This window comes from Heloderma suspectum, chromosome 2 (genome assembly GCF_057233095.1).
Source record: "Heloderma suspectum isolate Gila_16-S chromosome 2, 16-S_ref, whole genome shotgun sequence".
NCBI lineage: Eukaryota > Metazoa > Chordata > Lepidosauria > Squamata > Helodermatidae > Heloderma > Heloderma suspectum.
In genome coordinates, this window is record NC_139459.1 from 161,500,858 (window position 1) to 161,613,187 (window position 112,330).

At 44.9% G+C, this 112,330-nt stretch overlaps 1 protein-coding gene across 4 annotated transcripts; it reads left to right on the forward strand.

The window, feature by feature from the left end:
• Window positions 1–4,084: 4,084 nt before the first annotated feature.
• LOC146353025 (ovostatin-like) lies at window positions 4,085–75,948 on the forward strand. Of its 4 annotated transcripts, XM_084835477.1 has the most exons (37): window positions 4,085–4,489; window positions 8,669–8,705; window positions 13,916–14,095; window positions 15,403–15,559; window positions 17,032–17,084; window positions 17,203–17,223; window positions 19,292–19,475; window positions 20,448–20,532; window positions 29,513–29,630; window positions 34,447–34,576; window positions 34,770–34,879; window positions 37,309–37,467; window positions 37,761–37,991; window positions 39,366–39,420; window positions 41,023–41,171; window positions 42,166–42,315; window positions 43,968–44,138; window positions 45,698–45,818; window positions 48,598–48,697; window positions 49,147–49,369; window positions 50,653–50,779; window positions 51,767–51,861; window positions 52,481–52,532; window positions 53,022–53,105; window positions 54,709–54,885; window positions 56,590–56,671; window positions 57,400–57,556; window positions 65,060–65,134; window positions 66,420–66,585; window positions 68,443–68,663; window positions 69,370–69,585; window positions 69,704–69,828; window positions 70,480–70,570; window positions 72,467–72,529; window positions 72,634–72,736; window positions 73,744–73,813; window positions 75,326–75,948. In XM_084835477.1, the coding sequence occupies exons 4-36, from the start codon at window positions 15,436–15,438 to the stop codon at window positions 73,794–73,796; spliced, it is 4,071 nt and encodes a 1,356-aa protein (XP_084691603.1). In that variant the 5' UTR covers window positions 4,085–4,489; window positions 8,669–8,705; window positions 13,916–14,095; window positions 15,403–15,435; the 3' UTR covers window positions 73,797–73,813; window positions 75,326–75,948. The 4 variants fall into 4 exon arrangements, with proteins under 4 accessions (XP_084691603.1, XP_084691601.1, XP_084691602.1 ...); XM_084835475.1 differs by lacking the exon at window positions 8,669–8,705 and having other exon boundaries at window positions 4,117–4,489; window positions 13,912–14,095; XM_084835476.1 differs by lacking the exon at window positions 8,669–8,705 and having other exon boundaries at window positions 4,171–4,489; window positions 13,912–14,095; window positions 48,601–48,697.
• Window positions 75,949–112,330: the final 36,382 nt, after the last annotated feature.

Consider the following 112,330-nt stretch of genomic DNA (forward strand, 5'->3'; position numbering starts at 1 on the left):
CCTGGCGCTGAAAGGAGTACAATGTAGGCGCCAGGCGAACCTCACTAGGGAGCTCATTCCAGAGCCGGGGTGCCACAACAGAAAAAGCCCTCCTCCTAGTAGCCACCCGCCTCACTTCCTTTGGCAGGGGCTCACAGAGAAGGGCCGCTGATGATGATCTTAAGGTCCAGGCAGGCACATATGGGAGGAGGCGATCCTTCAGGTAACCTGGCCCCAAGCCGTTAAGGGCTTTGAATGTTAACACCAGCACTTTGAATCGGGCCTGGAAATGGACTGGCAGCCAGTGCAGCTGGAAAAGTACTGGCGTAATATGAGCTCGCAGGCCAGTCCCTGTTAAAAATCTTGCTGCCCTATTTTGGACCAGCTGAAGTTTCCGGACCGTTTTCAAAGGCAGCCCCACGTATAACGCATTGCAGTAATCCAGACGAGAAGTTATCAAAGCATGGATAACTGTAGCTAGGCTATCTCTGTCCAGATAAGGGCGTAGTTGGTATACCAGCCTAAGCTGATAAAAAGTGCTCCGTGCCACTGAGTTCACATGTGCCTCAAGTGACAGTTCTGGATCCAAGAGCACCCCCAAACTACGAACCTGATCCTTTAGGGGGAGTGCAACCCCCTCCAGAACAGGTTGAATATCACCTAGCCGGGCAGACGAACCACCCACTAACAGTACCTCCGTCTTGTCTGGATTGAGTTTCAGTTTATTGGCCCTCATCCAGTCCATTACCATGCCCAGGCACTGGTTCAGAACAGCCACTGCCTCACCTGGTTTTGATGAGAAAGAGAGGTAGAGCTGGGTGTCATCCGCATATTGATGGCACCTCAGCCCACACCTCCGGATAACCTCCCCCAGCGGTTTCATGTAGATGTTAAACAGCATGGGGGATAAAATAGAGCCCTGTGGAACCCCATGGCACAATTGCCATGGCACAGAGCAATAATCCCCCAGCACCACCTTCTGTAATCGGCCATCCAAGTAGGAGCGGAACCACTGTAGTGCAGTGCCTCCAACTCCCAACCCAGACAACCTATCCAGAAGGATACCATGGTCGATGGTATCGAAAGCCGCTGAGAGGTCCAGGAGAATCAACAGGGTCACACTCCCCCTGTCCCTCTCCCGGCAGAGGTCATCCCACAGGGCGACCAAGGCAGTTTCCATTCCAAAACCAGGCCTGAAGCCCGATTGAAATGAAAGTTCTCATAGATGGATCATGATCTCTGCCAAGCAGCTTGAGGTTGTGCCTCTTTCTTGTCAATCCTGATAATTTATTCATGCCTCATTAGATTCATGGCATGTTAATTATACTTCTCCTTAGTTATATAAAAGCAAAAACATATTTAAAGAAGTAAAAATTAAAACAAAACCGAAAAGAACAGGGAAGTTGCCAAGTACCTGGAAGGCCATGACTCATTCATGGAGAGAGCAATCCTATGTCCCCTAGATAGCATCTGGGGGGAGCTTAGGATTGTTCGGTTTCTGGAATTTGAGGTCAGAACCAGGGCTCTGGCCTCTCAGAGCCCAAAAACTGCGCTCCCCGCCCCATCCCCCTCATAGCTGGTGCAGTTCTTTCCACGCCAGTGACATCTCTGTGCTCAGAAATGGAGCGTGGAGATGGGGGAAAGGGGGTGGTCCCAGAGGCGGGGAGGGAAGGAGACCACATTAGCTGCTTTATGCAGCTTCCTATTGAGTCTCCAGGCTCCTCTCCTCCCCCTCCCTGAAGCTGTGGCTAGATGGGCAAAATCACCCGTCTAGCCAGAATGCAGTACATCTGGAGCACAGAGGAGGGGATCCTCCAGTTTTGGAGGCCGGCAACTATCCCGATAGGATTGCACCCTAAATGTGTTTAGGGTTGCAACCTAAGGCCCTATTCAGGAATTCACCCCTGTGAGATCCAAATCAGGGGAGGGGGAGGGCAGGACAAGCCCACTGACCCTCCCCCTTGCATCCTTGTCCCTCATCCCTGCAACCCCCCATGTGCTAGAGGCGTAAAGTCTGCAGCATGGAGCCTTCTCTTCTTGTGCGGGATCCCCACGTGATTCAGAGCCCTTATTTTCCAGGATTCTCAATTGCACCGGAAGCCTACACAAGGAGAGTTGGTTCCCCACTGCAGACAGGCACCCCATAACACGGGGGCGGGGGCTGTGTAGACAGCTGAAGAAGCACAGCAGTGGGCGGGGGCCAACAAGCTGGCCCCTGCTCTCCCCGCTCTGGAAATTCTAAGGGTGGGGTGGAGGGGGGGCATACAGATAGGGATCAGTTCTGAGACAAAAACCCCATTGCTTACAAAATGGGCAATTGCGTTGTGTTCACTAACTTGCTATAGTTATTATGAAGGACAAAAAAAAGAAACCAGAAACCCTGTGCTTTCAAAAGAGTTTCCTCTCCCGCACCCCCAATGTGCAGCCTGCAAGTATACCCAGATGTATGTCCTACTTTATTCCATGGAACTTATATGCAAGAAAGGATCCATAGAGTTAACAGCCTTAATCCTGAAAAAATATCCAAGGGCAGGCCTCTGAAACTTTCTGTGGATCAGTCCTCTCTCTGGAATCTCTGACTCTTGAATATAGAGAATGCATCTCTACCAGTTTTGCTGCTCTCCCTCAGAGTGACCTATGGAGGGGGAAACTCCTCTGAAAACACGTTCCATCGTGATTCCCAACCCTGCAGTGGAACTATGGGGACGTGCTCACGCTTCTAGCCTCCTGGCAGGAGGGGTTATGGGTCACTGCCTAGAAGGAAGAAACTCTGCTGGCATTTTGGGTGCAGGTTAAAATTGGTGATGTTGAAACTCACACTTAAAATAAGAAGCTTGGGGGCTCATAATGCTCGCTTAAAATATGAGGTGAGTGTTACAACCTATAATTTTTCTTTATCTCAGATTTTTATCCAAGCCACAGCACAATTCAACTACATTCCCGCTGGCACAGGAACTTGCCAGGTGCAATAAAGCACAGTGACATAGATATCCCAAGGGCTACTGACATCCTCAGTAGCCCTGTGCTGTACACATTTGAGGTCTCCTGCCTAGGGAGGTGGTGGGCTCTCCCACACTGGAGGCATTCAAGACGAGGCTGGACAGCCACCTCTCAGGATGCTCTGACTTGGATTCCTGCACTGAGCAGGGGGTTGGACTTGATGGTCTTGTAGGCCCCTCCCAACCGCACTATTCTATGATTCTATGATTGCCAGACCAGTTGTGTGTAAGGGAGAAATCCCACTGCTGCTGCCGCCACCAGAACCAGCAGCCAAAGCATCATTGTGGGCACAGGAGGGTCCAGTCTGGCTGAGGATTCAGCCTGGAATAAATCCAGCTATTTTGCAAGTTTGGGAGAAAATAGTTTGGTTTTCTGAGCCCAATTATTTCCCTTTTTCCTTTACTTTCCTACCTTTCCTGATGTGTGTGTCTTTGACCAGGTTCTCACAATCACAGAGGGAAAATAAGCCACAGTGGCTTAGTTTTCCTCCCTGTACGTGTCAGTCATGAGCTGCCTAAATTAGCCCTGCTGGGCACATGTTGTCATGATGTCCGAACCTGGTGAGGGTGGGTGGGTTTACCCTGAAACCCATGGGGTTTGTACCCCAGCCACCCACCCTTGCTGGGTTTGGACATCACGGCAACCCGTGCCTGGCAAGGGTAATTATGCAAATTCGGTGGCTTGGAACTGGCACACGTGGGGTGAGAATAAAGCCACTGTGGCTCATTTTCCCTCCATGATTGTGCAAACCCGCTCTTTATCTTGAGATTGTAAGTTTGCAGGCAGGGCCTGTATTGTTTTTAATTCTTGTACAGGGCCTAGTCATTTTAAGTATGTCACATAATAAATAATACACCATTATGATTATGAGCTGACCAAGGGGCAGGGTCCACCCCATAACTTGGACAAATCCTGGCTCAGATACCACTGGAAGGCCTAACGATAAAGACTTTTAATCTTTAACGTCATGATAACAAAATAGCATTGGCTGCCCAGAGAGGAAAGGCCATTGGACTCGGAAAAGTAAATCAATTAAAATGTAATGGGGTCTTGGTATTTTTTTGTGTCCTCCGACAAAGCAGGCACACCGTGTTTTGTGTAATTTGGCTCCTCTGTACTTCTCATGACAGCAGCAGCAGAACAAAAGCTGGGCATGAGTCACTGAAGCATTCAGCAACTTTAGCAAAGAATGCAGATAGGTGTGACGTACCTGGGAGAGAAGCAAGCATCTCTGCAATACAGGAATCTCCTGAAATCACTGCAAGAGGCAGCATAAAAACCCAGAGAAGAAGGAAGTGGATGACAGCATGCAAATCTTGTTCACTACACCAACTATTCAGTTTTAGAGGAAAAGGTGGAGGAGGAAGAGGAGGAGCAAGTTCTTGAAAGCGGCTTAAAAGACAGGGGGCTCGGTCCTCGTTCATAGTTCCCACAGCAGAGCAGAGATGGGCTCCTGGGTTTTCCTTGTGGCCCTCCTCTTTCATGTAAGCACTGCAGAAACTCCAAAGCCGTAAGTACTTGTATCTATGTACAATATCCTCTTGTTTGGGATTCAAAAGCCTAGTGGTGGCAATAGCTAAAAGCTAACTCAGGTGATAGTTCATTAAGTGCAGGGCTGCATTAACAGGCAGATGTTTCTTAGGATGAATGGTAAGTGATGTGCTGTGGTGGCCCAGAGTGTATGAGCTATGTGCCTCAAAGTCCCCAGTTCAAACTTTATCTCTCACCCATGAATTCACTGTGTGGGTTTGTTTGTATATTTAAGTTATTTATGTTCTACCTTTCTGTGTTAATTCTAAAGTGCCCAAGGCTGTTTACATCATTGAACCATAAAACTACCAGATTAAAAAAGCACAAACTGTTGTTGTCATTACTACGTAGAACCATCAGTGTGTATGTGGCTTTTCAGATTACAAGAAGAGAGGACTCTGCTTAGAAATGCAACCCAGGGGAAACAATAAAAACACAATACAACGCAACATAGCAGACTTAGGAAACTGCACACTTAAAGCAAGTGCCTTTCTCTCAGCCCCTCTTGTTGTTGTTGTTGTTCAGTCATAAGTTGTGTCCGACTCTTCATGACCCCATGGACCATAGCACGCCAGGCCTTCCTGTCCTCCGCTCTCTCCCAGAGCATGCTCAGCTCCTCTAGATATTACCATTTTAAAAACTTTATAGGTCAGTTAGGTTTGCTGCAGTGTCTAAGATCAGAACAAGGATTCTTGTTCTCTTGAAGAGGGGCAGCAGGACAGATTATTGGCAGAGGTAGCCCAAAATGCAGTTTTAAAAACAGCTGTAAGTCAGCTTGAGGAACTGTTATCAAGATTTAGAGATATGGCCAGGGCCCTGTTTGAAGGGTAGTTCTCCTTGCTACAAATAAAGAGAAGACTTGAGTCTCCACCCTGAGGAGTGCACAGCTTATTAGGGCAGGGACAATTCATCAAAATCAAGAGGCAACAGCAGGTGGAAGCAGAGCTGCAATGAGTCACTGGCACCATGAGTTTGTGGCCCAGATGCAACTTCAGTCTTGAGAAGGAAATCAAAAGGGTGAACTCCCCAACAAAAAGGCAATCACATTTTAATGTCAGGATGGAGGAAGGGTGTTTATTTCACAGAGTTGCAAAATGGGGCTAAACTAGAATAAATCCTCTCTTAACCATGTTTACTGATAAGCCTCCCCGCGATTTCACAAGAGTTTACTGAAGGAACTATGTTTAGGATTGTAGCCAGATACTGAAGGAAAATAAACGTGGTCAATACTGCAGAAAGAGATAAAGGACACAGGATAGAGTTATGACATCCCGCAGTGATTCCAGCAGGTTTTACGCCAAAGTTGGAGGCTAGATTTTGTAAAATAGACAACATCCAAAAGCAATTACCTATCTTACCTAAGTACTATTCACTAAAGCAAGGCACATTAGTTCCTTGTCCCCAAGGAACTGAGCTTCAGACCTTTACATATCCAGTGCAGTAGCAAAGGGTTCCAAATCAGAGGGAGGATTCGAAGCACTTACAGCTGAGCGTGTTTATACCCAAAAGGGGCATTACTTTTTTTCTGTGTTACTCTAGCACTAGGGGCCTGATCCAGATCAAGACCCAGGATGGGGGTTGGGGGGGCTTTAATCCACCACTACTACTGTGGTCCAGATTGGGGCCTGCGCACCTGCAATTCATACTGCCAAATAGTGACCCATTTGCTTTAGTGAATCAGTCTATTTGGCAATATAAATTGCGCCTCTGGAGCCCCCAATCCAGGTCAGGATTGCAGGAGAAAGAGAAAGGAGTAAAGCCCCCTATCCCCAAGCGAGGTGCTTCTTCTAGAGGAGTACAGAAAAAAAGTACATCTTTACAATAATGCCTGTTTTGGCTTTTAGAGTCTCCCTTCAGACCTCTGCACTGAGAGCACAAAGGCTGGGAGTGCAAGGACCAGAGATGCTGGGCCGGGCACACACAGCCCCCCTCCCGCTCCTCACTGAATGGTAGTTCACTAATGCTCTAATAGGGCTTTGGTGTGTAAAGGGAAGTGACTGAACCACTGTTCAAAAGCAAATGGTAGTATTTTACATTTTTGGTGTTTTGTAATGCCCGATTTCATAGTGTTTAATTGTTTGAAATTTCCTGGGTTTACTTCAAGGCAGGGAGACACCAGCCCACTTCAGACATAACAACAAGCCATGCTTTGTTATTACATGCAAGAGCTGTAGTGAGCCTCAGGCTCTTACCCTCTTCCTTCCTCCATGTGTGAAGGGAGGAGATGTCAAACTTCCAATCATGGTTTGTAATGAACTGCAATTTGTTATCTTGGTTTGTTAACTAACCATGGTTTGTTGAAAACACAGTTTCCCATATTCAGATGAAATGGAAAACTGTGGCTTGTTACTACAATAGAAGCTTTAAATGTCCTTTCCTCTTGCACAAAACCTCTCTTTCCCCTCTCCTTCTGAAGGATCATGGATCATGTCCCACAAGCCAAATTCTGGCTCCAGTCAGACAGACTCCAGTTTTCCCTTTTAATGCATGAGTTGAGGAACGCTAGGACACTTCTTGAAGGAGTGGAGTTGGTAGTAAAATCAGGATTACCATCAGTGAGTTGATACTACTCATTGCTGAAATTTCCATTTTAAAACACACACAGAGAGACTCGGGGTGAAGTGCACTTTGGTGGAAGTTCTTGTGCTAGTTCATTCCCGCAAGTCAAGTGCAGAAAGTCACATAACCTTCTTCAGCTGTATTGCTCTGTGTCTTCAAAGAAGATCTGCAACAAACAGTATTACGGGCTTGCCATCAACGAGGACTGTGTTGACGGAATTGGAATGAGAGGAGGTGCCAAGAAAAGCAGATTTGCAAAAACAAATCCAAGTAATCTCCACTTTACCCCAGCAGCTCTGATTATGGAGTTGGCTGCAGGTCACCATGTGTACTACCAGATTCACATTAACTTGTCCCCATACGATGCAATGACATGAAGAAATGTAATAATCTGAACGGGCCTTTTGTGAGTTTGAGCAGAAAACCAGACGGTGGTAGCTACTCCATAGTATTTGCCAGGAATCACAGTGTTCTATCTACTACGTGTGTCTCTGGTTCTTCACTCATAGCTTGGCTCCTAGATTCTGCCTGGGGCTGGGCTGGCTCTCCATTAGAGGGGCAGGGAGCAGCCACAGGACGTGGGAGGACAGACCTATGTCCCCCCCTCCCAAGTCAGCCCACTGATCCCAGAAGGACACTGTGCCATTGTCAGTGTCAAAGTAAAACTGAACAGCTGGTTCGGTCAACTTTCTGTGTGTGGAAAGGGGGGAACCCCATCTCGTCCTTGCCTTGGGCAGGTGAGATCAGGAGTGGGTGTCGGGCTCTCATGCTTCTGTATCACTTCACCCCACTGATGAGCTCTTTTATTTGTCCCTTTAATTCAAATAAATGTGAGCTCCTTTTTCAGTCATTAACCTCTGCCCACAGTGGGGAAGGGACACCAAGTAGGAGTCCCCTTTGCTATAGGAAACACTTATTGAAGCTGACCAGGTACGTCGACTCACAACTCATGTTTATAAATACTTATCCGTGAATAAGTATGATACACAGGGTCTTCAGGAATTGAATAGGGAATTGGACTGCCCTATTTTGCCTAATCAATGGACTGCTGTCATAGCATCTGTATCTGATATGTCTGTCGACCTTTGGTTATGCCTTATCCAGCAAAAACTTTTGTCTCGGGTTTACTGGACACCACAATGTCTTTTTAACAAAGCCTTGTCTAAATCAGCTAATTGTTGGAGGTGTAATACAGCCAATGCTTCTTTTATTCATATGTTTTGGAAATGTCTGATAGTGGCCTCCTTTTGGGTTGAAGTCATCACATGGATAAACTTTGTACTGGAAAGTTCTTTAATATTTACTGACATACATGTTCTTTTAAATTATTTACCTGCTTTTGGGGGATCTAACACACGATCAGTGTAAATGTTTTTTTTGTGTGCCCTTGACTGCTAAAAGACTGATATTACAACACTGGAAGGATAAAAGCACACAGCCTGTAATGCAATAGATTGAAGACCTAACAACACTAGCAACATTTGAAAGAGTGGTATATAGGCATCAGTTGCAAATGGACTGATATTTGGATATTTGGTCTGCTTTAACTGAATTTTAAGTATAATCCATTCCTTCTTTATTCTTTTTTTTCTGTTTTTAGAATATCGTAATATTTGGAACTGAGGCTTTTAAGGCATGTAATTATACTTGCAAATTTGTTTTGGGTTTGTTTTTGTTTTCTTTTCGTTTGTTGAAACTCACAATATTTTTTTTTAAATACTGTCAGGGTGGACACTGAGCCCATAGAATCTTAGAGTAGTTCTGATTTTGAGGAAGAGGAGCCACTCCTGGGAGAGGAGCACGCTCATCTTTCCCAGGGCCAACAGCTGGCAGAGATTCCTCCCACTGGCATTCCTAGCTTAGATAGCAGTCCTGGGAGTGACAGAGCGCAGGAAGCAGACTTGCTGGACACGCGACGCCGACGCAGGGAGCAGCGCCAAATGGAGGGTGCGGAAAGGAGGCGTAGTGCCCGGTTGGCGCGCAAACAACGGTTGCGCCCAAAGGATCCAAGGGAAAAGGGGAGGGACTCTCCCTAGCCCGTAAGTTCAGGGTCTGCCAGTGATTCCCTTTCAAACGGGGACCAACTGTTCCAACTTAGGGCATAGGTACTCTGTTGCTCATATCTAGTTGCTAACAGTAGAATTGTTAAGTTGTAAAAGAGGAATAAAGCTTTGAAAAGAATCCCTTTGTCTGTGTCTGGACTTGGCTACTGGATTAGACTGAGAGAGGCCTCCAAGGAGCCCTTGACAAATACCAAGTAAATATGGCCTTTGGCTCATGTCACTGGGCAGGTTCTCATGTCACGCTAAGCCACCCTGCGAATAAGCCACAGTGGGTTGTTGTTCCTGGAACAACCTACAGAATGCCTGGCAGATGATTGGGCTTGCCGTGGCTTGTTCCCCTGCCCCCGCTTCCCCCTCAGACCTCCAGCTGGTTCTGGCATGTATCCCAAGGGCCTTTGCAGCAAAAACTGTTTTGCTTCCCCCTCCCCACTATGATCGCTAACCCTTTTCATTCCCTGCCTTTTTTTCAGTGCCTCAAAATGCTCAGTTGGGATCACAATGTCGCCATCTTCTTCGTCTTGTCAGTCTTTTGCAAGTGTGCCCTTACTGCTGCCTGATATGTGTAGCTTTGTCTTGCCAATTTCCTTGTATGTTTCAGCTGTCAAAGGAAGCAGCAAAGTAGACTAGGTAAGGTACAAGGAAATGGACAAGATGAGGCTGCATATAGGCTAATTTGCGCGCAGTTGTGAGAGGTGGGGGGAGGAATAATAGTAAAAGAAAGTTGTTGTTGTTCAGTCGTTCAGTCATGTCCGACTCTTCGTGACCCCATGGACCATAGCATGCCAGGCCTTCCTGTCCTGCGCTCTCTCCTGGAGTGTGCTCAAGTCCATATTCATTGCATCGGTGATGCTATCTAGCCATCTCATCCTCTGCCGTCCCCTTCTCCTTTTGCCTTCGGTCTTTCCCAGCATCAGAGTCTTTTCCAGGGAGTTTTCTCTTCGTATTAGGTGGCCAAAATATTTCAGCTTCAGTATCTGTCCTTCCAATGAGCAGTCAGGGTTGATTTCCTTTAGGATGGACTGATTTGACCTCCTTGCAGTCCAGGGGACTCGTAAGAGTCTTCTCCAGCACCACAGTTCAAAAGCATCGATTCTTTGGCGCTCAGCCTTCCTTATAGTCCAGCTCTTACAGCCATACGTTGCTACTGGGAAAACCATAGCTTTGATTATACGAACCTTTGTTGGCAAGGTGATGTCTCTGCTTCTTACTATGCTGTCTAGGTGTGCCATAACTTTCCTCCCAAGGAGCAAGCGTCTTTTAATTTCATGGCTACAGTCACCGTCTGCGGTGATCTTGGAGCCCAAGAAAATAAAATCTGTCACTACTTCCATTTCTTCCCTTTCAATATGCCAGGAAGTGATGGGGCCAGATGCCATGATCTTCGTTTTTTTAATGTTGAGTTTCAAACCAGCTTTTGCACTCTCCACTTTCACCCTCAACAAGAGGCTCTTTAGATCCTCTTCGCTTTCTGCCATTAGGGTGGTATCGTCTGCGTATCTGAGGTTGTTGATAATTCTCCCAGCAATCTTAATTCCGACCTGTGATTCATCCAACCCGGCGTTTCTCATGATGTACTCTGCATATAAATAAGCAGGGCAACAATATGCAGCCTTGTCGTACTCCTTTCCCAATTTTGAACCACTCGGTTGTTCCATGTCTGGTTCTTACTGTTGCTTCTTGACCCTCGTACAGGTTTCTCAGGAGACAGGTAAGGTGGTCTGGTACTCCCATCTCTTTCAGAATTTGCCAGAGTTTGTTGTGATCCACACAGTCAAAGGCTTTAGCGTAGTCAATGAAGCAGAAATAGATGTTTTTCTTGAATTCTCTTGCTTTCTCCATGATCCAGCGAATGTTGGCGATTTGATCTCTAGTTTGATCTCTCCTCTGCCTCTTCGAAACCCAGCTTGTACTTCCGGTAGTTCTCGGTTCACATACTGCTGAAGCCTAGCTTGTCGGATTTTGAGCATAACCTTGCTGGCATGTGAAATGAGTGCAATTGTACAGTAGTTTGAACACGCTTTGGCGTTGCCCTTCTTTGGAATTGGAATGTAAACTGACCTTTTCCAGTCTTGTGGCCATTGTTGAGTGTTCCAATATGTGTGAGTGTGTGCACTCACACATATTGAGTGCAGCACTTTAAAAGCCTAATCTTTTAGGATCTTAAATAGCTCAGTTGGCATACTGTCATCTCCGCTAGCTTTGTTGTTAGTAATGCTTCCTAAGGCCCATTTGACTTCACTCTCTAGGATGTCCGGCTCAAGTTCAGTGAGCGCACTATCATGGCTATCAGGGACATTAAGATCTTTCCTGTATCGTTCTTCTGTGTATTCTTTCCACCTCTTCTTAATCTCATCTGCTTCTGTGAGGTCCCTGCCTTCTTTGTCCTTTATCATGCCCGTCTTTGCACAAAACATTCCTTTGAGATCTCCAATTTTCTTGAAGAGATCTCTAGTCTTTCCCATTCTATTGTTTTCTTCAATTTCTTTGCATTGTTCATTTAAGAAGGCCTTCTTGTCTCTCCTTGCTATTCTCTGGAAATCTGTATTCAGTTGGGTATATCTTCCCCTTTCTCCCTTGCTTTTTGCTTCCCTTCTTTCCTCAGCTACTTAAAGCCTCATCAGACAACCACTTTGCTTTCTTGCATTTCTTTTTCTTTGGGATGGATTGAGTTGCTGCCTCCTGAACAATGTTACGGACCTCCGTCCATAGTTCCTCAAGCACTCTGTCTATCAGGTCTAATCCCTTAAATCTATTCCTCACCTCCACTGTATGAGGTGAGGAATATATAAATCATATCCCTTTACTGTATAAATCATATCCCTTATTCATAGGGGATATGATTTAGGTCATACCTGAATGGTTTAGTGGTTTTCCCTATTTTCTTCAATTTAAGCCGAAATTTTGCAATAAGAAGCTCATGATCTGAGCCACAGTCAGCTCCAGGTCTTGTTTTTACTGAGTGTATAGAGCTTCTCCATCTTTGGCTGCAAAGGACATAATCAATCTGATTTCGATATTGACCATCTGGTGATGTCCATGTGTAGAGTCGCCTCTTGTGCTGTTGGAAAAGACTGTTTGCTATGATCAGCGTGTTCTCTTGGCAAAACTCTATTAGCCTTTGTCCTGCTTCATTTTGTACACCAAGGCCATGCTTGCCTGTTATCCTGGTGATTTCCTGACTTCCTGCTTTAGCATTCCAATCCCCTATGATGAAGAGGACATCTTTTTTTTGTGTTAGTTCTACAAGGTGTTGTAGGTCTTCATAGAACCGATCAACCTCAGCTTCTTCGGCCTCAGTGGTTGGGGCATAGACTTGAATTACTGTGGTGTTGAATGATTTGCCTTGGATTCATACTGAGATCATTCTATCATTTTTGAGATTGTACCCTAGTACTGCTTTTCCCACCCTTTTGTTGACTATGAGTGCTACTCCATTTCTTCTAAGGGATCTTGCCCACAGTAGTAGATATAATGGTCACCTGAATTAAATTCACCCATGCTTGTCCATTTTAGTTTGCTGATTCCCAAGATGTCGATGTTCAATCTTGCCATCTCATGTTTGACCACCTCCAGCTTACCTTGATTCATTGATCTTACATTCCAGGTTCCTAAACAATATTGTTCTTTACAGCATCAGACTTTCTTTTCACCACCAGGCACATCTACAGCCGAGTGTCCTTTCGGCTTTGGCCCAGCCGCTTCACTCTTTCTGGCGCTACTTGGAAATTCCCTCTGCTCTTCCCCAGTAGTATATTGGACACCTTCTGACCTGAGGGGCTCATCTTCCAGCATCATCTCTTTTAGCCTTGTGATACGTTCCATGGGGTTTTCTTGGCTGGAGAAACTGGAAACTCCATACTGGAGTGGGCTGCCATTTCCTTCTCCAGTGGACCACATTTGGTCAGAACTCTCCTCCGCCATGACCGGTCCGTCTTGGGTGGCCCTGCACGGCATAGCTTATGGCTTCACTGAGTTACGCAAGCCCCTTCGCCACAACAAGGCAAGCTTCAGATTCAGATTTCTGAAGCATGGTGGCTGTTTTGTGGAATTGGCTATTTTGTGCCACCCCTAACATCATTGCACTGGTCAGAGTTGGTATTGCAGTCTTATGATGACTCATTCTTTTGACAGGAAGGAAGTTGCAGCTTTCCAGACACTCCTTTGAGTTCTCCTCCCCCAGACACATCCCACTGTATGTCCCACTGTATGTAAATGATCCCTAGGCTCATCCCACTTTTCATTTAAAGAGACAGCACCAATTAACAAGCACATGGCTTAGTCCTTGCTGTCATGACAGTGTCAAATTTCAAAAGACAACTCCTTCCCCCTCCCTTTCCCCCTCCTCACTCCTCAAGGGGGGGCAAAGGGGAGGGGGGATTAGGGGAGAGATAGTTGTGCTTTAGCCCTAATGAGCCTCCTCCCCCTCCTCCCTGCCTCCCCCCCTTGCGCCCCCTTGAGGAGTGAGGAGGGGGAAAGGGAAATGGGGGGAAGGAGTTTCTCCCTACTACAAACCATGGGTTCTTGGTGTATCTTGTTGACGAAAAATAAACCACCCTGCAGAAAACACTCCGGGTTCGAACAGCACAAGAACCAACCATAGCTATCTGCCCATGGTGGGTTGTCGTGTCATGGAAACCCAGTGTATGACTGCAATTTTTGAGTCCCATTTTAGGGACAAAATCTATGTATATAATATAATTACATTTCTGAAAATTCCATCCTAATTGTCTGCGTTCTTTTAAACTGCATGCCATGATAGATTCTGTTGTTATTATTGCAGGCAGTACATCCTGGTAGTTCCTGCAGTAGTGCAGAGTGGCACTTCAAATGAAGCCTGCATAGAACTCCAGAACCTCAATGAGACAGTCTCCGTGAATCTTACGCTGGAGTACAACACTGAAAGATACCCTCTGTGGGGGGTGTCTGTAATCAGAAAACACTTCTTCCATTGCGTCAGTTTCACGGTACTTACCTCCTTACCTCATCCTGCATTGCCATGAAGAGCGAGGGGGAAAGTGGCCTGTAAAAAGGGAGGGAGATCAATTTATAGCTTGAAATGGTTTCCATCCCATTTGGGCTGAATTGGGTTCTTAGGAATCACCAGGTTCATTGCTAAGGGTGGGTGTCAATACCCCTTCTACTGTTCAGCGGCCCCCTGTCTACATATGCCTCAAGGGCAGGGACTAAGGGAGCTGAGTTAAATCCTGACCCAGCCCCTAATGAAAAGAACAACAGGAGGCTAACGCTAACTTTCATAAATCAGAGATGACTTTTTTTTTTCATGAACAAATAGAACCACTCCAAAATCATTCTGGTTGGGTTTCAGATTAGGCAAAGGCTTAATTTAACATGTCAGTTTGAGCCTAGCTGTGAATCAGGGAAGAAGAGAGAGGTAGGTTGAATCCACGAAGCTCCACAACATTTCCTTTGCCAGGAAATACCAACGAGAATAGAACCAAAACTAAAAGCCTATTTTATTTAAAAAAAAATGGTTCCCCACATACATGCTAGAACGATGCTTTACTCCATGTGAAAGCTCAACCTTTTGTCTTAGCAGCCCTTATCTTACTAAAGCTGTCTGTATTTTAGCCAAGGGGAATGTTAAAATTAATACACCAAACAGAATGTATCCTTTCTCCCTGTCCATTTCTTCCTTTCCCCATTTTGAAAGTCTGGAAATGGCCCAGATTGTGTCCAAAGGTCTTCAAGAGTGCCCAAACATCAAGCATGTGGATATCACATGACTCCAATTAAAACTGGGGAGAACTGCCTGCTGATTACATGATGCATAAACAAGACAGTTAAGCTGGTACAGAATCACTTTTTGTTCATTTCTAGGGTGAAAAGAGAAATGGGCAGCAAACTTTGTTTATATGGTGGCCACTTATGCATCACCAGAAAAAAGAGGACACGCATTTGCATAAAATTTGCATATGCGTGTGTGTCTCTGTGTGTGTATATAGAGATGCAAATTTAGAAATCCTGTTATTTAATCAGGAATATAATCCATCTAACCATAGCAAGGAAGACTGTGACCTGTGTGCCTTGCTCAGTCTGCTGTCCAGGCACTGTTGATGGGCAATTTCAAGTCCCAGTTCTCCTTTCTTAGGGTTCTTTATCTTAAAACCAGGCTTGGACTGGACAGCCCTTCAAATAGGGGATGCCTTCAAACAGAGGATGGACAGGACTTCAAATAAAGGACTGTCATCTATAAAGTAGGGCACATGGCCACCCTTAACTCTTCCCCTCCTAAATGTGTTCTTGTCCACAGGTTCCTCCGGCTTCTCCTAACCCACTAGCTTTCATGGTTCTTTCTGTCAAAGGCTCTTCCATCAGCTTCTATGAAAGAAGGTCTGTGGCTGTTCGGAACTTAAGTACAGCTGTCTTTGTCCAGACAGATAAGCCTGTCTACAAACCTGGCCAGAAAGGTATGTGAAGAATGCATTATAAATCCCTGGGAAGGACCGCCTCTCCAAGCAGACAGTACAGACTGAAGACTTTCCTTCACGGGCCTGCAGTGAGCAAATAGTGTCAGTCAAGATTTCCAAAACGCATCTCTTGCAAAATAAACAACAAACAACCCCCCTTCATGGGCTTTGTCTTTGAGCAAGCTGCTGGGTTTCTAGAAATCAGTGCACACGTTTGTTAGTCACCACTGATTTTTAAGATGCCTCGTCCTCTGACCATCACAAATCCTGCAGTTTTAATAGAGAGAGTAGGTGTCTGCTTGCAGAGGCTTTGGTTGCAAAAATGGGTGCAGGGTGGAGGTCAGGGTCAGATCCTAAATACTGGGGACACCCTTGAGGTAGGCATGGCATTTTAAAATTTTTGTTAGGATGATCTCCCAGCTCCCCTAAACAACCCTAAAACTAGGAGGTGACACAGGCTGCCTATGGACAGCTGCCCTCACACTTCCTCAGACTGTTGGCAGCTGTGTGCAGGCAGAAGCCCTCAGGCACCAGAACTGGGAATTAGGCTGAAGGGAAGCCAGTGGCCTGCTACTTGATGTCCTTCAGCCTGAGGCCTCCAAGGGGAGAATTGGGGTTGAAGCCAGAACCTGGTTTCCTGAAGATCCTTTGAAATGGAAGTGGAATGTCACCGTTTAGTGGGCCCAGGGTGGGAGAAGAATTGGCCTGAGGAGCCCACCCAGCACAAGCCTCTGTGGCAAATGGCCAAGGAAGGAGCATGTTTTCCCTGCCCTACAGGCCCATGTGTATCAAGGTGCTTCAGTTCCTAGAGCTCCTCGGATGAACACAGTTTGCTGTGCTCATCCTTTGAGTGGAAAACAAGCCCTTGCGATGCCCATGGGGCAGCCCAAGGGCACATCTCCCTCCCTCTTATAATGGGGGCTGGACAACTGCCCTTCTGCTTGAGCAGTGTACTTCACATCTGGAGCAAAGGAAGGGCAGAGGGGTTGCCCCCCAAGCCAGCTCCATGGAGCTTGGCATCCTGATCCATTTGAGGAGATGGATGCTTTTCCATGTGGATCCCCTTAGCGGATCAGGAGCAGGCATACGTTGCATGTTTGAATGTGCATCCATACACATGTTCTACTGAAAGTAAAGCAGTGTTAATAGTCCTCTTGGTAAGTGCGTTTATGTCTCCTCCTGATTCAAGTAAGGAGATCCACAGTTGTTCATAACACTAGCTGGTAATAACATGCACATTTTAATACTAAAAATCAGGAGCTCAATTTGTAATTCTGTACGTACTGTTAAGATTGGCAATCCCAGATCCTTTCAGCTGGTTATTTATCAGAGGCTATTTCTGCAATAGCAAGCCCAGAAGTGTTCCATGGATATTGCTGTCAGTGAAATCTCTGTAGAAATGTGATTTTTCAACCTACCATATTAAATCTTTAAAAAATTAAATGGGTTTCTTATATCTCCATTCCTTTCAGTGATGTTTAGAGTTGTTGCTCTGGATACTAATTTCAAGCCAGTTAATGAAACGGTGAGTATAATTGAGAGCCTGTAGATTCTCAAGCATCTGAAATCTTAAAAACATAATAGTCTGTTCTGTTGTTGTCCTCCAAGTCTAATGTTGATCTTTGTCTTCCTTTGCTCTCCAGTATCCATTGATCTACATCCAGGTAAGAGCAGCACCATGTGATTTAAAGTTTATTTTTGTCTTGCTGTCTGAATCAACAGTGCAAGCTTGGTCTAAGCTTGCTCATGCTGGTATCTCAGCTATAGCACATTCTGAGCAGAGCAGCACACTTGTCAGCTCATGAGCAACAGTGCTGAACAGGAAATGTAACATAACAACAGCAAACCTTTCTGGATATAAATATGTTATATGAACACTGACCCAGCCCAATCACCAACTCACTAGCCTGACTTAAAAAAAAGAAAATGGGGAAATGCTGTGTTCTGAAGGCCTTGTAGGTATGATGGTGCCCAGAAGGCCCCAGAAGGTATGACCTCACGGTGAGTCTTGTTAGCTGGAACAAATGTAAAAGAATCTCCCTCAGTAAATTAATTCTCCATAAAAACTATGTAGTAGAGAGAAAATGTTTCCATAGCAATTAATTTCACTTTATAATCTGCCGTTTTGTTTGGGTAGCATTACAACAATGCATTTTCTGTTTTTATATTTTTAATATAATATACCCATGGTGAAGCCTGTCTTATCCAGATAGCCTGTGGCATTTGGATAACCTGATGCTTACATTCATAGGAGTGTCATCCGGAAAGGCTACAAGGCTATATAGGGAATGGAAAGGGAGGAGATGGGTGATATAACGAATTCAGGTAACACAGGCTTCCCTCTGATTGTGGATAATTGGGGTGCCACTATACATGTGAACCATTTAACCCAGCCCCTGGTATTTTACAAAAATACAAGGAATATCAGACATAAAGACGTTGGGTCATCCATAAAACGTTTTGCTCTAAGTGCTAATCTAAATCTAATTAAGTCAAGATAACATGGGTCAAATGACATGATACATTAAATATGTAGCATCAGTTGACCCTTTCAGGGTTTTTTAATCACATGTTAGTGCACGCAGCCCCAATCTGGATCAGAGCCACTACATGTGGGGAGGGGAGGTTTAACCCCCACCACTTGTTTTCTGAAGTTTGCTCCTCATGCATGGGGGCTACAAAGAAGTAAAAGCCTCTTCCCATATGTATTGACATTCTCTGTGTAACTGTGATCAGTTATTCCAGACTGAGGGGCTGTTTACACAACACGTTAACCCACACTCAGTGGTTGAGTCTGGGTTGGTTTGAACTGTGGGTTGTTTGTTGAACTGTGGGTTATAGTGCTGTCTGAACACAGCCAGAGTGGCTTGTTAACCATGCAGTGTGGCTTATTTTCTCGATCAAGCCACCTTGAGATTCCATGATTTGTTGTTGAGTTGTTCAGGGTGGTTAACCAGCCGCACTGCATGGTTAACAAGCCAGCCTGGCTGCGTTCAGATAGCACTATAACCCAGCCTGCAGAAAATGTGCTGCATTCAGACAACACACTCACTCACAGTCACAGTTCAACAGACAACCCACAGTTCAAATCAACCCACACTCAACCACTGAATGTGGGCTAGTGTGTTGTGTGAACAGCCCCTAAGACAAATACGACCATTTTAAAACTATTTTTACGTTAATAGTTTAATCAGACTCTGAGCTACTACGACGGTCATGTTGACTCTGATAACACCTAAGGGTTCCCTTTTCCATGTCTAAACGACATAAAGGCCAAAATGATCCATATTACAATTGGACATCCAAATCATGTGCTGAAATTACATGGGTTCTAGATAAAAAAAATTAGAAGGATTTCTAAACAATAATAAATATGATGTTAAATTTATCCTTCATAAGAACAGTGTTTATATGGGTCATATTGCAGGAAGTGATGGCTGGCTTGTGGTACAAAATTCCAGCAATTCTTTCTTGTATGGTCAATACCCAGTCCAACTCTACATTGTATTATGATCTTTCATAAAGATACTGAAAGATGCTGACAGATTGTCAGTGAGGCATTCCAACTGGCATTGAATAAATGTCAATAAGTCTATTCTTATTACTCATAAGATGAACCTTATGAATCATAGAATCATAAAATCATCCAGTTGTAAACTGAATCTCAGTAAGCGGGTTTCAAAGAAGGAAGAAAATGGGACATGAAATGGTTTTCCTCCTCCTGCCCTCCAGGATCCTCAAGGAAATCGGATTGCTCAGTGGCTGAATCAAAGACCTTCCTTTGGCATCCTCCAACTGGAGCTCCAAATAGTCCAAGATACAACCCTGGGAAGCTACCAAATTATTGTTGAGAGTACATCAAGTGAGGGCACGCCAAGCAAGAAGACCTATCACTTTTTCAGTATAAATGAATACGGTGAGTGATTACCACAGTGAAGTTCACCTGGATTAGAATTTTTATCCAACTCTGACTTGATATCAGTACCGGTATTTTGGCCCAGTGAGAAGTACTTTCCTTTAAATTTCCTATCATCACTGTCCTACTCCTACAGAACCTGCACCTGTGGACACCTGATTGTTGAATAAACATATGAAGTTTGCCAGATCTGTATATATGAGATATAACCAAAAGTGAAACTGGGCCCATAACAAGTTTTACTTGGGGTAAATAAGCCAGGTGTAGCCCTATTCAGATATCGTATAAATATGTGGAAGGTGAGGGATGGGTCATAGGTGAAGAGCTCTCTCCATGTGAATGGGAACCCTGAAAAAGAAGGGTTTCCAATCCTATGGAAGAGTCCTGGCAGCATACAGTTGTAATGCAGGGTTCTATCAGATGTTATAATATATGCATGGAGGTTGGGTGCATGTGTGTGATCCTGCCCCTTCCTTTAGTGCATTCATATATCGTTTTAATAGGTCCAAGTAATAACAGATAGGAGGAAGCAATTTACCAGTAGACAAATCGCAAGGCCATGGGTAGTCCTATATATCAAGGCAAAGGACTGGCTGTGAGCGAAGCTGCTGCAACCAGAAGACAGCAGAACAACTCTGACACTGTATGCTCAAATATACTGCAAAACCATGAACCCCAAATTATCTGGTTTGATATTTTCCCCCAATGTCTGCTCCAGTGTCTGGATTTTTTAAAAAAATTTTGATCAATGTTCACATTTAACTTGTGTGTGCATTTTTTATCCTCACAGGTAAATGATACATTTACCTCAGTAAATTATACACCTCCTCATTCCTTATAATATTTTTGCCCTCCTACCTCTTCATCACTGTGCAAGCATTTGTCCCAAACACACCCTCTTCCCCAATGTATATCTAATCTGTTATATGGCCAAGCTAAGACTTTCTTAATCGCATTCACATATATTTTCAGTGCTGCCAAAATTTGAGGTGAACATCAAAGCACCAGAGAGGCTCTCTGTTTTCGATGAAGAATTCAAAGTAGACATTTGTGCCCGGTAAGTTTTGAAGCTAAGAAAAGCTAGCATGGTAGCATTTTTAACATGCAAATTTCAAACATTTGGATTGCAAATTTCTAAAGCATTGAAAAAAGGTTGTTCGTGTTCCCATTGTAGAGCTGGGGAAATAAGGCTGAGCAACTTGACTAGGGGGGATCCCAAATTCTACCTCAGCTAGAACCCAGGAGGTAACTGCATGTTGGTTGGGGAAGAGGTATTTTTCATCCAGGTGGGATCTTCTACCCACTTCTCATTCCTCTGTTGTGGAGTATTACCTGGATTTTCATGGGATCGGCTTTGGTCTGCAAGGGACACATGAAGCAAGAAAAGCCAAGTGTACCTTAAAAATCTGCTTTTAATGGGTCACACAGTGCTTGAAAGCAACATATTTCGGTGGGGGCGGGGGGAGTAGAACTGTTTCCTGCCTCCGAGCAGAGCAGAGGAAGCTGCTTCACCTGGTCCAGGGACTACAGAAGCAAGCAAGCTCCCAGAGAGCGAGCCACCAGAGGGAGTGAACAGGGGGAGCAAGCAGGAGTTGGCTAGGGCAGTTGCAGTGGAACAGGAGACAAAGGCAAAGAGGTAAATGGGTTGGAGGAAGCCAGGAGTCTGTCCTTTTCCTTCTGAGTGGCTGTGAGCTCACCAGGTGCTCCTGAGAGCTCCAACTGAGTTGGGTGTGTGTGGCCTGAGTACTCCCAGCAGCTGTGTGGGCAGGAAGTTTCAGTCTGTTTCCCGCCTCCCAGCTGAGCACTGCAGAGGAAGCTGCTCTAGCTGGTCTAGGGACTACAGAAGCAAGCAAGCTCCCAGAGAGTGAGCAATCAGAGCCAGCAAACAAGGAGACCAAACAGGAGTTCAGCAGGAGAGGTCAAGGGGGAGGCCCCTAACATTTTTTTAAAACAAAACAAAACATTTTTTTACTTTATTTTTCTTGTAACACACACTTCCATACCAGTGGGACTCTGTTTTTAACCTCCAGTGAGTAGAGGACCAGGCACAGGCTACTCTAGAGCAATCAGAAAGCTAGAAAGAAAAAGGGAAAAGAGGCTATGGAAGGACGAGACTCTCCAGTGGTAGTGACCAGCAAGGTCTGTGCAATGTTTGTTTTCTTGCCTGAGATCAACATGGCCTACACGTGCAACAAGTGCAAGTTGATTACACTGTTGGAAGAAAAGTAAGAGGACTGGACCGGCAAGTGTCAACCCTCCAGGGAATAAGAGAACTCAAAGAGTTCTTAGACAGAGCAGTGGAACTACAGCAGAAAAGCAAAGTACAGAAGCTAGAAGAGCAACAGCAAGCTGAGGCAGAAGAGGAAAATGCTGAGGTAAGGAAAAATGAAGTACAGGATACTCCTTGGAAAAGGGTGACAGTTAGGAGCAGAAGAACTAGAAGCCACTCTGCACCAGTGGAAGCTGTGGAGCTATGGAATCGTTTCCAGGTACTTGAGGATGAGACTGGAGGACAGCCTGCAGAGGAAGAACTACATGGGGACCCCACAGGAGAGTGAGCAAGAGGCTGAAGGACAGTCAAGCAGAGGCAATAAAACGAAGACCTACAACAACAAGAAGAGAATAGTAGTGGGAGACTCCTTGCTGCGTGGGATCGAAACCCAAGTATGTCGCAAAGTCCCATGGACTTGCCAGGTATGCTGTCTCCCAGGAGGACAGATTAGAGACGTGACTGAAGGGTTGCCTACACTCATAAAGCCCACTGACAGGTATCCCTTTCTTCTCATCCATGTGGGAACAAATGATACCGCAAAGCAGAGCTATGGAGAAATCACGTCAGACTTTGAAGCTTTGGGAAGGAAACTCAAGAACTTTGGGGCCCAGATAGTTTTCTCATCCATCCTTCCAGTAGTCAGAAGAGGGATAGAAGGGGAAAGAAAATACTCCAGGTGAGTGACTGGCTACAAAGGTGGTGCTGACAAGAGAGATTGGGATTCTGGGACCACAGGCTATACTTCCTGGAAGATGGACAGTTGGCAAGAGACAGGTTGCACCTCACAAAGGCTGAGAAGAATGTGTTTGGCCACAGCATGAAGAACTTCATCAGGAGGGTTTTAAACTGAATCCTACGGGGAAGGGAGACGTAAAGTTGGGGGTAACAACGGATGAAGGCTCAAGGACCGCAACAGAGAGAACAGCTCTAATAGCGCTCAATAATAGTCTTCACAAACATGTAGAAAGAAAACCAGACTATGAAGCACATCGTCTTTGATGTCTGTATACTAATGCCCAGAGTATGGGAAACAAACAGAACAAACGTGAACTCTTAATACAGGAGAGAAATTATGACTTGACTGGTGTAACTGAGACTTGGTGGGATGACTCTCATGACTGGAATACAGCAATTGAAGGATATAACTTGTTCAAAAAGAACAGGAGGAACAGAAAGGGAGGTGGGGTTGCACTATATGTGAAAAATACATATCTCTGCACAGAAATACAGGAGGATGAGCTTGGTAGCCCCATTGAGAGCATCTGGGTTAAAATAAATGGAACAAAGAATAAAAGGAACCTGGTGGTCGGAGTCTACTACTGGCCACCCAATCAAGGAGAAGATGAGGATGAAACTTTTGAAAAGCAAATAGCCAGTGTTTCAAGGAAGCATGATGTAGTAGTAATGGGGGACTTCAATTCCCCCAATATTTGTTGGGAGACAAATTCTGCAAAACATGGCCCCTCCAAGAAATTCCTGACTTATGTTGCTGATAACTTCCTCCTTCAGAAAGTGGAGGAAGGAACTAGAGGATTGGCTATCCTTGACTTGATCCTAACCAACAGAGATGACTTAGTGGATAAAGTAGCAGTTACAGGAACTCTGGGGAAAAGCGAGCATGTTATACTTGAGTTCTTGGTTCTAAAGGAAGCAAAAGCCGAGTATAGCCAAACACGTACCCTGGATTTTAGGAAAGCCGATTTTAATAAACTCAGAACAATGATAAGCAGGGTCCCATGGCAAGCGACTCTAACGAGAAAAGGAGTCTAAGATGGGTGGGAGTTTTTAAAAAAGGAAATTCTCAAGGCACAATTACAGACAATTCCAACGAGAAAAAAGGTGGAAGACAACAGAAGGAGCCAATGTGTCTTCACAAAACGCTTAGAGATGACCTGAAAACAAGAAAGGACACATAGAGGAAGCACACATATAGGAAGTGGAGCGAAGGACAAGCAACAAAGGAAGAATACAGGCAGGTAGCACAGCATTGCAGGGATGGCATCAGGAAGGCTAAAGCTGAGAACGAGCTGAGGTTAGCGAGGGATGCTAAAAGCAACAAAAAGCCTTTCTTCAGATATGTGCATAGTAAAAGACAGAGGAAAGAAATGGTGGTTGAACTATTAAAGAAGGATGGCAAAATGATAACGACAAAGAAAAGGCAGAGGTGCTCAATTCCTACTTTGGCTCAGTCTTCTCCCAAAAGAGGGTCTATGACACCCCTGGCAAAGGTGAAGTACAGGCTGAAGGGGCAAGATTGCAGCTTGAGATTGATAGGCATATGGTCAAGGAACACCTCAGTACTTTGTTCTACTTGTTATCTTTATAAATGAAATAAAGAATACCAACAACATAATCACCATCTACAGTTTCCAACATTACAGTATTCTTGAGGACACAGCAACAACCAGAAAAGCAAAAAAGGAAATATAAACAGGAAAATAAAGGGAACAAGAAAAAGTATTAAGAGAAAAGGAAAAAAGAAAAAAAGGTACATATTACACATAAACTTCAAGTTTCACTCTACTTAAAAGATTATACCATTGCCAATATTACAATTCAGTACAGCCTAGGTAATCCATCTTATTTCAGTAACAGTATATTATTATTATTCAGTAACAGTATAAATCCTCAGATTTATAGCAAAGAAACAGGCTATACATTTTCCCCTAGCCATAAAATGCTTTTCAGCTAACATATAATGATAAAGCTAAAATCAACCAACCGGGAATATTACTAATCATAGTCTCAAAATAATAATAATAATAATAATTAATAATAATAAAGAAATTTATTAAGGATAACAGAAAAAACAAAATCAACAACAATCACTAGTATATTTTATACTATCTATATTTTAGATAAAAGTTCGTATAATCAAAGCTATGGTTTTCCCAGTAGCAACGTATGGCTGTGAGAGCTGGACTATAAGGAAGGCTGAGCGCTGAAGAATCGATGCTTTCAACTGTGGTGCTGGAGAAGACTCTTACAGGTCCCCTGGACTGCAAGGAGGTCAAATCCGTCCATCCTAAAGGAAATCAACCCTGAGTGCTCATTGGAAGGACAGATACTGAAGCTGAAGCTGAAATATTTTGGCCACCTAATGCGAAGAGAAAACTCCCTGGAAAAGACCCTGATGCTGGGAAAGATCGAAGGCAAAAGGAGAAGGGGACGGCAGAGGATGAGATGGCTAGAGAGCATCACTGATGCAATGAATATGGACTTGAGCACACTCCGGGAGAGAGTGGAGGACAGGAAGGCCTGGCATGCTATGGTCCATGGGGTCATGAAGAGTCGGACACGACTGAACGACTGAACAACAACAACAACAACAACAACATTTTAGATAGTATCATTTCTAAATATATATATGAGTGTGTACACTTCTATACACCCACAAACCAGAATTTTATATACAGTATATCATGTCTATTATATATAAAAAAAGGGAGTTAAGAGAAAATGGAAGGGAAAAAAACAGATATATGTAAACAGTCATCTCTGGCATACTGCCCGGATCTTATAACCCAAACAAACTGACAAGCGACAATTGTTTATACATTCCCAGCTCATGGGACTGAAGAAGATGTCTCCTGTGCTTTACCAACAAGCCAAGCTTCCGCCACTTCATGATTTAAAAACTTTTTCATCTGGCCTTCAATGAGGATGCAAAATGTGGCAGGGTATTTTATGTAAATTGTAAATTCATTTGTCTTGCCTGATTCCTCGCCTTACTGAATTTCCTTCTTTTATCAGCAATTTCTTTAGTGTAATCTGGAAATAGCATAATGTTATCTTGTTTTGGCCCCCAAAGAAGATCTCCCCTCCCTCTTGCCATGCGCAGGGTGTAATTTTTTGTAGAAACTCTTCAAACTGAACTATAGCAGTAACAGCAGTCCCTTTAATGCTACACACCGTACTTGGAACAGAGAATGCATGCTCAATGTCAAGTAAATAATCAGATGGCAAAGCAAGTAATTCATGCAGGAATTTATCGAAGAATTTAGACAGGCTTACATCAATGGGTAATTCTTTGATGCCAGTAATGTGCAGGTTCGCTCTTCGTGTAAATGCTTCCAGTTGTGAGATTCTAGTAGACAGGATATTATACGAAACTTTCATTGTAATCTCTTGAGCTGATACGCAATCTTACAGGTCATTAACTTTCGCCTCCATCTTTTGCAGAGAAGTATTAATTAGGTCCACAGCCCCCTGAAGGGTGGTAATGGAATCTTGGATTGTATCCAATCTCTTAGCCTGTTCTGACAGTTGAAGAGACAAACTATTTATCAAAGCAAGCAGCTCCTCTATATTTCCATCACTTCTTGAAGACTTTGCCAAGGGAGGTGGGGGGGTGTCAGCGGTGGTCCCGTTCCCTTTTTCCTTCCCTTTGATGTTGCCATCCTTCTCCTTAAACAAATTTTGCAGGTCCTCAAGTATTGTTGGTATTCTTTAATCCATAAACACTAAAAATCGACATTTGGAACTCGTCAGCCCTGTGTTCTCCTAATTCGATAGGTATTTCAAAACAGCTTTGAGTTGATGTCTTTGCTCTGGAAAACTAACCTTGGAGCCCAGCCCTTCTGCTGCTCCGCAAAATGAGCTACTCTTCCCAGATTTCATCCAGATGGTACTCTTGCTTCCCCTGTTAGTTCCAGGGGAAGATAAAAAGGTTTTTCAATCTTTTAAAAGCTGTTTGAGATAGCATTCTGAGGAGCCTCCACAGAATGCTGCCAGGGCGACATTGGCTCCAACCGGAAGTCCGGAACACAGCATTACTTTGAATGAGCTCAAATCTCCATGGCCAGATGAACTGCATCCTAGAGTAATACAGGAACTGGCAGAAGAGCTCTCAGAACCACTATTATCTTTGAGAAATCATGGAGGACAGGTGAAGTGCCAGATAACTGGAGGAGGGCTAATGTTGTCCTTTTCTTCAAAAAGGGTAAAAAGGAGGAACTCAGGAACTACAGACCAGTCAGTCTGAAATCAATCCCTGGGAAAATTCTGGAGCAGATTATAAAGCAATCCATCTATAAGCACCTTGAAAACAATGCAGTGATTATTCGAAGCAAACATGGATTTGTCAAGAACAAAACCTGCCAGATGAATCTGATCTCATTTTTTGATCAGGTAACCTCCCTTGTGGACTGTGGGAATGCTGTGGACATAATATACCTCAACTTCAGCAAAGCTTTCGACAAAGTGCCCCATGATCTCCTGATGAGCAAACGAGCTCAAAGTGGGCTAGATGAAACAACAATCCGGTGGATCCACAGTTGGCTACAGAATCGGACTCAAAGAGTGCTTATCAATGGGACCTTCTCAAACTGGGGAGAGGTAACAAGTAACAAGCGGGGTACTGCAGTCTGTCTTGGGCCCAATGCTCTTCAACATTTTTACTAATGACTTGGAGGAGGAGGTGCAGGGAATGCTTATCACATTTGCAGATGACACCAAATTGGTTAGGATAGCGAATACCTTGGAAGACAGAAACAAAATTCAAAGTAATCTTGAAAGACTGGAGTGCTGGGCTGAAAACAACAGAATGAACTTTAATAGGGATAAATGCCAAGTTCTGCACCTACGAAAAAGAAACCAAACACACAATTACAAGATGGGAGATACTTGGCTCAATAACACTACAAGCAAGAAGGATCTTGCAATTGTTGTCGATCACAAGCTGAATATGAGCCAACAATGTGATGTGTCTGCAAAAAAGGCAAACGCTATTTTGGGCTGCATTAATAGAAGCATAGCTTCCAAATCCCGGGAAGTACTAGTTCCCCTCTACTCGGAACTGGTTAGGCCTCATCTGGAGTACTGTGTCCAGTTCTGGGCATCACACTTTAAGAAGGATGCAGGCCAACTGGAGAGGGTTCAGAGGAGGGCAACAAAGATTATCAGGGGACTGGAAACAAAGCCCTATGAGGAGAGACTGAAAGAACTGGGCATGTTTAGCCTTGAGAAGAGAAGACTGAGGGGAGATATGATGGCGCTCTTCAAGTACTTGAAAGGTTGTCACAGAGAGGAAGGCCAGTATCTCTTCTTGATCATCCCAGAGTACAGGACATGGAATAATGGGCTTAAGTTACAGGAAGCCAGATTCCAGCTGAACATCAGGAAAAAAATCCTGACTGTCAGAGCAATATGACAATGGAAACAATTACCTATGGAGGCAGTGGGCTCTCCCAGACTGGAGGCATTCAAGATGAGGCTGGACAGCCATCTATCAGGGCTGCTCTGACTTGGATTCCTGCATTGAACAGGGGGTTGGACTCGATGGTCCCTTCCTCAAGAGGTTGGAAGGCCCCTTCCAACCCTAGTGTTCTATGATTCTATGATTCTAACTGGATGTCATCAACCCAGTAGGTGGTGCTCAACCAATGAGAGAGGCTTGTTTCTTGCCCCTGTCCAGGCTCCCTCCAGCTACCACGTTATTATCCCTAACAGCATCTGAAGGGTCCCCATGAGAACGCCCCATCAGTGGAATTTTGCCCCCATTCCTAGGGATGGCGGAGAATTTCTCCTCGAATCTTCAGGAGGCCGAATGCCAACGCATTCGGCCCCCTGAAATTGGCGGTGAAATTCTCCGCCCCCCCCGGGATGGGACTTACCTTTGGCGAATGTCCCTCCCGGCGGCGGGTCCTGGCAGCGGTTCGGCGGGGGTGGGGGCGGCAGCCGGTCTTCCAACTGGCTGCCACCACTGCCATTACAAAATAAAGTAAAAAAAACACAAAACCCCGTTATAGGCTACGTAATGATTAACGTAGCCTATCACGGCTAGATTTCCAAAGTCAGCCGTGATAGGCTACGTAAAGATTTATGTAGCCTATCACGGTGTTTTTTGAAAATCTAGCCGTGATAGGCTACGTAAATCTTTACATAGCCTATCATGTTTGTTGTTGCTTTTGTTTTTTTACTTGGAAATGGTAGTGGTGGCGGCCGGTCAGAAGACCGGCCGCCGCCGCCGGGTGCTGCCGCCACCAGGGACATTCGCCGAAGGTAAGTCCCATCCCGGGGGGGTGGCGGGGGGGTGGCGGACCGTTTCTCCACCAATTTCGGGGGGCCGAATGCGTTGGCATTCGGCCTCCTGGAGATTCGTGGAGAAATTCTCTGACATCCCTACTCTAGATATCTAGTTTACCAAGGTCAGGGCCAGGTGAAAGACTAGGAACACCCGATCATACTGAATTTAAGGTGAAGGGATGGGTACACAGCAGCTGAACTGCAGGGGAGCCAAATTAAAGAAAAACAACGCAGTAAAAGTACTCTGCGAAAATGTGGCTTCCCCACAGGTAAGCTCCGGGGTGGCTGCTAACTAGCCATGACGTTATCTGCCCCAAAGGACATCCAAACAGTCCCAATCCACAGCAAATCACCCATGAAGACAGGCCCCAGGATCCCACTGCATTGTTCCAAAAAAACAACACATGCCAGTAACACCAGAGGCTTGGAGGGTGTGAGGTAGTCTCCTAGTTCAGGCCAGGGATGTCTCCCCCCACCTCATACACTCCCCAAACCAAATAAGCTTGCTAGGCCTCTTTGGAAATGTCCAGAATGGATTTCAGAAACCTGGGCTTTGATGGAGTGGAATGGAGCAATTCTGCTTACTGTCAGATCTTTGTGGAGAAGAACCACTTGGTCCCTCTCCTCCCTAGCTTGTCTGAGGCCACTCATTGAACCTGTGGCTAGGGTGTGACTTGAAACATGGTCTGCACCTTTCCCTCTCTCAACTGTTTGTATTGGTTTATTTCTTTCCTATTAGATATACCTACGGCCAGCCTGTCCAGGGGAGAGTCCAGCTCCGAGTGTGCAGACAACGCTATTACCATCCGAGATGCAATCGAGATTCCAATGGGATTTGTGAAGCTATTAGTGCAGAGGTACAACTGTAACAGGGCAACTACTGCTTTCCTATAACTTTGGTCGTTCAGGCCACTGTGGAGTGTTTGGAGGTAAAATGAAAACAGAACTGGGCTGCCTTTGGAATTTGGTCAGGATACGTTTGGACATAGATTGAAAGAAAAAGGATGCTTTCTCCCATCTTTTTGATTATGGCTACACGATTTATCAGAAATACTATTCCTCACCTGCTTCAAATGTGTGCAGTTTTTTTTCTTTTTTTTTTGGTTATTTAGCTGCCATGATGGAAGTATTCTTTAAACATAGATACAGCCTATCTCAGACAGTCTGTGCAGTTCCTCAGTGCGTTAGTGTTAATAGTGCTTTCCTGCATGGCATGTTGGCAGAATGAAGCCCGTAGGACAGTTCTATTCTGAAAAAGACTACTAGTTGTTTGGCCACAGAAGACTTATAGTAGAACTCCCAATTTTACTACGTAGCTTGCAAGCAGTTGGCCAATTTCAGTGGGCAAAGCATGAGATTCACTAGCAAACTTTAGGCCCACCATTAAATGTAAGTTTCACGAAATGTTGCATTTGCACAATTAGGCCTAGTTTGAATATACTGTAGGTACATTTTGCTTCTGGATGTATGTATGTATTTATTAATTAAATTTCTTAATTGCCCATCTGGCTGGTCACCTGGCCACTCTGGGCAATGTACAATAATACAAACAGTTTTAAAACAGTAAAATTACACTTTAAAACATCATTTTCTAAAATTTCCCTAACCCACCCCAAATGCCTGCCTGAACAACCAAGTTTTCAATGCATGGCGGAGTTCCCTAGGGAGGGAGTTCCACAGAGTGGGGGCCACCACAGAGGAGGCCCTCTCCCTCATCCTCACCAGCCTAGCTGTCCTGGCTGATGGGAGAGACAGAAGGCCATCCGAGGCTAATCTTGTTAAGCAGCCTGTCTGGTGTTGCTGGAAGCGCTCCTTAAGATAGGCCGGGCTGGAACCATATAGGGTTTTAAAGGTCAAAACCAACACCTTGAATTTGGCTGGGAAAACAACTGGTAGCCAGCAACTCCTTCAGCACTGGAGTGATGTGATCACGCTGGCGGCTACCTTTAATCAGGCGAGCTGCCGCATTCTGTACCAGCTGCAGCTTCCAAACCTTCTTCAAGGGTAACCCCACGTAGAGCGGATTACAGTAGTCTAGACGAGAGGAGACCAGGGCACGTACTACTGATGGGTGCAGATGGTCAGGAAGGTAGGGGCGCAGCCTCCATATCAGATGGAGTTGGGACAGCGCTGTCCGGCTCACAGCTGACACTTGAGCCTCCATGGACAGCTGGGAGTCTAAAATGACCCCCAGGCTGCAGACCTGGTCTTTCAAGGGTAGCCATACCCCATTCAACACCAGGTCGACATCCCCCCAGCCTCCTCTTGTCTCCCACCAAAAGTACCTCGGTCTTGTCAGGGTTCAGCTTCAGCTTATTCCTCCCCATCCAGCCACTCACCGTCTCCAGACATTTGGACAGGGATTCTACGGCCAACCTTGGTGAAGATTTGAATGAGAGGTAGAGCTGCGTGTCATCTGCATACTGATGACACCGCACCCCAAACCTCCTGATGATAGCCCCCAGCGGCTTCACACAGATGTTAAATAGCATCGGGGAGAGGATGGAACCCTGTGGCACCCCACAAGTGAGTGGCCATGGGTCCGAAACCTCCTCTCCCAGTGCTACCCTCTGGTACTGCCAGAGAGGAAGGACCAGAACCACCATAATATGATGTCTCCATTGCCCAACCCCTCCAGGCGGTCCAGGAGGATACCATGGTCAACGGTATCAAAAGCCGCTGAGAGGCCGAGGAGAACAAGGAAGAAGCATTCACATCTATCCAAAGCCCTCCTCATATCATCCTCCAAGGTGACCAAGGCTGTTTCTGTCCCATGCCCAGGCCTGAAGCCCAATTGAAATGGATCTAGATAATTGGCTTCTTCCAAGTGTGCCTTCAACTGCATCGCCACCACCATTGCCACCAGATAATTTTGGACAATTATCTTGTTCAAAAATGGCAGATACGAGACTGGGCGAAAGTTGTTCAAGACTTGGGGATCCAAGGAGGGCTTCTTTAAGAGCGGTCTTATCACTGCCTCCTTGAGGGTTGATGGCATCACTCCCTACTCAAGGGAGGCGTTCACCACCACCTTGATCCCCTCACCCAGCCTCTCTCTGCAGCTCATAATGAGCCAAGGTGGGCAAGGATCAAGTAAGCAGGTGGTCGGCCTTACAGATGAAAGCACCTTGTCCACTTCATCAGAAGGAAGAAGCTGGAACCAATCCCACAAAACTGGTGTGCCACAGACCGCCTCCTGCTCACTAACTGTATCCACAGCGCACGGAATAACACTCCTAATCTGATCAATTTTATCTGCAAAGTGCCTTGCCAAGGCCTCACAGGAGGCCTTAGAATGCTCCAGCAGTTCCAGAGCTACTGGACCGACCAGGCTCCGGACCACTTGGAACAGCCTCCTGGGATAGCACTCTGCGGACGGGATAGAGGCAGTATAATATTCCTTTTTTGCTGCCTTGATCTCCATGTGATAGGCTGAAGATACAGTCCCAGCCTGTGTCCGATAGTCTTTGGAGTGCGACTTCCACCACCCGCACTCTAGCCGTCTCACCTCCTGTTTCAGAGCTCGTAACTGCAGATTGAACCATGGTGCAGTTTGAACCCTGTTGAGCGGGAGAGGGCATTTCAGAGCCACCCAATCTAATGCCCCAGTCATTGCGGCATTCCAGCCACCCACCAGGGTCTCAACCGGGTGGCCGTTTCCGTGCTCCAGAGAATCCCCAAGCGTGTTCAGGAATCCATTCGGATCCATAAGACACCTGGGGCAGACCATTTTAGTGGGTCCTCCACCCCTGTGGAGGGGTTGTGGAACCGAGAAGTCCAACGTCACCAGATAGTGATCTGACCATGACAAGCGGGAGGTGGATATACCCCCAAATTCCAGATCACTCCCCGCCTCTCCAGAAACAAACACAAGGTCTAGTTCATGACCAGGTACATGGGTGGGCCCAGTTGGAATAGGGTATAGCTCCCAGGAGGAAGCCATGGTCTCCATGAAATCCCAAGGTGCTCCTGTGAGGATGGCCTCCGAATGTACATTGAAGTCCCCCAACACCAATAAGTTAGGGGACTGCACATGCACATCAGAGACCACCTCAAGCACCTCAGCCAGGGGGTCAGTCATGCAGCGGGGTGGACGGTATATGAGCAGAATCCCCAGACTGCCCTTCGGGCCCAACCTCCAGTACATGCACTCAGCAATCTTGGTCTCCTGGAGACTTCACCAGACTTCACTTGGTCTGGTGAAGACCAAGAATTCCTGGTAGATAACAGCCACTCCCGCTCCCTGATCCCCAACCCTCGGCTGCTGTGCATACAAAAATCCGACTGGGCACAGGGCCGCAAGAGTTGGAGCAGCAGCCTCAGCCAGCCAGGTCTCCGTAATACATGCCAGGTCTGCACCCACATCCTGAATCATGTCATGGATGAGGGATGTTTTCTGGGTAACAGACCTGGCATTGCAGAGCAGCAAACAAAGGACAGAAGATGGAGTCTTCTCCAGCCATTCTTTGGCTTTGGACAGGCCTGGAACAGGGGACAGACATTACACATCTCTCCCTTGTTCCCCTTACCTGGCATGGCCTTCCCCTAGTGCTCTGCCAGCGCCTGCCGCCCAGCCTCTGTGTATTCTGGCCCCCAACACTCCCCCCACTGCCTCCATCAAGTGGACACATGCCCCCTCACTCCCACCTATCAGGCAGGCTACCCGCTCCTAAAAACACAACAACCCCCCCCAAGACCCACCCCCACCAACAATTAAACAAAAATCAATGAAAATACATCCACTGCCATTCTGTACTAGGGAAAAACATATTTGGTGTATTTGTTTTGACAAAGTTTAAAATGAATGTTTGATCCTCTCTTGTGCACATCAAGGTGCAATGCTTTACTTGTTTGGGACTTACCTTTAAGTAAACATGTATAGGATTGCACTGTAAGAGGCTGAGAGTGAATAATGACAAGCACTTCAACAGGCTTGGCACTTTTTGTACTGGTTTTTTTAAACTGTCTCTGGAGACAGCTAGGTGGGCAGTAGCTGACAATGACCCTGTAAGCCTGATCTTTAAGGATAAGATCAAGGAAGAATTTCTCAAGGCCTTCTAATGAACAGGTATCATACTTGCTAAACTTAATGCTGAATCAGATTACATTAGCACCTTTTGATACTACAGGGTTGTGTCGAATGTTAGTCTAACTTGAATCCCTTTTATTTCAATGGGTCTGCTGTAAGTAGGGCTAATACTGGATACAGCCCCTAGAATTCAGAATCCTTTGTGACTGGCAGGCATAGCTTTCTCACTACAGAAAGTAATTGTTTCTCTTTCGGTGTTAATATTTTCTTGCTTGCTATGCAACTCGCCATCCATCAGTCATTCTGATTTTGCTTTGTATATGTTTGGGCTTTGTTCAAAAATGTGTCACACACATTGCTACCCTTGGTATTTCATGGTTCTTTAGCCCTACCAGGTTTACAAATTTTCCCTCACCCCTCTCCCCTGCTTGCTCTCACCCATTCATTTTTATATGTATCTGTGTGTGCACACACCAGCGTACAAAACCACTTCATACATCCAATGAAAAGGCTGTAGCCCAGAAAAGCTTATGTCACAATCACGTTATTAGTCTTTGAGCTTTTTCATTGTTTTCGCTACAACAGACTAATGGAATGACTTCTCTGGAATTCAGCGTGCTTACCAGTTTTTCTTCCCTTTTCAGCTGGGCATAGATGGCTGTATTTCCAAAATGATCAGCACTAAAGCGTTCCACCTTTATGCAAATCTGGATGTGGATCGTTTTTTCTTTTTGTCACTTCAAGTGGAAGGAGTTGTCACAGAGACTGGAACAGGTAATGGTTATGTAACAGGGCGTGACAGAATCTGGTTATGAATGGGGAGTCCTTAAACTACAGCTGCAAGAGTTGTTGTCCTGAGAACAGGCCCCTCTGGGTGTCCCATGCATCACTCCTGTACATGTTGTAAAGGCTTTTTTGCTTTTAAAACAGCTGCTTACAGGTTTGTTTGTTTTTATGTGTCTCACAGGCATCCAGATTTCAGCCTCTAGCTACATCTCTGTATACCAAGCAAGGAAAACCGTAACATTTGAGAAGATAGATTCATACTATAGAAGGAGGATTCCTTTCACCGGAATGGTAAGAAACTGGGAAGATCTAATCTGTGAGGAATAAAGTTTTACTAGTATGAGAAAATGTCTTATTCTGAAGAGTCTCATGACACGTTCACCCAGATGCCAGAAGCCAATTAGCTGAATGTGCTAAGTAACAACTTGGAAGGCTGCTTAATAAATCTCTTGAGAGACAGCTGAAAAAAATTGTTCTTCATCGCATGGACAGGTTTGCTTAGGTTTCTTATACAGGCCAGGTTTTGACAGTAGTTATCCTTTTGGCATTTCACCATCCATTGCTCCATTTTTTATTTCTGAATTTTGTACGGTGTGGTCCATTCACAGTTCATTACTGGCTTTTACTTTCTCCGGTTAACATATGTCTTTCCTCCCCTCAGCACTACTAATGTGCACGTGCAAGTGCTGATAAAACACTGCGGAAAAGGTAACATTGCCATAACAACCTGCTTTGTTAATTTGTATAATTGCATCAAGATTTTTATATGGTGTTTTACCAATGCACAGGAAGTCGCACAAAAAGAATTTTGATGCAGTCCTGTGCACATTCACATCAAGACTGTGTCCCACCACCACTACCCCCAGTGTTTTTATCAATGCATGCATTCACACCAGTACCAGAGCGGGGGGGGGGGGCAGGGAGGAGAGATGCAAATAAACTGAAGGAACAGCAAGCTACAGTAAGGAAGGAAAGGTTCCTCCTGTGCAAGCACCGGGTCATTACTGACCCCTAGAGGGACGCCGCTTGCGCTGGCGTTTTCGTGGCAGACTGTAGCGGGGTGGTTTCTATTGCCTTCCCCAGTCATGGCTACCTTTCCCCCAGCAAGCTGGGTACTCATTTTACCGACCTCGGAAGGATGGAGGGCTGAGTCGACCTGAGCCGGCTACCCGGGACCCAGCTTCCGCTGGGATCGAACTCGGGTCGTGAGGAGAGTTTCAGTTGCAATACTGCCGCCTACCACTCTGCGCCATACGAGGCTCAAGCTACAGTAAACAACCTCCAAAACTGGAGTTAATTTAAGAGTCTTCTGTTTAAACTGGAATTCAGGAGCACTGCAATGCAGAGCAGAGTGATCACTTGGAATAATAAAAGAACAGAACCAGGGGAGTCTTCTGAATCTGCCGTTAGCATCAGTGTTTGTCTAGTTTTGGCAAACACTGCCTTGCCAAGCACCGCTGTACTTGTTCAGTGTACTATTAATGTAATAACAACAAGCAGCTTTAACTAGTGTAATACATGGGACAGTATTTCACCCAGGAAATGCTGACTAGAAGAGCAGATACATTTGCTGTGCAATATTTCCGAGTTTCCTATAAAGAATAGGGTGGCCACTTATGGATCACCAAAAAAGAGGACAGCATAATATTTGCATATGCTAATTCATACATAAGGATGCTAATTTAGAAATAATTGTTATGAATTAAATAGAGATACAGTAGGTCTCGCCATTTGTGAGGAAGACTGTGACCAGGTGACCTGTGCCTGCCTGTTCAGTCTGCTGTCCAGGTACTAACTGGTTCTTGTGGTTCATTACCTTTAAACTGGAGTTGGACAGGGCAGCCTTTCAAATAAAGGATTGTCTCTGTAAAAGAGGGCACCTGGCCACCCTAATAAACTGCTGAACTTCGAGAATCAGGGCCCACCCATGCGGATTGCGCATGTGTGTACACACACTAGCATCAAGGGCTGGAGGACAATTCTGCTCCTGTTATACACATTGAAGCTCCACTAATCTCAATGGGAGATATAGACACACACACACACACACACACACACACGGCTGGATCATACCTCAGACATGTTGATGCAGGTGGATGATGTTATCCAACAGGGCATCCATGCCAGCTGCACACAACAGTTTCCAGCCATTGCTGCCATGACTACCAGCCCAGCAGTAGTGGGCAGGTCTCCTCTTCCCTTCCCCCACAGGCTTGGCTTAGCTATGGCCTGGTCAGTGTCTGGCATCCCATTGTAGTTCTGTGTAGGAATGCTTGAGGAATTCTATATTTGTGAACTCCAGTGGGTACTGACCTGGAGAAGGGTAGAGATTAAAACTTAGTCATTCACTGGCTTTTGCAATTCCTGAAGGTTCCAGTGCAGCTCTTGGTGTTCTCTCTTTCTCTCGCTCTCTCTCTCGCTCTCTCTGTATGTATCAGGATGCATTTTAAAATAAGTGTATTGAGAGAAATACATTTAGAAATGTGTACTTAGAGGGGAAAATGTGTTTTAAATACATCTAGAAAAGATTAATACGAAACAAAATTGAACAGATTTACAAGTGAACACACGTGAATGCGACATGGACTGGAAATGGATTGATCTGTCCATCGCTACTTCTAGGCCACCATGGGTCTCCACAAAGCCATGCCTGTCCCAGTGCTAAGCACTGTCCCTGAACACGCTTCCTGAATATTTTGGACCTGTTTTTGCCCCCTCAGTTCAGGCTGAGAGACGAGGATGGAGTGCCACTTGCAAATGGACTCATCTTTCTAGAGCTCGATGGGGATGTTGTTGCTAACTACACCACGGACAAGGATGGCTCTGCTCTGTTTTCCATTGAGACTTCCAACCTCTTTGAGGCTCGTTATAAACTGAAAGTAAGTCACTGAGAACTGAGGAGTGGGGCACGTGGGGGAACACGACCAAGAAAGAAGCTGTCCTTTGCCAGCAGCTCCGCTGGGTCAGGGCCGTGTGCTTGCTGCCTCATTACTGCCCACCCCCAGACATGCATTGCAGCTATGTCTGTGGAACCACCTTGGGGAGTGACCGATCACCTCCTTTGGGGAAACCCTGCCAGAGGGCTCGTCTTTCTCCACAGTGATTGCTGGATGCTCTGCTTAAGTAAACCCTCTGGTATGTTTTGCTTTTCTTCCCGCCCTTCTCTCATCAGGCTGTCTATCAACCAGATCAGTGCACTGACTATGGCTGGCTGGAAACATACCGACCAGAAAGCATTCACTACATCCACCGCTTTTTCTCCCGGACTGACAGCTATGTGAAGATAGAACCAGTGTTGGAGAAACTGCCATGTGGACAGCAAAAACCTATCACTGTGCACTATATCCTGAATGAAGATCAGTATGAGGATGTGGAGCCAACCAAAGTTTACTTCCATTATATTGTAGGTGCAGAAAGGCAACATTGCTTTGCCACAGCCTTTTTGCTGGCTCTTAACCCTTATTGAATGTTAGATCAAGTAAGGAATTGCCTGCAGTTTAACAAGTCCAGGTAGCATTTCACTAAAGACTGTGAGTTGAGAAATGGGCATCATCAGACAGACCACTAACCTTCTTTGTATTACTGATACACGAATTAATGTGCAAAAGACTTAGGACAGTCTTAAGTGCTGTACAAAGAATAAAATAAACAGGGCTCTGTCAGAATGAGTTACAATTTAACAGACCTAGGACAAAAGGAAGATGGGTAGGGAAGGAAAAACAAGCAAATCCAGGTGAATTTAAGCTACAGAATGGCCAAGAGGAGTAGCCACTGGTGGAGACCATGTTAGGAGGGGAGGAGCTATGTGCCAGTTGCTCCTAGTCGGGTCCATGGAGAGGGCCTTGGCGGTCTGCTCTCAGCAGAAGGGCAGGATAGAAATATTTTAAATATTTCTTGCCCCTCCCTCTGGCTGCTGGATGGAATGAGGATTGAGACACAAATTCTAGTAAAAATCAGCACTGAGCTGGTTAAAGGAGTGGGGAACAAGAGAATCACCCTTGTCTTGAAGCATCCTCAAGCCATAGTGCTGCACACGTGCTGTACTGGAGACACCAAGATTAGCTAGAAGGGTCCGGGTTGGGGTTGAACTGCATCGGCATTGCTGAGTGGGGCAGGGGAGGGATGTGGCTGGAGTATTGGGAGTAGGGATGTCAGAGAAATCTGCAATGGAACCAAATGAGTTCAGATTTTAATGAATCCGACTGGTGGATTCCGCAGCAAACCAGCTTTTCCCCTGTCAGGCAGATTCCGCCAACTTGCAGACCATTTTTCTAACTTTCCCAATTTTGCACAAATTTCATCGCCAAAAAATATGCAATTTTTTTTTAAAAAACAGCCAAAATGTGCATTTCCCCATAGGCTAAAGAGTGGGGAAAAAAAACACATTTTGGAGAATTTTGTGCATTTGGGGGAATTTGCAAATATGTGCAAATTCAGGAACTCCCCCCCCCCCATTCTGTTGATGCGGGGACTGCGGAACAAAAGGTGCCTGACAATCTGTGAAACACATACATCCCTCACTAAGAATATGCTGTGGCAGGGAATCACAGAGAAGCACTCACAGTGCCCAGTGGAATCCTGGAACGCAAGATCTGAATGGAGAAGAAGGGGCCCCTGGCTGAGAATCTGTTTCTAGCTAATTCTAACTATGCCATAATGGTTTTATGACCATGAACATTCCTCCCAAATATAGAATTATTTCACTCAGATAAAACATTTTGGAATAGCGAAACAAAGCATGTTATAACCTCATTTCTTCGTTTCTTTTTACACAAAGGTGATGACCAAAGGCAAAATTGTTGACAGCGGTAAACAGCAAATCAGCATTAGGGGTAGGTGGTCCAGTTTTGCTAGCAGTGAGTGGAGAAATGAAGGTGTACAACTATCTTGGCAGACACAAACAAGCACTGGGCCTTCAGAGTGATTCCTAGCATGACATTTCTCTTTAAAATTCACACCATTTATAAATCTTTTGGTGAGAATTATCTAGTCACAATAACTGATGGTCATATAGTCCAACTCCAAGAATAACAGTCAGAATTAGAACTTCGATTCATTTTGACATAACAACAACATTTCATGGTAAATGTTGAGGCTCCTCCCCTAAGTGAAGCATCTAAGGAATTTCAAGGGCAAGATAGAGTTTTAGTAAGACTTATCTATGATCTGTCTCCATGATCAGCTTTCTTGTAGTGCAGGTCTGAGCAACTTGTGACCTTCCAAATGTTTTGGCCTACAACTCACACTGTCCCTCACCATTAGTTAGGCTGGGCTGCACAGTATCAGGACCATATCACAGCTTTCTTAAAAGACCTGGGGTGGGGGGTGGAAATCTTCACGACAATGGAATGAGAAGTGCATTGGAGTATTATCCGGATTTTCATGGAATCAGGGGCACACGAAGCAAGAAAAGCTGAGTGTACCATACCTTTAAATTTTAGTTTTCATGGGTCACACAGCTCTTGAAAGGACCATACTTCCAGGTTGGGTTGGGGAAGCAGAACTGAATGTCATCAACCTGGCAGGGGCTGCTCAACCAAGGAGAGAGGCTTGTTTCCCAACCCATGTCCAGGCTCCCCCCTGCTACCACATTATTATGAATGAAGGGTAACTAATTCACAATTCTCTAGAAACAACCCAATTATCCAGTATAGCATCTGAAGGCTCCCCTTGAGAGCAGCCCACCACCCCAATTTCACCCCAATCCAGCAAACTGTCGCAGTTATTGCTCCCACCACATTTTCTCCAATGTGTGCACTTTTGCCTGACAAAGACAAAATCCCTGATTCTTGAGTGCAACATCTGAAGACCACCCCTCTGTAGACCACCCCACCACCCCAATTTTGCCCCATTCCAGCAAACTGTCACAGAGTTGTGGCTTCCAAGCCGTTTTTACTGCAAACATCAGGGAAGCAAAGCACTGCAATGAGAAGCAGGGAAGCAAACCAATGGGTAAGAATCAGACACACCCCAAAGTAAAGCAAATGTGAAGTAAAGCAAACATCAGAGAAGCTGCTAAGTAACGCGAGGATCAGACAAGCTCCCAGAGAAGCAAAGTAATGCAACATTGGGGAGGCGAATTAACACAACAGCAGAGAAGTGCATAATGATGGGGAAAGGGAGGCTAGTTACTCCCACTGGTAAAAAGGAAGTACAGTGCGATTCTGAAAGCTTGACAGAGCAGTCTAGGTGAAGATGCATCTTCTTAATCTAGGCTTTTAAATTATGTAGTTGTTTTAATGTGTTACTATTTTAAAGGGTTTTTAAAATTGTTTTAAGGTCCTATTGTTTTAAATTGTTGTGTGCCACCTTGATGGCTTTTAGCAAATAAGGTGGTATATAAATGTTAATAATAAATAAGGATAAACTGGCTAATCAGCTTCTCTCGGTCTATTCTCCTGACTCCTCCTTTAATTTCATGTTCTTCCCCACAGCTGGACAATACAGCACCATCTCGATCCCACTGAACATTGATCAGAAGCTAGCCCCAAGAGCGCGGCTGCTGGTTTATTCCCTGCAGCCCCATGGTGAGGTGGTTGCTGACAGAATCTCGTTCGAGGTCGAAAAGTGCTTCAGAAACAAGGTAAGAATGGATCAGCCCCTTCCCCCTAGTAGAATGTGTTTCTGTTCATATCTCTGCATTTAACCTGGTTCCAGTGGTAAAGAGCACACAAAAATGAAATAAATATTAGTAATTTCTTGGAAGTGGAATGGATAAATGGCAGTGTTAAAGAAGGTATGGACATGTGCTTCTAACATTAACCTTTGACTCCAGCATGAAAGCTTAGGACGTTATCAGAAGCAATGTTGAAAGTGTTCCTTTTAAACTATGTTATAATACGCAATGTTTCTGGAGACAAAGCCTCCAGAAGTGATGGCTGGGCTGCCCCCTAGTGTCACAGAGCAGGCAGAAGGACCTAGTGAAGGAGGGGCAGAAAACACAGATGTCTGGGAAAGGAGAAGGCAGGGGAGGAAGGAGGAAGCAGCCAGCAAAGTTAAGCAGGAGAGCCGAGGGGAGGAAGAGTTGGAAGAGGGACTGGCCTCGAAGAATGCGGGTGGGAGTAAGAGGCCAAAGAGGAGTCTGGGTGGGCTGTGAGTAGAACTGAAACTGGGAGAGAATGGACAGAAAGACGGGCATATGGCCAGGAAATGGAGAGCGCAATAAGGCTCTCCTTATTCACATATAAATCTGAAGGAAAGGAAAGGTTCCTCTTGTGCAAGCACCGAGTCATTACTGACCCCTAGAGGGATGCCGTTTTTCCTCGGCATTTTCCTGGCAGACTGTATAGCGGGGTGGTTTGCCATTGCCTTCCCCAGCCATGACTACCTTTCCTCCAGCAAGCTGGGTACTCATTTTACCGACCTTGGAAGGATGGAGGGCTGAGTCGACTTGAGCCAGCTACCTGAAAACCAGCTACCGCTGGGATCGAACTCAGGTCGTGGGGAGAGTTTCGGTTGCATTACTGCCACCTACCACTCTGCGCCACACGAGGCTCATATAAATTTGAAACAGACAGTCAAATCTTTGGCTTCTGAAGGACGCTTGAAGGTGATCTGATGTCTCTGTTCAATTCCAGGTCAGCCTGCAGTTCTCTGAGAAGCAAGTACTGCCAGCCTCCAATGTCGGCCTTTACCTCGAAGCATCCGCCAACTCCTTCTGTGCCCTGCGGGCTGTGGATAAGAGTGTCCTGCTTCTGAGGCCTGGAGATGATCTGTCCCCTGAGCGTGTAAGCCCTACATTTTCCATTCAGAATATTAGGGTCACCGTTCAGTGGAGGTGGAATCCTCCAACCCTGTGTGTGAGCTTGAAGAGGGGGAACATGAGGGAACCTCAGAGAAAGCTTTTTAAAATGCAGCCTGTTCTATAGTTTTGAGGGATTTTAGGTTGCATACCACATTCTCTTTGGGAGCTTGTTTGTCTGTGCATCTCAGTGTTTGTCATGTCTTACTGTCTTATCAATTGATCTTCCTACACCAGAAATAACCATTTTTATGCTGCTTTTTAGTGTTTTGATAATGGCATTTTAATATTGTTTTCTTCAAGTTGCCCAGGGAACATAATTTACTGGGCAGCCATATAAATGGTCTCCTGAAATTCTCTGCCCCATTTGTGGGAAGAAAATTTGGGGTGATCACTTTGTTAAATATTCTCTGAGGTGGGATGGGGGAAGGCAAAAAAGAAAATTACTCAAAGTTCTCACCTGATAAGTTCCAGCTGAGTTAATACTGAATAAAAGTCTATTGTTAGTTGGTACCGGTGGATGAAGCTGAGTTAATACTGAATTCTGTTGTTCGTTTGTTCTGGTGGAGAGGAGGTCTAGAAAGCATAGGGGCAATATTAGGGATGTCAGAGAATTCCGCAACGGATCTTGGTGAGGCTGAATGCCAGTGCATTCGGCCCCCCGAAATCCATCGCGGAACGGCCTGCCACCCCCCCGCCCCCTGCGGATCCCCCCTGGGACAAGACTTACCTGGGGCAGATGTTTCGGATGGCGGCAGCTCCAGCAGCGGCTTCGGCGGCGGTGGCGGCTGGTCTTCCAACCAGCTGCCGCTGCCGCCATTTGCAGTCTGTGTTTTTTGTTTTTCTCCATAGACATGATAGGCTACGTAAAGACTTACGTAGCTTCTCACGTCTGGGTAAAAAAAAAAAAAAATGCGTACGCAAATGGCAGCAGCTACGGCCGCCGCCATTTGCGTTCCTTATTTTTCGCTGTCTTAGTCTACATAAATATTTGTGTAGACTAAGACGAAGACAAGAAAGGGGAACACAAATAGCGCCCAGTACGTACGCGTACGCATATGTATTTGCGTACGCGGTTTTTTTAATTTTATTTTTTACCCAGAGCCCTCCGCGGCCGGAAATCCGGCTGCAGACGGCCCTGGCCTGGGCCTGGCTGGCTGCTCCGCAGAGCCGCCACAGAGCACAGCCAGCCATCGAGGATTCCGGGGGGAGGGACGGAATGCCTCCCGCCCCACCATGGACAGAATCCGCGAAAAGGTAAGTGACTTTCGTACATCCCTAGGCAATATTAAACAATATTAAAACTTGAATCCACAGACGTGCCTGAAATTTTCCACCTTATTCTCAGCCAATGAAATGGGGGGGTGTCACTTGAAATTCTTCAATTTGGGGGGAGCCCCCAAAAAGGAAATTCTCAGAATATTTATCAGAAATGCCTTTTTCTGAGAAATTTTGGCGGTTATAAATCACTGAAATACTTCATCCACAAACCTTCAGCATTTTCATACTTCCCTTAACCGAGTGATATCCATCTTGAAGTTTGCTTCTAGCAAATCACTGCTGGCATAGGGCGTATGTTTATGTCCCTCCAAGGCCTTCCCTTGTTCTCAGCTAAGCACATTTCCCCTTTCTTATCAGGTGTACAACCAGATGCCTCATCTAGAACTTTATGGTTATTACTATAGTGGGCTGAACCTTGAAGATGATCATAAAGAGCCATGCATCGAGCTGCGAAACACTTTTTTTAATGGTCTGTACTATATTCCAGTGAATGTTACTGATGATGGGAGTGTCTATGATATTTTCCAGGTATGCTCGTCTATTGGGCCTGGCACGGCTTATATCTGTTTTGTGGAGTAACATGTTCACTGCCAGAAACCATACAGAAACTAGAAAGCCACAACCAGTTTGCTATGCAGAATTTTTGTTTAACTTGTATGTCTCTGGAGAGTGGATCACAGCTTGCAGAAAATGCTCTGTGATACTACTACAGAATTCGGGTGGAATGTGTTGGGCACGATTAGTCATCATGCACAAAATAATGAATTTAGGGTATTAGAAAAACACCAAGTATTTTGTAAAGACTAAGTATATATTTCCAATATAATTATGTCGAGGGAGGAAATGGATCTGGAAGCTAGGTGAACAGAATGCTGGACTGGATGGACCCTTGTTTTGATCCAGCATGACTCTTCTTACATTCTTAAGTTTTAAGCTGTTATAGCAGGAGGACACTATAGGGAAAAGGTGGCAATGGATTGGGGGGGGGGGCTTCTTATAAGACTGATGAACACCATGAGACCTGGGTGAACCTGAGAGAGCATGGACAGGAATGTCGGGAGCCCAGCAGGGTGCAGCCAATGGTGAGTCTGGCAGGAGCAGGAGCTGGCTGATGTGGCAGCCCCCTCCCCGCCAGCTGAGGCTGCTGCAGCCCCTGTGGCCCAGCTGGCACCCCTTTCCCCAGCAAATTATGTATTGTGGTCTATTTGATCCTGTATACTGTAAGTTAGGGGTAGGCAACTTGGTGCCCTCCGGATGTTTCGGGCTATCCCTGCTGTAAGTATTTGTGGCATAGGTGGATCGTTCTGCATTTGTGAAGAAAATACCATTCATTGAGAATTGATGTTGTCGCTTGCATATTTATCCACTGTGTATGACAGTGCAATACTATGCATTTGTAGTCTGAAGTCAGTCTCATTTTCAGTGGGCCTCACTTCCAGGTTAACGGAGGTAGGGTTGCAGCGTTGGCCACCCGCAGCCTCTTGACACGTTGTGGAGATGTGCATGTGAGAGTGCTCCCACAGGCCACAAGGTCTGTGCCCTGCATACATGCAAGACAACACATATGACAACCCCCCTGCTTGGTGCAGCCTTCAGTCATTCAGTCTTCTGAGCAGAGCTGGACTTGAGAAGCCCTTTAGATGACAGATCACCTGTCTGAAGCACGAAATTACGTTTTCACAGGCAAATGACTGTAGCAATGCAATCAACAACACTTTTTGCAATGCAGTACCTCACTTTTTTCTTTTATTTTTTTTTTAAGGAAAGGGATTTGTGCCTTTGGCATATGTACCTAGTATGCAGGCCCAGTTAATAATTTATAACAGTCACTCCATCTGACGAAGCAGTGAGTTGGCCTGAAAGATGTGTGTTACTCCTGAGGAATACTTCAAGAATAGTCTGCAAAAGGCAAGGGCAAGGGGAGGGGAATGCCCATTCTGCCCTCCCTAAATGCCCCGCCCCCCGTTACTTACCAAGCAAGAAGCCTTGCTGGATCAATTTGTCAAAGGGAAGGTCTTAGTCAATGTGGTGCATTTTGCTAAATAATGACGAAATCAGTTAACTCGCATTTATCTATCCATTTTAAGAACATGGGTCTGAAGGTCTTCACCAACTCTACACTACGGAAGCCTGTTGTGTGCCGAAGTGACTTCGAGTGCAAGAAAATTTCCACTGATGATCCTGATGAAAGTGGTGGTGGTGCTCGCAGTAGGTATCAAGGAAGAGAAAAATTAAAGCCCTCCCCAATCTGGCACGGTCCAACACATACAGAGGCCAATTCCCATCATCCCAAGCCAGCCTGCCTATTGGCCATGCACCCTGGCTGGGGATTATGGGAGTTGTATTCCAGTTAGAGGACACCAAGCTGGAGAAGACTGGATTAAATGACATTGTTTAAGGGAGTGGTGATGGACTGCATTTATTTTAGCCTCCCCATTCCAGTCCTACTTCACATGTGAAGTGAAAGAGCCAGTCAGTCACCATATTCATTTTCAAAATGAAGCAGGCCTTTCCATCATCTTTATCAGCCAGAATGATTTAACACTGATCCATTGTAAGAAATAAAACAAGATTGGCTTAAAAAATGTTAAGGAGTGATCCTATGGCGGTTAGGCAGCAGCTAGGATATCTGGTTTTCCGGGAACCAACCTCAGAGCCCACACTCCAACGTTGGTTCCCGGAAAACCAACCTCCCCCCACTTCCACACTGCCTCCAAGGCAGCGCGGAACAGCCCCATCCTCCGTACTCTCAAGAGGAGTGTGGAGCGGCCGAAAAGGAGCATTCTGGGGGGGCGTTCTGGGGCGGGGAGGGCGGAAATGCCTGTACAACACATCCAGTGTGTCATACAGCAGCCTCCTCCCCCACTCAGCTCTCCACAAGTGGCTGTCTAGCTGAAAATGCTAGGCAGGAGAAGCGTGGAGGGAACGATCCCCTCCATGCTTCTCCTGCCCTGCATTGGATAGGTGGTCGCCTCCGAGTTTGGAGGTGGCCGCCTATCTGAATAGGACTGCACCCTAAATGTATTACTAAAGTTACTGTTTCCCAGTGATATCAATCCAGGGAATGTGACGGGTTTCGATTCTTCATGCTAGCATTTAGAAAAGCTATGCAGAGATGTACTGTAATGTGCCTCAAGAAATCCACAAAGGAAAGTGACAATAGTAACTTAACCGTTTTCTGACCTGAATTCCATGAAATAGATTTTGCAGGTGGGTTAACATGTTTTTTAAAGGCTTCCACAAGATAGTAACAACTCTCTTTTTTAGGAAGGCATTCAGGCTGTGAATTGCTCTCACTGAATTTGGTTTTTAAATTGTCTCTGGTTTCTCAGTAATTTTTATTGCTGTATTCTGTTATTTTCTGGTGTTTTTGTGTTTTGTTATATTCTGTGAGTTGTTTGTTAATCTGTGGCTTTGTCCTTGTTAGCCACCTTGATCTCTCTGGAGGGAAGGTGAGGCATTAACGCATTAAGTAAATATTTTGAAAAAATAGAACAGAGGATTAATGAATTCTGGAAATTTCATATCTCATGTCAGAAGCTTTATTCGTTCTAAGAACACCTATCTTATAACAGTCTGCATACTGCAACACACTGAAACAAAACAAAAAAGTTGACCCCTGACTCAAATCCATCTACCAGCATCTTAACATATTTCATTTCATTTCATTTCACTTCACTTCACTTCATTTATTCTATTTCTATACTATCCCATAGCCAAAGCTTTCTGGGCAGTTCACAAAAATTAAAAACCATTAAAATGCACCATATATTATGTATTTTAATGTAACATGTTACGTATTAACTGCATAACTTATGGCCATTCTCTAAATCAGAGACAGCCAATTGCTGTTTCTGAGCTTTCTTTTACTTGGCTTCCAAGACCAAAAGTAACCCTACACTGGGAGGAAAAACAGCTCAAAAGCAAGTCAGAGTGGTGAAGCATGGTGCTGGGAGAGTTCAGCTCCCCACTCCCACCTACTCATGCTGCTCTTCAAAGCTTCCTGCATCCCTGTGCTTTCTAAGAATTCACCAGACCCAGGTTGGGTCCAGCTACCACCCCATGTAGTTGTGCCATTATTACATTGGTGGAGAATATGTGATGGGAAACGGTGGTAGGGAACGTCTGGCCCTCCAGACGTTGCTGGACTGCAACTCCCATCAGTCCTAGCCAGCATAGCCAGTGGTGAGAGATGATGGGAGTTACAGTCCCACAACAACTGGAGGGCTACATGTTTCCCACCATGATTTATTAGTTCTACCCCTACTGAGCGCTAAACTGGATTGGGACCAGGGCGTGAGGGGTGAGGCCCCCAAAGGGAGATTGACTCCTGTTGCAAATAGCAAGTGTGGGGTGGGGCAATTCCAATCAGGGCCGTATTGGACGCAGATTGTTAACGCCCCTCTCCCCCATGTCACTGTCCTGATCTGCCTTGGGCTTTCACTCTAGCTATTTGTCAACAGAAAAGTCAGCCATCCAAGGTGGAGCTACATGAAAAACATCACACCTAGCTTAGCCCTGACATAGTGGTCCCACAATCCATCAGGTTAAAACAAAATAAGAGGAGGTCCCTTGCTGAAGGTTGCAGTGAAAGCCAAATCTGGATAAGTTGAAGATCTCTTGTACAGAGGCATCTGTACCTCCTTCCATTTTGGCGTAAGACCACACTTAGAGCTGCCAAAATAAAGAGACTCTCCAGAGCTTCCACAAAAGCCTTCCCCAGCCTGGTGCCCTCCAGATGTGTTGGATCAATGGCCATGTTGGCTGGGAATGGTGGGAGTTCCAGTGCAACACATCTGGAAGGCACCAGGTTGGGAAAGGTTGTTCTAAACCATTCATGCTTGATGTAGCATAATGCAATGTTCAACAATTTCTGGGTATAAAATGCAGTGTTCTGAATAAATGCTGAACTTTGATCCAATACCATTCTATTAGAACAACTAATTTCCAGTCTCCCTCTTCAATGTGTCTTTGCTCTGCTTTCCAGCAGAAAAGGCTGTTGCTTTTAGTGCTTCTGCTGACAGTGTGATTGAGACAGTGAGAACAAACTTTCCTGAAACCTGGATTTGGGATCTAGTTGCAGTCGAGTGAGTCTTTCTACTATTCCTCTTGATTATTATTTTTTCAGTATTCTGAAATTCTGCTTCTGTTAGGAATATTATCTCATCCTCATTTAGCTGGAAAACTATTTCTAGAGCAACAGCATGATGATGATGCTAGATTCATTTTTAGATGTTTGTGGAACTCATTAAGAAAAATCCTCAAGTATCTAGATTTTGAAAAAGTATGGTACAGGTCATTAATGAAATGTGGGTATTAATAGAATAAAATTGGAAGCTGGTGGCAGTGTCAGCAGTGTTTTTCAGTGGCTAACCCATTCAGGGTATTTGAAAATGTAATTATCTTTTCATCCAATGCACCACAGTGTCTGAGCAGGGGGCTCATAGCCATATACCATATTGGAGAGGATGATATTAGTAACAAGCTTCACCTGAAGTAGCGAACGTGCTTTCCTGCTCTTGTATTTCATTTCTAGCGGGAGGGCCAATCTCTCATACACTGCACCTGACACCATCACTGAATGGCAAGCCAGTGTGTTCTGTGTGGAGGACAACACCGGGTTTGGCATATCTAGGCCTGCCTCTTTCTCAGTTTTCCAGCCGTTCTTTGTCGAGTTGACCTTACCCTACTCCGCTATCCGAGGGGAAAAGTTCCTCCTCAAAGCCAATGTCTTCAATTACCTGGACTCCTGCATTGAGGTACAGCTTCCTCTTCTATTTCCAGTTACCACTGTTTTGACCTGGCACAGAATGTGGCATCAGTACAGAAGTGAAATGTGTGATCCCATAACAGAGGCTCTGCCTCTGCAAGCAAAAGTGAGGGTGACATTTTAAACTACATCTGGCATTATGACCCACCATCACATATTTTTGAAATATAGAACTGGAGAACCCATTACCCTTTATGCATCTGTTAATCGTTTTCCTTAGCTGCTTTCCTGTCCTGGCTGTGGGCAGGAGCTCACAGGGCAAGAGGAGGTTGCAGCGGGGAAGGGGGCAGACTTAGGTGTCAAGCAAGTAAGGCCAGACTAGAGCAGCAGGACATTGGACAGCTCCAAGCTGACGGTTCGTGTCAGTGAGGTCTGGAGTCCAACTGAGCTCTTGCATCATCACCTAGCCTGGCAACCTATCCAGGCTTCACTCCCTCTGGGATGGAGGGAGATCATCCTTGCACTCCATTGCTACTTATTTTTTCTAGCCAGGTCCACTGCCATTTTGGGCGGGGGGGGGAGACCACGAGGGCCTTGGGGTGAGGGCAGTGGCTCCTCAAGAGATGAGGGGATTCTGGCTCTGGCTCAAGGGGCTCCATCTTAGGGTGGGGGCAGGGTAACTAGGTCCTGGACTGGTACTGGAATCTGTGCTGGCTCCCCAAGGCCTCCCCAGGTGCTGTTCCCTCTGAGTCCCTGCCCTAGTCACTGCTCACGCTGACATGTGCTGATGGCTGGTGGTCCATGTCCACCTAGCACCCAGTGAATTTTCAACAAAGCTCAGAGCAGTGGAATTGCAATATATAGCTGTCGCACACCAGCATGGATATATTTTTGATGCTATTAGGCTCTCAGATTAGCAGCGTAAAACAAATGCAGTAGCTCTATAAGCCAGGGGTCCCCAACCTTTTTGGATCCATGGGCATATTTGGAAGTTTGATAAACTGCTGTGGCACCATCACAATATGTCTTCTCCAGAGGATGTGGTTAGCCACATAATGGCTGCTGAGGGGACCTGGGTAGTCAAAAGTGAGCTAAAGAGGTGGTGGTGGGCTGGGGAAGAAAGAGCAAGGCTAGAGGCTGGGAGTAGGGAGAAACAGCGAGATAAAGAGATGGGGAGAGAAATAGCAAAGCTAGAGGCTGAGAGGGAGGGGGAAGCAGGAGAGCAAAGATGACTGAGACCTGCTCCCATCAAGCTGGCAGAACTAGTCCAGAGGTCTGATTTGACATATTCTAGTTCATTATTTATATTCCCATTGTTTTTTCCTGTCTCAGATAACTGTTACACTGCTAGAGTCTGAGGATTTCAAAGCTGAAAGTCTGTCACCAGAGAACAATTTCGCAAGGATTTGTGCAAATGAAACAAAATCCTCTACCTGGACAATTAGCCCTCAATGGCTGGGTAAACAGCTCTGTTCTTCTTTCATAGTGCTTTGCAATGTTAGCCTTCCTCTGATTCTCTAGAATGTTTTCCCCCTGGATTACAGCTTTCCCTCATAAATGAACTGTCTTTACCAAATGGTAAAACCATTTAACATAACAGCCCTGCTGGATCAGACCAAGAGTCCATCTAGTCCAGCATTCTGTTCACACAGTGGCCAACCAGCTGTTGACTGGGAACCCACAAGCAGGACATGAGCGCAACAGCACCCTCCCACCCATGTTCCCCAGTAACTGATGTACGTAGGTATACTGCCTCTGGTACTGGAGGTAGCACACAGCCATCAGGACTAGTAGCCATTGATAGCCTTTTCCTCCAGGAATTTGTCTAACCCCCTTTTAAAGCCATCCAAACTGGTGGCCATCACTACTTCCTGTGGTAGCGAATTCCATAGTTCAACTATGCGCTGTGTGAAGAAGTACTTCCTTTTATCTGTCCTGAACCTCCCACCAATCAGCTTCATGGGATGACCCCGAGTTCTAGTATTTTGAGAGAGGGAGAAAAAGGTTTCCCTATCCACATTCTCCACACTATGCATAATTTTGTAGACCTCTATTGTGTCTCCCCTCACCCGCCTTTTCTCCATTTGGACCCCCCTCCCCCTTATGATCCCAGTCACTTGGAGAAAAACATAAGGGTCTTTTGTATTTATAACACTTCTTAACCACCTTTTCATTTGAAATTCCCAAAGCGTGGTGTATACATGACTTGTGTTTCATTCCTCTAACATTGCCTTTTCCGATCTGGTGCCCTCCAGATGTTTGGGACTATAGCTCCTAGAATTCCAAACCATTGGCCAATGCCATCTACGACCCATGGCAGTTAAAGTCCAAAGCATCTAGAGACTGCCAGGTTAGGGGAAGGCTGGTCTAAAACATGCAGAACAAAACGGAACATGTCCTGCTCATCTTACAGTTTCTTTTTATGTGCTTTTTGGTCTTCTTTCAGGTACAGTGAATTTCACTGTTACTGCTGACGCCAAAGCAGGGGAGGAGCTAACAGTGGGACGAAGGGACACAGTAGTCCTGCCACTATTGGTTGAGGTAAATATGCAAAAAAGAGACATCTGCTGCAAGAGGTGAAAAGAATGTTTTATGAACAGGTAGTAGTACATGAGCTTACGCTCCCCTCAGGAGAGTAATGTTCATTATATTAAAACATGTGAGGCAACAGGGAGATGGGTATGTGCATGTATAGGGTTAGGCATGTATAGAGGGGAGGAAGGCTAGAAGATCCAGGCAGGAGGTGGGGTGAGCTCACACTGACAGACACGGTGTGCTGGAGCAGGAAGAAGATGTAGGAAATCATTATTCCAGTGGTGAATTGGGACTTGCAGACTGCAGAGTCTTAAAACAGAGCATAGTAACTATTTGAAGGTATAGGTATTAGTATGTATGACAAACATTCTGTACAAAAAACAAAGGTAGCCATGTTAGCCATAAGAAAAAATCCAAAATCCCTATTAGGGTAATATCTTTATTAGGCCAATGCAACAGTCACAAAAATGTGCAAGCTTTTGAGATCTCCAGATCTCTTCATCAAGAAAGATGTTGCAAAAAGCATGTAGGTGGCTTCCATGTGTTACTGTTTAGATTTCTGTTTTACTTCTTAATTGTGCATTCATATTGTTTTGTCTATGTTTCCGTTTTCTGCATCACCCAGCCTGAGGGCATCAAAAAGGCTGTGACCCAGAGCAGTCTCATCTGTGCCAAAGGTAAGGGGTAATTTTGTGAGCAACATGCAATGAATATACACTTTTGGTACAATTGCCTTTATATTTTGACATCCCTTGACTGGTTTTGTCAGGTGTCAGATATGAAATATTTTAAGCTGCCAACTGTCAAATATGTGCTATTATATTTTAATTTTGTTACATTGTTGATTGCCTTGGATATCCTTTTTTATAAAAAGGCAGAACAGAAATGCCGTAAATAAATATTAATACCACTGCATGCTAGCTATCAGTTGTTGCTGCCTGATCCACAACAGTGGTAGGCCCTAAATATCTTTGCACATATCAATGTTAAATATAGAAGTCAAATATCCTTGTATATTTGACTTCATTTCAGGTCTGTCTTTGCTAGTTTCCTCACCAGAAAGCAATATGACTATGGTTTGCCTGAGATATGTTTTGCTGTCATATTGTATAATGAATATTGAACGGGGACTCACATTCCCATTATCTACTTCTGTAAATCCATAGGCACACCAATCTCGGAATCGGTGACATTGAACTTGCCGGAAAACCTGGTGGAAGGATCAGCCAGAGCCTCCTTTTTTGTTCTTGGTATGTTTTTAAAATGTGGTCATTCTTATTATTTTTGTCTTACCTTGTGTCTGAGAGTGCTTCCGGACAAGGCTTTTATTGAGCAGTCACCCTGCCTCATTCACGGCATTTTGCCAGGGGACCAAGGGCTCCTTCACACTGCGCTTTTATCCTGTGATTCCTTCGTGGAAGTTTGCAAGCTCTTTACATGATGCAGTGACCCTGCCGCGTCCCCCCTGCTCTAAATGCCCTTTGTTCCATTTTTAAATAGATCGCAGATCATGAGTTATCAAATTACCCCATTGTGTTCCGCTTCAGTTTCCTCCATGAAAAGAGTAAAAACGGCAAGAAGAGGAGCGAGATCAATGACAGATAATGGAAGACTCGGATACGGGGAGAAGGAGGGGAAAGGGGAGGGGGGAAAGGGAGCACATATAAAGGGAGTCAGTTGTGATCCTGCATTTAAAACGGAAGCAGAAAGCCCTGTTTCAAATGCAGGATTTTAGGCTGGTGTAGAGATGCCCCAGATCTTCAACTTGTGGCTCTCCCGTCTTTTCCCAAAACTCCTTCTGTCTTTTTTCTTATTTAAAAAAAACTGTTATGGAGGAGGAGATGAAATAGCTGCACAATGCATTTTGATTGTTAATGCTGGGAGCCTGTTGTGACATTTCATTTTCATTGCAAATTTTCTAGTATTGCACTGCTCCATGAATACATTGACGAGCTTTTTTCAAAGTTAAACTGCTTTACCTGAGCAGACGGCGGAGCTCTCAAGTGTGCAGAGAAATGCGAAAAGCGCCTCTCGTCGTTCCCTTGGCCTTCCTAGGTTTTACACCCACATCCAAGTTAGTGGATGCTTTCCTCTAATCTGTGCTCAGCCTGGAGATAGATGTTTATGACAAACTAGAATTTAATTACAGTTGTGGTAGTCTGCTGGTGTAAGTATTTCATGCAGCCTCAGCCTAGCTGTTAGCAAAGGTGTACTGGCATTTGTCATATATATATAAAGAGAGAGAGAGAGAGAGAGAGAGAGAGGCCTTTTTTGAAGGTAAAAGGACCAATTCAGAGATTACATTTAAGTGTGCACTTCAACCTGTAGCAGTGCAAAATGTGTGCAGGTCGAAATTGAAATATGAATTAAAATGGTTGCATGAGAGTGCAGCCTTTCCTGGCCTTGCGCTCTCGGTGTTTAGGGATTGTGGTTAGGGCAGTGTGGTTAGGGTGGGAGTGGGTAAATTCTCTTGCTTGTTTACATAAATGTACTGTTTTGGCATGCCATACTGTAACACTGCCAGAAGCTTTAATAAATGAACTGGAATTGTAACAGAGAAACAAATGGTGCCCACACAGATCGAGTTATAATCCATTTATGGTGGCATAATCCAAGGAGTGTGACTGCAAGGAAATTATATTAAATACATGTTAAGAGGTGGAGAAAGGAGCACCTGATGGTGGGCTTGTGCTCTCTGAGCGAGGCAAACCCAGATAGTACAAATTATCACTGGAATATCCAGCAATGCAAAGTATAAATAGCGTGTGTGTGATCTAAACTGTTATGATTGTCCTAGTTCTGTGAAATGTTGCATGTATATGCATGACAAGTTTAAAATCTCTTGCTCCACAGGTGACATTTTGGGCACAGCCATGAGGAACGTTGAGAATCTTGTCCAGATGCCCTATGGTTGTGGAGAGCAGAATATCGCTATGTTCTTATCGAATTTCATCGTTTTGAACTATCTGAATAACACAAAGCAGCTGACAGAAGAGAAACGTTCGAGGATCATTGGACACTTAACCGGCGGTGAGTGGCTTTTAAAACTGGCACCCTGCATGTATGTGACTGGGTCTGCCAAGTCCTCCTTTGTTCTAGGTTCAGTGGCTGGAACGTTACTCATTCAGACGCGTAGAGATGTAGCACAAGCACAAAGAGGGCATTTGCCGATATATATTTACCTACTTTGTTAAAACCATAGTCAAACCTTTTTCAAATACTATTTTTCCTAAAATAATGAAACTTGTTTTTTTAAAAATAAATAAAATAAAGGCAAACTCAAGCTAAGAAATGGAAGAATAAATAATTGATTCCTTAGCTTGAAACAATGGGCCAGCTTGCTGTCATGCATGAGCAGGAGAGAGCAGACACACTGCCCTCACACGCCTGCCACTTCCATTTTTACCCATCCACCTGCAGTTGGCTCATTCATAGGTTGGTGATGTGCTTTTAGGTTTTTTGTTCAGTTAACCACTGGGTTGCTTAGCTTCTAAACAACCCAGTGCTCAGAGTTCAACATAGGGATGTCAGAGAATTCCGCCACAGATCTCGGTGAGGCCAAATGCCAGTGCATTCAGCCCCCCGAACTCCGTGGAGGAACGGCCTGCCACCCCCCCACTCCCCCGCGGATCCCCCCGGGACAAGACTTACCTGGGGCGGATCTTCTGGGCTGCGGCGGCGGCGGCAGCAGCTGGTCTTCCAACCGGCTGCAGCTGCCACCATTTGCAGTCTTGTAAAAAAAAACACACACAAAAAACCACGTGATAGGCTACGTAAAGATTTACGTAGCCTATCATGGCTGGGTTTTAAAAACAACAACAACGACGTGATAGGCTATGTAAAGATTTACGTAGCATATCATGGCTGGGTTTAAAAAAAAAACGTGTACACAAATGGCGGTGGCTACGGCCGCCGCCATTTGCGTTCCTTATTTTTGGCTGTCTTAATCTACGTAAATATTTACATAGGCTAAAACGGTGAATCAAAAAGGGATGCAAATAGCACCCACTACGCTATTTGCGTTCCCCTTTATTTTTTCCATCATAGTCTACGTAAATATTTATGTAGATTAAGACAGCCAAAAATAAGGAACGCAAATGGCGGCGGCCGTAACCGCCGCCATTTGCGTACGCGGTTTTTTTTCCCCAGAGCCCTCCGCGGCCGGAAATCCGGCTGTGGACGGCTCTGGCCTGGCTGGGCCTGGCTGGCTGCTCCATGGAGCTGCCGCGGAGCACAGCTGGCCGTGGAGGATTCCGGGGGGAGGAACGGATCGCCTCCCCCCCTTCAAGGATTCCGGGGGGAACGACGGAATGCCTCCCCCCTCACCATCAACATAATCCGCGGAAAGGTAAGTGACTTTCGTACATCCCTAGATCTTCAACATCATGCTCGGCAACCTGCAACAGAGCCGATCATAGGTTGTTGATTAAAAGTGGAAGCGAGGGGTGCACGGGAGGCAGCGCTCTCTCTCTTTCTCTCTCTCTCATCCCTGACAAACCATGGGTTGTTTAAACCAAGGGCTGTTGTTACATGTGAACCAGGTCCTTGAGTCATTAGACTTTGTTCTCAAGCTTGGTCTAGTTTTATTTTTCTACATTTTTCACCCAAAAGATATAAAATCAGAACAGTGATATCTGTTGCTGTAGGGAGATGCAAATTTTAAGTGATGCAGAATTCTTGAAAATTCACCAAAAGAACCTGCAAATTGGAGCTGGTTATTTTCTTCTGCTTCAGGATACCAGAGGCAGCTCTTGTACAGACTCCGTGATGGATCCTTCAGTACATTTGGCAGCAGGAATGCGGAAGGAAACCTTTGGTAAGAGTTGTGAATCTGTTGGGGAAGATGGCAAAGCACTGTTCCTTTAAACATAGTGACTGGCGTCCAATAGGGCTGCATGTTTGAAGTATGCATTGGGTTCCAATTTGACCTCATGGGGAGTACTTGGGATAGAGAAGAAGGTGAGTGGCTTTTAGCTTTCAGACTAATCCTGCTGCTGCTGTTGAAGTTCGATCCAGTTGTGCATGAATCAAAAGAATTGTCTTGCTAGAGCAGACCAAGTGTCAACTTAGTCTAGCCTTCTTACTCCAACAGTGATCAGCCATATGCCATGTTAAGCTCACACTCACAGGCAAAGCATGAAGCCACACACACACCCTTGTTTGCCACCAGAAATGGGAGGAACGCTGCCTCTAATCCATTGGGATACATTAGACCGATCATGGCTATACATTAGATCTATCATTGGTAGACCTATTCCCTCTGACTTTAGCTAATCCCTTTTTTAAGCTGTTCAAACTAGTGGTCATCACTACTTTCCAGTCATTGTGCAGGGCTCTTCCTCAATGTAGCACCATGCCTGGGTTTATTCTGCTTTCTGTATTCCAACAAGATATAGATAACCTGTCATTTTGGAATGACAGGGGTCTTGCATCCCATAAAAATGCCTGATCTGCAGACTGAAGCTGTGGAAGTGGTGACTCTAGTCTAGACTCCTTCCTGAATTGCCAAGTTCTGTCCTCACTCCAGGCCCCTCTTCCTTTCAGGCTCACCACCCTAGTCTACAAAGGATTTGCACAGTGCATGTCCTTTGTATATATAGATGAAAACGTCCTGAATCAAGCACTTATCTGGATTGCAAGCAAACAGGAGGCGAATGGCTGTTTCAAACCAGAAGGAAAAATCTACAACAATGCCTTAAAGGTATCGTGGAGATTTATTTATTTCTTACAGTTCTATACCACCCAAAAGCCAAAGCTCTCTGGGCAGTTCACAACAATTAAAACTATAAAATACAAGACAACGAAATGCAATTTAAAAGTTTAGAACTACACTATTTAAAACAAAAATAATGACCAAATAGAAGCTAGCAGCAGTGCAATAATGTAAAACACAATATCAGATATAAAAGAGAAACTGAAAAACTAAAAATGTCTGGGAAAATAAAAAGGTCTTCACCTGACCATGGTAGAAGAGACAAAGGAGACAGAGGCTAAGAGGTAAGTGGGCTGCAGGAAGCTCAGGGGGCTGCCCTTTATCCTTCTGAGTGGCTGTGAGCTCACCAGGTGCTTCTGAGAGCTCCAACTGAATTGGGTGTGTGTGGCCTGAGTACTCCCAGCAGCGGAGTGGGAGGGAAGCTTCAGTCTGTTTCCCGCCTCCCAGCTGAGCAGAGCAGAGCAAGCTGCTCCAGCTGGTCCAGGGACTACAGAAGCAGGCAAGCTCCCAGAGAGCAAGCGACCAGAGCGAGTGAACAGTGGGAGCAATCGGGAATTGGCCAGGGGAGTTCGGCAGGGGAGATCAAAGGGGAGGCCCCTAACATTTTTTTCATTTTTTTTTCATTTTTTTTATTTCATTTTATTTTTTAACTAACTTTTTTCATTTATTTGTCTTGTAACACACACTTCCACACCAGTGGGACTCTGCTTTTAACCTCTACTGAGTAGAGGAGCAGGCACAGGCTAATCTAGAACAATCACAAAGCTAGACACAAAAAGGGAAAAGAGGCAATGGAAGGACGAGACTCTCCAGTGGTGGTGACCTGCAAGGTGTGTGCAATGTTTGTTTTCTTGCCTGACAACAACATGGCCTACACCTGCAACAAGTGCAAGTTGATCACGCTGCTGGAAGAAAAAGTGAGTGGACTGGAGATGCGACTGTCGACCCTCCGAGGAATAAGAGAACAAGAAGAGTTCTTGGACAGAATGGGGGAACTACAGCAGCAAAGGGAAGACCAGAAGCTTGAAGAGCAACAGCAAGATGAGGCATTGGGAAATGCTGAGGTGAAGAAAAATGGAGTAGAGGATACTCCTTGGAAAAGGGTGACAGTTAGGAGAAGAAGAACTAGAGGCCACTCTGCACCAGTGGAGGCAGTGGAGCTGTGGAACCGATTCCAGGTACTTGCGGATCAGACTGGAGGACAGCCTGCAGAGGAAGAATCACAGGGGAACCTACATGAGAGTGAGCAAGAGGCTGATGGTCAGTCAAACAGAGGCGATGAAACCCAGGCCTACAACAAGAAGAAGAGAAGAGTGGTAGTAGTGCATGCACTGCAACGGAGTGAACAGCTCTGATAGCGCCCAATAATAGCCTTCAGACACATGTAGGAAGAAAGCCAGACTATGAAGCACATAGTCTTTGATGTCTATATACTAATGCCCAGAGTGCAGGAAACAAACAGAATGAACTTGAACTCTTAATACAGAGGGAAATTATGACTTGATAGGTATAACTGAGACTTGGTGGGATGACTCTCATGACTGGAATACAGCAGTTGAAGGATATAACTTGTTCAAAAAGAACAGGAGGAACAGAAAGGGAGGTGAGGTTGCACTGTATGTGAAAAATACATATCTCTGCACAGAAATACCGGAGGAGGAGCTTGGTAGCCCCATCGAGAGCATCTGGATCAAAATAAATGGAGCAAAGAATAAAAGGAACCTGGTGGTCGGAGTCTACTACCGGCCACCCAATCAAGGAGAAGACGAGGATGAAACTTTTGAAAAGCAAATAGCCAATGTTTTAAGGAAGCATGATGTAGTAGTAATGGGGGACTTCAATTTCCCCAATATTTGTTGGGAGACAAATTCTGCAAAACATGGCCCCTCCAGGAAATTCCTGACTTGTGTGGCGGATAACTTCCTCCTACAGAAAGTAGAGGAAGGAACTAGAGGATTGGCTATCCTTGACTTGATCCTAACCAACAGAGATGACTTAGTGGATAAAGTAGCAGTTACAGGAACTCTGGGGGAAAGCGACCATGTTGTACTTGAGTTCTTGGTTCTAAGGGAAGCAAAAGCCGAGTGTAGTCAAACGCGTACCCTGGATTTTAGGAAAGCTGATTTCAATAAACTCAGAACAATGATCAGTAAGGTCCCATGGCAAGCGACGCTAACGAGAAAAGGAGTCCAAGATGGGTGGGAGTTTTTAAAAAAGGAAATTCTCAAGGCACAATTACAAACAATTCCAACAAGAAGAAAAGGTGGAAGACAACAGAAGAAGCCACTGTGGCTTCACAAAAAGCTTAGGGATGACCTGAAAACAAAAAAGGACACATATAGGAAATGGAAAGCAGGCCAAGTAACAAAGGAAGAGTACAGGCTGGTAGCACAGAATTGCAGGGATGGCGTCAGGAAGGCTAAAGGTGAGAACAAGCTGAGGTTAGCGAGGGATGCTAAAAACAACAAAAAGGCTTTCTTCAGCTACGTGCATAGTAAAAAGCAGAGGAAAGAAATGGTTGTTCAGCTATTAAATAAGGATGGCAAAAAGATAACAGATGACAAAGAAAAGGCAGAGGTGCTCAATTCCTACTTTGGCTCAGTCTTCTCCCAAAAGAGGGTCTATGACCCCCCTGGCAAAGGCCAAGTACAGGCTGAAGGGGCAGGATTGCAGCTGGAGATCGATAGGCATATGGTCAAGGAACACCTCATTACTTTGAATGAGTTCAAATCTCCAGGGCCAGATGAACTGCATCCTAGAGTAATAAAGGAACTGGCAGAAGAGCTCTCAGAACCGCTGTCTATTCTCTTTGAGAAATCATGGAGGACGGGGGAAGTGCCAGATGACTGGAGGAGGGCTAACGTTGTCCCTATCTTCAAAAAGGGTAAAAAGGAGGAACCTGGTTACTACAGACCAGTCAGTCTGACATCAATCCCGGGGAAAATTCTGGAGCAGATGATAAAGCAATCCATCTGTAAGCACCTTGAAAACAATGCAGTGATTATTCGAAGCCAACACGGATTTGTTAAAAACAAGTCCTGCCAGATGAATCTGATCTCATTTTTTGATTAAGTAACCTCCCTTATGGACTGTGGGAATGCTGTGGACATCATATACCTTGACTTCAGCAAAGCTTTCGACAAAGTGCCCCATGATCTCCTGATGAGCAAACTAGCTCAAAGTGGGCTAGATGAAACAATGATCCGGTGGATCCACAGTTGGCTACAGAATCGGACTCAAAGAGCGCTTATCAATGGGACCTTCTCAAACTGGGGAGAGGTAATGAGTGGGGTACTTCAGGGCTCAGTCCTGGGCCCAGTGCTCGTCAACATTTTTATTAATGTCTTGGAGGAGGAGGAGGTGCAGGGAATGCTGATAAAATTTGCAGACGACACAAAATTGGGAGGGATAGCGAATACCTTGGAAGACAGAAACAAAATTCAAAGTGATCTGGATAGATTGGAGCGCTGGCCAGAAAACAACAGAATGGCATTTAATAGGGATAAATGCCAAGTTCTGCCCCTAGGAAAAAGAAACCAAATGCACAGTTACAAGATGGGGGATACGTGGCTCAACAACACGACAAGCGAGAAGAATCGTGGAATTGTTGTCGATTACAAGCTGAATATGAGCCAACACTGTGATGTGGCTGCAAAAAAGGCAAATGCTCTTTTGGGCTGCATTAATAGAAGCATCGCTTCCAAATCCCGGGAAGTACTAGTTCCCTTCTACTCAGCACTGGTTAGGCCTCATCTGGAGTACTGTGTCGTTCTGAACACCACACTTTAAGAAGGATGCAGACAAACTGGAGAGGGTTCAGAGGAGGGCAACAAAGATGATCAGGGGACTGGAAACAAAGCCCTATGAAGAGAGACTGAAAGAACTGGGCATGTTTAGCATTGAGAAGAGAAGAGAAGACTGAGGGGAGATATGATAGCGCTCTTTAAGTACTTGAAAGGTTGTCACAGAGTGGAAGGCCAGGATCTCTTCTTGATCATCCCAGAATGCAGGACAGGGAATAATGGGCACCAGTTACAGGAAGCCAGATTCCGGCTGAACATCAGGAAAAACTTCCTGACTGTTAGAGCAATATGACAATGGAACCAATGACCTAAGGAGGTGGTGGGCTCTCCCACACTGGAGGCGTTCAAGACGAGGCTGGACAGCCATCTGTCAGGGATGCTCTGACTTGGATTCCTGCACTGAGCAGGGGGTTGGACTCGATGGTCTTATAGGCCCCTTCCAACCCTACTATTCTATGAGTCTATGATTCTATGATTCATTCAAGATGAGGCTGGACAGCTGTCTGTCAGGGATGCTCTGACTTGGATTCCTGCACTGAGCAGGGGGTTGGACTCGATGGTCTTATAGGCCCCTTCCAACCCTACTATTCTATGATTCTGTGACCAGAAAGAGCACAATGTAGGTGCCGGGCAAGCCTCTCTGGGAAGCTCATTCCACAACCGGGGTGCCACATCAGAAAAGGCTCTCTTCTTGGTAGCCACCTACCTCACCTGCTTTGGCAGGGGCTCCCGGAGAAGGGCCAATGAAAATGATCTTAGGGTCTGGGCAGGTACATATGGGAGGAGATGATACTTCAGGTAACCTGACCCCAAGGCGTTTAGGGCTTTGAATGTTAATACCTGCACTCTGAATCAGGCCCGGAAATGGACTGGCAGCCAGTGCAGCGGGAAAAGTACTGGAATAATATGATCATGTTGGCCAGTCCTGTTAATAGTCTCGCTGCCCTGTTTTGGACCAGCTGAAGTTTCTGGACTGTTTTCATAGGCAGCCCCATGTATTGCAGTAATGCAGATGAGAGGATAACTGGGCCCAATCCACACGGAAACACATTCATAAGCCTTTCTGGTTTTATCTTGGATTTTCATGAAATCGGCTTTGGTCTGTCAATGTCACACGAAGCAAGAAAAGTGGAGTAAGGTCACATAGGTCACACAAGAGCACTTCAAACCACCTTACTTTGGGGTTGGGTGGAGTCCTGCCAGTTGAAGTGACCGTCATCGCCCGCAGAGACGCTGCTCAGTGATTCAGAGAAGCCTGTTCCCTGCCCCTCTCTATTCTCCCCTGCTCAGGGAAATGTAATGGAAGAGATGAGTGATGTCCAGCAGTTTACGCCACACCTCTCCCCTCACATCCACTGTGCAGCAGCAATATTGAAGCCCGGGGCAGACAGATGGGTGGGCAGGCGGGTGGGAGGCACCTGCCCAGGCGGAAGCTCAGCCCACCGCCTTGCTGGATCCTTCACAGAGGGAAAGGGCTGGAGCTGCCTCCCTCTGCTAGTGCTCTGGAGCTGGCGGTGGCAGCTGCTGCCTCTGCTTGGCAGCTGCCCAAGCCTCCTTGCTTTGTTATGAATATGCACAGGCAGAGAGGCAGCGCTGAGCCAGCCACGTCCAGCTTCCTTCTGGAGAGGTTAACGGGAACCCTCAGAGAGGGCGCCTGCTGCTGCTGCTGCTGCTGCTCTCAGGCTCAGCCCCACACTCTTCTTTTGGCGGGGAATGTGCATGCGTGCACACGCGCAGGAGAATCACACACACAGGGGAAACAGGCTACTATTGCCAATGGGGAAAGCAAGCGACTCCGCTGTTCTGAATGAATGAGACAGTACTGCTAAGTAGGAGACGACGGTGCCTGGGCGGTGCCTGGGCGGTGCCTGGGCGGCCCCACCCCTTGACCAAATCACTGCCAGGTCACAGAAACACCATGCCCAGGATGTAACGCAGGGGTCCAGGCACACTGCAGTGGAACCACTCCAGAGCCACATTTAAGGAAAACCATGGACTAAAACGACTTTCCAAAAATGCGCCCTTTCCAGAGGGAAGCTGCAGGGTTGCGGGCTGGCGACTACGTCATCTGTCACAAACGACCCCGATGTGCTCTCGCTCTGCACTAAATTGGCCATGTAGATTGGGCCCAGAGCATAGATAACTGTAGCTAGGCCAGCTCTGTCCAGATAAGGACGTAATTAGTGTATCAGCCTAAGCTGATAAAAGGTGCTCCGTGCCACTGAGTCCACCTGTGCCTTGAGTGACAGTGCTGGATCCAAGAGCACCCTCAAACTAGAGATTTGATTTGCAGCCCCCTTAAAGGAATCTGTGGCTCTGGCAAAATCCTGTATTTTCTTTTTCCCTAATTATGGTACTTGATGACGCCACCTCACAAGTGCTTATCCCTCTTTACCTGCTGATAGCAGCAGCAGGCCATAATGTAGGCACAGAAATTATGCTTGTGTGCTAGGGCAGGGGTGGGGGTGGGGAAGCTGTGGCCCTCCAGATGCTGTTGGACTCCAACTCCCATCAGCCACAGCAGGCATGTCCAATGGTCAGGAACAATGGGGGTTCTAATCTGAGAACATCTGGAGGGCCACAGGATCTCCACTTCTGTGCTAAGGGCTCATTCCCTGTTGAGGGACGTGCTGTTTTATCTGAAGATTGCAAGCCGGATTCATGCTGTTATAAACAGTGCAGGCCTGTGCATGACAATTCAGAGGTAAGTCCCACTGACTTCAACTCCCAAGTAAGTGCATAGAGGATTGCTGGTTGAATATGTATTTACTTTCCAGTGTTGATTCCAAGATGGTTTGGAAAATACTGAAACTCCATTTAAAACATTATAAACAATTTGCTGTTCTGATAATATTTTCAATCTAAGACCACAACAGCTAAATTCAGTGTATTTATTGTGGGGTTTCACAATTACACCAGAACTGTAACTGAAAACCCACAAAGGATCCTTGCTGCTCTGTGCTGTTCACAGATTTCTCATTTCAAAGGAATTTGTCAAGCTTTTCACATAATACTTAGAACTGCCTCTTCATGGTCTCAAAGCATAATATTTTAAAACCATTTACACATGGTACTAAAAGTAAGTGAAATAGAAATGCCTCTCTCTCTCTCTCTCTCTCTCTCTCTAACTGGAGGCATCGAAGGGCACTTGGAAAAAGCTAAAAGCTTTTGAGGAAAGTGGGTTGAATTGGGGGATACGTGAGGAGGGTGGATCATTCCCAGCTGACCTATTGCATGCTCATTTTAATCAAAACATTCTGAAACAACCTTCACCCATGAGAGTCTGGTCCACCATACCATCATGCAGGACACAGTCCGGCAACTTCCTTCCTTATTGGGAAAGGGATCCTGGTTACCTGGTGCTGGCTTGAGATGCTGGATTCTTTCTAGTGCATTAGAAGGAAAGAGTTGGGGATAGGAGTCTTATCTTATTCTCTCTCCCAGGATGTATACAAAGTGTGTCATTTTTTTTAATTTGTGAAAATGAGTGAGTTGTTGTCACTGAATTTCATCTGAAATGAAATCCAAATGAATTGTGTGTATAGGTATGTGGGGGGAGGAGTTGCTTCAGTAATATTTTTATTTTAGAGGTTTGAATCAAAAAAATAAGCTGAGCATAATTTCTCAGGGATGAGGAATGTGTGTTCTTGCATCCCTGTTGTCTGAACTGGATTTTCTTTGCAAACAGGATGGAACAAATTATACAGTTCTAATAACAGCTTACGTCACTGCATCTCTGTTGGAGAGTGGACTTCCCAACTCGGTATGTATTTACTGTGACTCTAGTTAGTTCTCACTGGCAGCGCCTCTAAAACACTGCAAATTCTGTGCCTGCACTGGAAATTTCATAATGTTAAGTTATGCCCCAAGTCCTGGGATCTGATCTGAGCATCAAATGGGTGTTGAATCCCACTACCCAATTCCAGGGAGATATAATGAACCCTTTCTCTTGGGCTCAGCTCTATTATCTGAATTAGGCTTTCATAATATGTAAATAGTGAGTGCTGCTCCTGCCCTTGCCACCACTGCCCCATACCAGCCAGTAAGTTAGATTTAAAGGGAAGCAGGAAGGGGGAGGGCTAGGTAGGACCGAGGGAGGGGTAGTTAATTATTCTTCAGTTTTTATTTTAACCTGAGCCAGAGACTGGTATTGCTCACATCTTCTTTGATGTGAGCATTATTAACCCCCAAATCATATTTCCTGGCTCAACCCCATGAGCTTCATTGGCATCTCTCCGGTTTGGCTTGTCTTTGCTGGAATGCTTGCCTCAAAAATGTCCTATCTTCAGACTTTTCTAGCAATCCATGAGTCTTAGGGTGTCTCTACATGGGGACTTTTATCCTGTGATTTAGATTGGTTATTGTTATTCATGGAAGTTTGCGGGTCCTTTACATGTCAACTTCCAGTGCCTCTCCCATGCTTTCCGATGATTTCTGCAACTTTATTTGAAACAGAAATAATGAGGTAATAAAAAGAAGTGGTTGGAAGTGGCGCTATAATAACCATGCCATCTACTGGCTGTATAATGAAACATATAGAACTTGCAGGTAAAGCCAACCTCTGGAAAAAAAAACAACAACAGGAAGTGTGTGTAAAGGAGCCAATCTCATTCCTGCAAAGAATCTGGAACCAGAAGCCCCAGTAAAGTTGTGGGATAAAAAACCTAATGTAGAGAAGCCCTTAGTCTGTGTATGTACCGAAGTTCAGCTTTGTAGGTGGTCTGCAAGTAATTTAACCATTTGCATCTCCATTTCTTGTCCCTATTTCTAAGGGAACACTTCCAAATGCCTTTAAAAAAACTTCTTCAGTAATTAAGGGTTCTTGGCCTATGTGTATAGCTCAACCATTTTGTCATACATCGGTTCCCTCCTTCTGAGGGAGTGATGTACAAATGCACTGTTTTCAGAGCTTTCTAGCAATTGCACCAAATTTTAGGTCTTTTTCTCATGTGCCTGTATCTTAACAATTTTGATACCCCTGTAAGTTAGTCAGTGTATGTCTTTATATAATTATATAGTGTGTATACATCATGTATCTTATATTGTAGTATCCTGTGGTACGGAATGGTCTCTCCTGCTTGAATGCTGCTTCTGACAGGGATATGGAAAACATTTATGGAAATGCTCTCCTGGCCTATATGTATGGCTTAGCTGGTGAAGTGGAAAAACAGAAACCTATCTTGGATGCCTTGATAAAATCTGCTACCAAAACTGGTAAGTGGTCAGCCCTTAGACCAAGGAATAAAGAGGTATGACACCATTGTTTGTGTTTAAATAAGAGCCATACCTTGTTGATAACTCAAAAGATCTTCAATAAGCTAACCTTGTAAATTAACTTTTAACTCCCCAAAGCCCAAGTGCAGGTATAGCTACCTGGGCCAAGATGGTGCATGCCAAGTCACTGCCTGTCTCGGACCCAGCTTAGAGATAGTCCACCCCTGCTTGGAACCAAGTAAGAATTTCATTCAGGCTCCTCCCAGCCACATCTGAAGATATGTATATGGAGAGAGAATCTAAATCATAGGTACCACTTTCCACTTCCCCCACCCTGGGGGCAGGTCAAGGGCCTGATTATTGTCTTACATGCTAGAGTGCTATCTGGACACCTCCTATGTTCATTGGGTGCTAAAACCAGTGCAGCAGCACTGGACACACTCCAGTATGTCCACTAGGTGAGGTTACTAAGGAGAGAGCTACCTTCGCTACATGCCAAAGCTGCTATTGCAGGGTTCCCGATTGCAGGGAGGTTTGGAAGCACATTCAGCTGCATGTACTTCAACTTCCCTTCAGACCTTAGCACTAAATGTGCAATGGTCTGAAGAAGAGCTGGATGTGTGGGGATGTTAAAGGCAGGGCTTGTGTTTATGTCCCTGCCTCCACCACACTTCTAGCTCTTGGGTGAACACCTGCAGTTACAGCATAGTGTGCGGGCACATGATGCAGCCACCTTGCTGAAGTGAACAGGTTTAGGTCAGCGCTTGGATGGGAGACTACCTGGGAACCCCATATATGCCACCTTGAGTTCCATAATGCAAGAAAATTGTGGTATAAATGTACTAAATAAACTACTCCTGCATGATTTGACAAAACGTAGGGGATCTTAGTTTCTGATCCAATCTCTTTGCAAATTAAAGAAAACATGTAAAAGAAAACATTAAGAATGCTTCCAGATGGCTTCCTTTTCTTAATTATGTAGATTCTAAATGATAAGTCAGACCAGAACATTTTAATTATATATCTTTCATTAAAATTTAGTAGTCTTACAGTAAACATATATCTTAGGACAGGGTTCTGACCATGCCTAGAAAGAACACGTTCTCAAATTGTGCTTCAATACTGCGTATTAAGGAGATTATATTACTTGGTTTGGATTTTTCACCTGCAGTTACATCCAATCTGTTTTTCAAGTTCTGTCTCAAACCTGTAATGAAAATGGGATATATTTTACGCTTTTTGTTTCAGAAACCTGACTGATCCAGACAGACCTTTCAGGCCCATAAACCTAGATCATAGATGCCAACTTGCAGTTTGAGTGCCACAAGTAAAAGGAGTTTATGGCAAACCTAGACATGAACAGTAGAGCCTGTGGGCATAGCTGTGGCAAAAAATCAGTACACCTGCCTGCATCTCCAGAACTGTTGGGAGAATCCAACTAGATTCCTTCCATCAACAGGAGGCTTCCATCCACAGAATGGGGAGGACAGCCATTTCCAGCAATTTTCCCTCTTCCCTGCAACCCTCTGTGGCCCCTCTGTGGATCAGATTTGGGGGGGCTGCAGGGAGGAGGGGAAATTGCTGGAAATTGCCCCCAGCCCTCCATTCTGCTGATGGAAGCTTTCTGTCAGTAGAGGAAATCTAGTTGGATTCTACCTTGCCTCAGTAAATTAGAAGGAAAATTATTTCAAGGCAGTGTTTGTGTGTGGCTCTTTCTTATACATTGTACTCAACTTGTGGGACACACCGGCTACAACTGGTCTAGATGAAAGACAGGAAGCTAGATCTGGATGTATGTGCAATTACCTCTAGGCCATTTGTCTAGAGACTGTTTAATAGTCTCTTCTCCATTCTCAGGAAGCTTGGTGCACTGGGAAAGGGAAAAGAGGCCTCCAGCAGAAAACTTCCCATCTTTCTATGCTCGTGCCCCATCTGCTGAGATTCAGATTACAGCCTATGTACTGTTGGCTTTCCTTGGCCAAGGAGACCTATCCCAGGAGGACCTGACATTTGCCTCACAAATCGCACAGTGGATTGTCAGGCAGCAGAATTCCAATGGAGGCTTCTCCTCCACCCAGGTGACGTATACATTAATAATGTGTTGTGTGCAGAATCACTACTTTTGTTTGTCCTGAATCTCCTGCCAACTAATTGCATAGGATGACCATACATTTTGGTATTATGAGAGATGAAGGAAAATGTCTCTCTGTCCACTTTCTTTACACTGTGCATAATTTTATAAATCTCCTTCTGTTGTGTCCCCCTTAAACTGACTCTCTTTCTATGCTAAAAAGCCTCAAATAACATATTTATTAAGATTGAACACACCCTTGAAGCATATTGTCAGGGTTGCATACAATCAAATATTTAAAATGCCATAAAATAGCTAATAAATTAAAATAAGTTAAAAACAGCAACTCTGTAAAGCAGCATCCAAATAAAGCATAAGAGAAGTGTTTTAAAAATTAAAAGTAAGGGAAATGAAAAGGTTTTCACCTGGCACTGAAAAAAGGGTATTGGAATGGATGCCGGGGGACTTTCTCTGGAGGGAGCATTCCAAAGCTGTGGCACCACCACTGAAAATGCCTTCCCCAGGGTGCTCACTGAACGTCCGGTGGCAGGGGAAATACAGGCAATGGAACACAAGAGGGAGGTTGTCAGAAAACAACTCAGTAACCCCCATGCACATCACCCTGGGTTTCGTGAGGGAAGAGTGGGCTACAAGCGTGACAAGTGAGAAGGCCAGCATTGTTTTCTAACCCAGCGTTGTACTGTGCTCTCCAGGACACTCCTGTGGCTCTCCAAGCTTTATCTCAGTATGGGGTCCTCACCTTCACAAAAGACGCTAAAAACACAATTGAGATCATTGCCGGGGGAACTTTTAAGAAGGTTTTCGAAGTAGATAGTAGCAACAGCATTCTGCTGCAGCAAGTTGCATTGCCCAACGTCCCAGGGAACTACAAGGTGGAAGTGAATGGCTCTGGATGTGTCTACACACAGGTAAATGACAACCCATGTCCTTCAATAAACACCTTTGCTACTTATTAGAGCCACAGCCCCACAGCCAGTGATGCAACAGTTGCCTCTGCTATATAAGCATTTTTTTCCCCTCTTTCAGACGACCCTGAGGTACAACATCATCTTGCCTGCAGAGGCCTCTGGGTTTGCTCTGACTGTGCAGACAAGAAATGCTTCTTGTGCAGGTGACTTCCTGCCCAGATTTGATGTTGTCCTGACAGCCAGGTAATATCCCATATGAGTTAAGGGGAGGGAGTAGACAACATTATCCCCTGCTGATAATTTTGCCATGCACTACAGTATAAGCCAATATAAGTTGCTCCTGTTATTGCTGGTGCATGCCGAGAATCCATTTTGTCTATATGAGGTAGAACGTATAAGCAGTAGACTTGCTCGCTGCTAACTAAAGCAGATTGGGATTGGCGGAGCTCTGTGTATGCTATGATTCCGTGGAAGCAGAATCCAGCTACCTATGAGTCTCCAGTATCTATGAGTCTTATTTATTCGTTTATAAATAAAAGCCATTCTTAGCTTTCATGGTTGCAAAGAGGTGCTTGTAAATGTATGGATCTTGGAAGTCAGAGAGAAGGGGCTGAAGAATATTTCCAGTACCTGGTATAATGCCCTTTCCTTTTAATTTACAGAATAAATTGTGAAGATGGTGGAAAATGCACATTAGGCTATGCAGAATTTGAGTTACTTTGGTACATACTTCTGGATTTTGTGCTTATGCCATAGAAGGAATTCACAAATTTAGTGAACTATGTAGGGCAGTGTATAGTATATCATATAAAAAGCTCTTCACGATATATTTGCAGCTTGCTTTTGACTAGGCTCAGTCAGAATACAAAATGACCCAGTTTTTCTTGATTCAAGCTACACTGGAGAGCGCAACACATCCAACATGGCCATCATTGATGTGAAGATGCTGTCTGGTTGTGTTCCCGTCCCATCATCCCTACAGCAGGTAAAAGCTCAGAACTAAGTGAATGATTCTATCTGGAGCAGGGACGAGCCTACAACTCCCATTAGCCCTAGTAACAAATAACCAACAGTGAGGGCTGATGGGAATTATAGGCCAAATTTCTGGAAGGCCACAAGTTGCCCACTCTGATCTAGAGGGATTCTAGTCATTTCAAGATTGGTATGATAAAGTGTCAAGGCTGAAAAAGTGATGAAATAAGGAGAATGAAATAAGGGGCACTAAAAAGTATAGCAGAAAGAACTAGAATCCATATCCTTAACATGTGTATTGCCCTTGCAGTAGGCTTCGAACTCTTAATTTAGAGGTGCCAAGATAGTGATAAATTAGATCCAGGTTTACTTACAAGGCGATACTTTATTGAGTACAGTCCGAACACAGGCGTACCCAGTGATTGGATCAGACAGCTTCTCTGAACCCAGAGCCATGGGGTAAAATGCATTTTATACCATACAGCAGTAAGGCAGCATGGCAGCATCAAGTGTTAATTAGCATTCATTCCCAGCATAGACTAGCAGTGCTTGGTCAGAAGGAAGCTTTCCCAGCACAGACACCTGCAGCTCAGCATAAACATAGCTTCACTTCCCAGGCACATCTTGATCAGACACTCTAACTCGTTAGTATGGAATGTGCTGAGGCCGCTATCGACCTTTGACTCATCTCACATGCTCAGAGGCCCACTAGCAAGGGAACTGCACTAATAATGAACCTAAGCAAAGCATTATGGAACTCTAGGCCCCACTAACACTACAGGTGACTTGGTTACAGGCCTGGGGCCAATATAACATGACAGGCAGAAGATGCAAAGATGGTTGCTATAAATGTGTGCCATTCTGCTTCCTATTTGTACAACAGAAGAGCGAAGCTGCTTGGTTCCACTCCAAAACCTTTTTGGCAAAGTGTGGAATGAATACATGGATTCCATTTCACTAAAACTCTGGACTATACAATCATAAGAACATAAGAAGAGCCATGCTGGGTCAGACCAAAGGTTCATCTAGTCCAACTTTCTGTTCACACAACCAACCAACCAATGACCAACCAGCTGTCAACCAGGAACCCACAGGCAGGAGACGAGTGCAATAGCACCCTCCTGCCCATGTTCCCCAGCAACTGGTGTACATGGGTTCACTGCCTCTGATACTATAACTCCAAGAGCCCTGATGGATTTGATCCAAGGCCTGTCTAGTCCACCATCCTGTTTCTGACAGTGGCCAACCATATACCTCTGGGAAGCTGAGAAACAGCACAACTTGGAGATACCTTCAGGCTGTGCAAGGGCTATCTTGTATGCTAATTCTGAAAAGACCTCGAGTTGCGGTGGGTCCCCTGCAGTCATCCTGGAACTACCCTTGCATCAATCAGAACCTGGAACTTCAAAAGGGATTTCAGTTGGGGTAAAAGTCCAAATGACCCCTACACACACACACACACACACACACACACACACGATTTACAATTAATCTTTTCTGAATCTGATGGCCATTTCAAAGTTTGTTACCACTCTTGCTTGTGAGCAGCATGGAAAAGCTTTTTTGTTTCCACATGGGAGTGTTAACATCTACACGTTACCCAAATGTGTAGTGTCTGCATCCCAGCAGCCCCAGTGAAGTCCAGCACTGGTGTCGGAAGCTGTGACTGTTGGGGCAGAGGCATGCAGTAAGAAGCTTTGAGAGTTGTGCATGGTAGGACCCCCAAAAGGATGAGCTTTTCAGCATCAGTAATGTTTCAAACAGCTAGAAGCTCTGCAAAAAAAGAAAAAGAAATCTTTATTTGCCACAGTTTTACATGAAACTATTTTTTTCACTTTGATGTCATTTGCATGATGTGCCCTCTTTCCTGTAAGTAAGAAACTTCCTCCTTGCTTTTCTTCTCGTACAGCTCCAGGATCAGGTGATGCGCGTGGAAACCAGGAATGACCATGTCTTCTTCTATCTGTCAGATGTAAGTTTTTCAGAAGAAAGCTTTTGTAGTTTTATTGTAAAGGTGCAACTGTAAACACTCTCAAAAGAAGCTCTCTCTGATACCTTCTCTCTTCCTATGCTCAGGTATCGGCAAAGCCAGTTTCTTTTGCATTAACTTTAGAACAAGCCCATCCTGTGTCCAATAGCAAACCAGCTCAAGTTAATATCTACGATTATTATGAAACAGGTAAGAGGTCTAGTAGTCACTGAATAAGAGTTTTATATAGAATAAGTTAACGGCAACCAGTTCTTTGAACAAGAGGAGGTTGGTATGAATCAGCTGAAGAAATGCTTTCTCCATTTCATTTGTGCTAACAGGTGGGGAACTCCTTTCTCTCTCTTACTTACTGGCTCCTTCTTACCCTTGGTAGCTATGAGTATTTTTTCACTTGCAATTTTCTTTTTAAAAGAAGAAAACTCACGTTTGTACCAGTTGTAGTGAAGCTGGGGGTTGTGGATTTCTCACCAGATAGCCTCTCTACCTCAGTGTCTGTCCTAGCAATAGTGCTCTGCTGATTAGTGAATGGGTTTCTTTCCAATAAATGGTTAAAAATAATTACTTTAATAGTACTTGGCATTTATATAGTGCATTTCAAGTGTTCCATATACAGCATGTCTGTAATCTTAGACCTGGCAAGTAAGGAAGGCCAGTATGATTCCCACATTGCATATGGCAGATTTGAAGCTGAGTGGTTGTAGCTGGCCTAAGGCTACCTAATAACAACGTTATGACCTGAGGCAAGAGTTGAAGTAAAGACTTAATGCTCACAGTTCAAACTCTTAGCCACTTCATAATGCTGGCATGTATGTCCATCCTATTCCCTGTGGTCCCCAGAAGCCACCTCTAACTTTGCTAGGGTTGCCAGCCTTTTTTTTACAGCTCCCTGCTATTGTGTCTTAACAGCAGTTTTATCTGCAGATTCTAGCATGCTGTGAAAAGCTTTGTCTGATATTTCTGCTCTTAAAGACACTGGAGCAGGTAATGGGCAGGTTTTTCTGTTCAGTTAGTGATCCAAAGATTCCCTAGAATTCCATGGATATGAGTATCTTATGTTTGTATTCCAAAGACATTTTAATTGCCTCTCCTAAAATTAAAGCCAGCTCTCTTTTTCCTGAATACCTGGAAAGGGTAATGGGATCTATGCAGTACCTGATTTATCCTTGTGTGACCTGTCTTTCTTCTCCCCCTACCAGATGAGTTTGCCCTTGCTGAATATAACACACCATGCCAGCAAGCTTCAGAATGAAACCAACAAAGAGAGTGGTAAGAGAAAGCAAGGGATGCTACCTAAGTAGCAGATGTAAGGTGGGGTGGGCAGAAGGTAGATCTCCAGATGTTTCAAACTTCAACTCCCAGAACCCCCCGCCAACATGGCCAATGGTCTGGAAAGCTGGGAGTTGAAGGCCAAAACATCCGGAGATCTACTTTTTGCCCTTCCCTGGTATAAGGGACAGAAAAATGGGTAGGATAAGGGACAAGGAAAAGCAAAAGCAAAAATTGCATAAATGAAGCCACAGCCTAAGCATCTCTGCTGTGGTCAAGAGCTGCCTCTTGCTTTTGAGTGCTTCCAAAGAACTGGAGGGACAAATAAAACTTCTCTCAGCACCAATAAAGGTAATTTAATTTATTTAGAAAAAAATATCCTGCTCTTCCACTGAAAAGTATAATGCTCAAGGAAGCTCACAGCATATAAAGCAATTAATTATATAATAATTAAAAAAAACAACTACACACAGACTGTGCAGCAGAAAAAACAAAATACAGTGAGAAGAACATCCAGGCTAATTAACTGCCTGCCCAGTCAACACTGGCTTGATCAGACATTGGAGCGTTTAAAGGCAATGGTGCTAAATGGAACCCTGCAACTGGGGTGCAGTCACAGACAAGGGTATCTCTTGCAACACATCAATCTCGCATCAGCTGCCAGCGGAACACAGAGAAGAGCCTCCCCATCAGATCTTAGGCCGGGAGTCGGGAGAAAGATAGTACAACAGGATGTGGTCCTTCAGGTACCTGGACCTGAGGCTTTACAGGTCATCACTTCCACTTTGAATTGCAGCCAGAAACATATTGGTAACCAGTGCCAGCTGTTGTAAAATGGGTGTAATATGCTGCTATGCTCCAATAACATTATCCCCTCAATTAACACTCTTGCTGCCACATTATGGATCAACAAATGTTTCTGGAGACTCTTCAGAGGTAGCCTCATGTAGACTAGTCCAATCTGGATGTAACCATGGCTAGGTTGCATCTAGACTGCATATAGGGTGGTCGCTAACGTTGGCTGAAATTTTAGCCCACCCAGTCACAGACGCTGGCTGGACTATAATAAATCCAAACACAATGGAAACAAACTTAAACAAGGAAATATGAAAGTGCTGCCTGTTTTTCCATCCCTTTCCGCACTATGACATATGATACCCTTCCCCCTTAAAATTAAGTAAATATTGGCTCAGCCCTGCTTTTGTATCTGTTTAACTGTTGAACAATTTTCACAGAGAAAGATAACCGAAACACCATTTTATTTATTCATTTCATCACAATTGCGCATTATTAGCTTTGCCTGCTGCATTTTTCCTGCTATTGCTGTGCCCCTGGTTCTTTTGCTGAAAGTGGTGTGCCACCACAATGGCCAGTGGTGCTCCTCTTCCCTATGGGGGGCAGAACAAAAAAGTCCAGGTTGTTCAACATGCTGACTCAGATGAGCCCCAAAATCACATTTTAGCTTATTTATGCTTTTCTGTTCTTTCTTTAAAATGAGAATATTTATTTCAGCAAGGAAGATCAGGAGCTATGTCCCCAGCCATGATGTGGAAAAGAAAATCACAATTCCAGCGATTGTACTAAAAAGATGGAGGACCATGTGTTATGTTTTGGCTGGCATCTAGCAGATATTTTTCTAAGTTCCTGATCAATATTTTAAATGCCTCATTTACAGAATAAAACATTATCTGGTTTCTACAGCCATTTGGATGGATCTCTTTTGTTGTTGTAGCTTTCATTACAGTTTGATACTCCAAGAACTTAAATGCTGGCTGAGCTGGATTAGTCAGTCAAGTTAGTGGGACAGAGATGAAAAGCGTTCTTTGTTATCTATACTGAAAAGCATACAGCTATTTTTTGTACATGGTGAGCGCTTATATGTATTTATTTAATAATGTATGTCTTGTTTTTCCTTACCTGAAGGCAAACCCAAAAGCAACTCACAAGTTAAAATCAACCTAATCATCATGAATGTAACACACATCATAAAATTAAAAGATAAGTGCAAAACAAAAATTTGACATAGAAAATGCCCATCCATAGGAGCAAATAGTGCAACAGATTACCATAACCAATAACCAAAGTTTTGTGTCATGTCTGTAGGAATGTTTCTTTAATAAGGGATTGTCTAATTCAGCTAATGGCTGGTGGTGCTTCTTTTAAACATATGTTCTGGCAGTGTCCAGTAGTTCCTTCTTTTTCTGGGGGTGGGGGGTGGGGTTATTACACAGATGCCCATCCAGCCCTTGCAGGATGGTGTTCAATTTGCCTGACACCACAGCTGCGATATATTTACTATAAGTTCTAAATGAACCAACCAAACTCCCAATTCAAACCAAAGCAAATAAATAGTGTCAAATCTGTCAGTGATTTCCAGTCCAGCAACTTCACTCATGCTCTTTCCTCCCCTGAAATGTTTTGCTTGAGTAGAGTGACCATATGAAATGGAATGGCCTAGTATGTTGAAACTTCTAAAGAGGGTTAAATTCACTTTGCTTTCTTGTGTAGGCCCTTAATCTGTGGATAGAGCACTCCATGAGGGCAGAGGAACTTCCTATAGCTCCATTGTCATGAACAGATCACTACCTGCTAGGGTTTAAACTTACTGGGACTGAAAGCCTCTGCAGAGGTGGGGAACTGATTAAGATAGTCCACCTCTGGCAGTTGATCGATCTGGGTGGTTTTCTGACAGCTTTCTGGGATTTCCTGTCTCCTCAGTGATGATTATGTTGAAGCCCTGGTTTACCTCTGGAATGGGGATATAGCCCAAGGTTTGATAACAATCGTTCCTGAGTGTCCTCTCCCACTGAATAGAGCCAAAGAAGGTTTTCCAGGGAGCTAGCAGTGATGACGTGAGCAGGGCGACAACTAGAACATTGGCTGAAAACCTGGCGCAAGTCCAACCAAACACAGGCTAGGGCCCATCTGAAAGCCTACTCTGAAATGGTAATGGCAGTGAAGAAATTGTGTCTTCATGGAATCTCCCAAAACAACTTTTTCAGATGGTCAAAGGCCTATTACATTCTGGCCCACAAGAAGAAAACGTAGAGCAATTTGTGCAACACTTTGCAGATAAAATCGCTCATAGCTATACTGCTACCACAGCTGATACAGGTCCAGTTGGTGTAAATTTGGCCTCTGTTTGTCCAATTATAATGGATACTTTTCAGTTTGTACAACCTGAGGATGTGGAGACCTACCATGTGTGTGCCGGACCCTTGCCCTTCCTGGCTTATAAAAAATGGCTGGAGGGCTGGCTGAATGAATAAGGGTAGTAATGAACGCCATTATATTACAAGATGTGACAAGATTATCTAAAAGAGGCAGTAGCAAGACCTGTGTTGTTGTTTTTAAATACCTCCCTAAACCCTGCCTTATTGCTTAATTTCTGGCCAGTCTCCAATATCCCATTTTTGAGCAAGGTGCTGGAGCGTGTGGTGGTATCTCTCAGCTCCAGGGGTTTCTGGATGTATGAATTATCTAAATCCATTTCAGCCTGGCATGTGGGATGAAGTTATGGGACAAACTTTGATCACCTTGGACAAGCTATGCTGGGAAGTGGACAGGGGGAGTATAGCCACATTGATTCTGCTGGACCTTGTAGTGGCTTTTGATACCATCAACCATGGTAACCTTCTGGGGCATCTGTCTGAGATGGGATTGGAAGACACAGTTATACAATAGCTCCGGTTCTTGGAGGGGCAATCACAGAAGGTGGTTCTGGGGAACGCCTGTTTGAGGTCCTGCTTTTGGGCCTGTGGTGTCCTAGGGCTTTTTTATATGAGGCATTTATTGTGCGCTCATGATTGTTCACTCACAGAAGTTCACAGGTCCTTTTCATGATGTTGTCAACCTCTGGTGCCTTTCTTGTTGTTTTTTAGCTTTATTCCACCATTTAAAAAACCGCTGAAAATGAAGTAAAAACAAAGCAAAAAACGCCAAAAGCCGCATCAGAGGGGTGGTGTAATTCAAGAATCTAGGGATGGACGAAAGTCCTTTACCTGGCCCTGCAGCCTTTTTCGGGGGGGGGGGGAGGCGCTCCGTTTCTCCCCCCAAAATTCTTGGCGGGTGGGGAGGCGCCCCGTCCCTATCACGTAGCCTATCACGGCTGACTTTGAAAATCTAGCCGTGATAGGCTATGTAAATCTTTACATAGCCTATCATGTTTTTTGTGTTTTTTTTACTTGGAAATGGCGGCGGTGGCAGCCGGTCAGAAGACCGGCCGCCGCCGCTACCACCGAACTGCTGCCGGGACCCGCCGCCGCGAGGGACATTCGCATGAGGTAAGTCCGATCCCGGGGGGGTGTCGGAGAATTTCCCCACCAATTTCGGGGGGCCGAATGCGTTGGCATTCGGCCTCCCAGAGATTCGTGGAGAAATTCTCCGACATCCCTACGATATTTTAGAAATCTTGCAACGCCATCTACTGGCTGAATAAATGAAACATATGGAATGTGCCCACAAAGGGACCAGGAAAAATGGGAGGCAGGAAGCATGTGTACTGTGCCCATTGTAAACCTGCAAAGACTCTGGAAGACGAAGCCCCTGTAAATTTGTGGGATTTTTCCTTAATGTAGAGAAGCTCCTAGAGTTCCATCTTGCCCTCTATGCTTTTTAACATATACATGAAACCACCAGGAGAGGTTTTCAGAGTTTGGAGGTTCAATGCCACCAGTATGGTAATGACACCCATCTCTATCTCTCCCTTCCATTATTTATTAATTATTATTTATTAAATTTATTAATCGCCCATCTGGCTGGTCACCCAGCCACTCTGGGCAATGTACAACATATAATAAAACAGTTTAAAACAATAAAATTCTACAATAAAACATTTTCTAAAATACCCTAACCCACCCCAAATGCCTGCCTGAACAACCACGTTTTTAATGCATGGCGAGAGCTCATTAAAGAGGGAGCATGACGGAGTTCCTTAGGGAGGGAGTTCCACAGAGTGGGGGCCACCACAGAAAAGGCCCTCTCCCTCGTCCCTACCAGCCTAGCTGTCCTGGCTGATGGGACAGAGAGAAGGCCATCCGAGGCTGATCTTGTTAAGCGGCCTGTCTGGTGTTGCTGGAGGCGCGCCTTAAGATAGGCTGGGCCGGAACCATATACAGTTTTAAAGGTCAAAACCAACACCTTGAATTTGGCCCGGAAAACAACTGGTAACCAGTGCAACTCTTTCAGCACTGGAGTGATGTGATCTTGCCAGCGGCTGCCTTTAATCAGGCGGGCCGCCGCATTCTGTACCAGCTGCAGCGTCTGAACCATCTTCAAGGGTAACCCCACGTAGAGCTCATTACAGACGAGAGGAGACCAGGGCATGTACTACCGATGGAAGCAGATGGTCGGGAAGGAAGGGGCGCAGCCACCGTATCAGATGGAGTTGATACAGCGCTGTCCGGCTCACAGCTAACACCTGAGCCTCCATGGACAGCTGGGAGTCCAAAATGACCCCCAGGCTGCGGATCTGGTCTTTCAAGGGTAGCCGTACCCCATTCAACACCAGGTCAACATCCCCCAGCCTCCTCTTGTCTCCCACCAAAAGTACCTCAGTCTTGTCAGGGTTCAGCTTCAGCTTATTCCTCCCCATCCAGCCACTCACCGTCTCCAGACATTTGGACAGGGATTCTACGTCCAACCTTGGTGAAGATTTGAATGAGAGGTAGAGCTGCGTGTCATCTGCATACTGATGACACCGCACCCCAAACCTCCTGATGATACCTCCCAGCAGCTTCAGATAGATGTTAAATAGCATCAGGGAGAGGACGGCACCCTGTGGCACCCCACAAGTGAGTGGCCATGGGTCCGAAACCTCCTCTCCCAGTGCTACCCTCTGGTACCTGCCGGAGAGGAAGGACCGGAACCACCGCAATACGGTGTCTCCAATGCCCAACCCCTCCAGGCGGTCCAGGAGCATACCGTGGTCAACGGTATCAAAAGCCGCTGAGAGGTCGAGGAGAACAAGGAAGGAGCATTCGCCCCTATCCAGAGCCCTCCTCATATCATCCTCCAAGGCGACCAAGGCCGTTTCTGTCCCATGCCCAAGCCTGAAGCCCGACTGAAATGGGTCTAGATAATCAGTTTCTTCCAAGTGTGCCTTCAACTGCATCGCCACCACCCGCTCAATCACCCTGCCCCAAAATGGCAGATTTGAGACTGGGTGAAAGTTCTTCAGAACTTGGGGATCCAAGGAGGGCTTCTTTAAGAGCAGTCTTATCACTGCCTCCTTGAGGGCTGATGGCATCACTCCCTCCTCAAGGGAGGCGTTCACCACCGCCCTGATTCCCTCACCCAGTCTCTCTCTGCAGCCCATAATGAGCCGAGATGGGCAAGGATCAAGTAAGTAGGTGGTCGGCCTTACAGATGAAAGCACCTTGTCCACTTCATCAGAAGGAAGAAGCTGGAACCAATCCCACAAAACTGGTTTGCCACAGGCCGCTCTTGCTCACTAACTGTATCCACAGCGTGTGGAGTAACACTCCTTATCCGATCAATTTTATCTGCAAAGTGCCTTGCCAAGGCCTCACAGGAAGCCTTAGAATGCTCCAGTGGTTCCGGAGCCACAGGACTGACCAGGCTCCAGACCACTTGGAACAGCCTCCTGGGACAGCACTCTGCTTCCATGTAAATCCAAGGAAGCAGCTCTAGTTCTAAATCAGTGCCTGAAGTCAGTAATAGACAAGATGAGGCGAACAACTTGAAGCTTAATCCAGACAAGTTGTTGCTGTTCAGTCGTTCAGTCATGTCCAACTCTTCGTGACCCCATGGACCAAAGCACGCCAGGCCTTCCTGTCCTGCGCTCTCTCCCGAAGCGTGCTCAAGTCCATATTCATTGCATCCGTGATGCTATCTAGCCATCTCATCCTCTGCCGTCCCCTTCTCCTTTTGCCTTCAGTCTTTCCCAGCATCAGGGTCTTTTCCAGAGAGTTTTCTCTTCGCGTTAGGTGGCCAAAATATTTGAGCTTCAGCTTCAGTATCTGTCCTTCCAATGAGCAGTCAGGGTTGATTTCCTTTAGGATTGACTGATTTGACCTCCTTGCAATCCAGGGGACTCGTAAGAGTCTTCTCCAGCACCACAGTTCGAAAGCATCAATTCTTCGGCACTCAGCCTTCCATATAGTCTAGCTCTCACAGCCATACATTACTACTGGGAATCCAGACAAGACAGAAGCCCTATTCAGGTGTTCTGTACCTGAGTAGAGTAAATACATGACGAGGAGGAGAATGCTAGCCCAGCTCCTGTCCTTTGTTGCATCCTTTCCACCAGGGGTGTAGCGAGACAATTTTCATTGCATGGGCAGAGACAAAAATTGGCGGGGGCAGGGGGGGGGACAAAAGGGTTGGGGCAGTGGTCACTATAAAAGAGGTTTCTGGAGAAAAAGGTTTTCCTAGGTAATGGCAAAAATAAACCCCAATTTTATACATTTTAATTAGGAACTTGTGAAGTTTACAAAAACGCAAATAATTTAAAATACAATATTTTCCACATGCATAGTTGTGTAAACTAAATAAAAGTGACTACAAAGTAAATCTGGGAGAGTGCGGAGGACAGGAAGGCCTGGCATGCTATGGTCCATGGGGCCACGAAGAGTTGGACATGACTTAATGACAACAACAACAACAACAACAGGAAGTAAATGTATATTGTGCAAGTCATCCTACCATAATGATTTGAACTGTTAATAAAGTCTAATGCGCCATGATTTCTCTGCAAACTTGTGAAGGAACTGTTTACTTGGAATTCCTTCAAATATGGTATTTTCAAAAGCCAAGATTACAAAGTTTGCTCTTCTCTGATGAAGCATTGAACACCTGTATGGTGTCAGCACGTGTCAAAGCTGAAAATGAATTTTCACACATAGCTGTACATGCACCAAAGGTGATTCCTGCAGCATACAAAGCGTACATGCATGGAAAGGCTTCTTTGTATAGGTACAATGTTTTAGTAAACTCGTGGAGTGTTAGGGTTTTGCAGGATTCCTGCCATATCCTTGTACTTCCTCACCTCAGTAGGTATGGTTTGAAGTTTCTTGATTTTTGACTGCAGAATAGCATTTAACAATTCTAATTAAATTAAATTTTTAGTTTTAAAAAGGAACAGCCCACAGGATCATTCCGTATAGTCCTGTATTCTGTTGCCACCAGTGAAAGTGCAACACATGCAGCCATCTGCCTCTGCAGAAAGACTCCACAGAGAGTGGAATGTGTGAGCAATGCACATTCTAGCCGTTTTCTACTAGGCCTCAACTGCCCCGTAACTGCGAGTTCGGTTCTCCCGGGGCAGCTGCTTCCCAGAACTAACTACCCTGGTCTCCTTTGCCATGCCAGGAAAGCAGTTAAGAGGTTTCACTTTAAAAAATAATTTAATACCTATAAACATCACTGTTCATAAGGAAATGCTTGACAGCATGTCACATGGGAACTATAAGTGTCTCCGACCCACAGGTGCTAGAATTAACTGTACAAGCACACAATCTCTGTTCTGCAGAAAGGCCCTGGGCCAGCCAGCTAACACATCTACTGCTGGCTCAACCAACAGACCTCACACACCCTATTTTGGTAGTACATAAAGTTCACATGAGAACAGTTAAGGTAAATTATAATGATCATTTGCACAGTTGGGTGGAGGTCTAAAACTTGCAACTAAGGCTCTATGGCCACATTGTACTCTTCAAAACCATTTTGAAATGGAACTAGCTTGAAAGGATATATATTTCAACTTTTTTGACAAACTAGGGAAGAAATGCCCCCCAGACACATACAATACTCCAGCTCCCCATTGCCTGGTCTAAGTTAGTAAGGTTCTCATTAGGCTTCTTGGGCCTTGGAAAGCCAGCTCACACACCCCTCTGCTTCCTCTCAGGTCCTGCCCTGGACTAGGCTAGGCTGCTGCACACCGTAGGCCCAAAAGCCTACGCTCACCCACCAGATGCACTAATCACGCCCGCCATCTACAGAGGTGGTGTCTACTTTGTATACATATAGAGGTCTACTTTGTATACATATAGTAATAATCACTGTAATTTAAACAGATCCTGGGTGAATCTACACATAGCAGTTATACCATTGTCATACTGTTATCATAACTATTGGTGCCCATTGGTATCATGTGTTCCAATAGTTATGATAACAGTATGATAACGGTATAACTGCTACGTGTAGATTCAGCCCCTGTGTGCCTGCTTAATCTGTTGTCCAGCTACCAACTCTTCCTGGGCAACTTCTCAGCCCCTGCTCTCCCTGATGGGTTTTTATCTATCAATGGGACTTGGACTGGACAGCCCTTCAAGTCGGAGATTTCTTTGAACAGAGGACAGTCCTCTGTAAAGTAGGACACCTGGCCACCCTATGGGTTGAAACTGCCTGAACCAAGGCTTCTTCACATGGAGCTTTTAACCTGCTATTGAGACTGCTCACGCACAGAAGTTTGAGGGCCCTTTAGATGATGTCATGAACCTCCAGGGTATCTCCTCCTGCACTAAATGACCTTGGCTTTATTTCATTTTTAAATAGATGCAGATAATGAGCTATCAAATTACCCCATTGTGTTCTGCTTCAGTTTCCTCTGTGAAAAGAGTTAAAGCAGCAAGAAGAGGGGCGAGATCGAAAGATAATGGAAGACTCAGATGGGGGGTGGGGAGGAGGGGGGAAGGGGAAAAGGGGAAAAGGAAGCACATATAAAGGGAGTCTGTTGTGATCCTGCATTTAAAACGGAAGCAGAAAGCCCCATTTTAAATGCAGGATTTTAGGCTGGTGTAGAGGTGCTCCCAGTGAGGAAAAGAAAAAAAAAAGAGGAAGGAAAAGGAGATAAATGTTAGTTCCTTACATTGACACTAGTTACATCTTTTTGTTTCTCAGTGGGAGGGTAGAGCTCTGACAAAAGGGATTGATAGACCTGTGCCTGCCCTAGAAACAGCTCAGCCTACCCTGAAATTAACCCTGCTTTTATCCACAGGTAATTGTGCATTTCCCATTTTTATGTCTGATTTGTTCCCACTCATTCTTTTGCATGCTTTCATAATCCCATGTAAAGATACGACAAAGTTAAGATGTTGCAATTTTTTAAATAGTGTATTTTAAACACCAATTTTTAATATTGTTAAACTGCTAAAAGATGTTATTATATTAAACAGTATGTAGGTATTATTGATAGATAGATAGATAGATAGATAGATAGATAGATAGATAGATAGATAGATGGATGGATGGATGGATGGATGGATGGATGAGCCTTTGTTCCTTTTCACCCGACAAATGTGTGTAGAATCATTGCACAAGGTGGGGAACAGGTTTGCAATCTCTGGTCTCTCCAGACCATGCACTGATGGGCTTTTCTCACTTCTGAACAGAGTCTTTGCTTGTACAGCTTCTATGCATGTCGGCTCCTTTCCACAGTCTTTCAATGTGTGTAGATTCACGGGTGAAGCTCTGTGGGTGATCCTATCAGGCACAAACTTGATTCGGCACCGATTTGTGTAGAACAACAAATTACATTTGTTGTTGAAGGAAGAACAACTTCTGCCAGCATCGAATGAAAACTAGGCCCTTGGCCCTCTTATGGTAACTTGCTCTCCTATCTATTCCATTCAATGCTATAAGGCTGCCTCTGTTTTATGAACCATGGCAGCAGAGCTCTCTTCACTGCCACCTCTGAGACCCCATTTACACAAACTCAGAAACCCCTTGACACAACCCTACCTGTGTAGCCTGTTCACAGGGATGTACTAAAGCACAATGTGAGCAGAGTTCTGAATGCACTGTTGCCCTTGACGTGACTGCCTCTGCTTATCCTCTTAACTTCTTAAACAAAGTTTCACAAGATGATGAAAAGATGTCTTCGATACGCAAAAGGGCAATGCATAATACGTTTACTTAAGATGGCGTTTGTTCTCCTTTGACATGTGCAAGTGGCACTAATTTATTAGCAAATATTACAAAACAATTGTAATACGCAACTGATCTTGGGAGGACAGGGGTAGGGCTCCACAGCCAGACAACTGAGCTGTCCAGTCATGTTCAATTTCCCCCTGAAATTTCTTTCTTTTTCTTTTCTTTTTTTTAGTAGAAGAGTGGAATCTTAACCCTTTCCATTGTGGAAATATATGCTGCTGTTCCCAGCACCTGGAAAAGATATGGGTTAAGTAGTTCAAATTCCACCCCATGGCTGCATTTTTTTAAATGTCCGACTCTAGGGTGTGGTGCTCATCCCCGTTTCTAAGCCGAAGAGCCAGCGCTGTCCGAAGACGCTTCCGTGGTCATGTGGCCGGCATGACTGAACACCAAGGTGCACGGAACGCTGTTACCTTTCCCGCCGAAGCGGTACCTATTTATCTACTTGCAGTTTCTTGCTTTCTAAGTGCTAGGTTGAAAGGAGCTGGGACTGAAGACGGGAGCTCACTCCATCACACGGCACTAGGGGCTTGAACTGCTGTCCTGCTGACCTTCCGGTCTGCAGTTCAGCATCTTAACCACTAAGCCACCGCGGCCCTGAGTATCATGGTAGCTTGCCTTTTATAATGTACTGTGAAATTTACAGTGCAGCATTATGCATGTTTACTCAGAAGTAAATCCTACAGTTTTCAGTGGGATTATTCCATAGTAAACATGTTTAGGATTGCAGCTTTGATCTCTGTGTGTGCATTTGGATGAGGAAAAAGCTGCCTTAGTGTTTGCTGCCAAATAAAACTTTTTACTGGGGATGGGCGAAAGTCCCTTACCTGTCTTCGAAGCTTGCTTCGCGGTGGGGGGGAGGCGCTTCGCTTCTCCCCCCGAAGTTCAGGCGAGGGGGGGGAGGCACCCCGCCTCGCCCGGCCGAAATTCAGGCTGGGGAGACGCACCCCGTCTCCCCGGCCGCGAACCACAAAAGTAAAAAAAAAAAGAAAACCCCGTGATAGGCTAAGTAACGATTTATGCAGCCTATCACGGCTGACTTTGGAGATCTAGCCATGATAGGCTACGTTAATCATTACGTAGCCTATCACGGGGTTGTTGTTTTTTTTACTTCACTTGTAATGGCGGCGGCAGCGGCCGGTCAAAAGACCGGCTGCCGCCCCCGCCGAAAACCCAACGAACCGCCGCCGGGACCCGCCACCGGGAGGGACATTCATCAAAGGTAAGTCCCATCCCTGGGGGGGGCGGAGAATTTCACCGCCGATTTCGGGGGGCCGAATGCGTTGGCACTCGGCCCCCTGAAGTTTCGGGGAGAAATTCTCCCCCATCCCTACTTTTTACAAAGAGAAACGAATGCCAGTAAATAGGTAAACAGTATAAAGTATAAAGGTAAACAGTAGTAGTTACAGTCCATAATATAGAACCAAAAAGTCCAATGGTGTTACTTTAGAGTCTATTGATTGAGTCCAATAGTGAATAAACTGTACCTGTTGGGAAACAGAAATTCATTTATTCTTATCAGACTATTTCTGCTACTGAAAAGCAAAGTAAACTGGCAGTCTCTGCCACCATTGATATCTTTCATAATTTCTAATTTGGGGTGGGATGTCTGTCTTTTTTCAGTTACAAGCTACCTCAATTTGTGCCACAGTTAGGTATTAATGCTACATCATTTTCTTGCAAAATTTCAGCTCCACAAATACAAAAAAGAGGGAACAGAACTCCAGGAAAAATTAAGAACATCAAAACAGCTGCCACTCTATGGAAAACACTTCAGACAGGTCCAATCCAGTTCAACTGTACACCACTAAGAAACTGCCCAGTCTAGGCTTCCTGTAAGCTGGCACACTATCATAAAAGCTTTAGGCATGAGCATTGTACAGTGTGACTGCATGATGGTACTATCAGCCCTAAGGGCAAGGAAGGGAGCTAGGCAAATCATGCAGTGAGGGAGACTGGTGGAAAGTGGTGTGTGTGTGTGTGTGTGTGTGTGTGCGCGCGCGCGCGCGCGCGCAGAGGATGCACAGTGGTGACTAGAATTGTCAGCTCGGCTTAGGACCTTTTCACACACTGTGCAGGTCAAACAGGTTATGTGCAGGTTATTTGCAGGTTATGTGCAGGTTATTTGCCACTAAAAGTATACCTGACAAGTAGTTATAACTAATCTTGGCTTCCTAAAGAGTCTATGTGTCAGGCAGGGATGTCAGAGAAATCCAGAACAGAATCAAATGAGTTCAGATTTCTATGACTCTGCCCTGCAGATTCTGCAGTGGACTGGCTTTTTCCAAGTTGCATGGATTCTGGGACTTGCGGACGGGTTTTTCCCCCTGGAAATTTACACATATTTAGTCATAGAAAAATACATAAAATAAAAAAGCCGAAAATGTGCATTTCCCCCATAGGCTAAAGCAGGAAAAAATGCATGGGGGGGGGAGAATTTGCACATTTTTGCCGGTATGAATTTGCACTAAAGTGAATTTGCACAAATTTGAGAAATTGGAAAAAAAATCTGATTCTGCCAATGAGCAGATGACGGAATGAAAGGCACCTGACTATCCACGAAATACAGACAGAATAGATTTTACAAAATCCATACATCCCTAGTACCAGGTCTGAAAAGGGATAAAAAACACAATGCCGCAGAAGGAGCAGACATAGGGCTGTTTTTCATGATCGGAAGCTGCCAGCATGGCTTAAATAAGCTACAGTGGCGTGAAGGCCAGGCCAGCCACCATTGTGAATATTCAAGCTGCAGTGGGCAGTTGCTGAGGCTTAACGTGTCGTGCGAAGCCAGGCAGGGTGACTTGTTACTGTGGTTCACAAGCCATCCCAGAATGCAGGAACAGCCCATGGGTTCTGGGTGACTTGTTAACTACGGTAACAAGCCACCCTGGCCAGGTTTGTAAGACACGATAATCCACTGCAGCTTGAATATTCATAATGACAGCCAACATGTACTGCAAGCCACTGTGGCTGATTTAAGCCATGCAGCTGGCTGCCAATCATGTGAACCCCGTCATAGTTTCCTCAGTCTGCTGCCTCAAGCAGCAGATGCTGAGGGGTGGGAAGCTTACTTCAATAGTGGCAATGTGACAGCATCCTTCACAGCACCTGAATATCGTAGGCTAGCTTAGGGGCCCAGAGGCTGTGTGTCACACTGAGCTGTGACTGTTTGCCATGCTGCCTAATGACAGGGCCAGCCCAGCTGCACACACTTTAAGGTAATTTGCCAAAGTCCTTCTCAGAGTGCCTCCCAGAGGTGAGGTAGATGTCAGTCAAGAAGAGGCCTTTTTTGGCTATGGCACCCCAGCTCTGGAATGTCCTCCTTGTCGGACTGCAGCCAAGACAAGTAGATTGAAGTAAGTGCATTTCAATGTGTCATCTGGAAAAAGTCAATGGTTGGCTGGGGAATGCTGGAAGTTGTAGGACGTTTTTCTGTCTAAACATCCATACGATTGCAGCCAAAGTGTCTTACTATTCCACAGAGACATTCACACTTCAGCAATAGGCCTTAAAAGGAATTTTCATAAAATGTAGTATTATCTGAGAAATTTCGGGGGGAGGGCAGTGGCAAAAGAGGTTTTGATAAGAAAAGCAACAATTATCATGAGGTTCCACACATTGCTTCTGGGTACCCACACAAACATAAAGATTACTGCAAGTTATTAGACAACCTGCGTTGTGCCTATCCTCATCTGTCTCATACCAACACTGGATCTCACGATGGGAGTCTGAGTTGATAAGACCTGAGACTGCTGTTGCCATGGAATTTCACCTAAAGCAAAATTTCATGGTGAAATTAGAGTCCCTTCCTGCTTGGGCAAGGTGCCTGAGGAATTCTGAGAGAAGCAAAAAGAGTTCTCATATTACGAGTCACGTTCCTTGGGGTGGGGGTGGGGAGAAGGAAGTTGCATGTCCCCTAGTGTTGGTCTTTCCTGCACACAGTCCTTGCATATAATCCTGCCCGTTGTTCTGTAAAGGTCTAAAAGACATGGAGTGCCAGATGGTCAGCTATTCACTGACATCAACGTTATCAAATTCACCAGGGAACAAAAGGTCACTGGTTCCAATCCAACATAGGAAGCCTAGAGCAACCCCAGTTCCTGGGAAATCACATGTGCAAGACAGGGGTGCCAATAGGGTATTCTGGGCCCAATGCACTGTATGTGGATGAGGCCCTCTGTCCCACCCACATTTGTGTAAAATGTGCATATTTTATATGTATGAACGCAACTTACTATAATTTAAATAGAAATACAATACATCTGACCTCTTACATTTGGACTCTGGTTTGGTAAGTACAAGGCAGGAGTGGGAAACATTTTTTTCTATAATGGGGGTAGGAAAGTGATCAGGCAGCTTTGGCGGTTGGGACTGAAGAGCTGTCTGTCAAGTGGGAAGCCCCTCCTCCATGATCGAATCAGGGAGGGAAGGGGGAGAAGGCACAGCCTTACGGACAGTTGGGTCATGTCAGCTGGGAGTAGGCAGTTAGCCTGAGGGAGAGAAGATAGTGGATTAAATCTAAGCCTGTCAGTAACCCTATGAAGATGTTCCGCTGCATCACTCGTAGGGCTAAATTGGAGTGGGAGGTGTGCAAGCACGTGCAGCCCGCCCCCAAGCATCCTATGTGCCCAGCTAGCTTGCAACGGTCTGCAAAGGGGCCTGTAAGCCCATTTGGTCGAACGGGCTTACACAGCTCCCGTGATCCGGACCCCTGCCTTATCACAGGCTACGCAAACTAATAAGATGTCTGACAGACAGAATGTCAACAAGTGAGGCTTCTCTCACAATAGTAGAAAAGGTGTGACCTCTTGAATTTCTGCCTGCCACTCAGCTGTTAAAGGCACAAGAATACTGCTCTCCCACAATGCCAGCCTTAAACCATGGTCAAATTCAGGTTTCATTAGCTGTAAACCAGTCATGCCACTCTAAGTCTTTCATCAGTTCTACTTAGTCACAGCTACACTGAAATCCTGGATTTCTCAATTGTTTTTTCTGGGCAAAAATCACTTCTCTAACAGAGAAGACACCCCACCCCCTGCCAAAAAAAAAAAAGGTTACAAATGAACCAGGAAGTTTCTTCTTCAGGGGGGAGGGTGTGTGTGACTCTGCCTTCTGCTGGTTCTGGGCCAGATAAACCAGGTTCACCTGTACCCCTCTTTTAGTGGGCCTGCATCCCCATCCAGCTACCCAAAAGCATTGGGAAGCCCCTAGCTCCAGGAGACAATTTTCTTTACATTTGCATTGCTTAGCATTGAACCCAAAAGCACTGCTAGGTGACAAAAGAAGCCAGGAGGATTATTTAAAAAGTAACCAAACACAACAACAAAGGTATCCCAGGATGCTTTCAGAATTATTCTCATTTGAATTTCTTCTCAGAATTTGAATCTAAATTGTCTGATCTTGTTTCCAAAGTAGAACCATGTAAGACACACTCTGTTTTGTTTTGTTTTTTTAACTTCTAACTTTTGCGGAGAGCCACTATGCATGAGTAGTTTGCTCCAGCTTTCAGTTTCTTTAGTTCATTCATGTCTTCCCTCCACCAATATGGATGAACAAAAAGTCAATCTTGATGGCTGTACCAAGATTCTTCTTGTGTGGTGTTTTACCAGTGAGCAATGTGCACATCAGCAAAACACTGTACAAGCATATATCTTGCCACAAGCATGTTTCTTGATGCAATCAGACATACGATCATATCAAGATTGCTTTTTGCATATTGCATATTGTTTTAGCAATATGAAATATGCACATTGCTTCACACAGAGGAGAAAAATATGCAAATTAAATGAAGGAAATGAAAGCTATGGCACACTGTATGTGTTCCAATTCTGGAATATCTAAAATTAATTCTCCTATTTGAACTGGAATTCGGGAAGAGTGAAATGGGGGTGGGGGTGGGGCAATATCCAAAACTTCTTCATATTTAGTTAATTCTAGTCAGCGTCTGTCTGCTACACCTTGAATGAATGTATCAATAAATAACATCACTTTTTTCTTCTCTGTGTTCAAATTCAGGACATTGGTCTTTATTCATCGAACCACAACTTCTAAACACTGGACCAGGACAGAGACAGTCACACCTGGACTCTTTGATAATGAAATGTAGATTTGGGTGTCATCAACAAATTAATGCTGCTTTAAATTGGGCTGTTATAAACTGACTTGGGGATCACATTGGGATTATAGGGTAGAGTATGTGTATATAATTATTTATCTATACCTAAAATAAATAATGCACAGGTATGACAATATCTCGCAAAGACTTTAAGTTGATGTTAAACAGCCTTGGAGATAACACCAGTCCTTCTAGTACACCACATGACATCCTCCATGTAGTTGACCAAGCATCTTCAGGGCAGTGGGACAAAAACTGAAGAACTACTTTCCTCTAATTCTCTAATACTGATATCATCATCAACATCATCATCATCATCTTAATTCGTACGCTGCTTTTCTACACAACGTGCCCAAGCAGCTCATGACGCAAGAACAAAAATGCATATCAATACAACAATTGCAGCAATACACCGTTAAAATTTTATTTATTAAATTTATTAATCGCCCATCTGGCCGGTCACCCAGCCACTCTGGGTGATGTACAACAGTTACACAATAAAATTCAACATTAAAAACATCACATTTCTAAAATTACCTTAGCCCACCCCAAATGCCTGCCTGAACAACCATGTTTTTAATGCATGGCGGAAGCTCATTAAAGAGGGGGCATGGTGGAGTTCCCTAGGGAGGGAGTTCCACAGAGTGGGGGCCACCACAGAGAAGGCCCTCTCCCTCGTCCTCACCAGCCTAGCTGTCCTGGCTGATGGGACAGACAGAAGGTCATCCAAGGCTGATCTTGTTGAGCGGCCTATCTATAAAATGATAACCCAAACAATTATTTCACTAATACTAACATTATAACATTTTAAATTCATTACAAAACAGGCAATAGCAACAAATAAAACACAGTATCAATTGATCTTATTTATCAGTAATGCATGAGTGAGAGCCAAATACACCAAACCTTTTCAATGCTTTGAGGCATTAACAAACACAAGTAGCAACCAGTTCCCCCCAAAGTGCCAAATGCAAGAAATAGCAACCAGATTTATTACAAGCTGCAGCAGCTGATCTCTCCCCCTCCCCATCTCTCCCATTCTGGGAAGTTCTTAAGGCTCCAGCAGAGACAAGAGGGGTCCCCTGTGCCCTTGATGCTCCTGCTGTTCCCCAATGATATAGTAAAAGCAATGGTCAACAGTATCAAAAGCACCCGAGATCCAAGATAGTTAACAAGACTCTATGCTGAAGGTGCAGGATATACATCATACAAATAAAGTGATAAATAAAATTACTACCATCAATCTCTACATGAAGATCACCTATCAAAGCCATACCCATTCCATTCCTAGCTGAGAAACCAGGTTGGAGATAAACCTGTGACTGGCAGGGTCATCCTTGCATAACAGTGGTCCCTTAAATAGGGAACAAATCATGATTCCTTGTAACACCAGCAGTAATTTCCTTATTGACTGATATGCTGAAGAACACCAACACCAATCTGGAATGTGGAGGACGGACGGGGCTAGAAAAATATCTAGATGGAAACAAAATGTGGCCTGTTGGCCATCCTTCTGACAACTCTGTTTTTTGCACAATTTCCTTTGAAGAAAAACAGACATCGTGCAATAAGTAATGCTGGGATTGGTGCAAAGTATATCCTTAAGCACAGATTTACAACAAAATGCTTCTTTACAAAACTAAGATTTGCCAGTGTTCCCAATGCAATTTAGGAGAGGAGAATTACGTAAGCCTAGTACAAAACCAGCTCAGTTTGTTCTTCTGATACATTCAGCCCAAGCAGTTTCTACATCTTGTCATTACATCATTTCCTTGTCACCAGGAGATTGCTTAATGGTCACTGGCAGTCAGATAACTGTGAGCCTATGCTAATAAACCTTTCATTTCTCTTTTTGGCTTCTTTGTTTACCCTATCTGTTTGTTCTATCTCATCTGTTTATCTGCAGTCTTCCCTGGATGGGGGGGGGGGAGGACGGACACTCCCTTGTTCTGATTTCACCATAAATAATTGTGGACATCTCTTTGTTCTGTGCAGCTGCTTTGAGAGTATGCAGTTTGCTAAGCCAATGGACAGGACTCTCAGGGTTCTTTCACAACCAAGCTAGGTCAAAAGATTTTACTCCATAGTACATGTTTTAACATCTCAGAAGAACTTCATTTGTCATACCTTGATTATGCTTCATTACAATATGATTCATGACTTTGCTGTCTCTCCTAAATTAACTAATTATGTACGAATTAAAGAAGGAAGACAAAATTGTGATTCTTTTGTGGAAATCTTTCATTTAATACATGAAAAACAAAACTCATGCCTCTATAAATATTGATGATGCTTTTGATTTGCTTTAAAAGAACACTGACATATATGTTATCTTTCCTGGATAACAAGTGGAAAAGTGGGGAGAGGAAACGATCCAAGAGGGGAAACAAAAGTGGGGAGGGGAAACAATCCAATCCACACACCACCAGCAGCAGCAGCACTATTTGGGGGTGGGGGCCAAACCAGTTTGAATGGTTTTGATGGGGAGGAAAGGGCACTTACTAGTTGCTCCTCTCCAGTTACAAGGCTATTAAAAAATCTTCAAAAAACATACTTGGTAACACCAAAAATCACCTTTCCACACCACATATTTATACTGTTAGCACAGCATATGCCCAAAATATTCATACTGGATTTTTAAGGATTTATCTGGTACCACTGGATTATCCCTCTCCCCTTTTGGAAGGGTGTTGCCCTACATTTCATTCTGGAGATCCAAAGAGAGCTGTATGCATTTTGTATGGGCAGGCACTATTTTCAGACCGTATTATGAATGCATAGAAGTCAGATACATGGAATCCTGCTCCACACCATCACTTCCACGTGTTGATATCATGTCTGAAAGTGGCTAAGAATTAACTACCTTCATTTGGCTCTGCTTCCCAGGTACTGGCCTCTATTTAAGAAAGGGTTCTGGGTGGTGGACTGCTGCTGTGATCCAACGTGGCAATTCTCATGTTCTATACTACTGAAAGGAGCACTTAGATCAGAGATGAGAAGGGAGCTAGTCTAGAAGGAAGCTCTTCTCATTTATTCAGTGCTTGGGGAAGTTCTTGAAATGAGAGACTGCAAAATGTATATGCAAACAAAAGAAGACAAGATGAATGGTGGAAATTCTCTGGCCCTGCAGGCCTGAAACCATTACAGAGTATTTCATGAAGAAAAACAAACAGTAGGGAACCCTGAGAATAAGGAGTGAACTCTAATTGAGAAAGCAAAAGAAGGTCTACTACATATAAAATGAAGCTTACAGGCCACAACTTTTATTGAAAGGGCTTACAAAAACTTGGGCCAGTGAGGTCAAACAAATCAACTTGCCATAAAATCACAGCATGATAATTCTCTGTAAAATGGAACAGTACTTAAGGCGAGTTGCAAAAAAAGGTTCTGGCATTATGAGCCTCAAACTGCTATTGCTTATAAAAATGACACCTGTTGAGCTAAGAACTCAAAACTTGCCATCGATCTACTTGATGTAGACTACAATTGTGCAAATTTTAAACCAATCTGATAAAAATTGCCACCAATACATCAAGGTAAAACATGCTGAATTGATACATATACCCTTTTTACTCCAATTGTCAGACAAGCATATCATATATTTCTTTCAAACTTTCTCTCTCTCTCTCTCTCCCCCCCCTCTCTCATTTGAACTGAAATTCCACCATGGCAACTGATTCTGTATGCTCACATTTTTTCCTAGCAAGAGGGCTGTCTTGCTAATGCTGTCTTGTCAGTAGTGCTTTGCAAGTGTCTGTTTCCAGTGGCACATTTTGTTCACGCTGAGTGGGAAAATCTTGTTGGCTCATAGTGCAGTTTGTTAAAATTCTTGCACCATTTTGGGGTGTGTGTGTGTGGGGGGGGGTTGAACAGGGATGGGTGAAAGTTCTGTTGGGTTCATTATTTTTATAAGAACTTAACAAAATTTGTAAATTTCATAAACTAGGTGGAAGGAACTTGAGATTTAAACAACTAAAATGTGGGAGAAATCCTTGCATATTTAGCCATATTTGTGGTGCTGAATTAGGATTGCCACCTTTTTTTCCTAACAGGCTCCTCATTTTTAAAAGTTATATGGCAAGCAGGTAGAACATGGTCCTCTCCATGCTAAGAATAGCTGTACCTATTTAATTTGGTCCATGCAGATAGGTGAGAATTTTATTAGGTTCTTTGATAAGAACTTAACAACATTCGCAAATTTCTTTCTATACAGGACAGAAGAAACTTGAGATTTAAAAAACCTGAATGTGGTAGAAAGCAAAAGTGACAGATCTGTCTATCTCCAGTTTTGAATACACAAGTTTGGGATACTTCAAAATAAGAAAGGCAACTCCTTTAATCATTTGGCCTGTTCTTGCATGTGCCAGTATGTATTGTAGTAGGAGCGGAACCCACTCACATGTTGGTTGTCTAGCCGGACAATGGATCACACTAGACACGGGTAAGACTCTGGATCTGAAAGCACTTTATTGCATGGCCAGCAAGGCACTCTGTCAGCAAAGGGGCAGAGAGCCCCGAGTGTTCAGTGGGGCGGGCATTTATACAGCGAAATACATCACATATAGGGAAGAACTCTAGCCATGCTCTATTAGACACATTAATTGGAGGCATTCATCTACCCTGTTAGCTGGCTGGACAGGATGGACACTTGCCAGTTGCTGATAAAGAGTTGGAACACGGAGTACAACGCTTATCAGAGCTGCGACTACTCCCAAGTAATTCCCAGGACATTTTGCCAACAGGCTTTCTCACAGACTGTGGAGCCAAGACAGGATGCAAACCAACATGGAGTAACTCTGGCTAAGACTTAACACAAGCACATGCATTTCTTGGACACATTATGCAGATGCCAACAGCATTCTTATAACTGCGTTGCTACTCTGGGGTGCGCATCACACATTAGGGGCGAAGTTAAAGGATTCTTTCCACAATCCTACCTTTGATCCAAATAGTACTCTCAGTACAATCTTGGATTACGAACAGAATTCTTTAAGCTTAAGGCAATGGACTGGAGAGCTGAACATTTCAATAGAGGGTGGCTCATTTACAGACATAGCTGCATAGTGGCCTGTAGGAAGTTGACAGCGTTTATATAATGGAGAAATAAGGCTTATATAATGTTGCACAAAGTGAGGGATGGCAATTGCTAACACAAGAATAATGACAATTGCAATAACTAGTTTTCTTACCCAAGCAGTAGAAGGAAGCCAAGAACTCAGCCAATCTCTAAAGGCATCCTTGCTTATGTGTGAAATACCTTTAGAGATTTTGTTTATATTATTGAGGTGGTGCAAGATGTCAGCATAATTGTTTGCAACTCCATATATGTAGGTATGAGGCCACGAGCAAACCCAGCCCAATTGCGTTTATTGCACTGGCGGCCCTGGGGCAGGTCTGTGGCAATTCGCAACCTGGCACAACAAGCCCCAGGGCACACTGCCATGGAGCACTCAAAGACGGAAGCGCAAGTGTTGCTGTGTGTCTGCATAGCCACCAAAACCCCTGCTGGCAGCCTCAAAGTGGAAATGGTGGCATTTTATGCAAAGGGATAAAAGAGGTTATGAGAAACAGTTTCCCAACCGCTAACCACATCTGCCACAACTTCTGTAGAAGATTCGGTTTCTACAGTCCAGTTTGTCCGATCAAACTGAAGTGATACGTTGCAATTGTGGTGTTGTATGTTAGACTGGTTAGCGGGAAGGTAGGTAACACAAAAGGAGTCAATAACGTCACCACTTAAGGACAGTCTGGTCTGACCATTTATATCAAGAGATGTCAAGTTCAATTGTTGTGCTTGTGCCAACTGTAAAATGGTCATTGGGATACCCACTAGTGGGATTCCACCATGGCTATGGGTGGGGGGGTGAGCACAGACATAACAAGGGTGATTGACTTTGGCAGCTGCAACTCTCAATAAATGTAAATATGTGTTTGGACCCCAACTCCCAGGGATTGGTTCAGTTGTTGTGGTGACTACCAGTCTTTTGAGCTCGCCTGGGATGTCTATATTTTTAGGTGGGGAAATAGTTTGGGGAGCCCATTTCTTATTCGATTCTTTTATGACATCTTGCACCCAGGGGGTCAGTGGCTTGGTGCAAATGACATTATTCTTTTTTGTAAATAATAACACAGCTTTCTCTCCTCTGCAGAAAGTATACTCATAACTTTGCAGTATGATCAGAGGAATGGGTTTGGTTGCAAAATAAGGGCAATGCATCTTACAGTTAGTAACCGCACGTGGTTGATGGCTGACTAGAATTGTTGGGGTACAGTAAAGAAACATGCTTAGGACAGGCGCTGTAATTTCAATTTGAGTCCATCTAGGTGTGTTGCCTGCCATGACGTGGCACACTTTTCGTCTGCTTCAAGTCCCCCTGTTTCCTGGTCAGGGGAAGTGCAGCTTGATCCTGTGATGTCAGCTTCTTCTGGCCCTGACTCAGCAGGGCTGTCTGTCGTAACTCCTCTGGCAATGGTGCAGTGGGAGTAATGGATCCAGGAATCTCGACCTGCTACTTTGAGAGTGGTGTGTGGGATTAGAAGAACTTGGTACGGGCCTTTCCACCGTTCTTTGATGCCATCTGCTGTCCAGGCCCTCACATCTTGTCCTAGTCCGGGGAAGGTGGGGGTTTTGGCTACCCCATTGTCGTCTGCTTCTCATCTTGGTCCAAAGAAGGGGAGGTTTTGGCTACCTCGTTGTCATCACTTGCATCGGGTATGATGGATCCAGGCTTCCTTTTCTTGGTGTCCTTTCACATAGACCCCATCTCTAACTTCTAGGCTGTGACACTGCTCATGATTGGGTGCAATGGAGGATGTGCTTCTTCAAACTGTGAATGAAAGTTCTTAACACATTTCGTTAATTTCTTACAATAGTCTATGGTCAATGAACGAGCGTAGGTAGAGTCCTCATATTCGGGAGGTGAGGATAAAACTTTAATTGGCTTGCCGGTGATAATTTCATATGGAGACAAGTGGTGTTTTCTGTTTGGGGTGGCCCTCACAGACATCAGGGCTAATGGCAAAATAGTTACCTAATCAGAGTTCAATTCAGCACATAACTTTGACACATTTTGCTCTTCAGTATCCCATTTGTTCTCTACATTTCCCAAACTTGGGGGGGGGGGTGATATGGGCAGTGAAAGTGGCTCGCCAAATGTTCATCATTTGCACACCTGTTTCTAGTAGGAGTTACAAAGTTCAAAAGTTTACTGTGACTGTGGTAGCATCTGCCTTCATGCAAGGGGATGCCTTTACCCTCATCCAGAAAACAGGCACACAATTTCTAATACATATCAAACCTACGACACTTGGACATTTGAATAAAATCTATTTGCAGATGTAAAAACGGACCTTTTGAGAGACCTCTCTATCTTTGCACAACCTTCACAAGATGTCCTGCATTGTGGGACTGACAGATGATGAAACAGAAATAGAAGGCCTGACAGATGGCCTATCCCTCCTTGTTGGCATGTGAAAAGGGATGAAGCATGTCGGCCAAGAGGAAACGGAGTGACCCAGGCACTACCAAGCAGCTGCCTGGGGAGCGCCTTAGAGAGTCGGGGTGTAAAATACAACCTGCATGACTCCACCTGGATTCATTATGTTTGGGCCTGAATCTTGGGCTATGCCGAGGTCCCAAAGATTAACAAGATATTTGTGCAGCAGCCTTTTGCAGCTGCATCAGCATGGGAATTTGAGTGAGACATGTATGAGCTACACATTAAATAATAGCAATTGAAGATGGCAGGAGAACTGCTTTTTAACAAATCTGAAATATATTTCCATTTTCAATGGGGGTTCTTGCAAAAGTCATGAACTCTCTCTTTTCTTATAATTGACCAAAATCACGAACTATTCAGTTTTTTATTTTAGAGCAATGAGCTCAGCTACTTGAGCACAGAGACTAGCCGATTCAAAGCACTCATAAGGAGTTGCAACAGCATAGTCAGAAAGACATCTGAACATGCTCAGTGATTAAACTTATACAGCATAAACAAAAGAAGCAATTCAGTATGCATTTGTATCAGTGGAACAAAAGCACATATTTTTAAGCAACTCAGGAAATCAAAACTTTCCAGTTTAGGGTACATCTTGACCCATAAACGATTTGTGGTTATCAGTTCTACACACAAAGCAACTCTTCTTCCACTCCTGGTGCAACTCTCGCTTGACCTTCATTAGTTCACTATGCTTTGCAACATTTCTACCACACTCTGATTTCCACAAGCCTCTACTCCAGCTTTCCCCAACCTGGTGCCCTCTACACTTTCTGTCTACTTGCTTGTCACCAGTGACTTTCAGCAAAAGTGTACACTTACTTTAACCATATAAAAATCCCATTTTTACGGTAACAATTTCAGCACATATACTACCTCTCCACAAACATTCAGTTTTACTTGCATTATTTTGTTCAAAAACACCTTCCTTTCTGGTAAACACACAAGTGCAGCCTAAGGTACAATGTTGCCTTTCCCATACTGTATGGTATATGCCAACCTGCGACACCTTTTTACAATAGCACACAATTCAGCACACGCCCTTGGCGAAGCCTGTGCTTGGGCTTGTTTCTTCTTTTAAGCCTAACAAGACTGAAACAACAAGAGATTGTCTTCATCTCCAAAATTCTAATGGACCATATTTTTCTCTATTAAGTTCATTTGTTTTACAAGAGATAGATAGGGGTGGCTTTCTCTTAAGGAGATCAGCATTTTCCCATTTTCCCAAGGGCTTCTGGGAGGGAGGAATATTTTGGCTCCACTCTTTCAGTAAGAGCCATCAAATGAGTTGATGGCAGCGAAACCCACAAGTTATTAGGATCACATTTAAATTCAGCTCAAAAATTACTTAATAAATCTCTTCTTAATAAATTTACAGGACTATGATCCATTAGTATAAAAGCATGGTCTGTTTTAAAAGGGCCCTACAGACACCATGACTCCTTTATTTACCAAAATAAAAATTAAAATACAACAACATGTTCTAAAATCCTCCATTTCAAATATTACACTTTCAAGAAAGAAAAAAGGGGGGGAAATAGGTTACACATAAACTTCAGTAAAAGCAGACCAAATACCCACATATAAGTGCATCTGCAAGTTACGCCTATACCACTCTTTCAAATGCTGCTAGTGTTGTTAAGTCTTCAGTCCACTGCGTTATAGGTGGTGAGCTTTTATCCTTCCAATATCATAGTATTGGTCTTTTAGCAACCACAAGGGCATGAAAAATCCATTTATGCTGACCATGTGTTACATTCCAAGAAGCAGGTAAATAATTTAAGAGAACATTTACTTCAGTAAATATTAAAGAGCTTTCCAATACAAAATTTATCCATACAATAACTTCCTCCCAAAAGGAGGCAACCATTGGGCATTTCCAAAACATATGAATAAAAGCAGCATTAACTGCATTACACCTTCAACAATTAGCCAAATTTGACAAGCCTTTATTTAAAAGACGTGGCGTCCAATAGACCCGAAACAAACGTTTTTGCTGAATATGGCGTAACCGAAGATCCATTGAAATGTCCAATACAGACGCCAAAATGGCGATCCATTGATTAAGCAAAATAGGACGTTCCAATTCCCTGTTCCAATTCCCTGTTCCAATTCCTTCCACTTGTATCATATTTATTCATTGATAATAAATGTTTGTAAACATGAATCGTAGGTCAATATATCTGGTCAGCTTCAATAAGTATTTCCAAGAGCGAAGGAGACTCCGAAGTAGTAAAAGCAGCAGTACCGAATCTAGATACCAACGAATATTTCAGTTGCAAGTACTGCCATTCTGCTGTAGCAGGCAAATCAAACTGATCTCACAAAGTTGAAAATAACAAAAGCTCATCATCAACCCCCACTAACTGATCCAGAGTAAAGATCATTTTATCTGTCCAGGTCTGCCATAAAAACATTTTCTTGCCAATTCTTAAATCTGGATTTCCCCATAAAGTTAATTGAGCATGGGAAAGTGGATCAAACTGTAATTGACATGGCATTATACGCCAAACTTTCCTAACTGCCAAAATTGTAGGAGGAGCTCTGTCTACCTTAATACGCCGAGAACCTAATGCCATCCATTTAAAGAGAGGCTCCAGACAAGAAGATTCCATTACTGACCAAGCAGGAAGATCTAATTTGAGTGGAAAAGACCAAAATTTAGTAGAGGTCAGCAAATAGGCTCAATGGTACATAGCTAGATCCAGAAAACCAAACCCACCTTCATTAACTGGAAGTTGCATCATTTTAAAAGATATTCTTGGTGGAGAGGAACCCCAAAAGAATTTACAAAACAAAGCATTCAGTTTCTGAAAATATTTGCCAGGTATAACTATAGGGATCCCACGTATAACTTATATAATTCGAGGTATGGTATTCATCTTAAGTGTATTCACCTTACCCCATAAACTCAACTTTAAAGATGCCCATCTATTTATATCTCATGAAATATCATTAATCAACTTGTTTAAGTTTAAACTTATCATTTGAGATATATCTCTAGGAATAATTATTCCCAAGTAATTAATGAACTCTGGGCGCCGTCGAAATTGCCAACTGGCTAAAACACTAGGGTATATCCTATCTCCATTCGGCATTATTTCCAACTTTGACCAATGAACTGAATAGCCTGACAATTCACCAAAGGTATTAATCAATTTCATCAAAGCAGTGGAATCGACCACTGGAGTCTCGAGATAAACAATAAAAGATTATCAGCATAAAGGCTAATTTTGAATTCTAAATCAAAATGGACAAATCCATGAATACTATTGTTTTGTTTAATAGCACATGCCAGGGGTTCCAAACATAAATTGAATATCAATGGGGAAAGTGGGCAACCTTGTCTGGTGCCCCGCCCAAGCTGAGAATAAACCATTAATTGTTACTGTCACCCTAGGAGCTGAGTATAAAATCTTAACCTATTTCAAAAATTCTATAGGAAAACCAAAATTAGTCAATGTAGTAAAAATAAATTTCCTATGAATTTTGTCAAAGGCCTTTTCTGAATCCAAGGAAATGATGGGCGCCTGATCAGTTCTTTCACAGTTTAAAGCATTTAGATCAACATCTAATCTAAGATTATCAGCCCCCTGTCTATTTTTAATAAATCCCACCTGGTCTAGTCTAACCAATACGGCCATGACTTGTTGTAATCTATCAGCCAAGATTGCTGTTAATATTTTGATATCTGCATTAATTAATGATATAAGTCAATAGTTTGCCGAATAGTTATGGTACTTGCCTGGCTTAGGAATCACAGTAATATAAGCATCATTTAACAATGAAGAAAGGGACCGTGCTTTGAAAATATGGTTATAGAGGCAATACAACTTTGGGGCTAAAAAACTAGAGAATGTTTTATACCATTCAATTGGGAATCCATCTGGTCCAGGTGATTTCCCAGTATTCATTTTCATTATTGCATTCTTAATTTCCTCCAAATGCAGAGGAGCTAAAAGGAGCTGTTGCTGTGAAGAATCTAAACATGGAAGATTAATCTGAGGGAAAAAAGCGTCTATACCTTGCATTGATATCTTATTACCGGTACTATACAGACCAGAATAAAACTTTAAAAATGGTGAGTTTATGTCTGTAGAAGTATATACTTTGCCACACTCATCTTTAATAGCTGAAATAACATGTTGATGTTGGTGCTGTTTAAGATGATGTGCAAGGATCTTACTAGGACATTCACCATTTTCCCAATATTCCTGTCATAGACAAGTCAGAGTAAATTCCGCCTGTTGTGAAAGGATATTATTCAACTCATACTTAGTATTCTGTAGCTCTTGATAAAGTTGTGCTGTGGGGGAAGTGGCAAACTGAGTTATAAGCAATTTCAGCTTCTTATTTAAGTGCATCTGTTGAGGGTTTTTTAAGCTTCTTTTGATAAGAAGCATAAGAAATAATTCGGCCCTTTATAAAAGCTTTACTAGCCCCTCATTCAGTGGCGTACAAACCTGCTGTACCCTCGTTAGTACTGAAATACTCTGTTAGTTCAGCTAACATCTAGGTTTTAAACTTCTCATCATTAAGAAGTAAAACGTTAAAACACAAAGACTGGGGGCCCTAGGAGTATCAGAAAATTGCAGTTCCTGACAATACCAATGTGTTAATCTTGCAATCTTTGATTGACATACTGAAGTTGTAGAAATAAAAAAAATAGTCTAATCTAAAGCAATTATGGTGAACTGTGAAATAAAAGTATACTCTCTATCAGTAGGATGTAAAATTCTCCAAGGATCAATTAAACCATATTCCATCATATAAACCTGGAGTGCCAATCTCACAGCAGATTGAGTCTTGGGAGAAGATGTACTCCTATCTAACAAAGGATTTTATTTATTTGTTTGTTTGTTTATTTCTTAAATTTATTAATCACCCATCTGGCTGGTCACCCAGCCACTCTGGGCGATGTACAACATATAATAAAACAGTTTAAAACAATAAAATTCTACAATAAAATTTTTTTCTAAAATACCCTAACCCACCCCAAATGCCTGCCTGAACAACCACGTTTTTAATGCGCGGCGGAAGCTCATTAAAGAGGGGGCATGATGGAGTTCCTTAGGGAGGGAGTTCCACAGAGTGGGGGCCACCACAGAGAAGGCCCTCTCCCGCGTCCTCACCAGCCTAGCTGTCCTGGCTGATGGGACAGAGAGAAGGCCATCCGAGGATGATCTTGTTGAGTGGCCTATCTGGTGTTGCTGGAAGTGCTCCTTGAGATAGGCTGGGCCAGAACCATATAGGGTTTTAAAGGTCAAAACCAACACCTTGAATTTGGCCTGGAAAACAACTGGTAGCCAGTGCAGCTCCTTCAGCACTGGAGTGATGTGATCTCACTGGTGGCTACCTTTACTCAGGCGAGCCGCCGCATTCTGTATCAGCTGCAGCTTCCAAACCGTCTTCAAGGATAACCCCACATAGAGCGCATTACAGTAGTCTAAGTGAGAGGAGACCAGGGCATGTACTACCAATAGGAACAGATGGTCGGGAAGGTAGGGGCGCAGCTGCCGTATCAGATGGAGTTGGTACAGCGCTGTCCAGCTCACAGCTGACACCTGAGCCTCCATGGACAGCTGGGAGTCCAAAATGACCCCCAGGCTGTGGACCTGGTCTTTCAAGGGTAGCCGTACCCCATTCAACACCAGGTCAACATCCCCCAGCCTCCTCTTGTCTCCCACCAAAAGTACCTCGGTCTTGTCAGGTGTTGAGCTTCAGTTTGTTCTTCCCCATCCAGCCGCTCACCGTCTCCTTTGGACAGGGATTCTACGGCCAACTTTGGTGAAGATTTGAATGAGAGGTAGAGCTGCGTGTCATGTGCATACTGATGACACCACACCCCAAACCTCCTGATGATAGCCCCCAGCAGCTTCACATTGATGTTAAATAGCATCGGGGAGAGAATGGAACCCTGTGGCACCCCACAAGGGTGCGGCCATGGGTCCAAAACCTCTTCTCCCAGTGCTACCCTCTGGTACCTCTGGAGAGGAAGGACTGGAACCACCGTAATACGGTGTCTCCAATGCCCAAACCCTCCAGGCAGTCCAGGAGGATACCGTGGTCAATGGTATCAAAAGCCACTGAGAGCATTCACATCTATCCAAAGCCCTCCGCATATCATCCACCAAGGCCATTTATGTCAAATGCCCAGGCCTTAAGCCCGACTGAAATGGATCTAGATAATCGGCTTCTTCCAAGTGTGCCTTCAACTGCATCGCCACCACCCGCTCAATCACCTTGCCCAAAAATGGCAGATTTGAGACTGGGCGAAAGTTGTTCAGAACTTGGGGATCCAAGGAGGGCTTCTTTAAGAGCGGTCTTATCACTGCCTCCTTGAGGGCTGATGGCATCACTCCCTCCTCAAGGGAGGCGTTCACAACCGCCCTGATCCCTTCACCCAGTCTCTCTCTGCAGCCCATAATGAGCCAAGATGGGCAAGGATCAAGTAAGTAGGTGGTCGGCCTTACAGATGAAAGTACCTTGTCCACTTCATCAGAAGGAAGAAGCAGGAACCGATCCCACAAAACCGGTGTGCCACAGATAGGGATGGCAGAGAATTCCACCACGGATCACGGTGAGGCCGAATGCCAGTGCTTTCGGCCCCCCGAACTCCATGGCGGAATGGCCTGCCACCCCCCCGTGGATCCCCCCCGGGACGAGACTCACCTGGGGCGGCAGTGGCTCTGGCGGCAGCAGCAGCGGCCGGTCTTCCGACCGGCTGCCACTGCCGCCATTTCCACTCTGGTAAAAAAAAAAGAAAGAAAGAAAGAAAGAAAGAAAGAGAAAGATGTGATAGGCTACGTAAATCTTTACGTAGCCTATCATGGCTGGGTGGGTTAAAAAAAACAAACAAACCGCGTACGCAAATGGCGGCAGCTACGTAAATATTTACTTGGCTAAAACGGGGAATCAAAAAGGGACGCAAATAGCACCCGCTACGCTATTTGCGTTCCCCTTGATTTTCGCCGTCATAGTCTACGTAAATATTTACGTAGATTAAGAGGGCAAAAATAAGGAAGGCAAATGGCGGCGGCTGTAGCCACCTCCATTTGCGTATGCGGTTTGCTTTTGTTTTTTTTAACCAGAGCCCTCCGCAGCCGGAAATCCGGCTGCGGACAGCTCTGGCCTGGCCAGACCTGGCCGGCTGCTCCGCGGAGCTGCCGCGGAGCACAGCCGGCTGCGGAGGATTCTGGGGGGGAGGAACGGAATGCCTCCCCCCCCCACCATCAACATAATCCGCGAACAGATAAGTGACTTTCGTACATCCCTAGCCACAGACCGCCTCCTGCTCACTAACTGTATCCACAGCGCACGGAATAACACTCCTAATCCGATAAATTTTATCTGCAAAGTGCCTTGCCAAGTCCTGACAGGAGGCCTTAGAATGCTCCAGTGGTTCCGGAGCCACAGGACCGACCAGGTTCCGGACCACTTGGAACAGCCTCCTGGGAAAGCACTCTGCAGACGCGATAGAGGCAGCATAATATTCCACTGCCACATGATAGGCTGAAGATACAGCTCAAGCCCGTGTCTGATCGTCTTTGGAGCGAGACTTCCGCCACCGGCGCTCTAGCCGTCTCACCTCCTGTTTCAGAGCTCGTAACTGCGGATTGACCCATGGTTCAGTCCGAGCCCTGTTCAGGGGGAGAGGGCGTTTCGGAGCCACCCGATCTAATGCCCCAGTCATTGCGGCATTCCAGCCACCCACCAGGGTCTCGATCAAGTGGCCGTTGGCGTGCTCCAGAGAATCCCCAAGTGTGTTCAGGAATCCATTTGGATCCATAAGACGCCTGGGGCGGACCATTTTAATGGGTCCCCCACCCTGCAGAGGGGTTGTGTAACCGAGAAGACTAACATTGTGAGTTAGGTAGTGATCTGACCATGACAAGGGGGGGGTGGATATACCCCCGACTTCCAGATCACTCCCCACTTCTCCAGAAACAAACACAAGGTCTAGTGCATGACCGGCTACATGGGTGAGCCCAGTTGGAATATGGTGTAGCTCCCAGGAAGCCATGGTCTCCATGAAGTCCCGAGGTGCTCCTGTGAGGACAGCCCCCGAATGTACATTGAAGTCCCGCAACACCAATAAGCTAGGGAACTGCACACACACATCAGAGACCACCTCAAGCACCTCGGCCAGGGAGTCAGTCGTGCAGCAGGGTGGACAGTACATGAGCAGAATCCCCAGACTGCCCTTCAGGCCCAACCTCCAGTACATGCACTCAGCAACCTTGGTCTCCCAGAGAGGGGGTCTGGTGAAGACCAAGGACTGTCGGTAGATAACAGCCACTCCCGCTCCCTGATCCCTAGCCCTCGGCTGCTGGGCATACGAAAATCCAGCTGGACACATGGCCGCAAGAGTTGGAGCAGTAGCCTCGGCTAGCCAGGTCTCCGTAATACATGCCAGGTCTGCACCCTTGTCCAGGATCATGTCATGGATGAGGGAGGTTTTCTGGGTAACAGACCTGGCATTGCAGAGCAGCAAACGAAGGCCAGAAGATCGAGTCACACCTCCCCCAGCCATCCTTTGGCTCTGGACAGGCCCGGAGCAGGGGACAGATACTACACATCTCACCCTTGTTCCCCTTACCTGGCATGGCCTGCCCCTAGCGCTCCGCCAGCGCCTGCCACCCAGCTTCAGTATGTTCTGGCCCGCAACACTCACCCCACTGCCTCCATCAGGTGGACACATGCCCCCTCGCTCCCGCCTATCAGGCAGGCTACCCACCCCTAAAAACACAACAGACTCCCCCCACCCAAATTTAAAAACAATTTAAAATCCCCTTTAAAAATACTGCCAGGCAGGAGTCCACAGTGGTGGTGGCAGCGGCGGCAGCTTCTCCTGCAGGCCCTGGCTCTCCCATGCCACCTCAGCCAGCCAGCTTATGTAGCCCCTCCAGGAAGGAAGCACAGCTGGCTCAGTACCTCGGGGCCTGGTCCTGCAGAGACTGGTGGCCCACCAGGCAGAAGTCCACAGGGAGGACTGGTTTTGGCGGCGGCAGCAGGCGTGGCAGCAGCAGGCACAGCAGCAGCAGGCACAGCAGCAGGATCTAAGGCCACATTAAAATCCCCACCCACAATCAAATAATCATAGGTCATATCAACCAGTTTAGCAACACAATCATGAAACATAGCCGGAGAATCAATATTTAGCCCATATACATTGATCATAAGAATTAATTTACCCATATACTTTCCTGCTTTGATACTGTTTGCTTTGAGCTTCTGTATGAAAGGAACACAGCTTGCTAGATATGCAAGTGCTTTGGTTTGGCTGCCTGAAGAACATGTGTGTGCTTTCAGTATAGAGATTTTGATGTTCAGCACCATTATATCAAAGTATAATTGTGAGAGTATTCTACACACACACTTCTGAGTTAGGAAAGGCAAAATGAGAAGTGGGCTTGTTTGGATAATATTAATCCATATGAAACAGGTTGCTTTTTCCCCCTTACCTCGTTTCTATGTGAGTTTGTTCATGCTGCCCTGCATTGTTTGATAGTAACCACACAAGATTTACAAAAGTTATTGTTTCCCTGACTGCAGGCTCATCAGCTAAAGGTTTGGGGTTGCAATTGCTAAACAGTGCAATTGCTAAACAGTGTTCTACAACTATGTAATGATAAGGGAGCTCAACAAAAGGTTAAAGAGTCTTTACTGCACAAAGGAAGGCAATACGTGAAGTAAGTTTGCTGGTCTGTTTCAAAGAAAGCCATTCCTTCTGGAGTTAAGGTGATTAGGTGCTAACCCCTTCTGGAATACAAGCATGCAGAGCAAACATATTTGCCAGGAACTGCTGTGACCAGGGAAACCTGAGGGGAATTCCCTCCCTGACATCCAACTGGCAGTAAAGAGGGTTTGTATTTGATTAGCCAAACTGGCTGAATATGCTTTCAGAGAACCTGCTTCACTATCCCTGAAGATAAAGAATAGACTCTACAGTGCAACAACTGCCATCATATTGACACTAAAGAGATTAGAGTAAAAAAAACTAGTTGTTTAGTGTCTTGGGGCTTCCTCCCGATCTCTGCATTGTTCTCAGGTTAGTCCTTTCTGGCAAGTTAGTCCTTTGTGACTAGCCATGGCTCCCAAAGCAGCCATTTTGTGGTGGTGCCCAGGACATTTTCTCAAATTGTCAGCTGTGCCCACCGGCTTCAAAAGGTTTCCTACCCTTGCAATCAGCCAGTCTGCCTCAGCCCTGTATGACAGGGAAGTGTTCCCAGGGCTGACCCCAGGATAAACAATGCCCTGGCTGAGATGCACCTTCAGCCTCCTCTCCCCCACCCAGTGGTAGTTATGCAGTGGTGCCAAGTTGTGTGGCTTGTGCAGGATTGCAAAAACCTAGCAGTTTAACAGGGCCTACTGCTCTCAATATAGATGAAAATATTGGGAAGCATTCCTGACATCCAACCAGATTATGCTGATGTGTAATTTAACTGCTATTTGTCATTTTAGACAAAGTACACTGATAGCCTTGCTCCCCGCTCAGCCCCCCCCCCCCACCAGCTCCAGCATGTATGCCAGGCACCTTTGTGGCAGAACTCCTTGTTTCCTCGGTCCCTACCTCAGCACTCTTTCAGCAATTGGTCTTCTGGGCTTTCCAGCTCCTGAGGGAAACTTTCCCAGCTTCCCACATCAGATCGCCAAATGGAATTAATTTTCTGAGCCCTTATGAATGTGGTAATGTGTTTGCAACCTTTTTAAAAAATGTGGTTTCGCACTCTTGCACAAGAGCACCTGTCCAATATTTAACCCAGCATACTGATATCCCGCTCGTGTCAATGTCCTTGTCAATTTCATCCGCCATTTCAGTGCTTCCCTTGCTAGTGAACACCTTTTCATAGAATCATAGAATAGTAGGGTTGGAAGGGGCCTACAAGGCCATCGAGTCCAACCCGCTGCTCAATGCAGGAATCCAAGTGAGAGCATCCCTGACAATTGATGTCAGATTGATGTCAGACTGACTGGTCTGTAGTAACCAGGTTCCTCCTTTTTACCTTTTTTGAAGATAGGGACAACATTAGCCCTCCTCCAGTCATCTGGCACTTCCCCCGTCCTCCATGATTTCTCAAAGAGAATAGACAGCGGTTCTGAGAGCTCTTCTGCCAGTTCCTTTATTACTCTAGGATGCAGTTCATCTGGCCCTGGAGATTTGAACTCATTCAAAGTAATGAGGTGTTCCTTGACCATATGCCTATCGATCTCAAGCTGCAATCCTGCCCCTTCAGCCTGTACTTGGCCTTTGCCAGGGGGGATATACACCCTCTTTTGGGAGAAGACTGAGCCAAAGTAGGAATTGAGCACCTCTGCCTTTTCTTTGTCATCTGTTATCTTTTTGCCATCCTTATTTAATAGCTGAACAACCATTTCTTTCCTCTGCCTTTTACTATGCACGTAGCTGAAGAAAGCCTTTTTGTTGTTTTTAGCATCCCTCGCTAACCTCAGCTTGTTCTCACCTTTAGCCTTCCTGACGCCATCCCTGCAATTCTGTGCTACCTGCCTGTACTCTTCCTTTGTTACTTGGCCTGCTTTCCATTTCCTATATGTGTCCTTTTTTGTTTTCAGGTCATCCCTAAGCTTTTTGTGAAGCCACATTGGCTTCTTCTGTTGTCTTCCACCTTTTCTTCTTGTTGGAATTGTTTGTAATTGTGCCTTGAGAATTTCCTTTTTTAAAAACTCCCACCCATCTTGGACTCCTTTTCTCATTAGCGTCGCTTGCCATGGGACCTTACTGATCATTGTTCTGAGTTTATTGAAATCAGCTTTCCTAAAATCCAGGGTACGCGTTTGACTACACTCGGCTTTTGCTTCCCTTAGAACCAAGAACTCAAGTACAACATGGTCGCTTTCCCCCAGAGTTCCTGTAACGGCTACTTTATCCACTAAGTCATCTCTGTTGGTTAGGATCAAGTCAAGGATAGCCAATCCTCTAGTTCCTTCCTCTACTTTCTGTAGGAGGAAGTTATCCGCCACACAAGTCAGGAATTTCCTGGAGGGGCCATGTTTTGCAGAATTTGTCTCCCAACAAATATTGGGGAAATTGAAGTCCCCCATTACTACTACATCATGCTTCCTTAAAACATTGGCTATTTGCTTTTCAAAAGTTTCATCCTCGTCTTCTCCTTGATTGGGTGGCCGGTAGTAGACTCCGACCACCAGGTTCCTTTTATTCTTTGCTCCATTTATTTTGATCCAGATGCTCTCGATGGGGCTACCAAGCTCCTCCTCCTGTATTTCTGTGCAGAGATATGTATTTTTCACATACAGTGCAACCTCACCTCCCTTTCTGTTCCTCATGTTCTTTTTGAACAAGTTATATCCTTCAATTGCTGTATTCCAGTCATGAGAGTCATCCCACCAAGTCTCAGTTATACCTATCAAGTCATAATTTCCCTCTTGTATTAAGAGTTCAAGTTCGTTCTGTTTGTTTCCTGCACTCTGGGCATTAGTATATAGACATCAAAGACTATGTGCTTCATAGTCTGGCTTTCTTCCTACATGTGTCTGAAGACTATTATTGGGCGCTATCAGAGCTGTTCACTCCGTTGCAGTGCATGCACTACTACCACTCTTCTCTTCTTCTTGTTGTAGGCCTGGGTTTCATCGCCTCTGTTTGACTGACCATCAGCCTCTTGCTCACTCTCATGTAGGTTCCCCTGTGATTCTTCCTCTGCAGGCTGTCCTCCAGTCTGATCCGCAAGTACCTGGAATCAGTTCCACAGCTCCACTGCCTCCACTGGTGCAGAGTGGCATCTAGTTCTTCTTCTCCTAACTGTCACCCTTTTCCAAGGAGTATCCTCTACTCCATTTTTCTTCACCTCAGCATTTCCCAATGCCTCATCTTGCTGTTGCTCTTCAAGCTTCTGGTCTTCCCTTTGCTGCTGTAGTTCCCCCATTCTGTCCAAGAACTCTTCTTGTTCTCTTATTCCTCGGAGGGTCGACAGTCGCCGCTCCAGTCCACTCACTTTTTCTTCCAGCAGCGTGATCAGCTTGCACTTGTTGCAGGTGTAGGCCATGTTGTTCTCAGGCAAGAAAACAAACATTGCACACACCTTGCAGGTCACCACCACTGGAGAGTCTTGTCCTTCCATAGCCTCTTTTCCCTTTTTGTGTCTAGCTTTGTGATTGTTCTAGACTAGCCTGTGCCTGCTCCTCTACTCAGTAGAGGTTAAAAGTAGAGTCCCACTGGTGTGAAAGTGTGTGTTACAAGACAAATAAATGGAAAAAAGTTAGTTAAAAAAATAAAAAATAAAAATAAAAAAAATGTTAGGGGCCTCCCCCTTGACCTCCCTTGCCGAACTCCCCTGGCCAACTACTGTTTGTTCCCCCTGTCTGCTCGCTCTGTTCGCTCGCTCTCTGGGAGCTTGCCTGCTTCTGTAGTCCCTGGACCAGCTGGAGCAGCTTGCTCTGCTCTGCTCTGCTCTGCTCTGCTCAGCTGGGAGGTGGAAAACAGACTGAAGCTTCCCGCCCAGTCAGCTGCTGGGACTACTCAGGCCATACCCCTCCAATTCAGTTGGAGCTCTCAGAAGCACCTGGTGAGCTCATAGCCTATCAGAAGGATAAAGGGCAGCCCCCTGGGCTTCCTGCAGCCCACTTACCTCTTAGCCTCTGTCTCCTTTGTCCCCTTTGTCTCCTTTGTCTCTTCAACCACTGCAACTCCCCTGGCCAACTCCTGTTTGCTCCCCCTGTTCGCTTCCCCTGTTCGCTCGCTCTCTGGGAGCTTGCCTGCTTCTGTAGTCCCTGGACCAGCTGGAGCAGCTTGCTCTGCTCTGCTCAGCTGGGAGGCGGGAAACAGGCTGCTTCACTTACACTAAAGTAAGAACATCTGCCCCTAAAGCGCCTTTTCTCTTGCAGCCGCAAGCTGATTTTGGCTCCCCCCTGCATCAGATTGCAAGAAGGAAATAATTTTTTGAGCCCTCATGGATGTGGGAATGTGTTTGCAAGCTTTTAAAAACATTTTATTATAATTTTGTTGTTTCGCAGCCTTGCACTCTTGTGGAA

Excerpts from the sequence above, each read along its gene's own strand:
- LOC146353025 (XM_084835475.1), top strand. The coding sequence starts at position 4,425 with ATGGGCTCCTGGGTTTTCCTTGTGGCCCTCCTCTTTCATGTAAGCACT. Across the intron at positions 34,880-37,308 it reads GGATTCCTTTCACCGGAATG|TTCAGGCTGAGAGACGAGGA; the intron begins GTAAGAAACTGG and ends TTGCCCCCTCAG. Across the intron at positions 48,698-49,146 it reads TGGGATCTAGTTGCAGTCGA|CGGGAGGGCCAATCTCTCAT; the intron begins GTGAGTCTTTCT and ends TTTCATTTCTAG.